At 41.9% G+C, this 144179-nt stretch overlaps 1 long non-coding RNA gene across 2 annotated transcripts; it reads right to left on the bottom strand.

Annotated features, from left to right (window-relative positions):
• Window positions 1–93071: 93071 nt before the first annotated feature.
• LOC126424954 (uncharacterized) lies at window positions 93072–136307 on the bottom strand. Of its 2 annotated transcripts, XR_007576236.1 has the most exons (4): window positions 136196–136307; window positions 130141–130319; window positions 105321–105545; window positions 93072–94163 (listed from the first exon to the last, which is right to left on the bottom strand). It is a non-coding gene; the product is annotated as an uncharacterized LOC126424954 (long non-coding RNA). The 2 variants fall into 2 exon arrangements; XR_007576235.1 differs by lacking the exons at window positions 130141–130319; window positions 136196–136307 and adding an exon at window positions 121551–121864.
• Window positions 136308–144179: the final 7872 nt, after the last annotated feature.

Below are 144179 nucleotides of genomic sequence, written 5' to 3'. Positions count from 1 at the left end.
TCTATGTTTGAACCTTTCCTGTGAGACCCGTTTTAGATTCCGATGCTTCACTTCAGGTTTACTGTATCCCTTGTACCTTCTTATTGACGATGAAACACAGAAATTGCATCGGAATTAAATACTAAAGGGACAATACCGTCTTAAATACAAGAAGACTGACTCTTCTTACTGTCTACGTTTAGAGCCTTTCCAGTGAGACCAGTTTTAGATTCCGATGCTAAACTTCAGGTATCCTGTATCCCTACGACCTTGTTATTGACGATGAAACACAGAAATTGCATCGGAATTAAATACAAAAGGCACAATGCCGACTTAAGTTTAAGAATACTGACTCTTCTTACTGTCTATGTTTAGAACCTTTCCTGTAAGACCAGCTTTTGAATCCGATGCTTCACTTCAGGTTTACTGTATCCCTTGGACATTCTTATTAACGATGAAACACAGAAATTGCATTCGGAATTAAATACAAAAGGCACAATGCCGACTTAAGTACAAGAAGACTGTCTCTTCTCACTGTGAATGTTTTGAAACTTTCCTGTGAGACCAGTTTTAGATTCTGATGCTTCACTTCAAGTTTACTATATCCCATGGACCGTCTTATTAACGATGAAACACAGAAACTGCATCGGAATTAAATACAAAAGGCACAATGGCGACTTAAGTACAAGAAGACTGACTCATCGCACTGTCTATGTTTTGAACGTTTCCTGTGAGACCAGTTTTAGATTCCGATGTTTCACTTCAGGTTTACTGTATCCCTTGGACCTTCTTATTGATAATGAAACACAGAAATTGCATCGGAAATAATTACAAAAGGCACAATGCCGACTTAAGTACAAGAAGACTGACTCTTCTTACTGTCTATGTTTTGAGCCTTTCCTGTGAGACCAGTTTTAGAATCCGATGCTTCACTTCAGGTTTACTGTATCCCTTGGACCTTCTTATTGACGATGAAACACAGAAACTGCATCGTAATTAAATACAAAGGTGACAATGCCGACATAAGTGCAGGAAGACTGACTCTTCTTACTGCCTGTGTTTTGAACCTTTCCTGTGAGACCAGTTTTAGATTCCGATGCTTCACTTCAGGTATACTGTATCCCTTGACCTTCTTATTGACAATGAAACACAGAATTTGCATCAGAGTTAAATACAAAAGGCAAAATGCCGACTTAAGTACAATAAGACTGACTCTTCTTACATTCTATGATTTGAGCCTTTCCTGTGACACCAGTTTTAGATATCAATGCTTCACTTCAGGTTTACTGTATCCCTTGGACCTTCTTATTGACGATGAAACACAGAATTTGCATCGGAAATAATTACAAAATGAATAATGCCGACTTAAGTACAAGAAGACTGACTCTTCTTAGTGTCTATGTTTTGAGCCTTTCCTGTGAGACCAGTTTCGGATTCCGATGCATCACGTCAGGTTTGCAGTATCCCTTGGACCTTCTTATTGACGATGAAACACAGAAATTGCAGCGGAATCATATACAAGAGGCACAATGCCGACATAAGTACAAGAAGACTGACTCTTCTTACTGTCTATGATTTGAACCTTTCCTGTGAGACCAGTTTTAGATTCCGATGCTTCACTTCAAGTTTACTGTATCCCTTGGACCTTCTTATAGAGGATGAAAAACAGATATTGCATCGAAATTAAATACAAAGGTCACAATGCCGACATAAGTACAAGAAGACTGACTCTTCTTACTGCCTATGTCTTGAACCTTTCCTGTGAGACCAGTTTTAGATTCCGATGCTTCACTTCAGGTTTACTGTATCGCTTGACCTTCTTATTGACAATGAAACACAGAATTTGCATCAGAGTTTAATACAAAAGTCACAATGCCGACTTAAGTACAAGAAGACTGACTCTTCTTACTGTCTATGTTTTACGCCATTCCTGTGAGACCAGTTTTAGTTTCCGATGCTTCACTTCAGGTTTACTGTATCCCTTGGACCTTCTTATTGTCGATGAAACACACAAATTGCATCGGGATTAAATAAAAAAGGCACAATGCCGACTTAAGTACAACAAGACTGACTCTTCTTACTGTCTATATTTTAAACATTTCCTGTGAGACCAGTTTTATATTCCGATGCTTCACTTCAGGTTTACTATATCCCTTGGACCTTCTTATTGACGATGTAACACAGAAATGCATCGGAATTAAATACAAAAGGCACAATGCCGACTTAAGTACAAGAGGAATGACTCTTATTACTCTCTATGTTTGAAACTTTCCTGTGAGACCAGTTTTAGATTCCGATGCTTCACTTCAGGTTTACTGTATACCTTGGACCTTCTTATTGACGATGAAACACAGAAATCGCATCGGAATTAAATACAAAAGGCACAATGACGACTTAAGTACAAGAAGATTGACTCTTCTTACTGTCTATGTTTTGAGCCTTTCCTGTGAGCCCAGTTTTAGATATGAATGCTTCACTTCAAGTTTACTGTATCCCTTGGACCTTCTTATTCTCGATGAAACACAGAAATTGCAGCGGAATTAAATACAAAAGTCTCAATGCCGACTTAAGTACAAGAAGACTGTCTCTTCTTACTGTCTATTTTTCAACCTTTCCTGTGAGACTACTTTTAGATTCCGATGCTTCACTTCAGGTTTACTGTATCCCTTGGACACTCTTACTGACGATGAAATACAGAAAGTGCATCGGAATTACATACAAAAGGCACAATGCTGACTTAAGTACAAGAAGACTGACTCTTCTTACTGTCTATGCTTTGAGCCTTTCCTGTGAGACCAGTTTTAGATTCCGATGCTTCACTTCAGCTTTACTGTATCCCTTGGACCTTCTAATTGACGATGAAACACAGAAATTGTATCGGAATTAATTACAAAAGGCACAATGCCGTCTTCAGTACAAGAAGACTGACTCTTCTTACTGTCTGTGTGTTGAGCCTTTCCTGTGAGACCAGTTTTAGATTCCGATGCTTCACTTCAGGTATACTGTATCCCTTGACCTTCTTATTGACAATGAAACACAGAATTTGCATCAGAGTTAAATACAAAAGGCAAAATGCTGACTTAAGTACAATAAGACTGACTCTTCTTACATTCTATGATTTGAGCCTTTCCTGTGACACCAGTTTTAGATATCAATGCTTCACTTCAGGTTTACTGTATCCCTTGGACCTTCTTATTGACGTTGAAACACAGTAATTGCATCGGAATTAAATACAAAAGGTACAGTGCCGACGTAAGTCTAGAAGACTGACTCTTCTTTCTGTCTATGCTTTGAACCTTTCCTGTGAAACCAGTTTTAGATTCCGATGCTTCACTTCAGGTTTACTGTATCGCTTTTACCTTCTTATTGCCGATGAGACACAGAAAGTGCATCGGAATTAAATACAACAGGCACAATGCCGACTTAAGTACAAGAGGACTGACTCTTGTTACATTCTATGATTTCAGCCTTTCCTTTGAGACCATTTTTAGATTCCGATGCTTCACATGAGAATTACTGTATCCCCTGGACCTTCTTATTGACGATGAAACACAGAATTTGCATCGGAATTAATTACAAAATGAATAATGCCGACTTAAGTACAAGAAGACTGACTCTTCTTAGTGTCTATGTTTTGAGCCTTTCCTGTGAGACAAGTTTCGGATTCCGATGCATCACGTCAGGTTTGCAGTATCCCTTGGACCTTCTTATTGACGATGAAACACAGAAATTGCAGCGGAATCATATACAAGAGGCACAATGCCGACATAAGTACAAGAAGACTGACTCTTCTTACTGTCTATGATTTGAACCGTTCCTGTGAGACCAGTTTTAGATTCCGATGCTTCACTTCAAGTTTACTGTATCCCTTGGACCTTCTTATAGAGGATGAAAAACAGATATTGCATCGAAATTAAATACAAAGGTCACAATGCCGACATAAGTACAAGAAGACTGACTCTTCTTACTGCCTATGTTTTGAACCTTTCCTGTGAGACCAGTTTTAGATTCCGATGCTTCACTTCAGGTTTACTGTATCGCTTGACCTTCTTATTGACAATGAAACACAGAATTTGCATCAGAGTTAAATACAAAAGTCACAATGCCGACTTAAGTACAAGAAGACTGACTCTTCTTACTGTATATGATTTGAACCTTTCCTGTGAGACCAGTTTTAGAATCCGATGCTTCACTTCAGGTTTACTGTATCCATTGGACCTTCATATTCATGATGAAACACAGAAATTGCATCGGAATTAAATACAAAAGGCACAATGCCGACTTAAGTACAACAAGACTGACTCTTCTTACTGTCTATATTTTAAACATTTCCTGTGAGACCAGTTTTATATTCCGATGCTTCACTTCAGGTTTACTATATCCCTTGGACCTTGTTATTGACGATGTAACACAGAAATGCATCGGAATTAAATACAAAAGGCACAATGCCGACTTAAGTACAAGAAGAATGACTCTTATTACTCTCTATGTTTGAAACTTTCCTGTGAGACCAGTTTTAGATTCCGATGCTTCACTTCAGGTTTACTGTATACCTTGGACCTTCTTATTGACGATGAAACACAGAAATCGCATCGGAATTAAATACAAAAGGCACAACGACGACTTAAGTACAAGAAGATTGACTCTTCTTACTGTCTATGTTTTGAACCTTTCCTGTGAGACCAGTTTTATATTCCGATGCTCACTTCAGGTTTACTGTATCCCTTGGACTTTTTTATTGACGATGAAACACAGAAATTGCATCAGAGTTAAATACAAAAGGCAAAATGCCGACTTAAGTACAATAAGACTAACTTTTCTTACATTCTATGATTTGAGCCTTTCCTGTGAGACCAGTTTTAGATATGAATGCTTCACTTCAAGTTTACTGTATCCCTTGGACCTTCTTATTCTCGATGAAACACAGAAATTGCAGCGGAATTAAATACAAAAGTCTCAATGCCGACTTAAGTACAAGAAGACTGTCTCTTCTTACTGTCTATTTTTCAACCTTTCCTGTGAGACTACTTTTAGATTCCGATGCTTCACTTCAGGTTTACTGTATCCCTTGGACACTCTTACTGACGATGAAATACAGAAAGTGCATCGGAATTACATACAAAAGGCACAATGCTGACTTAAGTACAAGAAGACTGACTCTTCTTACTGTCTATGCTTTGAGCCTTTCCTGTGAGACCAGTTTTAGATTCCGATGCTTCACTTCAGCTTTACTGTATCCCTTGGACCTTCTAATTGACGATGAAACACAGAAATTGTATCGGAATTAATTACAAAAGGCACAATGCCGTCTTCAGTACAAGAAGACTGACTCTTCTTACTGTCTGTGTGTTGAGCCTTTCCTGTGAGACCACTTTTAGATTCCGATGCTTCACTTCAAGTTTACTGTATCCCTTGGACGTTCTTATTGACGATGAAACACAGAAATTGCATCGGAATTAAGTACAAAAGGCACAATGCTCACTTAAGTACAAGAAGACTGACTCTTCCTACTGTCTATGCTTTGAGCCTTTCCTGTGAGACCAGTTTTAGATTCCGATGCTTCACTTCAGGTTTACTGTATCCCTTGGCCCTTCTTATTGACGATGAAACACAGAAATTGCATCGGAATTAAATACAAAAGGCACAATGCCGACTTAAGTACAAGAAGAATGACTCTTATTACTCTCTATGTTTGAAACTTTCCTGTGAGACCAGTTTTAGATTCCGATGCTTCACTTCAGGTTTACTGTATACCTTGGACCTTCTTATTGACGATGAAACACAGAAATCGCATCGGAATTAAATACAAAAGGCACAATGACGACTTAAGTACAAGAAGATTGACTCTTCTTACTGTCTATGTTTTGAACCTTTCCTGTGAGACCAGTTTTATATTCCGATGCTCACTTCAGGTTTACTGTATCCCTTGGACCTTTTTATTGACGATGAAACACAGAAATTGCATCAGAGTTAAATACAAAAGGCAAAATGCCGACTTAAGTACAATAAGACTAACTTTACTTACATTCTATGATTTGAGCCTTTCCTGTGAGACCAGTTTTAGATATGAATGCTTCACTTCAAGTTTACTGTATCCCTTGGACCTTCTTATTCTCGATGAAACACAGAAATTGCAGCGGAATTAAATACAAAAGTCTCAATGCCGACTTAAGTACAAGAAGACTGTCTCTTCTTACTGTCTATTTTTCAACCTTTCCTGTGAGACTACTTTTAGATTCCGATGCTTCACTTCAGGTTTACTGTATCCCTTGGACACTCTTACTGACGATGAAATACAGAAAGTGCATCGGAATTACATACAAAAGGCACAATGCTGACTTAAGTACAAGAAGACTGACTCTTCTTAGTGTCTATGTTTTGAGCCTTTCCTGTGAGACCAGTTTCGGATTCCGATGCATCACGTCAGGTTTGCAGTATCCCTTGGACCTTCTTATTGACGATGAAACACAGAAATTGCAGCGGAATCATATACAAGAGGCACAATGCCGACATAAGTACAAGAAGACTGACTCTTCTTACTGTCTATGATGTGAACCTTTCCTGTGAGACCAGTTTTAGATTCCGATGCTTCACTTCAAGTTTACTGTATCCCTTGGACCTTCTTATAGAGGATGAAAAACAGATATTGCATCGAAATTAAATACAAAGGTCACAATGCCGACATAAGTACAAGAAGACTGACTCTTCTTACTGCCTATTTTTCAACCTTTCCTGTGAGACTACTTTTAGATTCCGATGCTTCACTTAAGGTTTACTGTATCCCTTGGACCTTCTTATTGACGATGAAACACAGAAATTGCATCGGAATTTAATGCAAAAGCACAATGCCGACTTAGGTACAAGAAGACTGACTCTTCTTACTGTCTATGTTTTGAACCTTTCCTGTGAGAGCAGTTTTAGATTCGGAAGCTTCTCTTCAGGTTTACTGTATCCCTTGGACCTTTTTATTGATGCTGAAACACAGAAATTGCATCGGAAATAAATACAAAAGGCACAATGCCGACTTAAGTACAAGAAGACTGACTCTTCTTACTGTCTATGTTTTACGCCATTCCTGTGAGACCAGTTTTAGTTTCCGATGCTTCACTTCAGGTTTACTGTATCCCTTGGACCTTCTTATTGTCGATGAAACACACGAATTGCATCGGGATTAAATAAAAAAGGCACAATGCCGACTTAAGTACAACTAGACTGACTCTTCTTACTGTCTATATTTTAAACATTTCCTGTGAGACCAGTTTTATATTCCGATGCTTCACTTCAGGTTTACTATATCCCTTGGACCTTCTTATTGACGATGTAACACAGAAATGCATCGGAATTAAATACAAAAGGCACAATGCCGACTTAAGTACAAGAAGAATGACTCTTATTACTCTCTATGTTTGAAACTTTCCTGTGAGACCAGTTTTAGATTCCGATGCTTCACTTCAGGTTTACTGTATACCTTGGACCTTCTTATTGACGATGAAACACAGAAATCGCATCGGAATTAAATACAAAAGGCACAATGACGACTTAAGTACAAGAAGATTGACTCTTCTTACTGTCTATGTTTTGACCCTTTCCTGTGAGACCAGTTTTATATTCCGATGCTCACTTCAGGTTTACTGTATCCCTTGGACCTTTTTATTGACGATGAAACACAGAAATTGCATCAGAGTTAAATACAAAAGGCAAAATGACGACTTAAGTACAATAAGACTAACTTTTCTTACATTCTATGATTTGAGCCTTTCCTGTGAGACCAGTTTTAGATATGAATGCTTCACTTCAAGTTTACTGTATCCCTTGGACCTTCTTATTCTCGATGAAACACAGAAATTGCAGCGGAATTAAATACAAAAGTCTCAATGCCGACTTAAGTACAAGAAGACTGTCTCTTCTTACTGTCTATTTTTCAACCTTTCCTGTGAGACTACTTTTAGATTCCGATGCTTCACTTCAGGTTTACTGTATCCCTTGGACACTCTTACTGACGATGAAATACAGAAAGTGCATCGGAATTACATACAAAAGGCACAATGCTGACTTAAGTACAAGAAGACTGACTCTTCTTACTGTCTATGCTTTGAGCCTTTCCTGTGAGACCAGTTTTAGATTCCGATGCTTCACTTCAGCTTTACTGTATCCCTTGGACCTTCTAATTGACGATGAAACACAGAAATTGTATCGGAATTAATTACAAAAGGCACAATGCCGTCTTCAGTACAAGAAGACTGACTCTTCTTACTGTCTGTGTGTTGAGCCTTTCCTGTGAGACCACTTTTAGATTCCGATGCTTCACTTCAAGTTTACTGTATCCCTTGGACGTTCTTATTGACGATGAAACACAGAAATTGCATCGGAATTAAGTACAAAAGGCACAATGCTCACTTAAGTACAAGAAGACTGACTCTTCCTACTGTCTATGCTTTGAGCCTTTCCTGTGAGACCAGTTTTAGATTCCGATGCTTCACTTCAGGTTTACTGTATCCCTTGGACCTTCTTATTGACGATGAAACACAGAAATTGCATCGGAATTAAATACAAAAGGCACAATGCCGACTTAAGTACAAGAAGAATGACTCTTATTACTCTCTATGTTTGAAACTTTCCTGTGAGACCAGTTTTAGATTCCGATGCTTCACTTCAGGTTTACTGTATACCTTGGACCTTCTTATTGACGATGAAACACAGAAATCGCATCGGAATTAAATACAAAAGGCACAATGACGACTTAAGTACAAGAAGATTGACTCTTCTTACTGTCTATGTTTTGAACCTTTCCTGTGAGACCAGTTTTATATTCCGATGCTCACCTCAGGTTTACTGTATCCCTTGGACCTTTTTATTGACGATGAAACACAGAAATTGCATCAGAGTTAAATACAAAAGGCAAAATGCCGACTTAAGTACAATAAGACTAACTTTTCTTACATTCTATGATTTGAGCCTTTCCTGTGAGACCAGTTTTAGATATGAATGCTTCACTTCAAGTTTACTGTATCCCTTGGACCTTCTTATTCTCGATGAAACACAGAAATTGCAGCGGAATTAAATACAAAAGTCTCAATGCCGACTTAAGTACAAGAAGACTGTCTCTTCTTACTGTCTATTTTTCTACCTTTCCTGTGAGACTACTTTTAGATTCCGATGCTTCACTTCAGGTTTACTGTATCCCTTGGACACTCTTACTGACGATGAAATACAGAAAGTGCATCGGAATTACATACAAAAGGCACAATGCTGACTTAAGTACAAGAAGACTGACTCTTCTTACTGTCTATGCTTTGAGCCTTTCCTGTGAGACCAGTTTTAGATTCCGATGCTTCACTTCAGCTTTACTGTATCCCTTGGACCTTCTAATTGACGATGAAACACAGAAATTGTATCGGAATTAATTACAAAAGGCACAATGCCGTCTTCAGTACAAGAAGACTGACTCTTCTTACTGTCTGTGTGTTGAGCCTTTCCTGTGAGACCACTTTTAGATTCCGATGCTTCACTTCAAGTTTACTGTATCCCTTGGACGTTCTTATTGACGATGAAACACAGAAATTGCATCGGAATTAAGTACAAAAGGCACAATGCTCACTTAAGTACAAGAAGACTGACTCTTCCTACTGTCTATGCTTTGAGCCTTTCCTGTGAGACCAGTTTTAGATTCCGATGCTTCACTTCAGGTTTACTGTATCCCTTGGACCTTCTTATTGACGATGAAACACAGAAATTGCATTATAATTAAATACAAAAGGCACAATGCCGACTTAAGTACAAGCAGACTGACTCTTCTTACTGTCTGTGTGTTGAGCCTTTCCTTTGAGACCAGTTTTAGATTCCGATGCTTCACTTAAGGTTTACTGTATCCCTTGGACGTTCTTATTGACGATGAAACACTGAAATTGCATCGGAATTATATACAAAAGGCACAATGCCGACTTAAGTACAAGAGGATTGACTCTTCTTACTTTCTATGATTTGAGCCTTTCCTGTGAGACCAGTTTTAGATATCGATGCTTCACTTCGGGTTTAATGTATCCCTTGGACCTTCTTATTGACGATGAAACACAGAAATTGCATCGGAATTAAATGCAAACGGCACAATGCCGACTTAAGTACTTGAAGACTGACTCTTCTTACTGTTGTAAGGGGTCGGTAGGCCCTTACTATAAGTTTTGCGACAGCACAGGTCGACAGGGCAAACAATCGATCGGGACGGTGCTCGGTGTAGTGCATCTGTGCTTGAACTACTCTTTGCACAGGTAGTTGGGATGACATGTGAAATCACCTCGCAGATTGAAGCTCTTTGGCGCAGCTGCTACAAGGGTCTGTGTGACGTCAGTCAACAATTGCGTCGCCACACGAATTGTCGTCTACATAACAGTTTATGGGTCCACAAGAAGCTGTCCGATTTTCACTATTTAAAAAGCAATTCCAGTCAAAATATTATCACTATACACTTCTTTAAAACTTTCGTGACGAATTCTTGGCTCGTTTTGCTCGTAATAATGTTCACACGTGTCTTTCTTTGGTGTTCACTTTTCACAGTTTTTCGCGCGGATTTACGCATTTGCATATTATAACACAGTTTATCGACACTGTTACCCTCATCTAATATGGCAAGAAAAAACAGTTTATTCACAATCGTAAGATATTATTACTTCGTATTGGTAAAAAAAAATGCACTGTTTGTTGTCGTGATTTTAAAGTTTATGCTGTGTCTCGAACCAAAATTGGAAAAATATTTTCTCGCGTTAAGCAAGATAAAACTACCTATTGTTCTTTACGATTTGTCCAAAAATTGCACTTGTCCTTTCACGGTAAGCCAAGGGTGTAACACTGCGGTTTAATTTTACTGACTTATCCCGCTCGATCAGGATCTGATAGCAGCCCAAATAGATAATAACTAATGTGATCATGTACCTAATGGGGCTGGCAATCGGATTGGACTGCTACGGAGTTGTTACATTCCATTTTGTCCTTCTCGAATGCTGTAATAATTAAATGTCTGGTGGCAGGAAGAACAACAACACAGCTTCATTAATCAACGACCTATATTCTCACAAAAACACAAAGTAAGGAGACAGCCACTGCCTTCGTTGTACAGAATTAATAACGGATAATCTCAGCACAGGTCCTTTCGTTATTCATTATCGTCACACGCAATTTCAATCATTGTAATCCAACACTACACTCCAACACTGCAATCCAACACTGCAATCCAAATGATTCCGGCGCGGTAGACGCGTAATTACAAATATCGGCAAAAAAATATCACTGAATCACACTAGTAATTATACTTTTTCACTTTCCCGAATATTTCTAACACAAAGGGGTTAAACCACGGCGATGGCCACTCCCTTTGTCGGTACGGTCTTGCATTCCAGCAACAGACCTCCACCCGGCTCGGCCCGCAGCGCGTACCACACTACTATCTCAACACTCGCTCTCGCTCTCGAAACCCGACACACACTATCGATTGTTTGTCCTGTCGACCTGTGCTATCGCAAAAGTTATAGTAAGGGCCTACAGACCCCTTACAGACTGCACCGATTGCGAAATCACTTGCATCCGCTGTAATCGAGATGCAGGCATCTGGCAAAGGATGGGCGAGAGTGACACCACGTGCTAACGCTGATTTAAGATCTTCAAAAGCTCTCACCATGCTGTCAGACCACGGTACTCGGCGACTGCCTGAGGTTTGTTTTCCGGCCAGTGCATCAGTCAAAGGGGCTTGAATTGCTGCCGCCATCAGCAGGTTACGGCGGTAGAAATTGACAGTCCCTAAAAACCGGCGTAATTCGCGAAACGACACTGGGAGGGGTAACTTGCGAATGCAGTCAACCCGCTCCTGTGGGGGGCATATACCATCCGAGGAGACTGTGTACCCCAGGAAAGTGACAGCAGTGCAGCAGAGTTGTGACTTGTCATTATTGATCTCGACTCCATTACGTGTCAATAAGTCCTGTATCGTGGCCAAGTGGAGTTCATGTTCCCTGTCAGAGGGGGAGAAAATTAGTATGTTATCGAGGTATGCGTAGCAATATGTGCAGTTAAAAAGAAGTGAGTCTATAAAACGCTGCCAAGTTTGGGCCGCATTTTTGAGACCATAAGGCATGTAAAAAAATTCGTACAGGCCAAAAGGTGTGATTACTGCTGTCTTTGGTATGTCACTCTGTTCCATTTGGTATCTGTAAATATGCCTTGCGGCAGTCCAAGACACTGAAGATCCGTGCTCCGCTAAGTACTTGCGCAAAGTCTTGTATGTGAGGTATCGGGTAATTGTCTAATACCGTCCGCGCGTTGAGGCGACGATAGTCGCCACACAGGCGCACAGTGCCATCCTTTTTGGGAACTAAATGTATGAGGGAGGACCAGTTACTGTCCGATGGGCGAACAATGCCTGTCCTTAGACGTTCCTCCACTGCGGCTTTAGCAAGGCGTAGTTTATGTGGTGGCAGTCGGCACGCTTTATGGCGCACTGGACGCCCATCTGTCGTCACAATTTTGTGTGTTGTGCCATTCGTAATAGCGTTCAGCTTGGCTGGAGAACTCATTTGGGGGCCGTCGTGAACGGGGATCGGTAGCACACAAGAGTCACTAACCTTATGTGCCAGGGAAGCAGTCTGCTTCGGTGTTGACAAAGTTCCACGAGGTGCATCTCCGGTGTCAGGTGGTGGCGACGTTGGCAGTCGTTGTACGAGGCGTCGTGCCCCGGTGAGGGCTTGCGTAGCCGATGATCTGGCACGGTTCCGTTCGACGTTGTGAGGACGGAGATCGTCGACTGCAGGGCGTTCAGGCTGGAGGTGGGCGGTGGAAATCGTGAGGCTGTCTGCCGATGAAGAGCACTTGATGGGAGCTGTGCCCAGGTCGTCGGGCGGCCGAGGGGGAGGGGGGGCCAAAGAAGCGACTGAACATGCAATGTGCGTGGACGAGGTGTGGTGCAATAATGCGACTGACTGAAGATCTGGAGACAGTCTGAAGTGGAAAAGGAAGTCGATGCCTAATACTGGATCTTCGACATCAGCCACGTAGAAGGACCACGTCAACTGTTTACCAGGTATGAGTTCAATAGGTAACTTGGCCAAACCCTTGACACGAAGTGTCGCCTTATTTGCTGCTCGAAGGGACAGTTTTGTTGGTGCCGTGTCCTTTACAGAAAATGTGGGAGGTATGACACTAACATCTGCTCCGGTATCGACGAGAAAATACCGGCGCGAACCTACATCCAAGGCATACAGACGTCCTCGTGGGGTAGGGGCTCTGACAGAATGCAGTGTCTGTGGGCGCCCCTGCCTGTATCCGTGGGCCATGGCGCCTACTGCGGCCCGCGTGCAGCGTTTGGGAACGCGCAGGGCGGACGGCAGTTGCGAGCAGCGTCCCTGAAAGTGGTGTGAAACCAGCACATGCGTGAATCGGCTATACTCGTCCCGACCAGACGAAGCGTCAGGCGAGGGGAAGGCGGGGCAGGCTGGCACTAGCCCGGTTGGGGTGGGGAGCGGCTGTTGCCGACCCGCTGGCGGTTCCCGGTCTTGGGCGCTAGGTGGCTGCTGTTCCGTGTGCTGTCCGCGATACACACGCGCCCGGCCTCTACCGCCCGACGGTGGAAGTATACACACAGGGTTACCAACCTCGGCAGTGTTAGACACTGTGTTGTGTCGAATAATGGCATATGCCTGATCCGCCAGCCATAGTTTATCCTCGAGTGACGCTGCGGTATGTGGAAGCAAATGTAACTGTAGTTCTTGCGGCAGCTTCACCAACCACAATGCCCAGAGCGCTAAGTTCGGCAGGATCTCGGTACCGACCTGTGCACGCAAGCGTCGCCACAGCTGTGAGGGTGTTCTGTCGCCTAAAGTCTCGTCATAATTTATGTTGAGAATAGTATCGGCCGGCGGACGAGAGAGGCGTTCGCTAAGTAATGCATGAGCAGAGGCATATTTGTTGCTCTTAGGAGGGTTCAGCAATAAGTCACTGATGAGATCAGGGTGGTCGTGCAGGTGGTTCACTAAACACACGAAACGGGTGCTGTCGTCCGCAATACCGTGTATGTCCAACATGTTGTCCACCAAGCTAAACCACGTCACTGGGTTGTCCGGTTGTAACGGCGGCAGCTTCGGAAAACGGCCGGGGGCCAGTGTTTGCGGGGCTGTAGGAGGGGCACGAAATGCACGGGGATTCTGCACGGTGTTCACTGGTGCGAAATGTGCCTCAGTGGCAGGCGATGTGTTGCGTTGAACGTCCGTTAGCTGTGTAGGCGAGACGTGGTATCCAGTCCATCTAGGCACGGAATCTGTGCGGCCACACCACAAGCACGGCGCGGCAGGCGCGAGATCGCGACTGAGCGCCGAGTGACGGGGTGGAACCACAGCAGGTGCGTCGCCCGAGGTGGAGGTGTGCGCGGGGCGGAAGGACGGGTAGGCGTATAAGTGGTCCGGCACGGTTGGCGTGAGTGTCCCTTCGACCGGCGCGAAGGGGGGCACGTTAAACGGCAGCCGTGCATGTGGACCCAGAAACTGGCCAGCCGCGTGGTCCATGCTGTGCGGTAGGAACTCGGGGTTTCCAGGGTCCTGTGCTGAAGGGGCATTCTGTTGAGCGTAGAATGCCGTAGAAGGTGTCTGCGACGATGTGTACAGCGCCCGGTGTGGTATGCCGGCAGAGGTTAGAGTCGTCCGGCCAGGCGAGGCAAACACGGGAGATACGAACATTCCCGGTGTATTAGTGGCACACGGGGTGAAGCGTTGCGCTTCACAGTCGAATGTCCATTCTGCGGTCGCGGCGTCGTGCACTGCCGTAAAAACTGGAGACTGCGACATTGTCTATTGGCGCAAAACCGGTGATACACAGCGAGCGACTGCAACGTATTTTCGCGACTCGGGGTCACCAATGTGGGATTTTATGGCTATAGTGAGGGTCCACGCACCAAAAATTCCAACTTATTACGATAATGCACTTTTATTGCGGTTCGTATATTTACAGAAACACAAGAAAAACAATGCACAATTTCACGACACGTGTATCACTCGTCAACACGCAAACGGGACTGTCCAAAGAAGCTCGAGTCCACAAAGACCTTTTACTCTGTGCTTTGCCGGTGAAGTTACTGGCAGTCGACTGTCGCCACAGAAGGTTAGATTGTAAATGGTTTTGTTTCAGATTTTTTTCCCCCAAGGACATTTACTGCATTTGCATTTCTGATTTCCACACACATTTTCACTCAGAATTGGAACAGACTGCAGTAGTTACAAATTTAAATAACAGTTATAAATATACTGGCAATTTTCATTGTATTTAATTATAATAATTTTGTATAAATAAAACAATTTGTAGCATACAGTACTTGTATAATTGGTCATGCTCTAAATTTCACACTGCAATGAATTTGTCCTCTGTTTTTATTACAATATACAGTTTTATTCAGACCAGTATAAGTTCAAAATTACACATTTCTGGATAGTGCTTTCGTAAGAAAAATGTTTACTTTCATGCCCTCTGTTACATCAGGGAACTAGAAATACTTTTTGTGATACGCCTTGTATATAATTCTGTTGCAGTATTTAAAAAAAAAAGTGGAGGGAGGGGGTCATAAACCATGTCTTAATTTTCCACTGTGGCTTTGAGAGAAATAACACACCAATTGGATGAATTACAAATGAGTGTGCAAAGGGCTAAATACACTCCTGGAAATTGAAATAAGAACACCGTGAATTCATTGTCCCAGGAAGGGGAAACTTTATTGACACATTCCTGGGGTCAGATACATCACATGATCACACTGACAGAACCACAGGCACATAGACATAGGCAACAGAGCATGCACAATGTCGGCACTAGTACAGTGTATATCCACCAGCAATGCAGGCTGCGATTCTCCCATGGAGACGATCGTAGAGATGCTGGATGTAGTCCTGTGGAACGGCTTGCCATGCCATTTCCACCTGGCGCCTCAGTTGGACCAGCGTTCGTGCTGGACGTGCAGACCGCGTGAGACGACGCTTCATCCAGTCCCAAACATGCTCAATGGAGGACAGATCCGGAGATCTTGCTGGCCAGGGTAGTTGACTTACACCTTCTAGAGCACGTTGGGTGGCACGGGATACATGCGGACGTGCATTGTCCTGTTGGAACAGCAAGTTCCCTTGCCGGTCTAGGAATGGTAGAACGATGGGTTCGATGACGGTTTGGATGTACCGTGCACTATTCAGTGTCCCCTCGACGATCACCAGTGGTGTACGGCCAGTGTAGGAGATCGCTCCCCACACCATGATGCCGGGTGTTGGCCCTGTGTGCCTCGGTCGTATGCAGTCCTGATTGTGGCGCTCACCTGCACGGCGCCAAACACGCATACGATCATCATTGGCACCAAGGCAGAAGCGACTCTCATCGCTGAAGACGACACGTCTCCATTCGTCCCTCCATTCACGCCTGTCGCGACACCACTGGAGGCGGGCTGCACGATGTTGGGGTGTGAGCGGAAGACGGCCTAACTGTGTGTGGGACCGTAGCCCAGCTTCATGGAGATAGTTGTGAATGGTCCTCGCCGATACCCCAGGAGCAACAGTGTCCCTAATTTGCTGGGAAGTGGCGGTGCGGTCCCCTACGGCACTGCGTAGGATCCTACGGTCTTGGCGTGCATCCGTGCGTCACTGCGGTCCAGTCCCAGGTCGACGGGCACGTGCACCTTCCGCCGACCACTGGCGACAACATCGATGTACTGTGGAGACCTCACGCCCCACATGTTGAGCAATTCGGCGGTACGTCCAACAGGCCTCCCGCATGCCCACTATACGCCCTCGCTCAAAGTCCGTCAACTGCACTTACGGTTCACGTCCACGCTGTCGCGGGATGCTACCAGTGTTAAAGACTGCGATGGAGCTCCGTATGCCACAGCAAACTGGCTGACATTGACGGCGGCGGTGCACAAATGCTGCGCAGCTAGCGCCATTCGACGGCCAACACCGCGGTTCCTGGTGTGTCCGCTGTGCCGTGCGTGTGATCATTGCTTGTACAGCCCTCTCGCAGTGTCCGGAGCAAGTATGGTGGGTCTGACACACCGGTGTCAATGTGTTCTTTTTTCCATTTCCAGGAGTGTACATCGAAAAAGAATACCGGTGCCATTATGCTTTCATGGAGTAAGAGACTGAAATAGTAGCAATAAATATTAGTTTGGAAAGTAGTGATGAAGACAATCATCAGAAATACAAGGCCATCAGAGCTAAGGAATCAGGTAATAGCTCGGTTGGGCTTACGTGGCAAGAGAGAAATCTGAAAGACGTGACATATGAACTGAATCATTGTAATACATATGTGCTTAACTTCACTTCAAAAGAAAAGGTTATATACTGTACCAGTTTGTACACTGATGCATGTCTGATGGCAGTACTGCTGTGATACGGAGGGTTCTGTCCTGTCGCTCAGTAGTGTGCTTGTACTGATATCAGTGTACTCACATGTAAACTGCAATGAAAGATAGTGTATTATAACCTATTAGCCTACAACACTCTTCAGTTGCTCTTTGTGAGCCTTTCACTCAGTAAATATATGAATGACATTATCATTGCTAGTTGCCTTCCAAATCAGATTCAATCTGTGGGACGACATTGATGCATAGTTGATATGAAACCACTTGTAACCTGAGCCAGAGTTCTGCATTACCTTTCTGCTTCAGCTACAGTTATAGAGTGTAAAAGATGTGCAATGCTACACACAGAATTGGAAATAAGGTTGAAACTTTGAGATCATGCATCTTATTATTATTACTATTATTGTGGGATAGATAAATAGACACATAAATAACATCACACAACCTTTAAATGTACAGAAAATACCTTTATGTGCACAGGAAAAACGTACAAGACTGCTCCCACCGAGTATCAAAGTTAGCAAAGAACTGACTTACTAGGTCACAGCCGAGATAAAATTCGTGTCAGAGAGGTTGTGTATACTTGTGGGTAGTTTCACAACACACAAAATGCATCACTGCCATACAACCTACCCCCTACCCCTCCCCTCCTGCCCCCTGTACTGTGGGGCATCTGGGGTGTCTCGATATTTGAACTTTATTTATCGAGTGTCTCTCGTGTGAGCCGGGTGCCGTGGTGGCAGCAGAGCTGTCGGCTGTGGCACTGGGGTATCTGCAGGTTATGAGGTGGGAGTGGTCGGTGTTGGGGAAGTGAGGTCTGCTGGCTGTGATGTGATGTGTCTGGGACAGTTGATGTTAAAACCCACACTTGTTTGACCTATTCAGTTGACACCTCCAGGGCCGTGCCATTGTGTGACCCCTCTATGTAAAACCGAGGAAGAACTGGTTGTATGCTGGCTGGGGTAGATGTCTAAGTTTGTATGCAACATTATGTGGGAACAGCTGTGCAAATCCTTTTGCCAGGTTACTGTAATGAGGAGTGGATGTTGGTGCTTCTGCACTAAATGTAAGAGTTCTGTCAGGGTGGGTAGTGGTGCTGGCACTAAATAGTCCTCTAAATGCACAGAGGCTCTCCACATACCATTTTAGCTACAGAAGCACCAATATTGGATCTGAACACCTTTCAGATGCCCAAGAGGACTAAATGGCTTTAGTAGAAGCAAAGGTGGGGACCATTAGAGTACCAAGAAAGAAATTTCATTCAAGTCAGGATTGTCTTTTTAATTAGTGCAAACACCCTCTGATGTTTATTATCCCGTTTCCATAATGCACCCTTCCTTAAAAGTTTCTCAAGCACAGAAGAAGATAGTATCCTGAAATAAATAAAAGACAGAAACAGCAAAATCTGAGAAAAGATTTGAGTTGATCATGGCACTTTGGAGTGGGAAAGTTCCTTACTGCTTCCATTTTCATTGAATCGGGTTCAGTTCCGTGTGGAGAAATTATATGACTGAGGAATTTAATCTGTGATTTGGCAAAGACTGATTCATTTAGGTTGATCATTATGCCAGCTCTCCTAAAGTCTTCAAGTAATTCGTACAGTACTTCTGAATGTTCTCCCCATGAAGTGGTATGGTTAGAAAAAAAGAGGGTTACATGCTTCAATAATTCTTCAAGCAGAACTTTGTCCACTGCTCTCATACGGACTGCTGTTGAGATTGAAAGACCGAAAGTTATTCCCTTCAACTGGTAGCATCTTCCATTGTGTAAAGTGGCTGTCTACTTCTTGCAGCCTTCATCTAAAAATAGTTGCGAGTAACTTCTTGTTAGATTGAGGCCGATAAACTATTCTACTCCTTTAAACTTTTTGTAATGCCGCCACCACGTTTTGGGCTTTACCTCCAAAACTAGCAGTTCAGCCACAGCAGCGGAGCCCGCATCTCGTGGTCGTGCGGTAGCGTTCTCGCTTCCCACGCCCGGGTTCCCGGGTTCGATTCCCGGCGGGGTCAGGGATTTTCTCTGCCTCGTGATGGCTGGGTGTTGTGTGCTGTCCTTAGGTTAGTTAGGTTTAAGTAGTTCTACGTTCTAGGGGACTTATGACCACAGCAGTTGAGTCCCATAGTGCTCAGAGCCATTTGAACCATTTTTGAACCACAGCAGCGGAATGCACGTCGATCGCAGCATTGAGGGCCATTTAGATGGCACGGGGCAGACTAGGCTAGCTACTGCAATACTGCAACCGCAGTAGTAAACGAGCTTCTCGCAGGGTGAGCCAGCTCGCACTGCACTCTCGAGCCACAGATTTGTGACCACGGCCAGAAACAGTGCGTCAGTACCACGAATGAGCCTCGCACGAGGATAAAATCACAATTCGAGCACAGGGATAAGCAGTCCGTAGCGCCCCGGGAGACGAGAGGTCCCCGCAGGACGACCGAGTGACGGGACAAAATGCGTGACCGTAGGAGTCTGGGGTTCCAACACTATACCTTCTTAGTGCCGAACCCTCCTCCTCGTGCTCAGTGCTTTTGTACTGGTGGGCTGACCCACGCCAGACTGCTGCCCTGGGGGTAGTGGGACGAGACCCGGCCAGTACAACCGCATACCCTTCCGTGCCAGTGCCGAGTGTCATCACTAGCCGGATGGGTACCACCAGCAGAGATGGATATCCCCTACGAGAAATTCGGCAGTCTTTGGCACCACTGGCTCCAATTCTGTGTGGGCGAGTCCCACTTACGGGGCCGCACGCTGCCTCGTAAGTAAATGCAGTCGACATTTCTGGAAACTAATGTCACCACACAGTAGCCGTCAGCTCACTGCCACCTCTTGCCACCAACAGGAGCAAGTATACAAACTAAAAGGCATATTACTATAAACAAAACTAGGTCTAGATTGATTCTTCGGTTCGATCCCACAATGCCATGTCTTGTAAGCGATAACATTTCGATCGTCGAAGGATTCAAGTCCGGGTAGCGATGCATTCTCACAGCAAACAATAGAGAGTGTAAACCACCCACTGCCAACTGCTCCACTTGCAACATCAAGGGAGAAATTAACTCGACAACCACAAAAAAACATAGGTCCACTGAGAATAACAGATTGTGCGGTGCTATTAGTGCCAAGTTTGTTTTCCAGACTAATTATGTGTTTGTAAACTGGTATGCGGTGGCGGCGTTGACGATACACATGTCAACGAGGCATAGTGTTTCAATGCTGTTGCAGATCAAGCTCACAGCAGATTAAGCAGCTGGTAATTGACTACAAGCCGATAGTCATTCTTGCCTGCCTTAGGGAAAAGGAAAACAGGAGAAGCGTACGGCGAGGTGGAATAGTGAATTACCTCATCCTTCAACATATGCTCAATTTTGACCCGCAGCACTCGCATTTTAGGAGGTGACAACCTATACGGAGCCTTACGCACCGGCATCTGATCGGTAAGAAGAATTTCGTACTCGATCTGATTGGTTACTCCTAATCTGTCCGTAATAACTTGCGGGTACTCAGACAACAGCTCCTTTAACCTTGCTTCTTGGTCGGAAGGGACATGTGATACATCTGGATAATTCTGTGTTACCGCCAAAACAGTACTTCCTCCTCCCCTGCCACACTCACAAAAGGCAATTCTAGTAGTTGGTCGGAATTAAAAATAGAAGGTACCCCTTGAAGGATCGACAATTAGACCAACCCAAAATGAAAGGCGTGCTTAAATTCTCCGCAACCAACAACTGAACAGGCCATGAAAAGGTGCCAATAGACAAACTTGCTGTGCACTTCCCCAGAATAGGCAACATTTCACCATTAGCATTCTGACATCTACTTCCAGTAGAACGCACACTAGACAAACGAACTGTTTTACCAAATTCCAAATACCATGGCTTACTAACGAAAGACCGGGCATTGCCTGTGTCTAATAAGGCACAAATCGGTTCCTGCCCTAATTTCACACTAATAAAGGGGAGAGAAGGGATCGACCGAGCTCGAATTACACGACAATTTACCGGCCAGTTTCGCTTTCTTTTCCCCCACCTTCTTCCCCCCTTCTCCTGGCGTCATTTTTGATAACGGGGCATGTGAAGAACCTGACAGGACCGGACCAAATGATCTGGGGATCCGCAATGATAACATTCGCGTCGGTTAGTGACATTCCGCGGAACAACGGTTGGCAGTGCTTCCGAAGGCATAGTATTATGAGAACGCTGCTGGGTAACTTCCGGAAATTGGCGGACATCTAATTTGTCAACAACCGCCAACAACTCGGCATACGTTCGTGGTCTCTCAACAAAGATAAATTTTCCCTTCTCTGATGCAGAAAGATCAACAAGGATATGGGTGACACAATCGCTTTCTGAAATTTGTATGTCGAGAACCCCTACCGCAGGCCTAACACGTTCCACAAATTGCATTAGTGGTTCCCTATCTCCTTACACCCGCCAAAATTGTTCCTGATCCAACGCTCTACGCGCGCGGTCAGTGAGCTTAATATTCAGGTGCATGAGCGAACCGCCTTCTTGCAACGTTTCGGTTATTATCAAATTTAAACTGCCGTGGGCCATTGAATACAACGCCGTCAATACCGTAGCATGTGGGTGAGATAGAGCCTCCATATGTCGCCATAAATGAATAATTAATTCCAACAGCTTGATAACTTGATCTACCGACTCAATAATAATGTCAGTGACATCATGCAACACTCTCAATAAAGGGTGGGGCAATTTCGCAAATGAATTAGACTGTTCTAATTCGACTCGCTGGGACGCACACTTCCTTACATCATGACGATCCTCAAGATCGATATTACTCTCCTCTGTCCCCCAAGGCAAGCGTCAGGAGGTGCGAGTTCAGGCCCTCCATCCCTGCCAAGGCCTGATTAAAAGCAGCTCTATGCGCGTCTTGGACCCCAATTGATTTTAAATCTAACAGCCAATTGAGCTTGTGCCCGACAAAGCTGTTTTAACGTGGGAGGAGCACGCTCAAAGACTGACATGGTAGCACTCCAAGTAGCTATAAATGTGGAAACTGATGACATCCACTTACCCTGATCCGGGAAAAGATCTGGAGGCAACGTTACTGGAGCTAACGCCACCCGGAGCCGTGCAATCGACACATTCACCGTACTGTCAACACTTTGACTTCTGATTCTAAGCTCATATTGCAGCTGGGCTTTCATAAGTAAGTCTAAACCTGGTACTGATCGTGCCATGATCATTCGGTGTTCCTGTATAAACACAAAGGAAACTATAAGCAAAAAACGTTCTCAATAAGCAAGAGCATAAAAATACAAAAAAATATCACATTCATACTCCACCTACACAAATTTAGGCACCCAAGGTCCGGGAAGGAAGGTGTGCTGCTACCACTGATGTGGGTTACCAACACAAGTACAAGGATAACATACCAGGGACAAGAAAGGAGGCATGAAGGGCGCCAAAAACAGAAATAACAGTCATCCATTTATAGCACCCTTTACCCACGCACATCATGATATATGAGACATTATAATTGCCATACTCAAACTCCATTGTGTGTACCCTTCATGATACATACTGTTTGTCATAATAGATTTAAGAAATTACAATGGCACATCAACTCCGCTATGACAAACAGTGTGCATAATGAAGACCGCATAATGTTACCAATGTAAGAAATTAAAATAATACTAGCATAAAATTAACTAAAAAGCCTAGAAGGAAATGTTTATGAGAAGAACACAATGGGGCCGCAAGGGAGGAGGCAACACAATACTTAACTCAGGTGCACCAAAACAAACAACGGACACCAGGCCGCACCAACAACGTACATGTAAGACACGCAACTACTCACTCCCTTGCGGTTCCAGCCGTTCCACCCAAGTAATAGCTACCTGAAACATTTTAATACTTGGAACAGTATATGAGTGATCAGCAAATTAAAAAGAAAACAATGTTTTTGTTGTTGTCTTCAGTCCTGAGACTGGTTTGATGCAGCTCTCCATGCTACTCTATCCTGTGCAAGATTCTTCATCTCCCAGTACCTACTACAGCCTAAATCCTTCTGAATCTGCTTAGTGTATTCATCTCTTGGTCTCCCTCTGCGGTTTTTACTCTCCACGCTGCCCTCCAATGCCAAATTTGTCATCCCTTGATGCCTCAGAACATGTCCTACCAACCAATCCCTTCTTCTAGTCAAGTTGTGCCACAAACTCCTCTTCTCTCCAATTCTATTCAATACTTCCTCATTAGTTATGTGATCTACCCATCTAATATTCAGCATTCTTCTGTAGCACCATATTTCGAAAGCTCCTGTTCTCTTCTTGTCCAAACTATTTATCGCCCATGTTTCACTTCCATACATGGCTACACTCCATACAAATACTTTCAGAAATGACTTCCTGACACTTAAATCTATACTCGATGTTAACAAATTTCTCTCCTTCAGAAACACTTTCCTTGCCATTGGCAGTCTACATTTTATATCCTCTCTACTTCAACCATCATCAGTTATTTTGCTTCCCAAATAGCAAAACTCCTTTACTGCTTTAAGTGTCTCATTTCCTAATCTAATTCCCTCAGCATCACCCGACTTAATTCGACTACATTCCATTATCCTCGTTTTGCTTTTGTTGATGTTCATGTTATATCCTCCTTTCATGACACTGTTCATTTCGTTCAACTGTTCTTCCAAGTCCTTTGCTGTCTCTGACAGAATTACAATGTCATCGGCACACCTCAACGTTTATCTTCCTTCTGCATGGATTTTAATACCTACTCCAAATTTTTTCTTTTGATTCCTTTACTCCTTGCTCAATATACAGATTGAATAACATCGGGGAGAGGCTACAACCCTGTCTCATTCCCTTCCCGACCGCTGCTTCCCTTTCATGCCCTTCAACTCTTATAACTGCCATCTGGTTTCTGTACAAATTGTAAATAGCCTTTCGCTCCCTGTATTTTACCCCTGCCACCTTCAGAATTTGAAACAGAGTATTCCAGTCAACATTGTCAAAAGCTTTCTGTAAGTCTACAAATGCTAGAAACATAGGTTTGCCTTTCCTTAATCTATTTTCTAAGATAAGTCGTAGGGTCAGTATTGCCTCACGTGTTCCAACATTTCTGCAGAATCCAAACTGATCTTCCCCGCGGTCGGCTTCTACCAGTTTTTCCATTCGTCTGTAAAGAATTCGCGTCTGTATTTTGAAGTTGTGACTTATTAAACTGATAGATGTGAAAATTATCGAACTGTCAGCACCTGCTTTCTTTAGGATTGGAATTATTATATTCTTCTTGAAGTCTGAGGGTATTGTGCCTGTCTCATACATCTTGCTCACTAGATGGTAGAGTTTTGTCAGGACTGGCTCTCCCAAGGCCATCAGTAGTTTTAATGGAATGTTGTCTACTTGTTTCGACTCAGGTCTTTCAGTGCTCTGTCAAACTCTTCATGCAGTATCATATCTCCCATTGCATCTTCATCTACATCCTCTTCCAATTCCATAATATTGTCCTCACGTACATCGCCCTTGTATAGACCCTCTATATACTCCTTCCATCTTTCTGCTTTCCCTTCTTTGCCTAGAACTGGGTTTCCATCTGAGCTCTTGATATTCATACAAGTGGTTCTCTTTTCTCCAAAGGTCTCTTTAATTTTTCTGTAGGCAGTATCTATCTTACTCCTAGTGAGCTAAGCCTCTACATCCTTACATTTGTCCTCTAGCCATCCGTGCTTAGCCATATTGCACTTCCTGTCAATCTCATTTTTGAGACGTTTGTATTCCTTTTTGCCTGCTTCAGTAACTGCGTTTTTATATTTTCACCTTTCATCAATTAAATTCAATATTTCTTCTGTTACTCAAGGATTTCTACTAGCCCTTGTCTTTTTACCCACTTGATCCTCTGCTGCCTTCACTACTTCATCCCTCACAGCTACCCATTCTTCTTATACTGTACTTCTTTTCCTCTTTCCTGTCAAATGTTCCCTAATGCTCTCTCTGAAACTCTGTACAATCTCTGGTTTAGTCAGTTTATCGAGGTCCCATCTCCTTAAATTCCCACCTTTTTGCAGTTATTCAGTTTTAATCTACAGTTCATAACCAATAGATTGTGGTCAGAGTCCACATCTGCCCCTGGAAATTTCTTACAATTTAAAACTTGGTTCCTAAATCTCTATCTTACCATTATATAATCTATCTGACACCTTCTAGTATCTCTGGGATTCTTCCATGTATACAACCTTCTATTATGAATCCTGAACCAAGTGATAGCTATGATTAAATTATGCTCTGTGCAAAATTCTACCAGATGGCTTCCTCTTTCAATTCTCTCTCCCAATCCATATTCACCCACTATGTTTCCTTCTCTCCCTTTTCCTACTCTCAAATTCCAGTCACCCATGACTATTAAATTTTCGTCTCCCTTTACTACCCGAATAATTTCTTTTATCTCATCATACATTTCATCTATTATTCATCATCTGCAGAGCTAGTTGGCATATAAACTTGTACTACTGTAGTAGGCATGGGCTTCGCGTCCTTCTTGGCCACAATAATGCGTTCACTATGCAGTTTGTAGTAGCTTACCCGCACTCCTATTTTTTTATTCATTACTAAACCTACTCCTGCATTACCCCTATTTGATTTTGTATTTATAACCCTGTATTCACCTGACCAAAAGTCTTGTTCCTCCTGCCACTGAACTTCACTAATTCCCACTATATACAACTTTAACCTATCCATTTCCTGTTTTAAATTTTCTAACCTACCTGCCCGATTAAGGGATCTGACATTCCACGCTCCAATCAGTAGAACGCCAGTTTTCTTTCTCCTGATGTCTTCTTGAGAAGCCCCTGACCGGAGATCCAAATGAGGGACTATATTACCTCGGGAATATTTTACCCAAGAGGATGCCATCATCATTTAATCATACAGTAAAGCTGCATGCCCTCGGAAAAAATTACGGCTGTAGTTTCCCCTTGCTTTCAGCTGTTCACAGTACCAGCAGAGCAAGGCCGTTTTGGATAATATTACAAGGCCAGATCAGTCAATCACCCAGACTGTTGCCCCTGCAACTACTGAAAAGGATGCTGCCCCTCTTCAGGAACCACATGTTTGTCAGGCCTCACAACAGATACCTTTCTGTTGTGGTTGCACCTATGGTACGGCCATCTGTATCACTGAGGCATGCAAGCCTCCCCACCAACGGCAAGGTCTTTGGTTCATGGGGGTTGGGAAAAAAAAACAATAACACAACATAAAAATACAATAATTTAAGAAAAAGAGCGTAAGGTCTTTCGGTAATTAACAGATTACGAAGCAGGTAAAGGGCCATGTGCCACTATTAAATCTTCCATAATTACACTACTAAATTTCTCAGTACCCAAGTTGCAATTAACAGAATGGGAATTAAAGCATTTAAATGATAATGTTACTTCAAAATAATAATAAAATCATTTCATACAGCAGAAGACCAAGAATGGCCCGATCAGTACTCCCCAGTGAAGCAGTTCACACAAATGGTACTCCACGGCTCCAAGCTCACAGCCCCATACAAACTGCAACACAATCATAGCGACCAAGGGTTCTACCAGAACCACCAGGCAGTGAGCCAAAATAGTACTAAGCCCAAACAAGGACTGACTTTTAAAATAACGAGACCTAGCCTGGGCCAGACAACAGACCAAATGCCGGGAAATCCATAAGAAACCTCAGCCAACTTAATATCAAAACAACAATTTATGAACAATATGCAAAACACAAGACCTCTCAGTCCAAAGGCTTCCGTTTCGTCGCGAAGATGGCTCCGACCTGCCTGCTGAGGTACCAAGTGTCGTACGGAGTGCCGAATCGAGCTTAACCTTCGTTAACAGAAAGTGGAAGCACCACAAGACAAATAAACTCCAATCAAACTGCGCAAGGCAAACTCTAAAGATTTATCTTCAAGTGCATAGTTTCGAGTGGCAAACATAAAGCACCCAGACTAACGTGCCGCCAAATGACGCACTTCCATCACCAGCAGCTAGTAGAGTATGGACAGCAGCGCACCCCATCAATATACATCCGTGGGATGGTAAATGAGGATAGTAATCCCAGCTATGGAGAGACAGGAGGACAAAATGACATCCCGCCACACACGGAATGTATTTCAAAGTCAGGCTCGACAGACTACAACAGGCGAGATTTTGCTCCCCTAGCGAATCAGATTAAAATGCACACCACGCCGCTGTCCACACTATTAACCGTAAAATCACGGTCCGGTCTTCCCATCAGGCCCCACTCGGCGTCCTGGCACAAACAACCACTGCCGAGCAGAACTGTCTCCACGCCAAGGCAGCCACCTCTCTCCTCCTCACACACCTCCAGCTAAGCTCCGGCCAGCGATCACACACGGAAACAACCGCCTAATGCCGAAGCGCCGTCTGAGTGAAAACTCAGCACTAAGATTGATACGGACTTGGAAATAAGCGAGCACCAATCAAGTATGGTATTGGTAGGCCATCAAAGGTGCAGACCCACTGCAGTCCTTGTAGAGATGGCCAGCAGCCGTCTGTTGTAGCTGTGCAGGTGCACAATTACCATTGAAGAGTCTTGCGGACAATATAGCAATTCCATAAACCACTACTTATGTACTAACAAAGTTTTTGGAATTGTCCTTAGAACCAGCAATGCTGTTAACCAGTCCCTTGCTGAATTATTAACACACGTGCAAGCACTAACAGTACCAACTTCTCACATATTGTGCATATACTATGAACAACAGAAATGTGTGCACTGAAATGAATGCTTACAAGTTACTTAATTTGGTGAACTGGTGTCAATTACAATTTTATAACATCAGAATACAATTACAAAGGTACAGAAAATATCATTAAAAATATCATAATACATATAACATCTGTAGTAATACAGGCATTATAAAAGAATAGAAATAAACATACTTATCAGTGTTACAGGAATTATGACATAAGTAAATACATAAAAGATCAGAATAGCTTTCGAAAACAACATTCAACCATCTTTACAAAGTAAATAACATATTATTATGCAAATTATATTTGAGGATAACAGTTTTCTACATCATAGTGAATGTAGCTTAGCATTAGAAAAATTCTACAACATAAACCGTGTTAGCTAAATACATAAAGACAGGAAAAACACAAATACCCAAGGGTACACAAACACATAGCGGAATAACACAAAAGGAAAGGACAGGGTTTGATTTCAGTGTAACATCTGGTACTGCAGTCCAAACCAAAACTTCATTCCATAGATTTTTCCTTATATTTCAACATTTGTTCACACACAAAAAATATCCTATTAAAGCATTCATTCTGTATTTATATGTTCACATATTTCTTACCTCATAATTTATTTTCCATTATCTTACCTCATGATTTATTTCCAAGAAAATACTACCTAAGCCTGGCAATAGACACTCACATCTGCCATTGCTCCACTTCCTTGCGCCTTCTGCTTCCCTGGTCCAGGTGCGGCAATAGACACTAACATTGGCCACCACACTAATCTTCACTGCTGCCACCCTGGCCCAGGTCCTCGGAATAGGCGCTCACATCGGCTACTGTGCCACCTCCCCACACCGGCTGCCACCCTGGTTTAGGACCCGGCTAGAGCGACTCACATCAGCAAACCACTACACCTCATCATGCCTGCAGCTAACCTGGGCCAGGTCCTAGCAATAGACGCTCACATCACCCACCACACCACCTAATCTTCACTGCTGCCAGCCTGGCCCAGGTAATGGCAAGAGACGTTCACATCGGACACAGCACCACCTCCTCTCACATACTGTCACCCTTGCCAGGTCTTGGCAGTAGACACTTCAACCAGCCACCACTCCACCTCCTATCACCTGCTGCCACCCTGGCCCATATCCTAGTAATAGATGCTCAAATTTGCCTCCACTCCAACTCTTCATGCCTGTTTCCATCCTTTTCCTGACAATAGACGATCATATCAACCACTGTGCCACCTCCTCATGTATGCTGCCACCTTGGCCCAGGTTCTGGCAATAGAGGCTTACATCGGCCTCTACATCACCTCCTCGTACCTGCTGCCACACTGCCCCAAATACTATTAATAGACGCTAACATTGGTCACCGCACCACCTCCTCCCGTCAGCTGCCACCCTGGCCAAGGACATGGCGATAGACTCACACATCGCCAACCACGGAACCTCCTAGCACCTCCTGCCACCCTGGCACAGGTCCTGCCGATAGACACTCACATCGGCCACCACTCCACTGCATCGCTCCTGCTGCCACACTGGCCCGGGTCCCGGCACTAGATGCTCATATCAGCCACTGCTACATCTCATTGTGCCTGCTTCCTTCTTGGCACCGAGTCCTTGAAAAAGATGCTCACAACAGCCACCGTGCCGCCTCCTCGTGCCTTCTGCTGCCCTGGCCAAGATCCTGGCAATAGGCGCTGACATTGGCCACTGCTCCACCTTCTAGTATGATAAAAAAAATTAGGTGAAATATATTTCAATTCTTTCAATTTAAGTCTGTGTTTCATACTAGAGTGTCGTGTTCCCAGTTTGCCACAGCTTCGCCACAGGAGACACGAAAGTAGTCGAAGACGTCCGCCTTCTGGTCGGCTCCTGATCGTTGTCAGAAGGAGGCTAGTTTTTGATTACGCAAAGACTTCTATTATTTGGAAAAGAAAAACCCGGATTTCTTTACATAATCAGTATGAATTTTATAATTAGTTAAGGGACTTTTAGCAATGAACAGTAAAAAAATTGCATTTGCAAATGAAATCATTAATAAATGGGGCAGCCATGAGTTGTATAGAAGACAAGGAGCGGCCATGTGTCAACAACCAGGATGCCGCAGTATTCTCTGCTGTAGTAAAGGCTGTTTGACATTTATAAAAATAATATGGCATGGAGGTTAAAAAAGTATAAAGGAAAAGAACAGAATAAGAAATCTGGTAAATACTAAATATATTCAAACAATTCTCACTAGCAAATTAGGGCTTATTTATAAACATTATAACTTACGTAAGTACTTTTCTAAGTGTATGGTGCGATCAGATTTCAGCCTGCCCTGTGCTGTCTCCTCGGTTTACATTTTTGTCACAAATTACAGTCATTACTTTTCTCCTTCGTTAAAGACAATTCTTGCACTGTTCAACACCTTCATAACAATAACTTGCCGATTTACAGTTTCGAACATAAAGTACTTGAATTTTATTAATTAATAATGTTGTCTGCACACAGGCAAGACTGCTCACTTTTCTAGCTTAAAGTCGACCTTCTTTAAGTTTTCACTTTACAAGCAGAAGTACATTAAAATCTGAAGAGCTATAAAAGTTTTAACTGTCATCTTTTATTTAGATCGAAGCGGAACGTCAGTTCAGTTTCTGTTAAAATGTTTCTTTGACTGCGCAATCGATGTATTTGCGTCCGCGCTAGATGCGCATCTTTACAGTTACGTAAATTATATAAAACAAATGTCTTTCAAAGAATAGGTCTCATCTCATAAGTTGATCATTTAATATACAGATAGGTGAATGCCTTTCCAAGGGTACTCACAGCTTTCATACTACGGAAATCCCAATAATATTACAACCTCACCACACCTGCTGCCACCCTGGACCAGGCCCTGGCAATTGACGCTCACATCGGCAGATCTGCCACCTCCACAAACCTGCTGCCACCCTGCCCATGTCCCCGGACACAGACGTTCACATCTGCCACCTTGCCTCCTCCCCAAACCTGCTGCTTCCATATCCCAGGTCTGGGAAACGGATACTCACATCAGACAACGCTCACAGAAGCCACCACTCCAGCTAATAATGACTGCTGCGACCCTGGCCAAGGTAATGGCAAAAGATCATCACATCGGACACAGCGCCAGCTCCTCACAAATGCTGTTGCCCTATCCCAGGTCTTGGCAGTATACACTTAAATCAGCCACAGCTCCACCTTCTCTCACCTGCTGCCACCCTGGCCTATGTCCTGGCATAGACGCTCAAATTGGCTTCCACTCCAACTCTTCGTGCCTGTTACCACCCTGGCCCAGGTCCTGGCTATAGACGATCATATCAACCACTGAGATACCTCCTCACGCATGCTGCCACCTTGGCCCAGTTTCTGGCAATAGACTACCACATCAGCCACTGCGCCAACTCCCCACAACAGCTGTCTCCAGGGCCCAGGCCTTGGCAATTGTCGCTCACATCTTCAATCACCCAACCTCCCCACACCTGCTGTTGCCCTGCCCCAGGTTCTAGCAAGAAGCACTCACATCGGCTACTCCTTCACCGTGTCGCTCCTGCTGCCACACTGGCCCAGGTTCTGGCAATAGACGCTCACATCGGCCTCCACTCTAACTCCTCGTGCCTGATGCTACCCTGGCCCTGATCCTGGCAGTAGACACTCACAACAGTCACCCCTCGACCTCCCGACACCTGCTGCCTCCGTGGCCCAGGTCCTGACAAAAGATGCTCACATCAGCCACTGCTTCAACTCTTCGAGCCTGCTGCCACCCGGGCCCAGGTTCTGGCAATAGATGATCAAACCAAACACTGTGCCACCTCATTGCGCATGCTGCCACCCTGCCCAGGTCCTCGCAATAGACACTCACATCAGAAACCGCTACACATCATTTCGCTTACTGCTACCCTGGCAATAGACCCTCACATTGGCCACTGTCCCACCTCCACACAACTTGAAACATACCCTTTGAAAAATTAATGAATTACTGTGCTGATAAACTTCTATGTTATTTGAGTATCAAACAGCTGAGCAAAACTGAACATACTCAGTCATTGCTATCTTTACTTAAGATGATCAACACTAAACTACACACAATATTTTTAGCGCAACGCAATCTGACTTTCAAAAATCCCTACAAAAGAATGGCCCTGACTATCAATAACCTATACCTTTCAGGATTCACTTACATTACAAAAATCTTCGTTACTCAAACTACTGCAGTACAGCGAGCGCCACTACTGCCAGCTAAATAAAAGGTTCTAGCTACTGAAGGCACTAACTACTGATAGGCATAGTCAGCAAATGAAAGATTTTGATAGAGAACAATCAATGTATTTACCTTAATAATGTTCAAAAGTCATAATCTATAGATCAATTCATGTTATAAAGTATTACAAATTTACTCTTTCTGCCGGACACACGTCCAGATCGTCCGTTCTTAAAATTATGTCATCTCTATCCCCACATCCACCACAGCTGGCGGCTCACCTCCAACTGCGCAACACTACATACTGTTCACATTCTGCTGCCCAACACTACAACTGCAAATATTCCAACAATAGTAACCAGCCACAGGCTGCACACAGCACAGTCAGTCAGAGCGCTATGTGGTGTTACCAACATAAAAACCTAAACAGCCTACTTACATAGCCCCCATGCTCCCACCAAAAATTTTACAATTTGTTTTGTGCAGTGGCCAATAATGGTTGGAAAACATTTTTCATAATTACAATAACAAGGATATGGAATGCACACACTTATTGATGCACTGTTGGTGAAAAGCAAAAATTGTGCTCATAAAGACAGTCCTGATCATTCATCACATTAGTAATTACAGTTTTCTTTTTTTTTCTCAAAGTCTGAGCAGTAAAGGGTAATGCATACGGAAGTAATGGATTTCCATGCAGTCAGGAAGAAATGGTGTTGTCCTTCCAACAGAAAGACAGTGCTGACTCTTGACATGCAGACAGGTAATGGGCCACAGCAGAGCAAACCCACAACAGACTCATTCGAATTTTTGAAAAATATTGGCAGGTATGTCATCACAGAGCAGACCCACTGTAGTCGTGGTAGAGAGTATGGTATTGGTGGGCCATCAAAGGTGCAGATCCACTGCAGTCCTTGTAGAGACCAATTTTGATGGTGATTGTGAAACTGCACACCAGCAACAGAGTCTTGCGGACAATATAGCACTTCCATAAACCACTACTTATGCACTAACAAAATTTTTGGAATTGTCCTTAGAACCAGCAATGCTGTTAACCAGTCCCTTGCTGAATTATTAACATATGTGCAAACCCGAACAGTACCAACTTCTCACATATTGAGCATATACTATGACCAACAGAAATGTGTGCACTGAAATGAATGCATACAGTTTACTTAATTTGATGAACTCGTGTCAATTACAAGTTTATAACATGAGAATACAATTACAAAGGTACAGAAAACATCATTAAAAACATAATAATACATATTACATTTGTAGTAATACAGGCTTTACAAAAGAATAGAAATAAACATTCTTATCAGTGTTACAGGAATTATCACATAAGTAAGTACATAAAAGATCAGATTAGCTTTCGAAAATAATGTCTAACCATCTTTACAAAGTAAATAACATATTATTAATGCAAATTATATTTGAGGATAACAGTATTCCTCACCATTATGAATGTAGCTTAGCATTAGAAAAATTCTACAACATAAACCTTGTTAGCTAAATACATAAAGACAGGAAAAACACAAATACCCAAGGGTACACAAACACATAGTGGAATAACACAAAAGGAAAGGACAGAGTTAGTTTTCAGTGTAACATCTGGTACTCCAATCCAAACCAAAACTCCATTCCATAGATTTTTCCTCATATTTCAACATTTGTTCACACACAAAAAAATCCTATTAAAAGCGTGCTTTCTGTATTTATATTTCACATATTTCTTACCTCATAATTTATTTTCCATTATCTTACCTCATCATTTGTTTCCAAGAGAATCCTACCTAAGCCTGGCAATAGACACTCACATCTGCCACTCCTCCACCTCCTCGTGCATTCGGATACCCTGGCCCAGGTCCTGGCAATAGAGACTCACATCAGCCACTGCTCCACCTCATTGCCCTTGCTGCCACACTGGTCCAGGTCCTGGCAATACACGCTCACATTGGCCACTGCTCCACCTGCTTTTGCAAGCTGCCAACCTAACCCAGGTCCTGGCAGTGGATGATCTCATCGGCCACCACAACACCTCTTCACATCTGCTGCCACCTCGGACCAGGACCTCGGCGATTGACGCTCACATCCGCCACCACGACACCTCCTCACACCTGCTGCCACCCTGGCCTAGATCCTGGCACTAGATGCTCACGTCAGCCACTGCTCCATCTCGTTGTGCCTGCTGCCGTCCTGGCCCCGAGTCCTGGCAATAGATGCTCACAACGGCCACTGTGCCACCTCCACACTACTTGAAACATATCCTTTGAAAATCAAATAACATAGTATTTTAGCAGCACACTAATTCATTTATTTTTCAAACAGCTGAGCAAAACTGAACGTACTCTGTCATTACTCTCTTTACTTATTCTGATCATCATTAAACTGACACACAATATTTTTAGCGCAACGCAATCTGACTTTCAAAAACCCCTACAAAAGAATGGCCCTGACTAACAATAACCTATAGCTCTCATGAAAGATGATGTGACTTACCAAACGAAAGCGCTGGCAGGTCGATAGACACAAACAAACACAAACATACACACAAAATTCAAGCTTTCGCAACAAACTGTTGCCTCATCAGGAAAGAGGGAAGGAGAGGGAAAGACGAAAGGATGTGGGTTTTAAGGGAGAGGGTAAGGAGTCATTCCAATCCCGGGAGCGGAAAGACTTACCTTTTTCCCCCTAAGGTAAGTCTTTCCGCTCCCGGGATTGGAATGACTCCTTACCCTCTCCCTTAAAACCCACATCCTTTCGTCTTTCCCTCTCCTTCCCTCTTTCCTGATGAGGCAACAGTTTGTTGCGAAAGCTTGAATTTTGTGTGTATGTATATGTCTGTTTGTGTTTCTATCGACCTGTCAGCGCTTTCGTATGGTAAGTCACATCATCTTTGTTTTTAAATATATTTTTCCCGCGTGGAATGTTTCTGCTGTGGTTCCATCTGCTGTGGTTGTTCTGAAAATCAACATAAAATTCTACACACAACCTTGTACAGATAACCTTGTAGGTGGGGCAACCACATACATTCACCTGAAAATGTGGCTCTCAGTGCCACGAAACCGGCAGTGATCTAATAATAAAGGACTAAATACAGTTGAAGTAGTTATTAATACCCAATGTATCCGAGACAAAAAATTTTCTGTTATCTTTTTATAGCAAAATTATTTGGGTAAGATTAGTACTGTTTCATTGTTTTGGAAAGCACACTTACAAGTATTCTACTGTGCCCTACGGCCAGTGCGATTACTGCTCGCTTTTGTCTACACGTGTCTTTTCTATATTTTGGATATGAGTAAGTATGTGTTCTGTTGAATATTACCTCTCCTGAATCCAGCTGTTTCTTTGTTTCAGAATCCATGTTAAGCAAGCATGTCATTGTGCAGTTTGTTGTTGTTGGTTGTTTTTTGGGGAAGGAGACCAGACAGCGAGGTCATCGGTCTCATCGGATTAGGGAAGGAAGTCGGCCGTGCCCTTTGAAAGGAACCATCCCGGCACTTGCCTGGAGCGATTTAGGGAAATCACGGAAAACCTAAATCAGGATGGCCGGACGCGGGATTGAACCGTCGTCCTCCCGAATGCGAGTCCAGTGTCTAACCACTGCGCCACCTCGCTCGGTCATTGTGCAGTTTCTTAGGATACACTAGTGCACTGATTATGAATGCTTTCATAAACAGTTTATAGTTGTGAGGTGGTTTTATCTTTGTTACATTTGCATCACTATCTTCAGAAAACAACACTCAGTTTCATTTCTCGAGTTGAATCTTCTTTCGGGTGGGACTGTTCACGATCATATTGGGGCAAAATAATCAGAGCACACTGTGCTCGAGGTAAGGGGTCACCGACTAGTTGACAGTTGGATGGCAGATGTTTTCAGAGGCACAAGCTAAGACCAGTAGATAGAATTGCATTTCTGCCTTGTGCTGGAAAAACAAGGTGGAAGTTTACCTCCACAGATTAATACAACTTTACTTCCTCCAACCACCCTTTCATACTCTGATCATACGAGTTAACGCCCATATTATGTTGGCATTAGTTATGAGTAGGTCTAAAAGATTTGGGACTGGTGAGCTGTAAAGCAATATTAGGTGGTTTATGCAGGGAGGAGACTATTTCCATCACTATTGTTAGGAGCTAGACACTGAGGTGACAAAAGCTGTGGGATAGCAATATGCACATTGACAGCTGGCAGTTGTATCGTGTACATGAGGTACAAAAGAGCAGTTCGTGGTGGTTCTGGCATTTATACTCAAGTGATTCGTGTAAAAAGGTTTCCTAAGTGATTATGGCTGCAGAGCAGGAATTAACAGGCACATTCAAATTTGGAAATCATTGGGACATCTACAGTGTCAAGACTGCGCAGAAAACACCAAATTTTCAGCACTACCTCTCACCACAGACAGTGCAGTGGCCGGCCATCACTTAATGACCGAGAACAGGGGCGTCAGCATCGAGTTATCAGTGCTAATAGACACGCAACACTGCACGAAATAACTGCATATATAAATGTGGGACGTACGCCAAATGTATCTGTTAGGACAATGCGACAAAATTTGGTGTTAACGGGCTACGGCAGCAGATGACCGACACGAGTCCCTTTTTGCTAACTGTGACTGTATCGGTCGGACCCTAGATGACCAGAAAACTGTGGCCCGGTCAGACGAGTCCCAATTTCAGTCGGTAAGACCTGACGGTAGGGTTCGAGTGCGACACAGAGCCCGTGAAGCCGCGGACCCAGACTGTCGACGACGCACCGTACGAGTAGTTGGTGCCTCCGTACCGGTGTTGGCTGTGTCTACACGGAATGGACTGGGTCGTCTGGTTCAAATGAACCAATCGTCGGTCATTTGCAGCGATTCACAGATTTCCACGTTCCCAAACAAAGATGGAATTTTTACGGATGACACTGTCCACGTCACCTGGCCACAACTGTTCGTGCCCAGTTCGAAGAACGTTCCGGACAATTCGAGCGAATGATGTAACTGCCCAGATCACCTGGAACGAATCGTGCAGAAAATTTGTGGTACATAATTGAGAGGTCAGTTTGTGCACAAAATCCTGTATCGCCAACTCTTTCACTATTATGGGCAGCTGTAGAGGCAGCACAGCTCAATATTTCTGCAGGGAACTTCCGAGAACTTGTCGAGTCCGTGCCCTGTCCAGTTGCTGCACTGTGCCGGGAAAAAGGAGGCCCGATGCGATACTGGCAGCTGTCCCGTGACTTTTGTCACCTCTGTGCGTAACTATATTCGTAAAATCAGCACTTACGTCACTGGTCTGGGAAATAAATCCCTGTACTCGTGTTGGTCTTCAAACGTGAACTTTATTCCTGCACTTGTGGGTAACGTCTCAGATAGTTCTCTAGACATCCCCTGTACATATATGAAGTGTGTGTCTGTACTTGGTAGGGTGACGGAAGGCCCAGTGGATATGTTGCTGACCAAAGGAAATTGTTTTATTCAACTTTAACTATACACCACACCATTAACTCAGTGAGGCAAGACACTCCCCCTCTGTTGACCCCGGCCGGTATTCACTCGAGGCCGGCCGCTCCTGTCTGACGAGGAGACGGTCACGTAGGCAACCCACAGTGTTGACGACAGACTGGACGGTGGACTGCAGCGTCAGTAGACCACAGCTGTGATGTCAGTGCCTCTGCATGTCGAGCTATGACGGCATTCCTGTGGGAAATGGCCTCTCCTCACGACTCGGCCCCTCACACATTTACTGCTGTGGTACGTGGTGACTGCCGTGAGTGGGCTGTGACCCACTGCCTTCTGGCAGGGGTCGAACGGCAGCCGGTTCGGGCTGCAGGTCGGCAGTGCCGAGGCATGAGTCCCGCGAGGAACTCGGTGCTAGTGACAGGTGACCTGACCCGGACTCAAACCCACGGCTGCTGCTGGTAGTGCACAGCCATCTTATCATCTGTCGTGGTCCTGGGTTTGTGGCGATGCTGTCAGAAACCCAAAGTGTCTCTGCCTCGAAATTCAGACTGTGGGACGCATTTGTTGCACCAAAAACTGGCAACCTATCGAGTAGCCCATAACGAGAGTCTCCGCACGATCGGTGGCGTCGACGCGTCCACTGTTGCTATAACCAGTGCTTTTTTTCTGGAAATAAGTTTGAGGGTACTGTGACATTGGATGTAATGCAGGGAAAATTACTTACTACTGAAGCACTGCTTTTAGCCATAACGTATCGGACTCTTCAGTTGCTTCCAGCTCAAATGAAGCAGGAGATGCCAAGAAACCCCCAAACATACAAGAGAATGTGGTATCGAACACTTCAGTTTATATCACCTCAAATGAAGCACGCAATTCCCATCAACTCCTGAACAATAAAAGAAAATGGTATCATACACTTCAATTGACCTTTAATACACCTCAGATGAAACATGTGAGTCCAATCGACCCTCCACTCAATGACACCGTATTTCCCACCAAAAACTACACTGGTACCGTTCGTATTGCAATTACCGATGCGAAAAAATGAAATAAAAAATTTATGCCCGTGAAATAAATCTTTGGCACTCTTCCAAGTTGTCAACATCGTAAAAAAATTACTTTGTTGACGAAAAAGTTTTAGGGTACGCATCCCCCAGCGTTCCCCCAGAGAAACAGCACTGGCTATAACGAGTGTGCGGCACACTGCAGCTAGGCAGCCTTCTTCTGCGTGTGTGCTATTCTGACCCACACATCATCAAGCCGCAATTACCAGCCTGTAGCTGCAACTGCAATACTCCACACTGGCTCTGATACCACGTCTCATTAATTTCACTAGAAACTGGGTAGCGGTTGACACCCTCCACGGAGAAGACCCGGCCCATAGTGCCAAGTTCAGACACGATTCTCCACTGTAACTAGTTCTACCCTTAACGTATATAATAAGTACACGTTACTCAACTGGCTACTCCTAAACCCTACAAAATTACTACATTTACCTTAAAAACTAAACAAACTTACATATTCTCTCTTGCTCGGGATCTAACCTGTGGGAACTAGAACTACCCCGGATCGTGCTTCTGAATGGCTCGTCATGTCAAATAAATAAAAACTATGTGGAGCAAAATGAGAGTCACTATGGCACCAGGAATTGCGACAGTCCAGGTAATTGTTACCCGACGTCTGCCATCCTGATATTGTTCCACATGCCCCATTAACTGCTCCACTACGATATGCCCCTGCTGCATGGCTATCGTCTGACTTATTGCCTAATCGAATCCTTACTTTCCTGAACAATACCTCCGAGCCCACTCTATTCCTTTCACTATTTCCGGGGGCTTGTCTGGTCAGTATAGCTGCAGATGGGTTACACTTAACAGAGATAGTCCTATCATTGTAGCTGGTAAATTCAATATTGGACCGATAATATCGTACATGCTTCTGTTTATCGATAACCAAATGCCTCTTAACTCCGAGTGGCTTGCATCCCGTGAGCTGTGCCCACATCTCGTGGTCGTGCGGTAGCGTTCTCGCTTCCCACGCCCGGGTTCCCGGGTTCGATTCCCGGCGGGGTCAGGGATTTTCTCTGCCTCGTGATGGCTGGGTGTTGTGTGATGTCCTTAGGTTAGTTAGGTTTAAGTAGTTCTAAGTTCTAGGGGACTGATGACCTAAGATGTTAAGTCCCATAGTGCTCAGAGCCATTCATCCCGTGAGCTTTCTTTGCCCATAGTATATGACAACATAGTAATGGTTGCTAGCTGCTAAGTACAAACCCACTTTTGTTCCATCACCTCATTCTGGGACAGACAACCCCTGCCTCGCACCTGAACGACTGTAAGATGCACAGGCTTCCACCCATCTGAATATCACGAGTCGGGCGTACGGTTACCACACCACTCTGCCATTGCTGAATCTCGCCTCCAGTCGTCATCACGTGCCAGCCTCCGTCTTCTGCCACTGTAATACCCCTTCCTCTCTCACCTGCACCAACTTCCCAGCTGCCTCTAGCTTCACTGGACAGACGTGCATCGTGCAACGCCTAAACAGCACGTGCTCGTCTGCCACCAGTGCGCTCGCCGACACGCACAACTGCGCACTATCTGTTACCTCCGCAGTTTCTCAAAAAATGGCTCTGAGCACTATAGCACTATGGGACTTGACATCTGAGGTCATCAGTCCTCTAGAACTTAGAACTACTTAAACCTAACTAACCTAAGGACATTACACACATCCATGCCCGAGGCAGGATTCGAACCTGCGACTGTAGCGGTCGCGCGGTTCCAGACTGAAGCGCCTAGAACAGCTCGGCCACGACGGCCGGCTCCGCAGTTGCTCCACAGTAGTAGAAAGGCAAGTTCTGGCCGCTCAGCTCTGTCGTTAACTGCACCTTTCCCAATCCCTTCACGTATCGCTGAGGTGACAATGAGACTAGACTTAATTGCCAGTGCCCGATGAATGGCTTCCTGCAATTTCGTCAGCTACAGTCTTTTGTACCAGATATTACCACTGGCGACTGTAACGGTCTTTCCAGTATTATTCTTGCATCCAGTTCTTAAGTCTGTGATTGAACTGCCTCTAAATCCCAGTTCAAAGTGTTAGCTGACGCTGTGGAATAATCTATCACTTCTTTAGTAAGCTGCCGAAGCACGCGTGTACTGTTCGACGTACCACTCTCCTAACTCACAATCCGTGTGGAATGCTACTCCACAGCCACCGTCTTCCCTTGTGGCAACTGCTGTTTCGTTCAGATCGCTTATGTTGCTCGTGTCTGCTGTGCCAAATATGTTCTTCAGTTTTATATCTCCAGCGTCTGTCCATCCCCTTTTTACCCTCCTTAACTCGTTTGGCAGTATTCCTGTCACTTTATGCATCTGCTCCTGCAATCGATCATATGCATTGAAAATTTTTCTGTGTTCTTTTGACCACTCCCTAAACACTCTGTTACTACTTACTAACTGCCGAAGACCCAAAAACACCTCCTCCAACCTCCTTATCTCATTCTGCAGCTCCCACACGTTGAATACTAAGCTCAATGGGCAAATGGGTGTCGCTCAACTCCACTGGCGGCTCTCTCGTGACTGAGAGCAGGCTGCCCCGTCCCGTGATCAAACAGCGGACCCCATACTGCATTCCATTGCTCTGGGTGTCACAGGTTCGTGGTGGAGGCTGTGATATGGAGACGAGAATGTTTTACTACACGAATGGCTGGGTACTTATGTGCTCTAGACTACATTCATTCAGGGCTTAAGGCACATTCTCTAAACACTTCTGTGTTGGCAGGTGAGGAAAGACTCCTGTCCTTCTGTTAGCGTATTGCAGCGTCGCCTGTTCAAAAATGGTTCAAATGGCTCTGAGCACTATGGGACTCAACTGCTGAGGTCATTAGTCCCCTAGAACTTAGAACTAGTTAAACCTAACTAACCTAAGGACATCACAAACATCCATGCCCGAGGCAGGATTCGAACCTGTGACCGTAGCGCGCGTCGCCTGTTGCTATACTGTGCACAGCTGGCTCTGCTATACAACGCCTGTCAGATGTGTTTTGCTTCACAATGCATAACACTCTTGCCTGTTTGCGGCTGACTCTGTTGTAACTCTGTCCCACTCTGGCGTAGTTTTTGACCGAATACCGTCGATACGCTACACTAGCCCGTTCTTGAAACTTAGACATAAACTATCCTGAGTAGGTCTACTGGCAATCTTCAACAGTTTGCCAGTTCATTTCTTTCAGCGTCTCAGACTCTCCCAAGGGTCAAATAAGCTTGCAATCATTCGTGCTGCTCTTGTCTGCGTACATTCAATATCCCCTGTCAAAATGGTTCAAATGGCTCTGAGCACTATGGGACTCAACTGCTGTGGTCATAAGTCACCTAGAACGTAGAACTACTTAAACCTAACTAACCTAAGGACATCACACACATCCATGCCCGAAGCAGGATTCGAACCTGCGACCGTAGCGGTCGTGCGGTTCCAGACTGTAGCGCCTTTAACCGCTCGGCCACTCCGGCCGGCTATCCCCTGTCAGTCCTACTCTGTACAGATCCCACATACTTGAGCAATATGCTAGGATGGGTCGCACTAGTTATTTACAATCACCTTTGACAACCAATTGCATTTTCCTAGTATTCTACAATTAAGTGGAAGTTAAGCATCTATGTGATCAAATGGTTTAAATGGCTCTGAGCACTATGGGACTTAAGTTCTAAGGTCATCAGTCCCCTAGAACTTGTTGTTGTTGTGGTCTTCAGCCCTGAGACTGCTTTGATGCAGCTCTCCATGCTACTCTATCATGTGCAAGCTTTTTCATCTCCCAGTACCTACTGCAGCCTACATCCTTCTGAATCTGCTTAGTGTATTCATCTCTTGGTCTCCCTCTACGATTTTTACCCTCCACGCTGCCCTCCAGTACTAAATTGATGATCCCTTGATGCCTCAGAACATGTCTACCAACCGATCCCTTCTTCTAGTCAGGTTGTGCCACAAAGTCCTCTTCTCCCCAATTCTATTCAATGTCTCCTCATTAGTTATGTGATCTACCCATCTAATCTACCCTATAACTTAGGTTAGTTAGGTTTAAGCAGTTCTAAGGACATCACACGCATCCATGCCTGAGGCAGGATTCGAACCTGCGACCGCTATGTGATCAATCCACTTCATATACCTATGCAGTGTTACACGCAGGTATTTCTTTGAGTTCACAAATCCCAACTGTGACTCGCTGATATGTTCATAGAATATTATGTTTTTCGTTTTGTGACGTTGACAGTTTTACACTTCTGAACGCTTAAAGCAAATTTTATCAAGGTATGACTGAATATGAGTATAGCTTCTACATCTACATCTACATCTACATCTACATCGATACTCCAGAAGCCACCATGCGGCGCCTGGTGGAGGGTGTCCTGTACCAGTGCTTGTCATTTCGTTTCCTGTTCCAGTCGCAAATAGAGCGACGGAAGAACGACTGTCTGTACCCCTCCGTATGAGCCCTAATTTCTCGATTCTTATCTTCGTGGCCCTTACGTGCAATTTTACAGGCGGCAGTAGACTCGTTCGGCTGTCAGCTTCCAATGCCGGTTTTCTAAATTTTGTCAGTAGCATTTGTCGAAAAGTACGTTGCCTTCCCTCCAGGGAGCCCCATTTGAGTTCCCGAAGAATCTTCGTAGCACTTTTGTGCTGTTCGAACCTACTGGTACCAAATCTAGTATCCCGCCTCTGAATTTCTCCGACGTCTTCCTTCAATCCGACCTTGTACGGATCCCAAACACTGGAGCACTACTCAAGAACAGGTCGCACCAGCGTCCTATATGCGGCCTCTACAGGTGAACCTTTCCTAAAATTCTCACACTAAACCAGAATCGACCATTCGCCTCCCCTACGACAGCTCTCAGATGCTCGTTCCACCTCATAGCACTTTGCAACCCTACGCTCAGACATTTAAACGACTTGACGGTTTTATTTTTATTTTTTATTTATCCAAGCAGGTCACTAGTAGTACTATATCCTAACATTACAGGTTTGATCTTCCTATTCATCTGCATTAACTTACACTTTTCCACATTGAGGGCTAGCTGGCATTCATCACACCAACTGGAAATTCTAAGTCGCCTCGTATCTTTCTACAGTCAGTCAACTTCGACACCTTACCGTACACCGTGACATCATCAGCAAACAACAGTAGATTGCTGCCCACACTGTCCACCAAATTACTTATGTATATAGAAAACTTTCCCCTGGGGCACTCCTGATGATACCCTTGTCTCTGGTGAACACTCGCCGTTGAGGACAACATTCTGGTTTCTATTATTTAAGAATTCTTCGAGCCACTCACGTATCTGTGAACTTATTCCACATGCTTGTACCTCCATTAACATCATGCAATGGGGCGCCAAGCCAAACGCCTTCTAGAAATCTAGAAATATGGAATCTGCCTATTGTCCTTCAGCCATAGTTTCTAGTATATCATGTGAGAAAAGGGCAAGCTGAGTTTTTCAGCAGTGATGCTTTATAAAACCGTGCTGATTCGTGCACATAAGCTTCTCAGTATCAAGAAAGTTTATTATATTCGAGCTGAGAATGTGTTCAAGGATTCTGCAGCAAAAAGAAGTTGGGGATACTGGACTGTAATTTTGTGGGTCCATCCTTTTACCTTTCTTATATACTGGAGTCGCCTGCGCTTTTTTCCAGCAGCTTGGGACTTTGTGCTGCGCAAGAGATTCACGATAAATTCAAGGTAGATAAGGAGTCAATGCCGTAAAATCGAACTGGGATTCCATGTTGACCTGAGGATTTATTTACTTTCAAATCTGTCAGTTGTTTTTCTCCGCCAGGTATGCTTAGTGGGCTGGGCTAGCACCTGGATGGGTGACCATCCAGTCCACTGAGTGCTATTGGCAAATGGGGTGCACTCAGCCCTTGTGAGTCAAACTAAGGAGCTACATGATTGAGAAGTAGCGGCTCTGGCCCATAATTGACATACAGCTGGGAGAGCGGTGAGCTCACCACATGCCCCCCCCCCCCCCCACTCATATCTGCATCCAATGACGTCTGTGGGCTGAGGATGACACAGTGGTCGGTCGGTAGCATTAGGCCTTCATGGCTTGTTCGAGCAAACTTTAGTTTTAGTTTTTTAGGTATGCTTACTACTATGTCGTCCATACAGGAGTCTGTCCCATGGCCAAATGACACTATGTTTGTATGATTCTCCTGTGTGAACGATTACTTGAAAGAGAAATTTAAAACTTCAGCTTCTGTTTTGCTATTTTTAACTGCCGCACCAGACTGGTCAACAAGAGACTGAATGGAAACCTTACACCCGCTTAGCGATTTTACATAGGACCATAATTTTCTTGTGTTCTCTGCCAGATCTTTTGCTACATAAGAGTACGAGGTGGTGGACATCTCTTCCGAACAGCACGTTGTAAGCATCCCAGTTGCTCAATAATGTTCATGTCTGGGGAGTTTGGTGGCCATCAGAAGTGTTTAAACTCAGAAGAGTGTTCATGGAGCCACTCTGTAGCAATTCTGGATCTGTGATCGCATTGTCCTGTTGGAATTGCCCCGAGTCCATTGGCACGCACAATGGACGTGAATTGATGCACGTGATCAGACAAGATGCTTATGTACGAGCCATCTGTCACAGTCACATCTAGACGTACCAGGGGTCTTATATCACTCCAACTGCACATGCCCCACACTCTTACAGAGCCTCCACCAGCGTGAACAGTCCCCTGCTGACATGCACGGTCCACTGATTCATGAGGCAGTCTCCGTACCCATATATGTCAATCCGTTCGATACAATTTGAAAAGAGACTCATTGGACCAGGTGACATGTTTCCTGTCAGCAACAATCCAATGTCGATATTGACGGGCGCAGGCGAGGCATAAAGCTTTATGTCGTGCAGTCCATCAAGAGTACACAAATGGGCTTTTGACTGCGGATGCCCATATCGATGATATTTCTTTCAATGGTTGTCACGCTGACACTTGTTGATAGCCCAGTATTGAAATCTGCAGCAATTTGCGGAAGGGTTGCAATTCTGTAACGTTGAATGATTCTCTTCAGTCGTCGTTGGTCCCATTCTTGCAGGATCTTTTTCCAACGGCAGCAATGTCGAAGATTTGATATTTTACGCGATTCCCGATATTCACGGTACACTCGTGAAATGGTGATACGGGTAAATCTCCACTTCATCGCTACCTCGGACGTGCTGTGTCCCATCACTCGTGCGCCGACTATAACACCACGTTCAAACTCACTTAGATCTTGATAACCTGCCATTATAGCAGCCATAACCGACCGATCTAACAACTGCGCCAGACACTTGTCTTATTTAGACGTTGCTGACCGCAGCGCCTTATTCTGCCTGCTTATGTATAATTGTGTTTGAATACACTTGGCTATTATACTTTCTCTGGCGCTTCAGTATAGATCTTTTCACAGACTGTATTTCGTTGTAGATAACTGAATCATCTTTGGAAAATTTAAGTTTACTATTAATATTGTCTGCAAGATCAGTGGCATAAAACTTGAATGGCAAGGGACCCCGCACACTTCCCTGGGTTACACCAGATGTTACTTCTACATTTCCGTCATCTCAGGTAACACGTTGTGTCCTTCCTACCGAGAAATCCTCAATCCAGTGGCAAATTTCGTCTGATAACTCGTATGACCGTACCTTTGACAATAAACAGAGAAGTGATTTCGAGTCAAATTCTCTCTGGAAATCAAGAAATACTACATGTACCTGAGTGCCTAGTTGGTTTCACATGATTGATGTTCTCGGAATCCATGCTGGTTGGTATGGAGGAGGTCATTCTGTTCGAGGTATCTCATTATGTTTCAGCTCAGAATATGTTCTACAACAAACAGATGTCAAGAATACTGGACGGTAGTTTCGTGGATCACTTCTACTATCCTTCTCGTAAACAAGTGTGACCTGTGCTTTCTTCCAACTACTGGGCACAGTTTTTTATTCGAGCGATCTGCGAGGCATTGTACCTCGAAGAGTGGCTCCTGCGATGTTGAAACTTGCGTGCCTCAGTGGCAAATGTAAGCGAACTTTTATCTACATTTACGTCTACGTTTACATGATTACTCTGTAATTCACTATTCCTCTACTGTTCCACTCTCCAACATGCATGATTTATCGTGGAACTGAAATTTATCGTATACCTTTTGGTACTGGTGTGGATGACTTTACACTTTTCATTATATGGAGTCAATTGCCACTTTTCGCAACACACAGATACCTTGTCTAAATCGTTTTGCATTTCGTTTTGATGACCTGCTGACTTTATAAGACGGTATATGACAGCTTCATCCGCAGACAATTTGAGTGCTATTCAGATTTTCTCCTAAATCCTTATGTAGGTCAGGAACGGCAGAGGGCCTATAATACTTCCTTAGCGAACGTCAGGTGTTATTTCTGTTTTACTCGATGGCCTTCTGTCAGTCACTACGGACTGTGAGCTTCCTGACATGAAGTAACGAGTCCAGTCACACAACTAGTCCGACAGTCCATAGGAACGCAGTTTGGTTAGAAGGTTCTTATCAAATACGGTGTCAGAAGCCTACTGGAAATAGAAAAAAAGAAAGGAATCAGTCTGACATCTCCTATTAATACATTGTGTTGCTTTTTCGTTCGCAGCACTTTAATTTTTTTCGGAAATAGTCGCGTGGGCGAGACTGCAAACCGTGGGATTGGTATCGCTGTATCAGACAGAGGAGTACCTCTGAAGTGTTAGCAGTAAGAAGTACAAGAACACTAACAACAAACAAAACTCACTGGCTAGTTTCAAAAGTAGCGTCGATTTTTTGCACAGTCTCACCCAAAAAAAAAAAACGCGTTCGCTTATTGTCCAGTGTTGAAGGGAGAAGCGAAAAGTGGAAACTAACGAAAGATAGACGGAGCATTTGAGCGGACACTATCCAAATCTACTTAGTTTGGTTCGCCACTCCTGCAGTTTCTCAATGACATTCATGAGCCAAAAGAAACTGCAGACTCCGTGGACAAAGAGACAGCTTGTTTATTTTTATTTTATGCTGTGAAAGTAACATTCGTTTACAGATATTTTCCGACGGTCCACCTTCTTAGAAGAAAAGTTAAGGAAAAACAAATCTACGTTTACAGCATTTGTAGACTTAGAGAAAACTTTTGACAGTGCTGACTCTTTGAAATTCTGAAGACAGCAGGGGTAAAACACAGGCTGCAAAAGGCTGTTTAAAACTTGTATAGAAACCAGACAGCAGTTATAAGGGAAGCAGTGTTTGATAACAGAGTGAGACAGGGCTCTAGCCTATCCAGTCGGATTTCCTATATTGCTTGCACAGTGTACAAAGAAAAATTTGGAGAAGAAATTCAAGTTCAAGAAAAAAAGTAAAAACTTTGCTGTCTCTGAGGTTTGCCAATGACACAACTGAAATGTGGCTTGTATTGTACCTGACCGAAGGAAATGAGAGGGTATCACTGAATCACTGAAATGGCTAAATAGCTTAAAGTCGTTTGGAACAGTAAGTACAGGACTGCCACAAGGGTCTGTGCTGAGCCCTTAGCTCTTTCTTATTTTTATTCCACTTTGTACAAAAGCTACTAGCAAATTTACTCTCTTTGCTGACAATACATCCCTTTTAGTTGAAAGCACACCTGACAGTGACATTACAACGTCTGCCAACTTTGTGTTCCATGATCTCCATAGGTGGTTCAGTTAAAATGGCATGGTTTTAAATTTAAAAAAAAAGCTGGGTTCATTTCCATGGGTCTCAGAAAGTTCAGGAGGATATGTGTCTAAACCATAGTGATCATTATATACTGCAAGTTCGTTCTTCAAAATTTTTAGGCCTTCACATCGACAAGAAACTAAATTGGTCTTGCCATATTCTGGACTTTTAGTTCAGCAAGTTATGCTTTACATATTGTAGCAGCAACTGCTAATACTGACACTGTTAAGGCTACTTATTTGGCTATTTTCATTCATTTTTGCCATATAGCGTAATATCTTGGGGTAACCAACCAATGGCAAATAAAGTATTTGCTTAGAATTCTGACTGCTCTTTTCTGAGTCACAGAGTTATCAGAAATCGTTCCTGCAGAAAACACTTTAAAATACATAAAATATTATCAATGACCTTACATTACATCCCATCTCTTATATGCTTTTTAATTAAAAACCTACCATGTACAAAATCAATAGTGCTTTCATGACTACAAGACAAGGTCAAAACATGACTTGCATGTCGACAGAAAAAACTTGAGTCAACTACAAAAGATGTAAACTGCTCAAACATAAAAAAATCTTAGCAATGTAATGACACAGTTTAAAAGTAAATTAAAGATTATCTTGTGGAAAACTTTTTTACTCTTTTAACGAAATCTTTAATGTAAACATATCTTCATCATAATTTAGATATGACACATTGTACTTGCAACATTTGCTGTTACCAATTGGTAATCACAACCTATGTTAGCATTGAAATTTTTTCTCAGGTTGATGATGTACTTAAATTCTCTCCACCTTTTAACTTGTAATGTATAATAATTGAAATTTATTATGTGATTGTTTTATACCTCTGTTCACTTTTGGAAATGCCTAAGCTTGTAATTATTAGCGTATTTTCTTCCTGTACAAATCACAATTTGTATCTTTTGAGATCTGAAAGTATTGTCTTCATGTTCCTTGTCCATGTAATTCTCTTGTACATTGGATCAACAGAACACGAACAAATAAATAAAATGATATAAAATTTAAACTCCTATTTTGCATATAAGAGTGGCACAGAGTGTATTTGTTCCTTATTTATGTAGAAAGCCATGTCACGAGAAGGAATTTTTGGCGTGATATCCATGGGTCTCTTAGTTTCGATAACCATATCTTAATACAACTGGCCTGCCATATCCTTGATACAGTCGGAAAATAATACGTGTTGTTGTTGTTGTTGTGGTCTTCAGTCCTGAGACTGGTTTGATGCAGCTCTCCATGCTACTCTATCCTGTGCAAGCTTTTTCATCTCCCAGTACCTACTGCAACCTACATCCTTCTGAATCTGCTTAGTGTATTCATCTCTTGGTCTCCCTCTACGATTTTTACCCTCCACGCTGTCCTCCAATACTAAATTGGTGATCCCTTGATGCCTCAGAACATGTCCTACCAACCGATCCCTTCCTCTGGTCAAGTTGTGCCACAAACTTCTCTTCTCCCCAATCCTATTCAATACTTCCTCATTAGTTATGTGATCTACCCATCTAATCTTCAGCATTCTTCTGTAGCACCACATTTCGAAAGCTTCTATTCTCTTCTTGTCCAAACTATTTATCGTCCATGTTTCACTTCCATACATGGCTACACTCCATACGAATACTTTCAGAAATGACTTCCTGACACTTAAATCAATACTGGATGTTAACAAATTTCTCTTCTTCAGAAACGCTTTCCTTGCCATTGCCAGCCTACATTTTATATCCTCTCTACTTCGACCATCATCAGTTATTTTGCTCCCCAAATAGCAAAACTCCTTTACTACTTTAAGTGCCTCATTTCCTAATCTAATTCCCTCAGCATCACCCGACTTAATTAGACTACATTCCATTATCCTTGTTTTGCTTTTGTTGATGTTCATCTTATATCCTCCTTTCAAGACACTGCCCATTCCATTCAACTGCTCTTCCAAGTCCTTTGCTGTCTCTGACAGAATTACAATGTCATCGGCGAACCTCAAAGTTTTTATTTCTTCTCCATGAATTTTAATACCTACTCCGAATTTTTCTTTTGTTTCCTTTACTGCTTGCTTAATATACAGATTGAACAACATCGGGGAGAGGCTACAACCCTGTCTTACTCCCTTCCCAACCACTGCTTCCCTTTCATGTCCCTCGACTCTTATAACTGCCATCTGGTTTCTGTACAAATTGTAAATAGCCTTTCGCACCCTGTATTTTACCCCTGCCACCTTTAGAATTTTAAAGAGAGTATTCCAGTCAACATTGTCAAAAGCTTTCTCTAAGTCTACAAATGCTAGAAACGTAGGTTTGCCTTTCCTTAATCTTTCTTCTAAGATAAGTCGTAAGGTCAGTATTGCCTCACGTGTTCCAGTGTTTCTACGGAATCCAAACTGATCTTCCCCGAGGTTGGCTTCTACTAGTTTTTCCATTCGTCTGTAAAGAATTCGTGTTAGTATTTTGCAGCTGTGACTTATTAAACTGATAGTTCGGTAATTTTCACATCTGTCAACACCTGCTTTCTTTGGGATTGGAATTATTATATTCTTCTTGAAGCCTGAGGGTATTTTGCCTGTTTCATACATCTTGCTCACCAGATGGTAGAGTTTTGTCAGGACTGGCTCTCCCACGGCCGTCAGTAGTTCCAATGGAATATTGTCTACTCCGGGGGCCTTGTTTCGACTCAGGTCTTTCAGTGCTCTGTCAAACTCTTCACGCAGTATCATATCTCCCATTTCATCTTCATCTACATCATCTTCCATTTCCATAATATTGTCCTCAAGTACATCGCCCTTGTATAAACCCTCTATATACTCCTTCCACCTTTCTGCTTTCCCTTCTTTGCTTAGAACTGGGTTTCCATCTGAGCTCTTGATATTCATACAAGTCGTTCTCTTATCTCCAAAGGTCTCTTTAATTTTCCTATAGGCGGTATCTATCTTACCCCTAGTGAAATAGGCCTCTACATCCTTACATTTACCCTCTAGCCATCCCTGCTTAGCCATTTTGCACTTCCTGTCGATCTCATTTTTGAGACGTTTGTATTCCTTTTTACCTGTTTCACTTACTGCATTTTTATATTTTCTCCTTTCATCAAGTAAATTCAATATTTCTTCTGTTACCCAAGGATTTCTACTAGCCCTCGTCTTTTTACCTACTTGATCCTCTGCTGCCTTCACTACTTCATCCCTCAAAGCTACCCATTCTTCTTCTACTGTATTTATTTCCCCCAGCCCTGTCAATTGCTCCCTTATGCTCTCCCTGAATCTCTGTACAACCTCTGGTTCTTTTAGTTTATCCAGGTCCCATCTCCTTAAATTCCCACCTTTTTGCAGTTTCTTCAGTTTTAATCTACAGGTCATAACCAATAGATTGTGGTCAGAGTCCACATCTGCCCCTGGAAATGTCTTACAATTTAAAACCTGGTTCCTAAATCTCTGTCTTACCATTATATAATCTATCTGATACCTTTTAGTATCTCCAGGGTTCTTCCATGTATACAACCTTCTTTCATGATTCTTAAACCAAGTGTTAGTTATGATTATGTTGTGCTCTGTGCAAAATTCGACCAGGCGGCTTCCTCTTTCATTTCTGTCCCCCAATCCATATTCACCTACTATGTTTCCTTCTCTCCCATTTCCTACACTCGAATTCCAGTCACCCATGACTATTAAATTTTCGTCTCCCTTCACAATCTGAATAATTTCTTTTATTTCATCATACATTTCTTCAATTTCTTCGTCATCTGCAGAGCTAGTTGGCATATAAACTTGTACTACTGTAGTAGGCGTGGGCTTCGTATCTATCTTGGCCACAATAATGCGTTCACTATGCTGTTTGTAGTAGCTTACCCACATGCCTATTTTCCTATTCATTATTAAACCTACTCCTGCATTACCCCTATTTGATTTTGTGTTTATAACCCTGTAGTCACCTGACCAGAAGTCTTGTTCCTCCTGTCACCGAACTTCACTAATTCCCACTATATCTAACTTCAACCTATCCATTTCCCTTTTTAAATTTTCTAACCTACCTGCCCGATTAAGGGATCTGACATTCCACGCTCCGATCCGTAGAACGCCAGTTTTCGTTTTCCTGATAACGACATCCTCTTGAGTAGTCCCCGCCCGGAGATCCGAATGGGGGACTATTTTACCTCCGGAATATTTTACCCAAGAGGACGCCATCATCATGTAATCATACAGTAAAGCTGCATGCCCTTGGGAAAAATTACGGCTGTAGTTTCCCCTTGCTTTCAGCCGTTCGCAGTACCAGCACAGCAAGGCCGTTTTGGTTATTGTTACAAGGCCAGATCAGTCAATCATCCAGACTGTTGCCCTTGCAACTACTGAAAAGGCTGCTGCCCCTCTTCAGGAACCACACGTTTGTCTGGCCTCTCAACAGATACCCCTCCGTTGTGGTTGCACCTATGGTACGGCTATCTGTATCGCTGAGGCACGCAAGCCTCCCCACCAACGGCAAGGTCCATGGTTCATGGGGGGGGATAATACGTGTAACACACTGTTAAATTACTGAAGCAGACCTTGTGAAGTTTTCTGTGGATGGTTTCTGCTGCAGGAGGAAGTCAAATGAAGTGGCGTACGTTGTCACATGAGGCATATTGTTAAGGGATCCTAGATGGGCGCAAATTTTGCCGGCCGACCGATTGACCAATTTCGTGACGTTGTACACACGTCCGGAGCGATCGACGCAGTCTACACAGGTCCCAATCGATTGCACTCAAACAAATCACAACAGCGCTGCGCTGTTCACTGAGTTTTATATCCTACGAGATCCCGCTTGGTTTTGGGGTTTGCCTTTGTAATTTTAGAGGTAACAAGGTCAAAAAAAAAAAAAAAAGCCGAGAGAAAGCTGTGGGCAAAGAACTGCCTAATGCAAGGAAAGAAATTCACGCATATTCTGTTACTTAAGCAGCTGGGAACCGATGGTTTTAGTAAATATCTAAGAATGAATGAATCATGCATTTCGGAGCTGCTGAACTCCGTCAAACCATTCTTAACGAAAAAGAATACAGGCATGCGAGAGGCTTTCAGTGGCCAAAAATCGTAATGTAGGTAACAGCAACATACAGGGGTTAAGATGACCTCAAATTCAATAGTGTTGTATTCCCACAGTTATTACCTACAATGATGCCTGAAACTTCCACCGTGGTTTATAGTTCACTGAGGAAATGTGGTAAAGCAAATAAATAAAATAAAAGAAATTCATGTAAACGTTATCAATTTATTTATGCATGTAATTTTGAAGACAACTTGTAAAATTAAGAAATTGAATTCGAATTTCTGAAAGAAATACTACACATGATGGTGATCTAATAAATACAACAACAGATACATAATAAATGAAGCATTTAACAACTTCTATAACGAAAAAAAATTCCACACTTTGCTCCTCGTAGCAGAGGGCTTCAATATTTGCTGGGCCTTTTCAGCACTTGCAACGTCGAAACTAAGAGTATTTTCTGAATTAACTTCCATTGAACATTTCGGTTTTTAGATTTCATTTCAGATAAGTATTGGAAATAAAACCATGAAAGAGAAATACAAACATGTAAATTAGTTAAAAAAATGAAAAAAGTCCTTCATTTCTTGCATTTGTATTGCTATAAGCCTCGCACAATATGTTCCACAACCATCTGCAGTCTTTATATTTCTACATAAACTCCATCCTTGAAGTAACGCCCTCCTCGCGCCATACCATGTATGTTAGAAGTTCGACTTTTGACACTGTGCACGAGACTAAATGCTGTTCTGTCAGGCAGTTGGCAAGCCTCTTAAGCAAATTCAGGAGGTTGTAAGTGGCAGTAGTTTCTTGGAGTTTAAGTATTCATTTCTTGGTCTCCCTCTACGATTTTTAACCTTACATCTTCCTGAATCTGCTTGAGTATTCAACTGTTAGTCTCCCTATACGATTTTTAACCACACACTCGCCTCCATTACTAAATTGGTGATCCCTTGACGTCTCAGAATGTATCCTGTCAACCAATCCCATCTTTTTGTCAGGTTGTGCCACAAATTTCTTTTCTCCTCAATTCTATTCAGTACTACTCGTTAGTTACCTGATCTGCACATCTAATCTACATCATTCTTCTGTAGCACCATGTTTCAAAAGCTTCTATTCTCTTCTTGTCTAAACTTAAATCTATATTCGATCTTAACAAATTTCTCTTCTTAATGAACGCTTTTCTTGCCATTGCCAGTTTACATTTTATATCCTCTCTGCTTCGGCCATCATCAGTTATTCTGTTGCCCAAATAACAAAACTCGCCTTTACTCTAAGTGTCTCATTTCCCAATCCAATTCACTCTGCATCATCTGATTTAATTCCATTACATTCCATTATGCTTGTTTTGCTTTCGTTGATGTTCATCTTATATCCTCCTTTCAAGGTACTGTCCATTTCATTCAACTGTGCTTCTAAGTCCTTTGTAATTCTGTCAGAGACAGCAGTGTCATTGGCAAACCTCAAAGTTCTTATTTCTTCTCCCTGAACTTTAATTTCTCCTCCAATTTTTTCTTTCCTTTCCTTTCCTGTTTGCTCAACGCACAAACTGAATAACATTGTCTCACTCCCTTCTCAATGTTGTAGCCTGTCCTCTTGTAGCAGTAAGATACAGGGAGTGAAAAGCTAGTTACAACTTCCACTTCTTCAGAATTTGAAGGAGAGTATTCCAGTTAACATTGTCAAAAGCTTTCTCTAAATCTACACACGCTATAAACGCAGATTTGCTTTTCCGTAACTCATCTTCTAAGGTAAGTTGTAGAGTACTCAAGTGTTCCCACATTTTGCCGGAATCAAGTGTTCCCACATTTTGCCGGAATCCAAATTGTTCTTCCCCGAGGTTGGCTTCTATTAGTTTTTCCATTTTTCTGTAAGGAATTCGTGTTATTATTTTGCAGTTGTGATGTATTAAAGTAATATTTCAGTAGTATTCGCACCTATCAGCAACTGCTTTCTTTGGAATTGGAATTATTATATTCTTCTGGAAGTCTGAGGGTATTTCGCCTGTCTCATACATCTTGCACACCAGATGGAAGACTTTTGTCATGGCTGGCTCTCCCAAGGCTATCAGCAGTCCTGGTAGAATGTTGTAAATGAAAACAAGGCTCCAGGGGTAGACGTCTTTCTATCAAATTCTTCTCGCAGTATCATGTCTCCTCTCTCATCTTTCTCTGTGTCGTCTTCCATTTCTATTACATTGGTTGTAAGTTCACCTCTCTTGTATAGACCCTTTATATACTCCTTCCACATTTCAACTTTCCCTTCTTTGCTTGTGACCGGTTGCCATCTGAGCTCTTGATATCATACAGGTGCTTCTCTTTCTCCATTGGCCTCTTTAGTTTTCCTGTAGGCATTAGCTATCTTTCCTCTGGTTCCTTACGTTTGTCCTCTAGCTGTTCTTGCTTAGTCATTTTGCTCTTCCTGTCAGTCTCATTTTTTAGACGATTGTATTCCCTCTCGCCTGCTTCATTTACTGCATTTTTATATTTTCTCCTTTCATCGATTAATTTCAGTATCTCCTGTGTCACCCAAGGATTTCTACTAGGCCTTGTCGTTTTATCTGTCTTATCCTCAGCTGCCTCCACTGTTTCATCTCTCAAAGCTACTCATTCATTTTCCACTGTATTCCTTTCCCCTGTCCACGTCAATCATTCCCTAATGTTTCCAACTGCCTACTCTTTTGCAATTTCTTTAGTTCAATCTACAATTCAAAGCCAATAAATTATGGCCAGATTCCACATCTTCCACTCGAAAATGTTTTACAAATTAAAATCTGATTCCAAAATCTCTATCTTATGTAAAGGTTTCAGATTGATTGTGTACATGGAAGAGACCTGGAGACACAACTATACAGTCTTCTTTCACATTTTTAAACCATCTATTAGTGATCATTAAATTATGCTCTACCAGGTGGTTTCCTTTTTCATTCCTTCCTGCCAGTCCACATTCACTTACTATTTTTCCTTATCTTCCTTTTCCTACTACTGAATTCTAGTCCTGCATCAAAATTAAATTTTCGTCTCCCTTAACTACCTGAATAATTTCTTTCATCTGATTATACATTTCTTCAAATTCTGCATCATCTGTGGAGCTTGTTGGCATATAAACTTGTAAGACACAAAACCGATACCCACCACAGTCAATCTTGGCTACAATGATGTGTTCACTAAGCTGTTCACAGTAGCCTAACCCTATTCCTATTTTCTTATTCACTATTGAACCTATTCCTGCATTACCCCTATTCAGTCTTACATATATAACCCTGAGTTCGCCAGAGCAGAAATCCTGTTCCTCCTGTTACCGATCTTCACTAATTCCCCCTATATCTAACTTCAACCTATCCATTTTCCTTTTCAATTTTCGAACCTCCCTGCCTGATTAAGGGAACTAACATTCCTCACTCTGTTACATAGAACGCCAGTTTTGGTTTTCCTGATGACAGCATCGTCGTGAGTAGACCAGCCTAGAGATTTGAATAGAGGAATATTTTACCTCCGGAATATTTTACCCGAGAAGATGCCATCATCATTTAACCATACAATAGAGCTGCATGTCCTCGGGAAAAATTATGGCTGTAGTTTCCCCTCACTTTCAGTCGTTTGCGGTACCAGCAGAGCGAGGCTGTTTTGATTCATGTTACAAGGCCAGATCAGTCAATCATCCAGACTGTTGTTCCTGCAACTGCTGAAAAGGCTGCTGCCCCTCTTCAGGAACCACACGCTTGTCTGGCCTCTCAACAGATACCACTCCGATATGGTTGCACCTATGGTACGGCTATCTGCATCGCTGAGGCACGCAAGTCACCCCACCAATGGCAAGGTCAATGGTTCATGGAGCGGTATGTGGAACGAAAAGCATTTAAGAAGCTCCCTCTTAGATAAATAACTGTGCCAGTCATGTGAAGTACCTTCTAACTTGTGCGAAAAATTACAATTCACTGCCTGAAATGTAAACTTCTTCCTTTGCTGCTGAAAGTAACTGAAACAACGGAAAAAAACACCGGCAAGAGTATGTCTATACCAGTACCAGAATATATTTTGTCTGCATGTATATTGTTTCTTTGAAGGTGTTCTTGTTTGGAAGGGATGTCTCTTAAAATAACTAGCTTGTAAATTTTCTTTTATACGTTATAGGCGGCTGACAATGAGACTAAGTAACCTTTTGATTCTTTCTTACGTGTGCGTGTCTTTTATATATATTTTCTTCTGACGACGAGTGGTAGTTTGTTTTTACCAGATAATCAATGTGTTTTCAATATCCACTCGCATTTTCTGTGTTTCATGTTTATTTTGTAAATTTATTGATTATAACAATACCCAGAAGGTCTCAGAGACGTGAAGGTGAATTTAAAAAGTCTTACTATCACCAGGACTCGAACCAGAATTGTCACGTATGTTATCTTCGCCCTCTACTGGGACGAATAATATGGGATACCTTTATCTTTGTTCTGTGTCATAAGCCTCCTAAAATATTTAAACGCGCCGCTCACGCATTATGTGACATTTACCATCAATAACGTGTACGTTTTCGAGAGAATCTCATTGTACTAGTGTTTTGGAGTGACTGACGACGAGCTTTTGTCGGACGGTTGGCACGACAGTGCTGCACAAGGCATAATTTGTACGGCGAAACGAACGCCCAGGTGACGTTGGCGAAACGGAGTGGACAATCGAATCGATCGCTCAGCTAACTGATGCGTATGAGGGCCCTCTAAAAGCACAAAAGCTGCCAGGCAGAAACAACATCTAACATGCGAGTTTTTCAGTTCATATCAGGATTAGTGTCAACCACTTCCTTCTTTTCAAGTACATATATTGGCGATGTGACAGTTTCTTGTAGCCAATGGGAAGTAGGTTAAGATAAGGCCGGTATTACACTATCAAATTTCTTCGTCAAAGATTTGATCAAAGATGTGATCCAATATTCCGTCAAATATATTTGACAAAGATCTTTGATGACAATGTAATACCCCGTCTAGCGCTACGTCAAAGTTCAAGACGTCTGACAAAAACAAATTGTTATTTACCGCAACAGCTGCTTGTACCACAATTGCCGTGTGTGCACATGTGATACAGAAGCGGGGGAAAAAAAGGAAACGTACCTGGGTGAAGCCATGGGTTTCACGATGAGACCAAAAAAGCATTCAACAAAACTTGTTATGTGAGCTAATAGTGGAAGACGTCAAGTCGTACATCAATTACTTGCGAATGGATGAGCATACTTTTCAGTATGTGCTCAGTGAAGTGATTCCTCATGTCTCAAAACACAATACTCACCTAAGAACTGCTATACCTGCAGAAGACAGGCTCACTGTAACACTTCGATTCCTTGCTAGTTACTCTAGCTTACAGTACAGCACTCGGATTCCACAGTGCACATTAAGTAAAATAATACCTGAAACATGTGAAGCCATTTATAAAGCACCAAAGGACGATTGTCTAAAGGTAAATAAATGTTCAATACAGTTTCTGTCCATTAAGATAAATTGTTATTTTATTTTATTCACATAGCAAATTTCAATTGATGTGTGAAACCACAAAATTAATAGAGATGTATGAGGCGGATGAGGCGCTTTACAATGTGAGGCACCCTGATTATAAATATAGATTATGAAGATTAGAGAGATACAAAAATTATATACATATAAAATCGAGTCTTCTTCCTCTATTCCAGCCTGCTGCAAGGCAACCTGGATATACCCAGAGGCAGACGGTTGTGCTTGGGTTGTCACATGCAGCAAATCCCACCTGTCCATTAAATTCCGCTCCAGACAGTGCATTGTGGCAGTGGTGAATTCCTTGTCACCCACTTTTTCCATTCCATGCAGATCTGCTGTGATGTGGGCGCCAAGGGTACTGTAGCGGTCTTCTTGGACAGGCATGGTTCTGGCAGCATCAGCCATAGACTTAAGTGTCCTGCTGGCCTCCACCATCACATCTGTTGCCACGTCTGGTGTGACTTCCCTCCTTTAAGTGGGAGGCCGCTCTTGACGCAGGGGCTGGGGCTGTGCCTCGCTACATGCGACAGGCTCTTGCATCTCATGCTAAAAAATAAGAGATAAAAGCTATTAGTTACGTACTTCCTTGCACATACATAAATCTTATGTATTTACAGGTACCCACAAGCAGAGGAGAGTGGGAGCAAATAGGATTTCAAGAAGAAGTGGAACTGTTATAACACTATAGGAGCAATGGACGGAAAGCACATTCATATTAAATGTCCACAAGCTAGTGGATCTCACTTTTGCAGTTACAAATCCTTCAACAGTATCATTTTATTTGGCACGGTAGATGCTTCCTACAAATTTTTGTATGTTGATGTAGGAACTAATGGGCGTGTCGGTGATGCTGGAGTGTTTTCAAAAAGCAAACTGACCGATCTATTCTCAACATTCCTGAAGGCAGGAAGCTTGGGAACACAAACATTACAACTCCAATGGTAGTACTGGCAGATGACACATTTCCTCTTGAGTTATAACATTATGGAGCCATACCCCTTAAAAGGAATCACAAAAGAAGAAAAGGTTTTCAATTACAGACTGTCACGAGGAAGAAGATTAGTGGAGAGCAGCTTTGGTATGCTTGCAAATCGTTTCAGGATTTTTCTTACTACCATTAATCTGCCTCCGGAAAAAGTTACCACAATTACACTGGCTGCCTGCACATTGCACAACTTGTTAACTGAGAGAAGAAAACACTTGTACACTCGTCAGGAAACAGTGTCTGCCGTAGTAGGAGACTGTGTCTCAAGATAAGTGCAAAGCACTGAGGACCTATAGCGAATGGAACCAATACCTTGCCAAGCTGCTTCTGGATGTCCAGTACACAGGAGACCAGTTAGAGAATACTTTAAGACATTTTACAATGGCGCTGGAAAAGTGCCCTGGCAAGATAATCACATTTAGTTATGTAAAATCTAAACAAATGTACATATCTCAAACATTTCTTCGAACGTTGGTGTGGCACGTTCACTTTCTGTGCTTTCTATGTTGCAAACACTCTCGTCCACCTCTGTTGCCTGGTCCAGAAATTTCCGCATGTGGAACCAGTACCCTTGTGGAGTATACGCCGCCTGTGCATTGGCTCCACTTTTGCTTTTATGCATCTGCAATATTAGTAATAAAAATAATGTAAACTACTTATAGGTTACGTAAACATTATTGTATGCTTCAAGTCGCTGCAGTGAACAAATGAATGCTAATCATTTGTATGGCATGTAAACTTTACTTGCATAAATAAAAATAAATGAATATGTCAATACGTACTTTTGCTTTCTCGTACGACTAACTTGTGCGGAGACCATTAATCTTCATGTCCTCAGCCGTACATCCAGGCTGTATGTCACGGCTAATAATCTCCACAATACTTTTGTAACTCTCCAATCTTATTAATCTATTTTTATAATCAGGGTGCCTCACATTGTAAAGCGCCTCATCCGCTTCATAAATTTCTATTAATTTTGTGGTAGACGCCACACACCAACTGTACTTTGCTGCCATGTTCACAAACACTAAAGATGACAGAACGCTGCAGTGATGCTAGCGCTCCACGTGTTAACATATCGCATAGCAGTGAACAGAAGACAAGCGATTTCTTTGATCAAATCTACGGCGAGGCCCTAGATTTGATCAAATATTGGACAACATTTGTCAAAGTTCCCTATTACACCATCAAATATCTTTGACAAAGATATTGGACAAAGAAATTTGATAGTGTAATACCGGCCTAACCAATGAGAGACGAGGATCGAGGAAACTGTTCGGAGCGCTGGAACTGAAACTGATCGACAGAAGTTCGTCGTGGTTTCCTCGAATGTTCAGCAACACGCATTCGACATTAATTACTACTTTGTAGTGGAGGCTGCGATGAAATATAGGGTTGTAATGTAGGCGAAGGTTCTTTTATTGAACTGCTTTTCAGCTTAGCAAAATTTGTAGCTTAGACGCAGCTGTTTAAAGTTTCGTAGTTACAGCAGTTGGATAGAGAGGAGTCCTCCATACGAGTAATTGGCTTTGGCGAGTGACGTAAAAAACATGGAACAAACATCGTAAATATTATGTTCATTGTGACGTCACATAAATGTGGATTTCTTCAACGCGATAAAAACAGCGAGTTAAAAAAAAAAGTTACAACGTCGCAAATAAACACTTAGGACTGCGAATATTCTAGTGAAAGAAATAATTTTTAGAGCGAAAAAGGAATCGAGTAGGTCCCATCGTAAAAACACACTGTATCGCTATAACGGACGTCAGATCATAAAATTTGAAGTGGAAAGAAGTGAGATCATTTCATTATGAATTTACAAATACTGTAGGTGAACTGTTAGTCACTAAATCGAATCATAACCAAGAACTGTAACTGCCGCTATCTGTTAAAAACGCCAGAAACTATCAAAATGAAAAATACACATTAATTTCCTGAAAATACAGCCCATGTAACAGAAAACAACATGCTACTAAACGAAAGAGCTATAACTATCATTCAAAAAAAGTAAACTAGAAATACACTTACATGCTGCTTTTCCAAAGCCTGCTACTGTTGATAATCACTCCCATGACTCTCGGAAATAATATTTGCTTCCCGAATAACCGTCGCTCATATTATACTCAGAAACCGCGAAATATTTATAATAAATAATTACTCGTGAATCGAATCATATTCAGAAATAAGCCAAACAAGCATCACAACGAACGAAGTGATAAAGTTAAATCGTTACTCTGTTATCAGCCAGTGACAATAGTAGTCATTCGTAAATAATATTAGCTGCAGTTTTCTATTAAATAATTCTTAATGAACCTCATAGTTAAAATATTTGACAAAGTCTTAAATACAAGTCGGATATTGCGAAGAGCATAATATATCACGACATACGATGCAGATAACCAAACGGCATTCGTTTCCTTCGACACCTCAACGAAATTTTCGCATTACACCTAACACACTACTCCTACCACATATAGTTGTCTTGGCTTTAACGAGAAAACTGTTGAACTAAACTGACAGCAGAAAAGCTTTCTGTGATGACGTCTCATTCGTTGGCTTCGCCAATTCACAATTAAACTGCTGCATTCCAACCTAAACTACACCTCAGGCTCCAATGCAGATCAGTGCGTCACCACAAACTCTTTGTCCATTGAACGATTCGTTGGGTTCGCCACCTCACAACGAAACTGTTGCATTCCAACCTGATCTAGACCTCGAGTTACGCTACAGATCAGTGTGTCACCACAGAATTTTTTTTCTCTCAGATTCGGTGGCTTCCTAAACTCAGAACCAAACTGTTGCATTCCAACCTAACCTAGACCTCGGTCTACGTTACAGATCAGTGGGTCCCCACCGAAATTATTTCCACTGTCAGATTCATTGGCTTCGCGAATTCCAACCTGACCTAGACCTCTGGCTAAGGTATAGATCAGATGTATCACCAAAGAAATCTTTTCCGCTGTCTGGTTTTTAGTTGGCAAAACCAACAAATCTAATTGTTGCGTTCCAACCTAACTTAGACCTCAGGTTACGCTACAGATCAGTGTGTCACCACAGGTACCTTTTCGACTATATTATGCTTTGCCAACTCACATGCAAATCGTCACTTTCTTTGCTAACCTAGACCTCCAGCTAAACCAGTCCATATTGTGACATTACGCTGGACTATTGACTCAGGAGGTAACTTCTCTCTCGGAAATTGCAGTTCGTCAATTTCTATAAAACCACCGGCCGACCAATTCTGTTCCTTCTCATAACAAAATGCAAATAAACTTCCAGGCAAAACGAACGCCAGTCTGTAACAGTTTTATAGTCTGCTTCTGCCCCATGAGCAGCAAACCAAATAGGAGATCTGAAACAAAAATATAAGAAAGTAATAAAATACTTTTCGTAGGAAGCCTTCATACCTCAAATCTTGGTAGCGGTCTTGCAGTAGCGTTCTCGCTTCCCGCGCATGGGGGTCCCGGGTTCGATTGCCGGTGGGCCCGGGATTTTCTCTGCCTCGTGATGACTGGGTGTTGTGTGTCTTTCATCATCATTTCATCCCCATCGACACGCAAGTCGCCGAAGTGGCGTCAACTCGAAAGACTTGCACCAGGCGAACGGTCTACCCGGAGGGAGGCCCTAGCCACACGGCATTTCCATTTACCTCAAATCATACCTTTCTAACAAACAGACCACCACACACCATCTTTTGGACAGTCCCATATAAACGAATAGCTCATGTGTTTCTCCGAAACCTTCGAAAATGTCACAAACACTACATTTACAATAACTAAACTAAACTCCTCCCTGACACGCCATGAAGGCCCAAAGGTACTGACCAGCCACCATGTCATCCTCAGCTCATAGGCATCATCACTGGATGCGGATATGGAGGGGCATATAGTCAGCACACGGCTCTCCCGGCCGTATGTCAGTTTCCGAGACCGGAGCCGCTACTTCTCAATAGAGTAGCTCCTTAGTTTGCCTCACAAGGGGTGAGTCCATCCCATTTGCCAACAGCACTCGGTAGACCGGATGGTCACCCATTCAAGTGCTAACCCAGCCCACACTTACAATAGCAAGCAATTAAATTGTACTGTCTGGCGAAGCTGTTTGGTGAAATGAGGCACCAATGACTGTCATCAATCTCACTATAGCGGAACGAAGTAGATGAATACGTTGCACCCCATTCCTGCTACTTTCCACATCTTCAAAATCAGCAGCAGAACTTGGCCCCACACTTGCCCCATATCTCGCAATGCTACCAATACTTGAAAAGCAATTTCAAATCCCACGCAAAGATTAACAAATTATTTTCTGAATAAACCAACGAGATTACACAGGAATTCAATTTTAAATACGCCCCAAAATGTGACGCCACAGCAGCCAGTACGTCACAGGCTAAAGTCGATCAGCTAGTATCGAACATTCCTCTAGAACTACTTTTGTTTTTCTCAAATTGTAATAACCTGATATGCCCAATAGCCTTGTAAAAGTAGTCCACAAATGAATAAAACAACATCAATTCGGCTACTACTACTAAAGTATCGTCAGGAATTGTAATTAAGTGTGATGAGAGTAAGCGTCATTTTCATGTGGGATATTGCAATGCAACCAACACGAGAAACAACAAAATTTAATAATTTCTGAAAATGCAATGATCGTCACTTTTGCTACACAGTATTTGAAAAAGACCAGCTTATCATGAAACTAGGTGCTGATTTGACAGTTGTACAAGTGGAGTTGGGAGTTTTAGGAGCTGCAGTTTGCAGTAGCAATGCGCTGAAGAGCTAAAGAAACTGGTACACCTACCTAATATTGTGTGGGGCCTCCGCAATCAAGCAGAAGTTCGGCAACACGACGTGGCATGGACTGGCTAATGTCTGAAGTAGTGCTGGAGGGAATTGACACCATGAATCCTGCAGGGCTGTCCACAAATCCGTAAGATCTCTTCTGAACAGCACTTCACAAGCCATCCCAGATACGCTCAGTAACGTTCATGGCTGGGGAGTTTGGTGGCCAGTGGAAGTGTTTAAACTCAGAAGAGTGTTCCTGGAGCCACTCTGTAGCAATTCTGGACGTGTAGGGTGTTGCAGTGTCCTGCTGGAACCGCCCGAGTCTGTCGGAATGCACAATAGACATGAATGGATACAGGTGATCAGACAGGATGCTTACATACATGTCACCTGTCAGAGTCGTATCTAGACGTATCAGGGTATCACTACAACTGCAGTCCTCTGCTGACATGCAGGGTCCAAGGAATCGTGATGTTGTATCGAGCGGATGGACGTGTATGGGAATGGAGACAATTTGAAAAGAGACTTGTCCGACCAGACATCATGTTTCCAGTCATCAACAGTCCAGTGTTGGTGTTGACGGGCCCAGGCGAGGCATAAAGTTTTGTGTCGTGCAGTTATCGAGGGTACACGACTGGGTCTTCAGCGTGGAAAGCCCAGACTGATGATGTTCCATTGAATAGCTTGCATGCTGGTACTTCTTGATGGCCCAGCACTGAAATCTGCAGCAATTTGCAGAAGGACACTGAACGATTCTCTTCAGTTGTTGTTGGTCCCATTCTTGCACGATCTTTTTCTGGCCACAGCAATGTCGGAGATTTGATGTTTTACCAGATTCCTGATATTTATAGGACACTCGTGAAATGGTCATATGGGAAAATCCTCGAACCATCGCTACCTCGGAGATGCAGTGTCCCATCGCTCATGCACCGAATGTAACACAACGTTCAAACTTACTTAGATCTTGACAACCTGCCATTGTAGCAGCACTAACCACTCTAACAACTGCGCCAGACACACGTTGTCTTACGAGGGGAGTCCCAAAAATACCCTGAATTTCTTTCTAGAAAGCATATACTTTATTGTTTTCAAATACAACCTTAATCTCCTTCGAAGTACTCTCCATTAGCATTAATACACTTGTCCAAACGTTCATTCCAGTAGTCAAAGCACCTTTTAAATTCGTCCTCTTTGTACATGCTAGCACTTTGATGACATTGCGTTTTACGTCTTCCACATCCGCAAAACGCTTCCCTCTCAAGTCTCTTTTCATCCTCGGGAATAGGAAGAAGTCCGAGGGTGCTAAATCCGGCGAATAGGGCGCGTGGGTCAAGGTAGTCGTCTTCGTTGAGGCCAAAAACTGGCGAACGCTGAGAGCCTATAAAATAAATAAAATAAATTAATAAATAAAAATATATTGTTATTTAGATATTGATTGTTCTATCTGTATGATGGTGATTGTGATTGCAATTGTATTGGCTTATCTGGAACGTGGACGTTTAATTATTCAGTATCAGACGCTTGACAATGGCTTTTACGTAAAGGCAATGTTACTCGTAGTTGACCGTGAAATAAAACTGAATAATCGGACTTCGTAATTAAATCGTTTCCAAAGACTGCTGCGGTAGGTGCGGACTCATAATCTAAATCTCAATATTACAATAATTTGCCAGCCATGCCAATACGTCGTACAGAGGTGATTGTCTACTAAACATAAAAAAGTTACACAGTTAGATAAATCAGATATATTCAATGAATAAGCCTACAGTTCATAATCCTACTTACTTTTATAAATATAAATTCTTTACAGAATCGAGTGCCTAGTGTGGTTGCAACTCGCAGTATTCTTCTGTAACATGAAATATGGCGGTGTGCCAGACAATAAAAAAAAAATACGTGCTTCTCGCACCACTTCAACCAGAGCTCTCTCTTTCTTAATCAAACATAAGAGTAACGTAATTGTGCTTTTGTTTTATCAGCGACACAGCGCTGCAGTTGTGTGCCATAGGCTTTATTTATTTGTCACTGATTATTTATTTAATTAATATTGTATATTGTATATTGTATATGTGTTAGTGCTAGACTAGTAGACAGGATTACAACCAAGCCTCCTATACAAGTGCAAAGGTCCAGGTGACACTGCAAGTCTGTTAGCTTCAGTCTAGATGTCTCAGGCAACTTCAGCACAGTGGAGACTGATATAGTTGGTTCCGTGTTCCACGGGTCATTTGTACAACTGATGTCTATGATGTGGAACAAGTCATTTTACATTGTCATTACCCAATCATATTATGTAAAGAAACTTTCCCACTTTTTGCAAAATTAACTTATCTGTGCCTTGAGAATTTTATATCACAGTATAAATGACCAAACATTTTGTTGAGACCATTCTGCACCTCTTTCCGTGCTAAGGCCAAAACTTTAATGTGCAGCAATGAATGTCATTTTGGCTTCTGGTATCGTATTTGTGTGTCTCGTTGTTTCTTTTGAACTGCCATAGATTACTAACAACAAACTTCATGAGGGAATAAATAGACTGAGAGGCAGTAGTTAAAATGCCTAACTCCTTAAACAGATGTCTATAAGATGATCATGGGTGAGCACCACACATTCTTACAGCACATTCTTTAAGCAATGAACAGTTTCTTTCTCAAAGATGAGTTATCTCAGAACATTATTGAATGGATAGATGTATAATATGTCAGATTACTGATTTCTCTCTCCCCAAGATTTGCAAAGATTCAAAGTGCAAATGTGGGTGGTCTAAGTTCTTGTAGGAGTTGCAGTTTTTTTTCAGTTTAAATCCTCATCAATATGGACACCTAAAAATTTTGAAGTTTCCACTGAAACTATTGTTTCCTCACCATGTGAGGACAAACGTATTCAAGAAACTCAAGAAATTTCCAAAAAATCTGTGACAGTACAATCAAGCTCGTAAGGTGCAAGCTTAGTGTGGGAAGTGTGTGTGTGTTGTGTGTGTGTCCTGACCTGCCACAAATTTCTCTCCTGTGCCAACCTCTTCATTCTTCATCTCAGAGCTGCACTTGTAACTACACCCTAAATTATTTGCTTGATGTATTCCAGTCTCTGTCTTCCTCTTCAGACTTCACCCCCTACAACTCCCTCTGGTAGCACAGAAGTTATTCCCCAATGGTCTTGAACAGATAGGGTGGACAGTAGGATATCTGTTTTCTTGTCACAGTTTTCCATATATTCCTTTCACTGCCGATTCTCCGGGGAATGTTCTCACTCCTACTCCTCCTAAATTTCAACATTCTTCTGTAGCATTTGTAGACTATAAAACATTGTATCAAGTGCAGCAGTATATAAATTCCTGTATACCCCCTGAACCAAAAATGTATCTGTAGAACCTGTTAAGACTGTCGCAGGAGAGTTAAGATGAAATTCCTATTATTTTCCAAGTTTTGTGCTGCCACTGTGTGATGCAGAAGTAGCTAATGTGAATAAAGCTTAGTGTGTGTGTGTGTGTGTGTGTGTGTGTGTGTGTGTGTGTGTGTGTGTGTGTGTGTGTGTGTGAGAGAGAGAGAGAGAGAGAGAGAGAGAGAGAGAGAGAGAGAGAGAGAGAGAGAGAGAGAGAGAGAGAGAGAGAGACAGAGAGAGAGAGAGAGAGAGAGAGAGAGAGAGAGAAATGTCAGAATAGTTTAAAACTCTTTGTTAAGTGACTACCAGGTTACTATATTTTCTATGTGAAGTTCAAGGTCCAGCGATATCATCTGTGATTTAAGCTCTTTAGGAACGTTCTTGGAAAAGAAGGTATAATAATAAGGGGTCACTAATTTCTCATATCCTTACAGGACAATTGACAAATGTAAATCCAGCAGGGTATAATTATTTCTTCATCAGGCTGTATAGATCCCATCACGAAAGTAGTCTTCAGGGATGTGGAATGAGCCAAGCTATACAGTTCATTAACAAAAGAGAAGGAAATTGTGACAACCTAATCCGTATGCTGCTTGAACTGACCTTTGGTTTATGAGTTTCAAGGGTTTAAAAATAAAATAAAAACTTTTGTTTTTGATCAATCGATGATTGTTTTAAAATCCTGTAGCTCAAAAACTATACAACCTATAGAAGTCAAACTTGCACCATTGTTTTCCTCTAAAAATTACCTTCAACTTTATATGTAACATGACTATGCTACCTAAATCTGAAAATTTTAAACTATTCCAAAAAAACATTTCTTAAAATTTCCAAAATATGTACCCTCGGATTTTTTTTATAAAAATTACATGTGTTGTCCAGTCTAACTGACTACTTGCATGCAAAATTTCAAGATTGGATCTCAATGGGTTCTTGTATAAAATAATATTTTACTACCGCAATACACACTAGTGAGTTGAAAAGCAGACTATTTCTAGGCTATGAATACTAAGGTAGGCCTATGTAATTCTAACAAACTTAAATTATTATGTTAGCCTTTTTATGCAACATTTCCCTCTTTTTGTTTGTTAATTCATTAAATGATATGGTGTTGTTTTAATTTAATGTTCATGATTCTTTTAACTATGCATCAGAAGAAAGTGAACACATTTTAATTGGTAATATACATGCTACAAGTTAAAATTTTGAATAAAGCCACTCACCTTCATCCGTAGTTGTACATGGCAGAGATTATCTTTTTCTTGGTTTTCCAGTGTTATTTGTAATCATTTACAACAAGTTCCTTATATTAGAAATTGGCATATAAGTAATTTCAGTTGGGGAAAAAGATTAGCTTCTTTATATTTGCATGGATAGAACTGTATTTGTAATACTAATTGGTATTTACAAAGTTAATACACATGGTATTTATACAACTTAGTGTTTAGTGAGGGTAGGTGTAACACAATTTAAACGTGCTTCTTTTATGATCTTTTAAGATATTTTTCCTAAGCAAGAGAAGACAACTTCATTTCTTTAGCACTTAAAGTGTAGGTTGTTCCCGTAGCTGTTGTTGGATTTGCTGTTTGTAAAAGAGTATTTCCTAGGACATCTACACTCCTGGAAATTGAAATAAGAACACCGTGAATTCATTGTTCCAGGAAGGGGAAACTTTATTGACACATTCCTGGGGTCAGATACATCACATGATCACACTGACAGAACCACAGGCACATAGACACAGGCAACAGAGCATGCACAATGTCGGCACTAGTACAGTGTATATCCACCTTTCGCAGCAATGCAGGCTGCTATTCTCCCATGGAGACGATCGTAGAGATGCTGGATGTAGTCCTGTGGAATGGCTTGCCATGCCATTTCCACCTGGCGCCTCAGTTGGACCAGCGTTCGTGCTGGACGTGCAGACCGCGTGAGACGACGCTTCATCCAGTCCCAAACATGCTCAATGGGGGACAGATCCGGAGATCTTGCTGGCCAGGGTAGTTGACTTACACCTTCTAGAGCACGTTGGGTGGCACGGGATACATGCGGACGTGCATTGTCCTGTTGGAACAGCAAGTTCCCTTGCCGGTCTAGGAATGGTAGAACGATGGGTTCGATGACGGTTTGGATGTACCGTGCACTATTCAGTGTCCCCTCGACGATCACCAGTGGTGTACGGCCATTGTAGGAGATCGCTCTCCACACCATGATGCCGGGTGTTGGCCCAGTGTGCCTCGGTCGTATGCAGTCCTGATTGTGGCGCTCACCTGCACGGCGCCAAACACGCATACGACCATCATTGGCACCAAGGCAGAAGCGACTCTCATCGCTGAAGACGACACGTCTCCATTCATCCCTCCATTCACGCCTGTCGCGACACCACTGGAGGCGGGCTGCACGATGTTGGGGCGTGAGCGGAAGACGGCCTAACGGTGTGCGGGACCGTAGCCCAGCTTCATGGAGACGGTTGCGAATGGTCCTCGCCGATACCCCAGGAGCAACATTGTCCCTAATTTGCTGGGAAGTGGCGGTGCGGTCCCCTACGGCACTGCGTAGGATCCTACGGTCTTGGCGTGCATCCGTGCGTCGCTGCGGTCCGGTCCCAGGTCGACGGGCACGTGCACCTTCCGCCGACCACTGGCGACAACATCGATGTACTGTGGAGACCTCACGCCCCACGTGTTGAGCAATTCGGCGGTACATCCACCCGGCCTCCCGCATGCCCACTATACGCCCTCGCTCAAAGTCCGTCAACTGCACATACGGTTCACGTCCATGCTGTCGCGGCATGCTAGCAGTGTTAAAGACTGTGATGGAGCTCCGTATGCCACGGCAAACTGGCTGACACTGACGGCGGCGGTGCACAAATGCTGCGCAGCTAGCGCCATTCGACGGCCAATACCACGGTTCCTGGTGTGTCCGCTGTGCCGTGCGTGTGATCATTGCTTGTACAGCCCTCTCGCAGTGTCCGGAGCAAGTATGGTGGGTCTGACATACCGGTGTCAATGTGTTCTTTTTTCCATTTCCAGGAGTGTATTATATCTCTTGGTTGTGGATAGTAAAAAGACAGGGCTGGATCCTTTGGGTGAAAAAAATTTATTCAGTACATGCCCTGTATTTTTCTTCAATGGATCCTAGCCACCAAGAGTCATCGTAAGCTACTGTCACAAAACCAGCAGCAATATTTTCCATATATGACGGTGTTATTTGGTTCAGTGTTGTCACATATTAAAGAGACTCGTCCAGGCTAAAATGATAGGGCTTGACCGTAATTTGACACTCTGTGCAGGGTTTATACGAGTCAAAAGTGATTGAAACTTTTGTGTTTCCACAGTCACTAAACCGAGGAAGTAAGTATTCTTTGGTCAATTCATATTCCTCTGTTAAGCAATATTCAAAGTCAATTTTTTTTATGTTTTCCATGGCAAAGACATAAAGTGATTTGGGTGTTAATATTTGTTGGTCATACGGTCTTTGTAAGCTGGCTTTAGCAGCTAGCCGCTTAACAGTTCCACCGAGGCCATCGCATGCACTCTTGCCGTGGGATGTTGCAAAGAACTCCCACTCTGCCTCAACTTCAAAGTCAGTTTTGTGCAAACACAAATTAAAGAAGTTTTTCTTATTTTTATATTGTGCAGCACTGCCGTCAGAAAATTAAGTAATCTTTTTAAGTGCAAAAGACAAGGTTTGCTTCATGATTTCTAGCAGTCTTTTCTGGAATACGTAGAAAGCGACTGGATTATGATTCAGGCAATCTGATATGAAGACATGCTGCAGATGTTTTAGTTTTCCCTCCCATTTATAATATATGATGAAAGAATGCAGTGAAGCTTGGGTGGTAGTCCAGTGGAATGATTGTATTTAATCTTGTACTACAAAAGAGTAGTTTTCTGCAAAATCACAGTTGACTACTATATGGCCTTCAGTTAAATTGTCCTTGATATCGCTGTAGTATTCTTTCTGCTGACTAGCTATAAATGAATGAGTTTTTACCTTCATTAGAGTGTCCAGAAACTCATCCATAAAGTCATCAGTACTTTTTACTACAGTTTCCATCAAACACCTATCTACAGTTACCCACTTTTTGTAGTTAACTTCAATCATATTGTCAGTGAACTTTGCATTCAATAGATCTTTAAGTCTAGAGACACCAGGACATTCTTTACAAATATCCATAAAACATTGTTACGATGGTGGATTGCACATCATCTTGGCTAGGCAGGAATGATAAAATTTCAAAGCAGTTACATCTCCATCCAAAACAAAATTTTGCATCTTAGCACCATTCATCATTAGTTTAATGTTTTGGTGTAAGGTACACACACAAACAGTATGTGTGCCACTTCTTCCAGCCACGATACAGTTCCTTGGTCTTAATTTGCAAAACTTGGAAAACCCAATTTTGTTTGCAGGGATCTTTTCCTTAAGTAATTGGTATATTTCTAGCAAATTTGCCAACACTAGCCTCTTTTGAACCTGGATCTTTCCATCTTTATTTCTTATAGTCACACAATCTTTTTTCCCTGGCACCATTCTACTAACATAGTCAGAATTGTAGAAGTCTTTTACACAATCAACAATATACTAATTTAGAGTTCTTCCAGGTTTAGGATTAGTAAAAGAAAAAGGAATTTTGTCAAATCCTAACAGTTTTACTGCACCAGCCATGTAGTTTGTCACTCCAAATTCTTCTTCTATTTTCTGACAGCTCCAACCCATAGGTAAGATAGACAAAATCATCATGTTTTCACTTCTTTTTGTTGTTTGAGCAAACTTTTCTTTTAACTGTTGAGTAATCTCTGATTCATCTTCGGAATGTTCGGTAATAACTTCTTCAGGGCTCGATTCTGGTGGTAAGTTCTTTTCTAAGCTAGACTTTATTTTATCAAGTGTTTTCTTTGTATAGGTAGGCACAGAAAAATTTTTCTTCTTTAGTGGTGACTCACCAATGAGTTCCAAAGACTTGTTGAAATAGTCTACGGAAGATTGAGGATCAATAAAAGAATCGTTTACATTTTCGCTACTCCAAGGTAAAACTACTTCTTCTGTTTTGTGTTTGTCACTAATCTTTTTCCTACATACATCACATATTTTCATGCCACTAATGATTCCTAAGTCTAGAGAGCACATCCAGTCTCTTACAGTTCTTAGTGATTGTACACAGACTTTCTTATGTTGTTCTACTTTAAAAGGATTACAACATTTAGCAACAATAATCGCCCAATTCTTCTGAGATGCCGTTTCTGAAACGTAACAAATTTTACTATCAAAAAGTACGTGTGTGTGTGTCTAATATATATATATATATATATATATATATATATATATATATATATATATATATATATATATATATATATATAAAAACAAAGATGATGTGACTTACCAAATGAAAGTGCTGGCAGGTCGACAGACACACAAACAAACACAAACATACACACAAAATTCAAGCTTTCGCAACAAATTGTTGCCTCATCAGGAAAGAGGGAAGGAGAGGGAAAGACGAAAGGATGTGGGTTTTAAGGGAGAGGGTAAGGAGTCATTCCAATCCCGGGAGTGGAAAGACTTACCTTAGGGGGAAAAAAGGACGGGTATACACTCGCACACACACACATATCCACCCACATATACACAGACACAAGCAGACATATTTAAAGACAAAGAGTTTGTGCAGAGATGTCAGTCGAGGCAGAAGTGCAGACGCAAAGATGTTGTTGAATAACAGGTGAGCTATGAGTGGCGGCAACTTGAAATTAGCGGAGATTGAGGCCTGGTGGATAACGGGAAGAGAGGATATATTGAAGAGCAAGTTCCCATCTCCGGAGTTCGGATAGGTTGGTGTTAGTGGGAAGTATCCAAATAACCCGGACGGTGTAACACTGTGCCAAGATGTGCTGGCCGTGCACCAAGGCATGTTTAGCTACAGGGTGATCCTCATTACCAACAAACACTGTCTGCCTGTGTCCATTCATGCGAATGGACAGTTTGTTGCTGGTCATTCCCACATAGAAAGCGTCACAATGTAGGCAGGTCAGTTGGTAGATCACGTGGGTGCTTTCACACGTGGCTCTGCCTTTGATCGTGTACACCTTCCAGGTTACAGGACTGGAGTAGGTGGTGGTTGGAGGGTGCATGGGACAGGTTTTACACCGGGGGCGGTTACAAGGGTAGGAGCCAGAGGGTAGGGAAGCTGGTTTGGGGATTTCATAGGGATGAACTAAGAGGTTACGAAGGTTAGGTGGACGGCAGAAAGACACTCTTGGTGGAGTGGGGAGGATTTCATGAAGGATGGATCTCATTTCTGGGCAGGATTTGAGGAAGTCATATCCCTGCTGGAGAGCCACATTCAGAATCTGATCCAGTCCCGGAAAGTATCCTGTCACAAGTGGGGCACTTTTGTGGTTCTTCTGTGGGAGGTTCTGGGTTTGAGAGGATGAGGAAGTGGCTCTGGTTATTTGCTTCTGTACCAGGTCGGGAGGGTAGTTGCGGGATGCGAAAGCTGTTGTCAGGTTGTTGGTGTAATGCTTCAGTGATTCCGGACTGGAGCAGATTCGTTTGCCACGAAGACCTAGGCTGTAGGGAAGGGACCGTTTGATGTGGAATGGGTGGCAGCTGTCGTAATGGAGGTACTGTTGCTTGTTGGTGGGTTTGATGTGGACGGACGTGTGAAGCTGGCCATTGGACAGGTGGAGGTCAACATCAAGGAAAGTGGCATGGGATTTGGAGTATGACCAGGTGAATCTGATGGAACCAAAGGAGTTGAGGTTGGAGAGGAAATTCTGGAGTTCTTCTTCACTGTGAGTCCAGATCATGAAGATGTCATCAATAAATCTGTACCAAACTTTGGGTTGGCAGGCCTGGGTAACCAAGAAGGCTTCCTCTAAGCGACCCATGAATAGGTTGGCGTATGAAGGGGCCATCCTGGTACCCATGGCTGTTCCCATTAATTGTTGGTATGTCTGGCCTTCAAAAGTGAAGAAGTTGTGAGTCAGGATGAAGCTGGCTAAGGTAATGAGGAAAGAGGTTTTAGGTAGGGTGGCGGGTGGTCGGCGTGAAAGGAAGTGCTCCATCGCAGCGAGGCCCTGGACGTGCGGGATATTTGTGTACAAGGAAGTGGCATCAATGGTTACAAGGATGGTTTCTGGAGGTAACGGATTGGGTAAGGATTCCAGGCGTTCGAGAAAGTGGTTGGTGTCTTTGATGAAGGATGGGAGACTGCACGTAATGGGTTGAAGGTGTTGATCTACGTAGGCAGAGATACGTTCTGTGGGGGCTTGGTAACTAGCTACAATGGGACGGCCAGGATGATTGGGTTTGTGAATTTTAGGAAGAAGGTAGAAGGTAGGGGTGCGGGGTGTCGGTGGGGTCAGGAGGTTGATGGAGTCAGGTGAAAGGTTTCGTAGGGGGCCTAAGGTTCTGAGGATTCCCTGAAGCTCCGCCTGGACATCAGGAATGGGATTACCTTGGCAAACTTTGTATGTGGTATTGTCTGAAAGCCCGACGATAAAGTACCACGGTCGTGGAATCCTTGTCCACCGGAAGAATGATGATGGACCGGTCAGCCTTCAGATCACGGATAGCCTGGGCTTCAGCAGTGGTGATGTTGGGAGTAGGATTAAGGTTTTTTAAGAAGGATTGAGAGGCAAGGCTGGAAGTCAGAAATTCCTGGAAGGTTTGGAGAGGGTGATTTTGAGGAAGAGGAGGTGGGTCCCACTGTGACGGAGGACGGAACTGTTCCAGACAGGATTCAATTTTGATAGAGTCTTGGGGAGTTGGATCATTAGGGTTAGGATTAGGATCATTTTTCTTCGTGGCAAAGTGATACTTCCAGCAGAGAGTACGGGTGTAGGACAGTAAATCTTTGACGAGGGCTGTTTGGTTGAATCTGGGAGTGGGGCTGAAGGTGAGGCCTTTGGATAGGACAGAGGTTTCAGATTGGGAGAGAGGTTTGGAGGAAAGGTTAACTACTGAATTAGGGTGTTATGGTGCCAGATTGTGTTGCTTGGAATTTTGAGGTTTTGGAGGGAGTGGAGCTGCAAGTGGGAGACTGAGTAGATGGGAGAGACTGGGTTTGTGTGCAATGAGAGGTGGTTGAGGTTTGCTTCTTGGTTACCCAGGCCTGCCAACCCAAAGTTTCGTACAGATTTATTGATGACATCTTCATGATCTGGACTCACAGTGAAGAAGAACTCCAGAATTTCCTCTCCAACCTCAACTCCTTTAGTTCCATCAGATTCACCTGGTCCTACTCCAAGTCCCATGCCACTTTCCTTGATGTTGACCTCCACCTGTCCAATGGCCAGCTTCACACGTCCGTCCACATCAAACCCACCAACAAGCAACAGTACCTCCATTACGACAGCTGCCACCCATTCCACATCAAATGGTCCCTTCCCTACAGCCTAGGTCTTCGTGGCAAACGAATCTGCTCCAGTCCGGAATCACTGAAGCATTACACCAACAACCTGACAACAGCTTTCGCATCCCGCAACTACCCTCCCGACCTGGTACAGAAGCAAATAACCAGAGCCACTTCCTCATCCTCTCAAACCCAGAACCTCCCACAGAAGAACCACAAAAGTGCCCCACTTGTGACAGGATACTTTCCGGTACTGGATCAGATTCTGAATGTGGCTCTCCAGCAGGGATATGACTTCCTCAAATCCTGCCCAGAAATGAGATCCATCCTTCATGAAATCCTCCCCACTCCACCAAGAGTGTCTTTCCGCCATCCACCTAACCTTCGTAACCTCTTAGTTCATCCCTATGAAATCCCCAAACCACCTTCCCTACCCTCTGGCTCCTACCCTTGTAACCGCCCCCGGTGTAAAACCTGTCCCATGCACCCTCCCACCACCACCTACTCCAGTCCTGTAACCCGGAAGGTGTACACGATCAAAGGCAGAGCCACGTGTGAAAACACCCACGTGATCTACCAACTGACCTGCCTACACTTCGACGCATTCTATGTGGGAATGACCAGCAACAAACTGTCCATTCGCATGAATGGACACAGGCAGACAGTGTTTGTTGGTAATGAGGATCACCCTGTAGCTAAACATGCCTTGGTGCACGGCCAGCACATCTTGGCACAGTGTTACACCGTCCGGGTTATCTGGATACTTCCCACTAACACCAACCTATCCGAACTCCGGAGATGGGAACTTGCTCTTCAATATATCCTCTCTTCCCGTTATCCACCAGGCCTCAATCTCCGCTAATTTCAAGTTGCCGCCACTCATACCTCACCTGTCTTTCAACAACATCTTTGCCTCTGCACTTCTGCCTCGTCTGACATCTCTGCCCAAACTCTTTGTCTTTAAATATGTCTGCTTGTGTCTGTATGTGTGGATGGATATGTGTGTGTGTGCGAGTGTATACCCGTCCTTTTTTCCCCCTAAGGTAAGTCTTTCCGCTCCCGGGATTGGAATGACTCCTTACCCTCTTCCTTAAAACCCACATCCTTTCGTCTTTCCCTCTCCTTCCCTCTTTCCTGATGAGGCAACAATTTGTTGCGAAAGCTTGAATTTTGTGTGTATGTTTGTGTTTGTTTGTGTGTCTGTCGACCGTCCAGCATTTTCATTTGGTAAGTCACATCATCTTTGCTTTTAGATATATATTTCCTACGTGGAATGTTTCCCTCAATTATAACCATATCATTAATTTGAACCCAACAATTACGTTTGTTATTGTCGCTGTTGCTTCTCAAAATCTTTCCTGTCGTCTTATTTTCTCTTTATTTTCTCTTTCTGCTTTTACCAGTTGTCTCACTTTCTCTTCACCTTCCCTTTTTACCGTAATACAATTTTATCCCGCCTATATACACTCTATAATACGTAACCCACTTCCAAACCATAACCAAAAAATTTTTATTTTGCGCTTTCAACAATACCGCTGCTATAAAACCCAACGTATTAAACAACCATTTCGGCTAGTTCTAATAACTTTTACTTTATTTCCACTTCCGTTTTTCGTACATCACTGATCATTTTTAACCGCTCTCCACAGGTTTTAACGTCATTATTTACAATTGTTAGCCCCATTTTCGTAATCTTTCACCACAACACTACGCCTTTTAATACATTTACACGTTTCTTCGAAATTTTCCCGAATTTCTCCGTCCTTTAACGTGTTTTAGCGGCAACACAACCACCTAACCTTCATGCACATCGCTGTCTACCAACCCAAGTTCACCACAGGATCAACTTAACCAACACTTTTTCGCATTTTTTCATACCAGATCTCCAGTTATTTTCTAGTTCACCCGTATCTCTCCCCATATATTTTTATCTTTCATTTTCATTTCAACCTCATGTTACACATTCCACCTTCTAATACCATGTCACCCTCACAACACCCCCACAACGACCCCATTAAGTTTTATTTACATTCCCTCCGCAAACATGCCTTCACCCTAGCCAGATTACGCTCGCATATTTTATTTTCTCAGGCTTGTCTGACATTTGGCATAACCCCCAAAGGCCTCACACTTAAAGTTCCCATCTCTGGCTGCAACCCTTCTTTCCATCAGGCCCTATACCAGTTCCAAACTGAACAATCCATTGCCCTCACCCACCTAATCCTTCACCTACACATCAACTCAGCCAATGAACACACCTGTCAACTCCTATCCTTAATAAAAGTCCTCAATCTTTCCTCTCCCACATCCACACCGGCTATTCAGAGCATTCTCCTACAGGCCAACCGCAAATTAGAGCAGCATGCCACTCTTCACCTCAAAAAACTATCCAATCTCCTGGTTTCTCACCTCCGGAAAGGCAACTCACTCACCCTTCACAACCTTTCCAGCAAACCTCCACCACCTCTCATTGCACACAAACCCAGTCTCTCCCATCTACTCAGTCTCCCACTTCCAGCTCCACTCCCTCCAAAACCTCAAAATTCCAAGCAACACAATCTGGCACCACAACACCCTAATTCAGTAGTTAACCTTTCCTCCAAACCTCTCTCCCAATCTGAAACCTCTGTCCTATCCAAAGGCCTCACCTTCAGCCCCACTCCGAGATTCAACCAAACAGCCCTCGTCAAAGATTTACTGTCCTACACTCGTACTCTCTGCTGGAAGTATCACTTTGCCACGAAGAAAAATGATCCTAATCCTACCCCTAATGATCCAACTCCCCAAGACACTATCCAAATTGAACCCCGCCTGGAACAGTTCCATCCTCCGTCACAGCCGTACCCACCTCCTCTTCCTCAAAATCATCCTCTCCAAACCTTCCAGGAATTTCTGACTTCCAACCTTGCCTCTCAATCCTTCTTAAAATACCTTAATCCTACTCCCAACATCACCACTGCTGAAGCCCAGGCTATCCGTGATCTGAAGGCTGACCGGTCCATCATCATTCTTCCGGCGGACAAGGGTTCCACGATCGTGGTACTTGATCTTCGGGAGTATGTGGCTGAGGGACTGCGTCAGCTTTCAGACAATACCACATACAAAGTTTGCCAAGGTAATCCCATTCCTGATGTCCAGGCGGAGCTTCAGGGAATCCTCAGAACCTTAGGCCCCCTACAAAACCTTTCACCTGACTCCATCAACCTCCTGACCCCACCGACCCCGCACCCCTACCTTCTTCCTAAAATTTCACAAACCCAATCATCCTGGCCGTCCCATTGTAGCTGGTTACCAAGCCCCCACAGAACGTATCTCTGCCTACGTAGATCAACACCTTCAACCCATTACGTGCAGTCTCCCATCCTTCATCAAAGACACCAACCACTTTCTCGAACGCCTGGAATCCTTACCCAATCCGTTAACCCCAGAAACCATCCTTGTAACCATTGATGCCACTTCCTTGTACACAAATATCCCGCATGTCCAGGGCCTCGCTGCGATGGAGCACTTCCTTTCACGCCGACCACCCGCCACCCTACATAAAACCTATTTCCTCATTACCTTAGCCAGCTTCATCCTGACCCACAACTTCTTCACTTTTGAAGGCCAGACATACCAACAATTAAAGGGAACAGCCATGGGTACCAGGATGGCCCCTTTGTACGCCAACCTATTCATGGGTCGCTTAGAGGAAGCCTTCTTGGTTACCCAGGCCTGCCAACCCAAAGTTTGGTACAGATTTATTGATGACATCTTCATGATCTGGACTCACAGTGAAGAAGAACTCCAGAATTTCCTCTCCAACCTCAACTCCTTTGGTTCCATCAGATTCACCTGGTCATACTCCAAATCCCATGCCACTTTCCTTGATGTTGACCTCCACCTGTCCAATGGCCAGCTTCACACGTCCGTCCACATCAAACCCACCAACAAGCAACAGTACCTCCATTACGACAGCTGCCACCCATTCCACATCAAACGGTCCCTTCCCTACAGCCTAGGTCTTCGTGGCAAACGAATCTGCTCCAGTCCGGAATCACTGAAGCATTACACCAACAACCTGACAACAGCTTTCGCATCCCGCAACTACCCTCCCGACCTGGTACAGAAGCAAATAACCAGAGCCACTTCCTCAGCCTCTCAAACCCAGAACCTCCCACAGAAGAACCACAAAAGTGCTCCACTTGTGACAGGATACTTTCCGGGACTGGATCAGATTCTGAATGTGGCTCTCCAGCAGGGATACGACTTCCTCAAATCCTGCCCAGAAATGAGATCCATCCTTCATGAAATCCTCCCCACTCCACCAAGAGTGTCTTTCTGCCATCCACCTAACCTTCGTAACCTCTTAGTTTATCCCTATGAAATCCCCAAACTACCTTCCCTACCCTCTGGCTCCTACCCTTGTAACCGCCCCCGGTGTAAAACCTGTCCCATGCACCCTCCCACCACCACCTACTCCAGTCCTGTAACCCGGACGGTGTACATGATCAAAGGCAGAGCCACGTGTGAAAGCACCCACGTGATCTACCAACTGACCTGCCTACACTGTGACGCATGTGGGAATGACCAGCAACAAACTGTCCATTCGCATGAATGGCCACAGGCGGACAGTGTTTGTTGGTAATGAGGATCACCCTGTGGCTAAACATGCCTTGGTGCACGGCCAGCACATCTTGGCACAGTGTTACACCGTCCGGGTTATATATATATATATGGTTATAATAGAGGGAAACATTCCACGTAGGAAAAATATATCTAAAAACAAAGATGATGTGACTTACCAAATGAAAGTGCTGGCAGGTCGACAGACACACAAACAAACACAAACATACACACAAAATTCAAGCTTTCGCAACAAACTGTTGCCTCATCAGGAAAGAGGGAAGGAGAGGGAAAGACGAAAGGATGTGGGTTTTAAGGGAGAGGGTATGGAGTCATTCCAATCCCGGGAGCGGAAAGACTTACCTTAGGGGGAAAAAAGGACGGGTATACACTCACGCACACACACACATATCCATCCACACATATACAGACACAAGCAGACATATTTAAACCAGAGGTTGTAGAGAGTTTCAGGGAGAGCATAAGGGAACAATTGACAGGAATGGGGGAAAGAAATACAGTAGAAGAAGAATGGGTAGCTCTGAGGGATGTAGTAGTGAAGGCAGCAGAGGATCAAGTAGGTAAAAAGACGAGGGCTAATAGAAATCCTTGGGTAACAGAAGAAATATTGAATTTAATTGATGAAAGGAGAAAATATAACACGCAGTAAATGAAGCAGGAAAAAAGGAATACCAACGTCTCAAAAATGAGATCAACAGGAAGTGCAAAATGGCTAAGCAGGGATGGCTAGAGGATAAATGTAAGGATGTAGAGGCTTATCTCACTAGGGTAAGATAGATACTGCCTACAGGAAAATTAAAGAGATCTTTAGAGAAAAGAGAAACACTTGTATGAATATCAAGAGCTCAGATGGCAACCCACTTCTAAGCAAAGAAAGGAAGGCAGAAAGGTTGAAGGAGTATATACAGGGTTTATACAAGGGTGATGTACTTGAGGACAATATTATGGAAATGGAAGAGGATGTAGATGAAGATGAAATGGGAGATAAGATACTGCGTGAAGAGTTTGACAGAGCACTGAAAGACCTGAGTCGAAACAAGGGCCCGGGAGTAGACAACATTCCATTAGAACTACTGATGGTCTAGGGAGAGCCAGTCATGACAAAACTCTACCATCTGGTGAGCAAGATGTATGAGACAGGCGAAATACCCACAGACTTCAAGAAGAATATAATAATTCCAATCCCAAAGAAAGCAGGTATTGACAGATGTGAAAATTACAGAACTATCAGTTTAATAAGTCACAGCTGCAAAATACTAACGCGAATTCTTTACAGACGAATGGAAAAACTGGTAGAAGCGGACCTCGGGGAGGATCAGTTTGGATTCCGTAGAAATGTTGGAACACGTGAGGCAATACTAACCTTACGACTTATCTTAGAAGAAAGATTAAGAAAAGGCAAACCTACGTTTCTAGCATTTGTAGACTTAGAGAAAGCTTTTGACAACGTTAACTGGAATACTCTCTTTCAAATTCTGAAGGTGGCAGGGGTAAAATACAGGGAGCGAAAGGCTATTTACAATTTGTACAGAAACCAGATGGCAGTTATAAGAGTCGAGGGGCATGAAAGGGAAGCAGTGGTTGGGAAAGGAGTGAGACAGGGTTGTAGCCTCTCTCCGATGTTATTCAATCTGTATATTGACCAAGCAGTAAAGGAAACAAAAGAAAAATTCGGAGTAGGTATTAAAATTCATGGAGAAGAAGTAAAAACTTTGAGGTTTGCCGATGACATTGTAATTCTGTCAGAGACAGCAAAGGACTTGGAAGAGCAGTTGAATGGAATGGACAGTGTCTTGAAAGGAGGATATAAGATGAACATCAACAAAAGCAAAACGAGGATAATGGAATGTAGTCAAATTAAATCGGGTGATGCTGAGGGGATTAGATTAGGAAATGAGACACTTAAAGTAGTAAAGAAGTTTTGTTATTTGGGGAGCAAAATAACTGATGATGGTCGAAATAGAGAGGATATAAAATGTAGACTGGCAATGGCAAGGAAAGAGTTTCTGAAGAAGAGAAATTTGTTAACATCGAGTATAGATTTAAGTGTCAGGAGGTCGTTTCTGAAAGTATTTGTATGGAGTGTAGCCATGTATTGAAGTGGAACATGGACGATAACCAGTTTGGACAAGAAGAGAATAGAAGCTTTCGAAATGTGGTGCTACAGAAGAATGCTGAAGATAAGGTGGGTAGATCACGTAACTAATGAGGAGGTATTGAATAGGATTGGGGAGAAGAGAAGTTTGTGGCACAACTTGACAAGAAGAAGGGACCGGTTGGTAGGACATGTTTTGAGGCATCAAGGGATCACAAATTTAGCATTGGAGGGCAGCGTGGAGGGTAAAAATCGTAGAGGGAGACCAAGAGATGAATACACTAAGCAGGTTCAGAAGGATGTAGGCTGCAGTAGGTACTGGGAGATGAAGAATCTTGAACAGGATAGAGTAGGATGGAGAGCTGCATCAAACCAGTCTCAGGACTGAAGACCACGACAACAACAACAACGTGTCTCTCAAAGACACTATCGCTTCAGATAGAAACGTAACAGTAATGTTATTGCAATTCGCAGCAAAATATATCCAGGGAACATTTTATCCATGTATATCTATAGCAACTAGCCAGCCTAACTCCGTCATGTGATATAAATACAATAACCGGGCGGCACTTAGACAAGGGCCAGACAAACTGTTTTCAATGGCGGTTAACACTGACAGTAGCAATCTACAAACAGAATGTATCAGCACTCCAGGCCCTAGTAAACGTTAATCGTGACATCACATACAGCTCTCACTAGAACCTTGCGTACTAAGCAAGTTGAAATTAACACATTCAAGGACAGACTCAGTAGGAGTAGGAATGGCCGGCCAAGAAAATGAAGTCAACAGCACAGAACCAAGTAGTCTATTCCGGCCACAATTTACAGCACAAGCCCCTCCCTCCTCGATCGGCCCAGGAGGTGGCGCCACCGTGTGCTCTGCACACACCACTGGAAAGGTGACCCGTACCGGCGGTGGGAATATCGCCGATCGAGCCACACGGCTCACCGTCGTCACAGATGCTGTCACGTCACTGATACCTTCCTCTATGTTAACTGATTCTGTATTTCCATGTCTGTCTGTTGCCAGGAGGTCTAAGATGTTACCCTCATGAGTTGGTTCTCTAACTATCTGCTCGAGGTAATTTTTGGACAAGACATCCAGAACAGTGCCATACAATTCCCTGTCTCTGGCACCAGTTTTGATGGCATAACACTCCCAAGTTGTAACATTACCCTATTTACCCGTGCTAATATATCACCGGTAGAAGCACCTCCGTCGGATTTGGCTGAAAAGTGATTGTCAAAAATAGGCTGTGTCAAATGATACTGTCTGCACCAGATTTAGAATCCAAAACACTTTATTTGCACTTTGATATTAAATAACTTTTTGTTTATGGTCAGATCTGAGTCCCAGTCACTGTAATTTATGCACAGATAAAGGATAAGCCACATAGTACACTCTACTGATGTTACAATGATGACGGTTGTTCAAGTGTAGTAACCTAAACACTAAAGTGACAGAAGTTTATGTGTGGCTGACGTTCAATTAACACAGTCACCAATTAACATCCTTAAATTGTTATCCTTTCAAGTAACTAATCACATCAAAATGAAAATGATATGCACAGTAAATATCATTTGGAGATAACACAGGTCACAGTCCAATACTGTCGTTACAGTTTCCAGAAACCGTTGTCGAAGTTTGACAGAGTTCTCGAGATTAGTTGTTGCTTTTGAATGATTCACTGTGAATTTGGAATTAAACTACAGAATGATCTCCCAGATGTGAAATTCATATAAAACTCAGTACACAGTGCTAACTCTTCTGCCGGCAGTGTGCAGCAATTTTTGGAACAGATCTCGCTCACATTATACACTTCTGGAGACTGACTCGTGTGGCTCTTAGCAACCTCTCTTTTATAAAGTACAAAAATCTGCAGTACATTCAGTTACTGTTATTTGCTGTCCTTTTACAAATTATAGCTAAAGATTTCTATTTGTGAATAATGGAAACGAGGAAGGAAGGTCGGATTTAACATCCTGTCAACATCGGGGTCATTAGATATGGAGCACGAGGTCAGATCGAGTCAAAGACAGGGAAGGAAATTGGCCGCACTCTCCGATAGGAACTGTCCCGGCATTTCCGTAGAGTGATGTAGGGAAATCGCAGAAAACCTATGTGGTGTCACCGCCAGACACCACACTTGCTAGGTGGTAGCTTAAATCGGCCGCGGTCCAATTAGTACATGTCGGACCCGCGTGTCGCCACTGTGTAATCGCAGACCTAGCGCCACCACCAAGGCAGGTCTCGTGATACGAGAGAGCACTCGCCCCAGTTGTACGAGAACCTAGCTACCGACCAGATGTACGAAGCCTTTCTCTCTCATTAGCCGAGAGACAGAATAGCCATCAGCTAAGTTAATGGCTACGAACTAGCAAGGCGCCATTAGCCATACAGTGATTGTACTTAAAGTCTCCTGTGTATCGTCAAGATCGATGTACCACAATGATTGAGTAAAGTTAAGTATTAAACCTGCTCCGTACTTTTCTTCCTAACATTAATTACGTATCCTGTTCCAGTACTTCACGCCCGTCTGCGTTAGTCTAGCTTGCCTTTTCAGCCATCTCAACTTCACGGTGTCGGCCCAGCTACCGACACAACATTGGCGACGAGGGAAAAGAGTTCTTTCTGATTGCTTACATTTAATTGTGTCATGGCTTCGCAACATTCTCCAGATGTACTGTCCGAATTTTATCGCTTGCAGAATCAGCAGACGCAGGCGTTACTGGATGCCCTTGGACAGCTCGTCCAGGGTCAACGTGCGCTGCACACCGATGCGGCCGCCGCCGCTTCACCGCTACCGCAGCCACAACCTGCCGTTGCACCGCCTTTTAGGCACTACGACCCGGACCACGAAACCTGGCACGAGTGGTCCCGCCAGTTTGCGTTCCACCTCGCTGCCTACAGAATTCAAGGTAATGAGCGGCAGCCGTTTTTGCTTTCTTGTGTCGGTGTGTCCACATACCGTGTGACAGTGAAATTGTTTCCCCGACGTGACGTAGCAACTCTGTCCTACGAGGAAATTTTGTCTGCATTAGATGCCTATTTCAAAGAAACAGTTAATGTGGTTGCAAAACGGTATACGTTCTTTCGTACAAAACGTACGGCCGGTCAAACTAATAGGGAGTGGGTAGCAACATTGCAAGGACTTAGTAGGGACTGTGCCTTTGAATGTGACTGTGGTCTTTCTTATTCAGATACAATGGTGCGTGATGCAATTGCACAGAACGTTTCTGATGTTCGCATACGGGAGCAAATTTTGAAACTAGTTAATCCCTCCCTTCAACAAGTGATAGACATATTGGATAGACAGGACACACTTGACTGTGCTCAGGAATCTTTTGAAACTTCGCCAGCCGTGTGTAACATTAACCGGCCCGCTGGACGCGCTGCGCGGCCCGGTAACCGGGCCTCGCGCACGTCCGCACAGCTGCCGCCGCGCGCTAAGCCACGTGTGCCGCGCCAGCCCACAAATGTAGTGAAATCGTGCCCGCGGTGTGCTACTAGACATTCGCGTGAACATTGCCCGTCACGCCAAGCTATTTGCTTTTTCTGCAATATGAAAGGACATGTTCAAAGTGTTTGCCAGAAAAAGCTCAGATCAGACAATCACAATCATTCCAGGCCCTTTGCTTCGCGCCGGAATCGAACCAAGGACACTCAGGCTCGTGGACCTTCGCCTATGGACATTCATGTCGTTAATTCCACTTCGTCCAGTGACACTTTCTCTAACAGTAACTGTGTTCGTCCCACAAAAACTGTGCGTCGACGTCGCCGGAAATCACGTCAATTAGCAAGTGATTCTGTACCAGTGTCTGTTCCAATTGCACAAAACAGTCGCTCTTGTCGTCAGCAGAACAATAAACTTTTTGTGGACTTAGACTTTGAAGGCAAAGTGATACCATTCCAGCTCGATACCGGAGCTGCAGTTTCATTGCTCAATCATGACACGTACAAACAACTGGGCAAACCTCCGTTGCGTTCCGCAAATGTTAAGCTAACTACATATTCTGGACAGACAATTCCTGTGTTAGGACAGTGCAGCCTTCTTGCAACATACAAGGGACAAACAAAACTTGTGTCATTTTACGTTCTTCGTTCTTCTTCTGCAGTGAACTTGTTTGGTCTAGATATATTTCAGTTGTTTAACATGTCTATTGTAAATCAGGTACTATCAGTGAATCAGACTGTGCCTACAGACAGTGTTTCTCGGCTGTGTGACGAATTTGCAGACATTTTTGCACCGGGCTTGGGTTGCGCTAAAAACTATGAAGCACATTTAGAACTGAAGGTAAACGCGCAACCGAAATTTTTCAGGGCGCGCAATGTTCCCCACGCATTGCGTGATGAGGTCGCAAGAACGTTACACGATCTCGAATCACAGGGTGTAATTGAACGTGTGCAAGCTTCTCTCTGGGCCTCACCCTTAGTAATTTTGCCAAAACCTTCAGGAAAATTGAGACTTTGCGTGGACTTCAAGGCCACAGTGAATCCACAGCTAGTGACTGCTACTTTTCCTTTGCCCCACCTGGAAGATCTTTTTGCTAAACTGTGCCCGGGAAAATATTTTTCAAAGTTGGACCTAGCCGATGCGTACTTGCAAATACCGGTGGACAACGAATCCCAGCGCGTATTGGTGGTTAACACGCATCTTGGATTGTACCGCTTCAAAAGACTGCCATTCGGGTGTGCATCCGCCCCTGCCTTGTTTCAGCAATATTTACAAACTATTTGTGCGTCGGTCCCTACTGCAGCAAACTATCTGGACGATATAGTGATCTCCGGACAGACAGAAGAAGATCATCTTGCGAACTTACGAACATTATTTCAGGTCTTGCGGCAAAATGGTCTTCGCTTGAGGAAGGACAAATGTGTGTTTTTTGCTCGTGACTTACCATACCTGGGACATATCGTTAATGCCCAAGGCATACATCCGAGTCCAGAGCACCTCCGTGCCATCCACGAATTGCCTTCCCCTCAAAATGTGAAACAGCTACAGAGTGTGTTGGGTAAAATTAATTATTACAATAAATATGTGCGCAATGCCTCTTCCATTTCAGCTCCGCTTCATCGCTTACGCCGTGAAGGTGTTCCGTTCGTCTGGACGACGGAATGTGAACGCGCCTTTCGCCAGTTGAAATCGGCGTTGCTTTCTAATACTTGCCTTACGCCATTCGATCCCCAGAAACCCCTTTTGTTGATGATAGATGCATCGGATTTCGGGATCGGTGCTGTGCTTGCGCACAAAGTTGGCTCCCATGATCGCCCTATTGCCTTTGCGTCCAAATTGCTCTCGTCTGCGCAAAGAAATTATTCACAGATAGAGAAAGAAGCTTTGGCTCTCGTGTTTGGTGTTACTAAGTTCCATGATTTCTTGTATGGTCGTCACTTTACCATCATCACAGACCACAAACCTTTGACATCGCTTTTTCATCCGACCAAGCCTGTACCTCCACGTACAGCGCAGAAATTCATTCGCTGGTCTATTTTCCTCTCGCAGTACCGCTACGATATCTTGTATCGGTCCACTGCTAAGCACGGAAACGCCGATGCGTTGTCCCGTTTGCCTGTTGCTGAGGATAAAGCATTCGATTCTTCCGAACTTGCTTGCATGTTCATTGATTCGGAAACCGATGAAGTGGTCGAATCGTTTCCGATTGATTTTCGTCGTGTCGCTACAGCCACAGCTGCTGACCCTGTCCTTGCTACTGTTTTACGTTTTGTTGCTACGCATTGGCCTTTGTCAAAGTCTCGGATCGAGGATCCGTTGGTTCGCCGATTTTTTGCTCACAAGGAGAGACTTTTTGTTCGACGTGGTGTTTTGTTGTTGCGTTCTGATAATGATCAGTCCAGAGTCGTGGTCCCACGTTCGTTACAGTCCTCTGTTTTACGGCTTCTTCACCAAGGACATTGGGGTATAGTGCGAACGAAGCAACTTGCTCGTCAACACTGTACTTGGTTCGGAATCGATGCTGCGATTATGAATATGTGTTCTTCGTGCCCGGCGTGTGCCGAACAACAGTCCGCACCGCCGCGGAAAGTCTTTGCGTGGCCAAAAGCCACTTCCCCTTGGCAACGCTTGCACATTGATTTTGCTGGTCCATTCTGGAATGCTCGATGGTTGGTTCTGGTCGACGCCTTCAGTAATTTTCCTTTTGTTGTCCGGATGCCTTCCACGACGTCCTCCGCCACCATCCAAGCGTTGTCTGCTATCTTTTGCATTGAAGGTCTTCCGCAGACTATTGTTTCCGACAATGGCCACAATTCATGTCCGCCGAATTTCAGTCATTCTGCCAGGCCAATGGTATTCAACATCTGACATCCGCGCCGTTTTCGCCTCAGTCCAACGGTGCCGATGAACGATTGGTCCGGACTTTCAAGTCACAGATGTTGAAATTGAAAGAGTCGCATTCTCGGGAGGACGCATTGTTGCTCTTTTTGTCTTCGTATCGCTCTCAGCCCCGAGATGGTCGCTCGCCGGCTGAGTTGCTCCACGGTCGTCCTCATCGCACCTTGATGTCTTTGCTGCATCCGCCGCATCAGGTTCCTGTGCAGCGGCAGACTCCTGCTTTTGCTCCAGGCGACGTTGTATTTTATCGCAACTATCGAGGTTCACGGCGTTGGCTCGCAGGGCGCATTCTTCGCTGCCTCGGCCGCGCGATGTATTTGGTTTTGGGGGCCTCTGGTGAGGTGCGTCGGCATCTCAATCAGCTGCGCCTCTGTCGTCGCTCGGGTTCTGCCGCTCCCCGTCTGCTTTCAGCGACGGTGCCGTCCGGTCAGCGCCCTGGGGACCCATCTCCTGGCTCGCCTCATCCCCAGGTGTTACCGACGATGCCTTCCATTTTGCCCCATGGCGACGCGCCGCCGCCGCCGCAGCAGCAGCAGCCGCCGCCGCCGCCGCTTGTTCTCCCGCCGGCGCCACCCGCATTCGACGCTTCGTTGCAGCCGCCAAGCGCCTCCCAGGGTCACGCGCCGCCGATCGCTTCCCGTGACCAGCTGTCCTCCGCCATGGAACTCCCGCCCGCTCCGGACCACATGACGTCATCGCGCGTCAGCTACCCCGACGCAATGGAGGTTGATCCTTCGGTCCCTCCTGTCTCTTTACGGGCGCATACACCGCATGTTGACGTGCACCCTGGACTAGTTTTTCAGGCGTTTCCTAGCTCCCCTCGGACCGAATGGCCGGGTGCGGGTGGCACAGCCTCGCCTGTTGTTAGGCTCCCCACCTCATCGCATACGTCAACGTGTGGTCCTCCCCACGGCGGGCGGAAGCCTTATCACACGACCGTTCGCCGATTTGCGGGGGAGGAATGTGGTGTCACCGCCAGACACCACACTTGCTAGGTGGTAGCTTAAATCGGCCGCGGTCCAATTAGTACATGTCGGACCCGCGTGTCGCCACTGTGTAATCGCAGACCTAGCGCCACCACCAAGGCAGGTCTCGTGATACGAGAGAGCACTCGCCCCAGTTGTACGAGAACCTTGCTACCGACCAGATGTACGAAGCCTTTCTCTCTCATTAGCCGAGAGACAGAATAGCCATCAGCTAAGTTAATGGCTACGAACTAGCAAGGCGCCATTAGCCATACAGTGATTGTACTTAAAGTCTCCTGTGTATCGTCAACATCGATGTACCACAATGATTGAGTAAAGTTAAGTATTAAACCTGCTCCGTACTTTTCTTCCTAACATTAATTACGTATCCTGTTCCAGTACTTCACGCCTGTCTGCGTTAGTCTAGCTTGCCTTTTCAGCCATCTCAACTTCACGGTGTCGGCCCAGCTACCGACACAACAACCTAAATGTGTATGACACAGGATTGAACCGTCAACTTCCCAAATTCGAGTCCAGTGTGCTCACCATGCACCACCTCGCTCGGTCAAATAGTGGAATAAGATTTGTGTGTGTTGTGTACATAGTTCCGCGTAGTTAGCGCGTACACAACTTTCCCACTAGAGCGCGCCCCGCTAAGCACAACAGCGCAGGCGCAGCGTTCGTCCGTCTCCGCACTACGAGATGGCGCTGTCTTAAGAGATGGACCAAATTCTGCTTCCGCCGATCCGCGTATTAATATGTAACGCAGCCAATGAGATTGCTGCTAACGTAGAACCTTTTGTCCTTGCGGATCACACTCGCGCAGTGATACCTGAACGCTCGAGGTATTATAACGAGTGTACAGACCTCCGATTAGTCAGTCTGCATTAGTCTGTACCAGTCTGCATTTGTCTGTACCAGTCAATAGTCAAGTTTCAGTTTGCGCCTAATAAGATTATTCATTTATCTTCACGGCTGTGTACAGGAATATGGCAGACACTTTGGTCTTGGTACGTTAATCTTATTGTCACATGTCTCTGATACTTGACAAAGGAACTTCAGAGTGTCAATTGTAAATAGCATCCAGAACCAAGTTAAGTAGTTTTTAGGCTTGTTATTATTTTAATAAATGTGTGTGAAAATTAATCAAGTTCTGTTTAAAGTTGTTCACCATCAATCTGCTACTCTAAGCGTGCAAGTGGCATTTCTATCGTCTGACCAAACGGCAGAAGATAAACACGCCACGATAGGACCATGAGACATATTGTTGACACTCGCCTACTTCGTTAGAGTGACAAGTCATATAATCTGATGGTGTGTGTACCGAAGATCTTACAGTACACCCACCACCACAGTGTGACTGAGGAATTTTAAATAAAACAATAATTGCTATTGAATTATGCTGCTTAGTTTGCCAAAAAAGGTATTCTGTTTTTGGTAACAACGCTTCAACTATAAATGCTAATTACTCTGAAACTAGTTGTGAGCAAAACTCACCACCAGTTTCCCGACATTAGCTGCATCTATAAATACTTTATCTGAAAGCCAGTAATGAGATAGATGTTTACACATGAACAATGATAACAATGTTTTATGTTACTGGTATTTGTAGTCAGCACAGCTTTTAGTAAACTAATTACACTAATGGCTTCTAGGTAACCAGACGAATGTAATGGATAATAAAATTAGCCTGAGCTAATATTTGAGACTTTTGATATTGTGCACACCTGCCATACAAATGATAAGCCAATGATGTTTATACACACACACACACACACACACACACACACACACACACACACACACACACACAAAGGAAAGGAAAGGGGGCGGGGCGGGGGATGAGGGAGCTAGTGGCGGGGGAGAAAAATGTAACAGCGTGAAAGAATCCACCTGGTTTGTTTAAAAATGTTACAACGGCACGATATTGAGGGAGTTCTGCAAACAAAACAATCGCCAGTTTCGCCACTGATAGAAGATGCGCGAGACCAGTTCGGGCATCGAGCCTATCCGAGTGCCAGTACGCAGGGTACTCAGTGCCAGCTGGGGGCCGGCTCCCCTCAGGAGAGGATGCAGCCAGTGTACGACATCCTTCCCAGCCAAGTCAGTGCACGCATCCAGGCCAGAGTGGGGGCGACATCGTACTGGTTAAGTGGGCTCGTACTGCCAAGATTTTGTAAATTTGACTCCATTCTGTAATCATTCCTACATCACATACCCTCTCAACTTGTGAAGTTTCATTTCTTTTCCTCCTCCCCTTCTGGGTATTTCTTTCTTTCCTTCCCCCCCCCCCTCCCCCCGCCCCCACCCCTCTCCCGGACATGAACTATGAACTCATTACTTTAAAGAAGATTTTCTGATGACACAGATGTACAGAGACATAAATTAAGCACAGTCGATCACATCTTATAACTCAAGGGGTACGTTGCTCTGAATGGAACGTGGTATCGCCAAGTTTAAAAATGTTAATTAGTAGTAACCTGATAAATACCTGTATAATTGACACTTAAAATAATAGGGTATCTGGTGCTAATTTATTATTGTTTCACTAGTTCATAAAAACTGACAAAAGTTTCTAACTTCAGATTACCACAAAGAGAACATTTATTTTGATGAAACTTGCACATAATACAAATAAAAAGTGAATAAATAAGCAAGAAAAATTTTTTTGGATAAACAGATAACAAATATTTCATAACTATTTTAAATTAATTACTGTACACAATAATACATGCTAGTCCAGCCAGTGATATTTAAGAATGGCTACCTCATCAGTCTTGCCACTTTATCTCGTAAAGAAAAAGTTGTTTCAAATCCACTGTCATTACGACGAGAAACCGAGCGTCATTGCGGATCGTTAAAGCCAGAATTCAAACACTATTGCAGATGGTTAAACAATGGAAACTTCAGGCTGGAATATCAACAATTTTAAGAAAAGGATTGGCAGTCAGGCACAACTAAAAGACTGTTACACATTACCGCTTTCTGTCAGAGCCTCCTTCGGCAAAGAAAATACGCGTACGTTCGCACGAGCGAACACGGCCAGAAGCTAGAATGTATAACAGTCTATTCGTTGTACTTGTCTGCTAATCAGTGTAAAGATGACCCACTGAGTTGCACACTATCCTTTTCCTAATATTACTGTAAATAATTTACGTTCTTTCTACACACTTCCACAATTACTTGTAATTACCCTGTTTCAAAACAGTTTCCACCAATGTTAATGTGACGTTACACCCAAAATAAATATTTTCGACCTGACAGCCTGCAGCAGTCCACTACGACACACAGTCTAGTAACAAAAGTTGAGAAGTATTAAATTTTGGCCCAGTTACAATATTCCAGCTGAGATGCAATCAGTATTTAAAATTAGTTCCCTATAAATATCATATCAGTTTTATATATTCTCTAGAAAGAGAACAGATATACTGCTTTAATCCTAGACATCGTTATCACTCTTTAACTATCACTGCAACTCTCCAGTCATCCACTGCTTCCTCTGCACTGCGAAGCAACACATTCTCCTCCTCTTCAAGTTCTGCACCACTCTCGTTATCAGACACGTAGAAAGCGGGTTACAAAGGTCGAATGACGCAGTGGATTTTAAGACCGGGCATCTGCTTGGCCAGCCCTTCTACGGCCTTCGGGTCACCTTGACACTCTTTGACTCCCAGCTCCCTGTGATAAGAATGAAAACACTGCTTTTACTGTGACAACGTGGCCATCCAATGGAGTTACCTCTATATTGTGCATGTTTGAACAACAGAAAATTTAATTATATACATGGAGGCTCATATTTATCTCAGAGAAAACAATGAGAAAAGAATCTAAAAGGAAGTGACATACTGGGATACGAGGTAGGAAAGGGTGCAGGGGGGGGGGGGGGGGGGGGGGGGTAGGTAACAAGAGGAGAGTGGCAGTACGCACAGGGAAGGAGCAGTTCCAGAGCGAGAGGGGCTGAACGAGGCAAGGGGGTAAATGGCTGCAGGAAATACAAGTGTAACATTAGTTTGGCGAACAACTTCATAGCGTTTTTGTTTTGCTTATCGGTAATCCAGTCGCTACGGGTTTATTTAGCGATTATCAGTTTTTCTTTGTAGTTTGCTGTTGCTACTTGCATTCACATATTGCCATTTTGTCATTTTGAGATAGTGAGTAGAGTAGAAAACTGAGGGCCGAGTGGAGAAATCTGAACTTTTCGGACAGCAGTGGAGGTGGCCAGAAACATCGGGATAATGCCAATGGACAGAGCGTAACAAGAAAATTGTTTTTCATTTTAAGAAGTATTGTTTCGACATTAGTGACTGCCTGAAATCGGGAAGACCTTCGGGGCTTGACGAAGATAGTTTAAATGCATTAATCCACACTCGTCCGTGTCAGTGTGCTTGAGAACTGGCAAATGTGATGAACTGTGATCGTTCCACCATTGTGCAACATTTGCACGCAATGGGGAAGGTTCAAAAATTGGGCAAATGGGTACCGCACACTCTAAACCGAAATCATAAAAATGAACAGGTGGCCGTACTTGCACCTATTCTCACTCGTCGTGAACTGACTCGTGAACACCTCCGACCGATCCTTACGGGTGACGAGAAATGGTGTCTTTATGCTAACATTAGGAAAAGAAACGAATGGTTAAGGCCCAAACAAATTAGCAACTGTCCGTACAAAGACTTGCACGTATTCACAAAAGATAACGTAATGCGTCTGATGGAACAGTGATGGTGGGGCGTGCCTCGAATTGCTTCCCTTGGGTGTAACCGTCACTGCTGATATTTATTGTTACGAGCTGAGACATCTCACAGAGACAGTCTGAGAACAACGACCAGGAAGACCGCGTGAAGCGATGCTACTCCACGCTAATGCTAGACTGCATTTTGCATCACTGACAAAAAACACTACATAGGAGTTGGGTAGGGAAGTCATTCCACACCCACCTTATTCACCTGATCTTGTACCCTAAAATTTTCATCCTTCTGCTTTTCATCAAACAACCTTCAAGGAAATTCAATTCGACATGAAAATGTGCTCCGAAAGTGGCTCGACGAGTTCTTCGTCTCGAAAGAACGATTTCTAGTCGTAGAATCAAAAATTTACACCGGCATTGGCAGACTGTTGTAAACAGTGAAGGAGAATATATTACTGATGACTAAAGTCTCTGTTATGAGTATCTATTGTGTTTATTAAACTCATGGAAAAACACTATGAACTTATATACCAATCATTATGCACTAAAAAATAAGATTCAAGTGCTGGAAATGAGATTCCCATGAATGGTGAAAGGATACGCAAAAATAGACAAAATAAAAATGCATATTACAAAAACAGTTCAAAGTTGAATAAAAAAATGATAAGATATATGAATTTAGAATTAAATGGAAGGACCATCTGGAAAGAGTACCTGAGTGATGACGACCGTTATAAGCTGTGCAGTACGAACCACACACAAAAGTGGAAAAAGACATAAGAAAGTGGAGAGCATTGAGATTCTGCATCCAACTTGTTTTAAGCTGACAGGTATGGTGTAACAGTGTCTATTATAATAGGAGCCCAGAAGAAGGTCAATGTATCTCACGGCACTGGATTTCTAAGTAGAGCTTTCGATTTGCACAGACCGTGTTGTGGCAACAAAAATGTATGATATGTGCTTTATTGGAGGAAAACTGGGAGCCGTGCTACAGGTCCCAAGAATGGGCTCTCTGTACGACACCTTGAAGTTGACGTTCAGCTAAGGCCACGGACTCATAGCCGTACCACAAGCAAAAGTCATCATATAAGGAGTCTATAATTTTCAGTGCAATTTTTTGAAAGATTTCTTGTAGCCTTTGGCTGTCATTCTTTTTATTTCCTGTACGATTGTACAATTTTGGCTTTAGGCCATTTTCAGGTATTATTAAAAAAGTAACAGATCAGATTGGTAAGATTTTACAGAAACATGACATCAGACCGGTCTTTACACCAACAAAGAAAATAAGTCAAGTGCTGCAATCTGCGAAGGATAAACACCCTCCTGTGTTGACATGTGGTGTATACAAAATTCTGTGTACGTGTGGTAAAGTTTATATTGGAACTACCAAGAGGAGTGTAAATACATGGCTAAAAGAGCACAAAAGTCTCTGCTATAGCTGATTTCTCTATTTTTCCTATCGGCAGAGCATGCTCTTCAGTCAGGAAACCACGAAGTGAAGTTTTCTGAAACAGAAATTTTATTTACAACGTCAAATTATTATCCACAGTTAAGTAGAGAAGCCATTGAAATTTATAAGCATCAGGATGATTTTAACAGAAAAGAGGAGGCAATGAAACTTAGTGACATATGGACAGTAGCTCTGCAGAATCGCTAGACAACTTTATCTTTGACAAGATGACAATCGATAGTTAAGTTTTATCTTTGACAAGGATTATCTGTGCTAATCACGTGTTACTTCGACCACGCCCCCTTTCCTACAGTATATATGTCGCTCTCGGACGTCCGACCAGTCAGTCGGCAAGACTCGGCAGAGGACTGCCTCTGAAGACGTCCAGCACAGTCCTGGACAAAACGTCAGGAACAGAAGAGTTTCTCAGACCATGACCTCACATCCCAAAAGGTTTACCAGCAGCCGTTTTCAAGTATTTAATGGATGATTTTTTAGTAGCAGATTATGTCATATGAGTCATTGCTTCTATGACATTACGTTATGTTCATAAAATAAATCCGAAGTGTTCACACTATTTTAGGAGTGTGTTACTTTCAAGTAGTTGCAAAAGCAAACAAGACTATACAATAAGCTACCTACAAACATTAAAACAATAAAAGACATTTCAAGATTTAAAACTGCTGTCCATAATATCTATTGCAAAAATGTTATTATAGTATAAATGAATATCTTGAAACATAAAAATTTATTGCCAAATACCTAAAAAGAAAAAAGATAATTATTTGCGTTAAATATAATGTATGGAAGCTGAACCTTCAGTTGTAATAATATGAAGGCTAAAACAATTTAAATACTGTTATATGATTTAAAAACATGTATTGTAAATCACAATGATCTGTCCAATATTGTACAGTATACCTTGTACAACAAATGATCAAAAGGACCAATAAAAATGTTATGTAATGTAACTGCTCAAAAGTAACATGCTCCTAAAATAGCATGAACACATTGGATTTATTTTATGAGCATAACATGATGTCACAGGAACAATGATGTGAATGACATAATCTGCTACTAAAAAATCATGCATAAAAATACTTGAAAATGGCCTAAGGCCGAAATTGTACAATCGTACAGGAAATAAAGAGAATGGCAGCTGAAGGCCTCAAGACATCTTAAAAGAAAAAAAAAAATAAGGAGTATGTGTAGCCACTGGACTCGCAGATTCCCGAAGCTTGAAATCAGAGCCATGGGATCGAGTTACAGTGACACCAGGTGGTATCATATGCTTCATGTGAGTGGAAAAAGATGCAGATAAAATGAAGGTGGTAGCAGCTGAGAAGGGAGTGAAACACGGTTGCAGCTATCATAATATTATTCAGTGGAAATGTTGGGAAGCTGTGACAGATATGGACAAAAAATTTGGAAAGGGTTTTGAAGTTCAGCGATAAGAAATATTTTTTCTTCGAGGTACGTTTTGTCTTTGCAACTAAATGAAAGGCAGTTTGTTTTTTGCCATATGCGTTTCACTTCTTTCATTTATGAAGCATCTTTAGTGGCCTGAAATACATATTTGTTTTTATATCTATGATAAAAATGCATTAGGTAGTAGTCCAAATATGTTACTATGTTATGTTTTCTTATGTTTTTCTCTTGTTTTTCCGATTAGAAACAACATTTACAGCACTAGTTTCATGAGGTTAAATTATCATTTGGTGTTACTTATGATTTCCATTGATGCTAGTTCATATGTGTGGTCCTGGAGATGTGTTCGCTTGTTCCCCATAATCCAGATGGCGGATTTCTGTTATTTTTTCACCCACCTTTATTGCAACAACTCACTTGCACTTTCACTATGTGTTCACCATGTGGTGTTTACCACGGGTAATGCCAATTGTCGCTGTGTGCTTATCTTTCGTCTTTTGTTTATGTTGTGTGTATGGCTTGATATTTTTCATTTGTTTTGTGTGTGTGTGTATGTGTGTGTGTGTGTGTGTGTGTGTGTGTGTGTGTGTGAGAGAGAGAGAGAGAGAGAGAGAGAGAAGAGAGATGTTCCACATCTCTGTTATTGTTTTAATGACTGATCTGTGAGTAACTGCTTTTATTGATTTTCTCATTAAGTACTTCCTTATTCATTGCAAGGACTCTTTGTATATGAAAGTTTCCCTGTAATGTCTGGAGTTTTTTTGTTGTAGTTGTTCACCTTAATAATTTTCATGTCCTGTTCCATGTTGGATAGTTCATGCCCTTGTTTTATCAGGTATCCAGCAGAGGTAGAATTGCTATTCTTATATTTCCAACTTCTTACAAGTTCTTTATACCTTGTTTTGAGGGGGACTGATGACCTTAGCTGTTTAGTCCCCCTTAAACATCCCAACAACCACCACCGCCACCTTGTTTTGAAATTCCCACCTGTCATCACCAGATATACTGGTTCATGTTCTTGGCATTCTAACTAGTATATTCCTGTGTTCAAAAAGATTTCGGGCATGCAGCCAGTCGTCATAAACTTCACTGCACGATATTTCGACTGTACAACTGCCAACCATCTTCAGGTGAGCCGAACGAGGACTGACAAAGACGTTCTCAACTCCATCTTATATAGTGCACTGATAGTAATGCTGCGCATGCGTTGCAGTCGCAGAGACAGATAGGGCCACACCTCCCAGTGGCAGCGCCCTTGCTGGTGGAATTGCAATACTCAGCTGCCGTGGGTATTGTCACTGGCCGCAGCTATCGAACTCTTCTGGGGTCTTCGTCTCTAGCAAATTTCGGAGACAATGGGATTCCATGCATTATTCAATTGGTAACCACTGTCACGGTTCATTAGATTTCCCGCAATGCGTATTTCCACTGATTCTTTGATAATGGAGTCCAAAAAGTTTTTGCAGTGGCCAAAATCGAAGTTTTGTAGTACTCCATTGAATGTCCATTAGAAATACAATGTTCCGCAACTGCAGACTTACTGGCTTGCAGTAGGTGAGTGCATCGTTGTTGTTCTGTACAACACTCTTCCACTGTACGCATTGTCTGTCCTATTTAGGCCATACCACATTAACATGGTATTATGTAAATTCCCGCCTTCCGCAGTGACAAATCATCCTTCATCCATCCCAGCAAATCCGAAATCGTAGAAGGCGGACAAAAAACCACTTTCACATGAAAATGACTAAGAATCCTTGCTATCTTGAAGGAGATATTTCCGACAAAGGGAAGAAAAGCTAGGGACTTGGCTGGGACGTTCTCCTCTTTATCCACTTCCCGGTTCCTGGCTCTAGTTGAGAAGGCCCTGTTAATTTGCCGGGTCAAGCACCCATTGTCTCTGAACACCATCCTCAAATGTGCCAGTTCCATAGGCAAATTCTCTGCATCCGACACCGTGTGTGCCCTGTGTACAAGGGTTTTAAGTACACTCACAGTCTGGGATGGGTGATGGCAACTTGATAAATGCAAATACAAATCAGTGTGAGTGGGCTTCCGATAGACAGAATGTCCCACAGTGCCGTCGCTCTTCTGTTTAACCAAAACATCCAGGAATGGAAGGCAGCCATCTTTCTCTAGTTCCATAGTAAATCGAATATTCTCATGGATGGAGTTAAGATGATGAAAAAACTCCATTAACTTTTCTTCTCTGTGGGGCCACACTATGAAAGTGTCATCGACATAGCTCCAAAAAACAGTTCGTTTACAGACCGCTGATTCAAGTGCTCTCTCCTCAAAATCCTCCATAAGGAGGTTAGCCACCAGAGGAGACAGAGGGCTGCCCATGGTGACACCGTCAGACTGTTCATAATATTCCTGGTTAAACATAAAATAAGTTGAGGAAAGAGTACTGCTTTGTTTCAACATAATGTCTGATTCAAACTGTTGACCAATTAGAATCAAGGAATCTGCAAGAGGTACTTTTGTGAAAAGGGAAATTACATCAAAACTCACTAGAAGATCCGAACTACTTAAGGGGGGTAGGACGTCAAACGAGCCGACTTTGAGCAGGAGAGGCACCACAGGACATTTTAATTTCCACTGTCTATACTTTTACAAGTAAATTCATAAAACTTTGTCAGCACGACCAGGAAGGATTCAGGATTCACACTCGTAGCAGCGGAAGTTAAAAAACATGACAAAATAACTTTTTTTACATGTGAAATTTCATCATTTTTCCACTTACTATTGGCTGCATTTGTTGCTATAGGTACACTTTTCTTCATAAGTAAGAGAGACTGTTTGATGAATTTTGCACAGCATACAAACCGTACTTACAGCTGTCTGAAACTCTAGAATCTATTTAATTTTTGAAAAAATGAATGAGCTGTTATGTTTTATACTTTATGTTTAGAAAAAAAATTAGATTTTGTAGTTAATTATCTCAATTTTTACCACAGCTTTAAATAGATTTGGAAAATTCTAGAGTTTCATACACCTTTAAGTACGGTTTGTATGCTGTGCAAAATTCATCAAAGAATCTCTCTTACTTGTGAAGAAAAATGTACCTACAGCAACAAATGCAGCCAACAGTAAGCGAAAAAATGATGAAATTTCATACCTAAAAAAAAAATCATTTTGTTATATTTTTGCACTTCCACTGCTATGATTGTGAATACTGAATCCTTCCTGGTCATGCTGACAAAGTTTTATGACTTTATTTGTAAAAGTATAGACAGCAGAAAATAAAATGTCCTGTGGTGCCTCTCCTGCTCCAAGTCTGACGTCCTACCCCGCCTTAAGTGGAGAGCCCCCAGTCTATTAATAAAATCAGCAGAGTTCCATATATGGTGTGAACATTTGCCAACAAATGGTCTCAACAAAGAAGCTAGATGTTTGGCTAAATCATATGTGGGTGCGTCAATATTACTGACTATAGGCCGTAAAGGCAGACCTTCTTTATGCACTTTAGGAAGAGCATACAGTCTCGGTGGTACACTCCTTGGTATATATCTGGTTTGTCTGTTGTTGTTTGTAAATGTGACAGGAATGGGTATCTCATTCCATAAGCAATGTGTAATCCCTGTTTCTCTAGTGTATTTGTTATTCTGTGTGTATATTAAATTGCGCCATTTCTTTCTGTTAGTTATGTCTGTTAGTTTGTGTTTCTTTGTGTGTTGTAGTGTCTATGGCATTTTTAAGTGTTTGTGTTCTCTGCTTGTTTTCATTTTTCTTTAGTTATATTTTGATTTTGGGGTTGAGTCTTTTGCACTATATGGATTTTATAAACATTGTTTGGCAATTAGTTGTATGGTTGTAATTCATTTTCATGGTTTTCTTGGCTGAGTGGTATATGTCATAGGGCTGATAATTTTTTATTTTACTGATAGTTGGTTGAAGCATGTGTAATTGTATCTGTGGCTCTTCGCTTTCTGAATATGTCAAATGTCTGCCTACTGCTGTCTCTCTTTATTGTTATATCCACGAAATGTATTTGATTTTGTGTTTCTTTTTCCATGGTGAATTGAATTTATTTATTTATTTATTTTCATGCTGTTTATGTCTGTATGAAGTTTATCTATTTACTCTGTTGGTTCATTCACCCTACAGGTTATGACATCCACAGATTTGTTGCTGTTGTTGTGGTCTTCAGTCCAGACACTGGTTTGATGCAGCTCTCCATGCTACTCTATCCTGTGCAAGCTTCTTCATCTCCCAGTACCTACTGCAACCTACATCCTTCTGAATCTGCTAAGTGTGTTCATCTCTTGGTCTCCCTCTACAATTTTTACCCTCCACGCTGCCCTCCAATGCTAAATTTGTGATCCCTTGATGCCTCAGAACATGTCCTACTAACCGATCCCTTCTTCTGGTCAAGTTGTGCCACAAACTCCTCTTCTCCTTAATTCTGTTCAATACTTCATCATTAGTTATGTGATCTACCGATCTAATCTTCAGCATTCTTCTGTAGCACCACATTTCGAAAGCTTCTATTCTCTTCTTGTACAAACTATTTATAAACGACTTCCTGACACTTAAACCAATACTTGATGTTAACGAATTTCTCTTCTTCAGAAATGCTTTCCTTGCCATTGCCAGTCTGCTGATGGTCGAAGTAGAGAAGATATAAAATGTAGTTATTTTGCCCCTCAAATAGCAAAACTCATTTACTACTTTAAGTGTCTCACTTCCTAATCTAATTCCTTCAACATAACCCGACTTAATTCAACTACATTCCATTATCCTCGTTTTGCTTTTGTTGATGTTCATCTTATATCCTCCTTTCAAGGCACTGTCCATTCCGTTCAACTGCTCTTCCAAGTCCTTTGAGGTTTGCCGATGTCATTGTAATTCTATCAGAGACAGCAAAGTTTTTATTTCTTCTCCGTGAATTTTAATACCTACTCCGAATTTTTCTTTTGTTTCCTTCACTGCTTGCTCAATATACAGATTGAACAACATCGGGGAGAGGCTACAACCCTGTCTCACTCCCTTCCCAACTACTGCTTCCCTTTCATGTCCCTCAACTCTTATAACTGCCATCTGGTTTCTGTACAAATTGTAAATAGCCTTTCGTTCCCTGTATTTTACCCCTGCCACCTGTACCAGTAAACAATTATGTGTCATTTCCTTATGATGTTTTTATCAAAGAATGTGTTTTCTATGTGGCTGATAAATATGTTTGCCAATGTTTCTGATACTGACGATCACACTGGAAGGCCATCTTTTTGTAAGTAAAATTCCTTTTCAAACTGGAAGTAATTTTTGGATGTGATTGCTTGAAGGGTTTTGGTCTTTTCATTTCTGCCGGTAGTTTGTTAAATGTCAGTAGATTTTCTTCAATTAGTTTTATTGTGTCTGCACTGGGTATCAAGTTGTACATATTCTCTTTGTTGAAAATTATGAGAGGTGCTGTTTGTGATATGTGTAAGTCTTTTATTTGTGTTATGCACTCATTTGTGTGTTTCACTGTTCTGCTGCTCTTCATTTCATATTGCTGTGTTACAATTTTTTCATGTGTTTTGCCACATGGTAGGTAGTGCATTCATCAAGTTGATAATGGCCCTCACTGGAATAAGGGGTTTGTGAACCTCAGGTCAGCCTCAGTGTTGGAGATTTTGGGTTCTATTGTGTGATGTGTAGTTTTTGTTTACCTGTGAGTATGTGTTTGATGTCTTTGAAATTGTTTGTTATGTGTGTCAGGAAATGTGCTGCTGGATTGGATTTCAGTTTTCTGATATTGTTCAAGGAGATGATGATGTGGCGTAACAAGCTTGCTACGCCACACTGGGAAGGGAGCTGAAAGAAAGGCACGCGTACACACACGCCGACCGGCGTCAAGTCTGGAACAGGATAACTATTGAATGGTAGCAAGAAAAGTACGTAGCTGCTTTATACTTAACTTTTATTCTTTGATGAATACAGCGTTCTTCTTGAGACATTTATACGATAACTCTCAAACTAGGTAAGGCTAATGGCGCCTTGCTAGGTCGTAGCCATGGACTCAGCAGAAGGCTATTCTAACTGTCTCTCGGCAAATGAGAGGAAGGCTTCGTCCGTATTGTCGCTAGCAATGTCGTCCGTACAACTGGGGCGAGTGCTATATCGTATCTCGAGACCTGCCTTGTGGTGGCGCTAGGTCTGTGATCACACAGTGGCGACACGCGGGTCCGACTTGTACTAAATGGACCGCGGCCGATTTAAGCTACCACCTAGCAAGTGTGGTGTCTGGCGGTGACACCACAGATGAAATCTTTGATTTTTTTTTCTATATATTGCTCTTCATTGATCAGTACTGTGCTGCTCCCTTTATGAGCTCTTCTGACGATGCTTTAATTTAATTTCATTTTATTATCTACCTGTCAATCATTTATACGAATATGATGTTATTAAGGTGTAGCTTTCCTGTTAATTTCTTAGTTGTGTTGTTTTCTGTTTGAAGTTTGTTGGCGACATTTTAATTCTGACAGAGAAAAGGTTTGCTGCTGACATTATAATCCTGTCAGAGGGACCATATGACTCGGAAAAGCAGTTTAACAGGATGGCTACTGTCTTGGAAAGAGATTATAAGATGAACATCAACAAAAGTAAAATGAGGGTAATGGCATGTAGTCAAATTAAATCGGGCAGTACTGAGAGAATCAGATTCAGAAATGAGATACTAAACGAGTGAATGAGTTTTGCTATTTGAGCAGCAAAATAAATGATGCTGGTTAAAGTAGAGAAGACGTGAAGCAGCAAGTGAAAATATGAAGAAAATCACTTCTGAAAAAGAGCATAGGAAGTCTTTTCTGGCTGGAGTAAAGCCTCATATAAATGTGAAACATGTAAAATAAACAGTTCAGATAAGAAAAGAATAGAAGTTTTTGGAATAAGATGGTGCAAAAGAATGCTGTAGATTAGATGGGTAAATCGAATACCCAAGGAGAAAGTAGACAGAAACTGGGGAAGAAAAATATTTATGGCACAACTTGATTAAAAGAAAGGATTTGTCAGTAGGTCCCAACCTGGGACACAAACAAATTGTCAGTTTGTTATTGGAGGGAAGTACGATGGGTAAAAACTGTACAGGGATACGATGGCTCAAATATGTGGCTGGAAGACAGCAGTTTCCAACTGGAATGTGTCTTCAGGATGTCATACTGATAAGCAGTGGCATTAAAGCACTGTCTCATTCTGTAGCACTTCTTGGTATGCTCTATATTTAGGAACCCATTGCCAAACACACAGTGTGAATTGCAGGGTAATCTAACAGGTGTAGATCTTTTGTTACCCGAGATTGACGAGCTTTTCTGGAAACTTTTCAAACGGCACTCCAGCGACAACGGAATAATCGAATGTCAGGCAGCGCACACCTGACAATTCGAGGATGCTGCTCACACCCGGTTGCAGCCTCGCAAAAGCCATATTTTCCATTCGAAGCGTGTGAAGTCGCGGCAGCCCGACGAGGTAGGAGAACAGGGCCCCGCCGAGTGTTCTGCAATCTGTCACGTCCAATCTGAAACAAACCACGATTGTGCTGTCGTTTATTTGGGGACAAGCTGGTAGAGAAAATTGTAATGGATTTTACTTCCAGTTGTTGCCAGCAAAACAGAGAATCTTTGATGGAAATCAAAAAATTATGAATATCTTAAAGTAAAAGCAATTAAACTCCAATACAATGTATCGGTTTGGTGCATAAGTTCGTAGCATTTTTCCATAAGTTTAATAAACACAAAAGACACACATAACAGTCTTTAGTCGTCAATAATATGTTCTCCATCACTATTTACAACGTCTGGGGTAACATTTCAGTTCTGCAGCAGTAGAAATCATTTGGTTTTGAGGCAAAGAACTTGTTGAGCCATGTTTGCAGCACATTTTCATCCAGAAATGAATTTCCTTTAAGGTTGTTTGATAGAGAGTAGAAAAGGTGAAAACTGAGGGTGCAAGATCAGATGGGTGTGGTGTGACTTCCCAATCCAATTCCTGTCAGTCTAGCAGAATGCAGGCATGCATTATTGTGGAGCAGCATCACTTGACCCCATCTTCCTGGTCACTGTTCTCAGATTACATCTGCAAGATGTGTCAGTTTTTGACAGTTATCGTCAGCAGTGACTGTTACACCTCGGGGAAGTACACCCCTCCGTTGCCGTTCCACCAGATGCATAAAATTATTTTTTGTGGATGTGCACAGGTCTTTACGCAGGGAGTTGCTGCTTAATTTGGGCTCAGCCTCATTTCTTTTCCTTACGTTATCATAAAGGAACCTTTTCTCACCACTAGTCACGATACAGGATAGGAATGGTCAGTGTTGTTCACGAGCCAGTGGACGATAAATAAGCAGAGACGCACATATGGCTACCCACTGATTTTTGTGATTTTGGCTTGGACCAAGTGGTATCCATGCAGCCAATTTTTGAACCTTCCCCCCTGCATGCAAATATCATATGATGGTGAAATGATCATAGTTCATCACATTTGGCAGTCCTCAAGAACACCAACCTGGATCATTGTGGATTCAAGCATCTGAATGATCATCATCAAACCCTGAAGGTCTTCCTGAATGTGGAGAGTACTAATAAGAAAATGATACTCTCTAAGGACAGGCATAGGGCAAAATGTCTTCTTGTACTTTCACATATGTATCTCCAACAATATGACAGCTAAAATACTAAAACTTGAGGCTATTATGTACAACATAATGCTTGATATTCTGTGCAGTTTTTGGTTGACAATGCATGATGACAAACATCTTATAAGGATTTTATTTTTCAATTACCATTGTTTAGCCGGCCGCAGTGGCCATACGGTTCTAGGCGCTTCAGTCCGGAACCGCGTGACTGCTATGGTCGCAGGTTCGAATCCTGCCTCGGGCATGGATGTGTGTGATGTGCTTAGGTTAGTTAGGTTTAAGTAGTTCTAAGTTCTAGGGGACTGATGACCTCAGATGTTAAGTCCCATAGTGCTCAGAGCTATTTGAACCATTTTGAACCATTATTTCTATAACCTTTTCTCGTAAACTACTCGAGTAATAAAAGTGGAATTTCACAGTTTACATCTACATAAGTGTGTGGAACCGATTTTTGTTTAAGGTCGTAGTTGCTTTGAAATTAATTTTTCAGTTTTGTGTTACCAGGGACTGCTCTATATTTCTCAAATTTTAAAGGAGAACTTTTCTCAGAGAAAATATAATGGAAAACTGCTGAGCAGGATTATTCAGTAATCTTAAGAACTACAGCAAATATCAGAATGTTAGCTTTTCAGTTCCTGAGAAAAAGGTACATTATAGCTAAGAAAAGTCAGTTTATGGCAATTGACATTTAAACTTTTTATTTAAATTTTTGACAATATTGGTGTACATCTAGTGACTAATGATGCCCATGTCCTGAATCTTTTTTTTCTTCCTCGTCTTCCTGGAGTAGCAGGCACGTCTCATGCACACATGACTGCCGACTGCAGCATCTCGCTGTGTGTATGCATGTGTGTGTGTGTGTGTGTGTGTGTGTGTGTGTGTGTGTGTGTGTGTGTGGGAGGGGGGGGGAGGGGGGGGGGGGGCGGTTGGGTGGGCCTGTCTGCAACTTACGTGTCGTGTCTTCTTTAAGGCGAATCGCAATCTGTCTTTTTCTACATTGTTGATACTTCAAATTTTGCATTTTTCTTTCTGCTGCCTGAGCTTTCTCCAGTAATGCTTCATCAATGCTTGTGTGCGTCTCGAGTGTGAATGCACCTGGATGGAAGGCCGGTCTCTGCATGCGCTTAACCTTACCTGCATTTCTACTATCGAATGCTAGACAGACGTCACATGAAGGGATGTTCACAACAATTGAGGATACAAATAGTGTTTTTGGACAACGCATCCAAACAAGGTGATTCTAGTTCTCATTAACATTCTGTGTTTTCCCGTGTACACATTTTTTCAGCAGTTCAGGATTGGCTAGATACCTGAAAGTTAGTTTTATAGCATCTAAAACAGCAAGTGGCAAACGATGTTTGTTAGTGTATGGCTTTCCACTGGCTTCTGCCTGAAGATATTTGCATCACTATATGTCACAAAGGGAATGTTGAGGATCACCATCTGTGGAAAGTCTATGAAAGAATTTGCCCACACGACTTGCACATTGTTTCCACACTACGAAGTTACCCCCGATGGGTTTTTTGTAAGTGTGAACTTCCTTCTAATTTCTTGCCTTTCATTTCTTTCTTCAATTAGAGTAGTCTACCCCCCATTCACTTTTGAATATGCCACACACAGTCCAGGTTTCCAAATTTAGTTTTTGAGAGCCATAACAATTGCTCTCTCAAACAGTCTTAAAAGCACTGGAAGGTCCATTACCTAGAAACTTCACATAACTAACACCATATTTTTCAACTGACCTCTGGAATATTAGTTTTGTCCCCGCTGCTTCCATTCCACCACTTAGCCCCAAGTTTCTTGCTGCATACTTTCTTGTGCTCCTGCTGCCACCTTTCTTCTTCACTGCCATCATTGTTCTTTCTTGTGTCACACTGAGAGCAATACTTGCTCATTACTTGGAAGACTAAGATTTTCCCTGTATCTACACTAATGACATGTTACACCACGATGTAGTGTATTGCCCCTTTTCATCCAGGTTTCGTCACAAGAGACTCACAATGTCTTTTTCCCCTTCATTGTTAATGTCTACAGCTTCCTCAATAGCTGCTTTCATATCCTTGCACTCAACTCCAAGAGTACTGAAAAGTGTTCTGTTGTAATCACTGATCCTAGATACTAGTGCAGGCAAGTTCAAAAATGGTTCAAATGGCTCTGAGCACTATGGGACTTAACAGCTGAGGTCATCAGTCGCCTAGAACTTAGAACTACTTAAGCCTAACTAACCTAAGGACATCACACACATCCATGCCCGAGGCAGGATTCGAACCTGCGACCGTAGCAGTTGCGCGGTTCCCGACTGAAGCGCCTAGAACTGCTCGGCCACACCGGCCGGCAGGCAAGTTCATCAAGCCACAAAACAGATTTGTGCCTTCTCTGCCTACACCTAAGCATCTCATGCCACAACTCAATCTTGTATTCACCTCATACATCTTCCCGTGGAGAGCAGAAGTCTTGAACTGAACAGCGTACTTACAAACTTTACACTTTATTATTATCAATTACTTAAAATGCTAATACGGTCACTGTCACCGTACAGTGCCCACAGTTACCATATGCACGTGAAACAATCATATAGGCAGGTATTTATAAATCCACTGGGAAACTCATCTTTGGCACAGCATCATCATCCTCGATGAACTCGGTGACTCTGTCGAAAATTGTACTACACCCTTTGGAATAGCGTCTGCAGCACTGTTATTTAAATTTCCTGTACCTTTTACAGGTGAAATTTGACGTTTCCTCACTTTATTGAATATGCATCCACTAATAGAATGTTGTCTACTCCCGGGGCCTTGTTTCGACTCAGGTCTTTCAGTGCTCTGTCAAACACTTTGTGCAGTATCGTATCTCCCATTTCATCTTCATCTACATCCTCTTCCATTTCCATAATATTGTCCTCACGAACATCGCCCCTGTATAGACCCTCTATATACTCCTTCCACCTTCCTGCTTTCCCTTCTTTGCTTAGAACTGGGTTTCCATCTGAGCTCTTGATATTCATACAAGTCGTTCTCTTTTCTCCAAAGGTATCTTTAATTTTCCTGTAGGCAGTATCTATCTTACCCTTCGTGAGACAAGCCTCTACATCCTTACATTTGTCCTCTAGCCATCCCTGCTTAGCCATTTTGCACTTCCTGTCGATCTCATTTTTGAGACGTTTGTATTCCTTTTTGCCTGCTTCACTTACTGCATTTTTATATTTTCTCCTGTCATCAATTAAATTCAATATTTCTTCTGTTATCCAAGGATTTCTACTAGCCCTCGGCTTTTTACCTACTTGATCCCCTGCTGCCTTCTCTATGTCATCTCTCAAAGCTACCCATTCTTCTTCTACTGTATTTCTTTCCCCCATTCCTGTCAATTGTTCCCTTATGCTCTCCCTGAAACTCTGTACAACCTCCGGTTCTTTCAGTTTATCCAGGTCCCATCTCCTTAAGTTCCCATCTTTTTTGCAGTTTCTTCAGTTTTAATCTACAGTTCATAACCAATAGATTGTGCTCAGAGTCCACATCTGCCCCTGGAAATGTCTTTGAGATTTAGGAACCAGGTTTTAAATTGTGTCTTACCTTTATATAATCTATCTGAAACCTTTTAGTATCTCCAGGGTTCTTCCATGTATACAACCTTCTTTCATGATTCTTGAACCAAGTGTTAGCTATGATTAAGTTATGCTCTGTGAAAAATTCTACCAGGTGGCTTCCTCTTTCATTTCTTAGCCCCAATCCATATTCACCTACTACGTGGAGGAGTACAAGGACAAATTATCGATTTTTCCTTTTTTGTAAGTGAAGTACTCACAGTGAAATGTATTCCTTGGTACTATTTGTGTATAGACATGCTGACAAACATTAATTATAAAGGGCAATCAAAAAGTTCCCATTCGAAGGCTGTACAGTCTGGGATTGCAATCGCGCAAAATGGCTGTGAGCACTGAGGCAATCCTCCCACCTACACACCAAGTCGAAGGCACCTGCTCGGAAGAACACCGTGTCCTGCTACGCAGAGAAGTCCGTAACTGCCTGCCGCACACCTTCGTCCGGCAGGAATTGTCGACCTTTCGGGGACTTTTTTAAGGTACCGCCGGCAGGATAATCGAACAGGGAGAAATTGGGACTGAAGGGCAGGTGCTCGAGTGTCTCCCATTTATCTCTAATGGGTGAAGCCAACCTCCTAGATCAGCTGGCGTCTCGTGTCAAACTGTCACAGGCACGGAAGTTGGTGTACGATTCCTGAACTGTGGTTTTCAACAGATGTGCTGCCCGAAACACATTCTCTGTTCTCTGACTGGTGTTTGTCCTTCAGCAGCTGAGAAAAGAACAGCAGCACATTGGTCCAGTCTGGACACATTTGGTACTAATATTGCCACGGCATACTTTTTCCGCACACGTGTCAGGAAGACACGAATGCCTCACTAAGCTGTCCCTACACATCAGAGCTCATATATCACCGTCGGACATGTGCTGTGTCGCATATACACTACAACTGTGCCCTCGAACAGAAACTTTTTGATAACTTCTTCTGCAGTGACAGTGGTAGCGGAGGTACCTTCCACTGCAAACTATAAGGTGTCTTGCAGATTGCAGATGTAGAAATGACTTTACAGAGATCTGATTTGCTCGAATAGTTTGATTATTGTAAGAAATGTGAAAGTAAGACGAGCTTCTCACTTTGTATCTTCACTCGTCTGGGAAATTACACAGCTTTCCATTAAAACTGCAACATCAGGAATCTGGCCATTAAAACTGCAACATCAGGAATGAAAACAAATACCACTTTTCTTATTGTGGGTCTGCAGTATAGTAAGAACATACACTATTATATTTTAGGTGATTTGAGGGAATACATTTAGTAGGGAGGCGTCACCTCAGGTAGCATCAGCGGCTCGACTCTGACCTGGCCGTACATCGAGCTGGCTCAATGAGGAGAAAATGCCGAGTGCTGTAACTTAAACTTTGCACAGTGCAAGAGGAGTCAAAATAAGCTAACACATGTCTAAGCTTATTCGGGAAAACAACAGTCAAAGTTTTTTAGCTACTTTACGTGTGTGTCTTTTAGAGCACAGTAATCTCAGGTGAAATGGTGTCACAATGGCTAGTGATGCAGCCTCTCAGTTTTGTGCCGCACGTTCAAAACCCAATTACTGCTTTTATTTATTTATTTATTTCTTTTATTTATTTTACATTTATCTACCCATGTCCATAGAAGATTACTACATGATGTTTCTTATCAAGTTAAGTATACAAGGGCATTATACTAATTGTAAAATTATGACTGTGTTTCACAATAAGTGTCATGCATTTATTATATAGTATATGTGTGTACAATATTTTCAGGCGTTACAATCCTTTTAAATGCCCACATTCTTATATTTCGTTCTTATATCAGTCCTTATATTAATTCTTATATTTTATTCTTACATATGCTCTGTGCCAGAGGTCATCAGTCACAGTGGTGGCACGATATTCTCTCAGCGGCCTGTGGCCAAATTTATGAAACAGACTAGAGGTGCGGAGAACTCACTGGCCACGGCAACAGCTGACCGCCCTCTGGATTGAGGTGATTCGGTTTGCGCATTATGTTGTCAGAAGATGTTCCAGAGACCTCAAAAGTCATGTCACAGGTCAGAAAAGTAAGAAATTAACAGACGTGATCTTGTGCCCCCTACATTGTCCCACTATCCACGTCGTGTACTCGTCCTGCTGCAAATGACCCGTAAACCGACTCGGCAGACGTGATGTGGCTCTACGACCCTGCGAGGCTGAGGAAGCGATAAATCTGTCCTCTCGGACATTATCATTGCAGACATAGTGTAATGGTACTTTGACTTCCGCGCCTCCGCCAATACAAAGATATAATTTACGATCGCGCACGCAGAAGAGAGCTGCGCCAGCGACCGATTTTTATAAATAATTTTGTCCGTCTTTTTAGTTTTGCGTAGGTTTTTGTTTTTAAGAACTAATTGAGGACTCTCTCTCTTGTCTTGATACGAAAGACGTGTATTTTTCAGCGATGTGTTGAATGTGCTTTTGGGTGGAAATTAAAATTAAAATTACATTACAAAGCGAGGTTGTTTCAATAGTGATTCGAGGGAGTTATCATCAAATTTGTAAACTGATCATGACAGTGGCAACTTGAAGAAGTTTTCAACAGACGGAGAAAAGTGAAAGACGGGTCGTCCTACAAGAGAAATTAGGAGGACAGCCATGAAGACTACATTGTAATTAATACTGCGTGTCTAACAAGATTATAAGGTAAATTTCAATTAGTTTCTGATGCTATTTCCGTACAGTCGCTTTTTGTAGTGTTGCCGACCCGGTCTGCCATGCACGGTCAAATTACAGCACGATCTCAATCAATAATACGAAGTCCGCCCTATCCGTAACTGAAACCACCAAAATTCCAAACCCAATCAGATTTTCTATTTTCTATTTTTCACGGCAGAACCCCGAGGAGAAGGGTACACTACAATTGGCGTCTTGGTGACAGGACTTGCTATCTTCACATTTGATACAAGTGCAGTTATTATAAATTTTGGACATTTTATCTAATTTTAACCACTTAATAGCATCAGAAAATGAATTTGGACTAAGTCCCGTTCATTTCAATTGTAATGTTACATGCATGAAATTTACAACAATATTGGTTTCCCTGTTATTAATTTGTGTTAATTTTCATTTTGATGCTGAGGAAATTAATTTGGTAAAAAAAAAAAAAAAAAAAAAAAAAAGGAAAAGGGTAACGTTCCATAAAATAATTTGCACGGACGCAAAAGAAAAATTTCGGATTGAAAACTGTATATTTGACGCTACATTTGCATCATAAGAGTGAAGAAAAAAAAAAAAAAAATTGGTGAGTACAGAAATTTACATTTTTTCCAGTTTCAAGCAGCCATCTGTACTCCCTTTATTCCGATCCATTTATTTCGAAATTATTTTTTCAAATTGTAGTTAAAATTGATTTACTACTATTATTGCAAAGGATAAGTGAAGAGCATATTCAGTCATTTATTTGTGAGATGGAAATTTCAGTACCAGTTTAATAATTTAATTTCTAATTAGAAATCATATAGAAATATCCATTTCCATAAGAGAAATTTCAGATTTCAACATATCATATTTAAATTTTTTTTTTTTTTTTTTTTTTTTTTTTTTTTTTTTTTTTTTTTTTTTTTTTTTTTTTTTGCCACTGGAAAATTTTATTTGCAATTAATTACGAAAATCGCAAGATGGACGCTAGACGCGTAGAAATTGTTCCCGCGGACGAGCTTAGTGAAAGTGACACATTGCAAAACATGTCCGACAGTCAAATGAAAATTGAACATAATCGTGAGGATGTTCAAGACATAATTTTACCGGTTCGATTAAGACAACAACCCCTATATTTAAAGATATACAGGCGAATGGAGAGTGAGTACTACGCGACAAAACATGACATTCACAATGTCAACTTCAGAACCAGACATCAATCAGTCACGAAAAAATGATGAAACTAAGACACAGGACTCTGACATGCTCAACCAGATTCTGAAGTTACTTGGTGACCAAAACAGAAAATTGACACTTTAGACAAAAGATTTGATGCTTTAGACGACAATTTAAAACGTGACATTGGGAAATTTGACACTAAATTCGATGAACTGACACGGGACATAAAACAAAATTCTGAAAAACAATCGAGACAAATTGCCGACTTGACAGAAACCAGCAGTAGTCTTGAAAGGAAATTTACTGACTTATCAGACAAGGTTACGAGACAATAAAAGGTATTTGTGGAATTCAGTGACGAGACAAAAACAGACTTACAATGATGTAATGAGAAATTGTTAACAGTAGTTTTTGAACAACAGAAAACCAGTACCCAAGTTGACGAATTACGACAGTCACACAATTCCGTAAAAACAAACCAAGAACACTTAGACCTGACGATTACAGACCTTTCAGACAGATTAAATGATGTAACATTGGAGCAGAAATCCTTACAGGAAAATTTAGAAGAACTTGAAGACAGAGCAGATGTAGCATCTTTAAAGAATGACACAACTCTAGCAGAGAAACTTGTACATGAATGCAAATTATGTGATGATTATTTAGATGAGAAGTGTGAGACAATGACACAGATCATTTTAGATAAGACAAAGGAACAAGTAAAAGGAGAAACAGATAATATTCAGAAAGAGGTACGTAAACTTAAAGAAAATGTAATACCAAGTTCGTCAGTGATACCAAAACCCATAACAGGCAACCAAAACATAAATGAGAATCATAATAATGCTAGACCCAGCACACAGCCGAAAATAGAATTACCAATGAGTGATACAAATCCCAATGAACCATTTTCAATGCTACCACAAGATCAAAATTACTATCAGACATCACCACATACTATGCACAGGTTGACACAAAATGCAGGACCCATAATACCATCAGGAGTAGCTGATGAAACATTAGTACGACATGGATACTTTCAGACATTTTCATGTGATGAGAAAGACAAAGTGCATCCGATTGTTTTCATCTGCTCTTTTGATGGTATTTTCCTGAGACATTGGTTAGAAGCCAATAAAATTCGATATGTTACAAATTTGTTACGTGGAAGAGCAGCTAAGTGGGGAGCAGCAATGAAAAGACGATGTTAAACATTTGAACAGTTTGAACAAGCATTTCTTGAGGAATTCTGGTCGATCACAGAACAGCAAAGTTTAAAACGAGAAGTATACAATCCAGAAATTTACAACCCGAAGAAAGAGACTTTACGTCAATACTTCGAACGCTACCTAGACAAAACATTATATTGGACAAAACCAGCAGATTTACCAGATGTAATTAGAACACTTAAAAGCCACTTACCATTTCCTTACCGTGATAAATTAATAGGAGTGTCCGAGGACAACATAAAGAATTTTTTTAGTTATGTTGATGAGATAGATGTTGTTTGCAGAGATGAGATCAGGAATTTCAATCAATTGTATCCGATCCATCCAAGCAATTCGCGTACGCACAACAGAAATGACAGAGGCTATTGGAATCCGCCTCTGACACCACAACAAAACACTCAAAGAAACAATTCGCACTACACTAGGACAAATCCATTCAATATTAGGAGAAGCAACTCGCAGCATTGGCAAGGAAACAGTAATTATTACTATAATGGTTATCCGAACAGTAATTACAATCAGAACAATAACAGTTATATTCAAAACAACAACAACAGAAGAAAGAACCAAAATCATAGAGATCAAAGAAGAGAGGATAACAGGTACCATCCAGGATATTTTCAGAGAAACAACATCCAAACATGTATTGCAGGAATAACAGTAATGACAATACCAGTTACAGTCATGGGCGAAATAATGTATGGGGAAATCACAATGGACCACCGCCACGACACATGCAATACAGCAACCCTCAATTCCTACCTAACGAAACTCCCAATGCGACGCGAGGTAATGTCAACAACCAAACAGCTGATACTTGGGTGACGCGTGACAGAAATGTAAATATTATTGAGTTGGGCAATGAACCCAACCCGCAACAACAACCGAATTTCCCGGAAAACGAACGACGACCGAGCTAAGCGCTCGAGTTACGGTCGATAGGGAGCAGAGCGCAACGGAACCGACGATTTGTTTTCTCCGATATGAGGACAGTAAGAAAATAGAAAAAGAATTATATCAGGATGTAGATTTTAATAGTACCAGTAAGACGAAGAAGATTATTCAGGCTATAACACGAGTTATGATTGGTAGTTATGAAGTGGAAGTAATGTTAGATACAGGAGCAGCAGCAAGTGTTATTTCAATGTCCTTATATAATGAACTCAAACAAATAATAAACATACAAACATTGCCAGTACAGAATTGTCACATTATAAGTGCCACCGGTAACAAATCAAAGAATGTGAAATTTCAAGTGCTAATTAACTTCACATTTTCAAATATACCACTCAATTACAGTTTTCTGGAAGTAGACAAATTAGTTATGCATTGCATATTAGGAATTGACTTTTTGAATGAATATCAAGCAATCATAGATTTAGGAAAAGGGAAATGTCATTTAACCGTAAACCAACAACAACTGACAATAGAGTTAACACAGGGTAAAAACTTAAACAGTAAACAAGGTAAATTTGAACAGTTACATTTTATGTATCCAACAGCAACAAACATATGTGATTTAACTTTTAATGAAGCTGTATCTCAGGGAATTAAACCTAATGATTTATATGAGAAATGCACAGAATCTGAATATCTTACGAAGGAACAACAACTTGAATTACTTGAAGTTTTGCAGCAATTTGCTGAGGTATTTGTGGAGAAACCTGGAATTATTAGAGGCTATACTTATGAGATGGATGTTAAACCACACAAAACATACTGTAGAACATATTATAATATTCCTTGGTCAAAGAAACCCGCAGTTTTGAAAAAGATTGAAAAAATGCAAGTTTGGGGTATCATTGAAAGGTCACATTCACCATATTGCAATCCGATACTAGCAGTTAATAAAGAGGATGGTAGTGTAAGGTTAGTGCTGGACACACGAGAAATTAACAAAGTTATAATCCCAATCAACACACGAACTATAAATTTGGAAGAACAACTTTTAAAATTTCATAATGTACAGTATTTAACCAATATCGACCTCCGCTCATCATTTTGGCAGGTGAACCTCCATAAAAGCAGTCGTAAATGAGGGACGTAGTTATCAATTTTGTGTTCTACCCTTTGGTCTACGAGTGAGTGCTGGAGTATTTATTGAAGCCTTAGATGCTGTTCTTGGACCACAATAGTTATCGCAAATCACAGTTTATGTTGACGACATTGTCATTGCCACCACTACTTGGGAAGAACATGTAAATCTTTTGAAGCAACTTCTGACTAAATTTTCTGACGCAGGTGTCACTATCAATTTATCAAAGACGAAATTAGGGAGGAGAGAAATCAAATTCCTCGGTCACATCATATCAACTGAAGGCATTTATCCAGAATCAAGAAAAATTGATGCAATAAAGAATTTTCCATCCCCACAGAATCGTAAACAACTCAAAGCCTTTCTTGGTCCATCTTCATTCTTCAGGAAATTTGTACCCTACCACCTTCTTAACAGTCCACATCTTTTATCTTTACTCAAAAGAAATAATATTTGGAAATGGACAGAGTTCTGTCAGACAGATTTTGAAGCGATTAAGAATGCTTTAGTTAATGCACCATTGTTATGTCATCCTGACATGATGTCAGACTTTTGCCCAGTAACAGATGCAAGTTCCTATGGGCTCGGAGCATTTTTATTCCAAATTCATGTAGAAGATGAACAAACAGTCGCTACTTTCTATGGGGAAAACGTACTAAGCTTTATACTGATCATCAAGCTCTTTCTTTCCTGCTATCATGCAAGTTATTACATTCACGTCTTGCACGCTGGTGTGCATCACTACAAGAATATGATTTTGATATTATATATATAAAAGGAGAATCCAACAATATAGCCGATGCTCTATCTTGTTTGCCACAAGGCCTAAAAGAATTTTCAGATGTGACAGAACAAACATCAGATTTCAAAATTTTACTCATGTATGATGGCACATTTGCACCTTACTACAAAAACATGTGCAGGAAGTTAGCCATATTGCAGGACAATGATACCAGGTGGATCCAGATAAAGAATAAATTACGTGCAGGAACAGACCCACATCTTGAAAAATATTACACATTACACAAAGAAGTATTATTTCACCGACGAAACCCTGAATCACAGCATTGGTGTGTTTGCTTACCTGAAGCTCATGTTGATGATTTTATTTTATTTACACACAGAACTTGGGGACACTATGGTGTAACGAAATGTACAGATAAGATTATACAATATTGCTATTTTCCAAATTTAAGGCGAAGAGTATTGAGTAATATTAGGAAATGCATCATATGTCAGAAAGCCAAATATTCTAATCACACAAGCATGAATGAATTGCACCCAAATCATACCTAAGAGGCCATTACAGCTAATTCCTTTAGATATTGCAGGACCCTATCCACATGCACGTGGAGGAATAAAATACATCCTTGCTGTGTTAGATGTTTTCACAAAGTATTTAAAATTATATGCTTTATGTTCAGTTTCTACCACTGCTATTACCAGACGTCTATTAACAGATTATTTTGTAAGAATAGGAAAACCTGAAGTTATGATCACGGATAAAGCAGCATATTTTACCAGTTTAAAATGGAAGACTTTTATTGAAGAACAGAATGTTAAACATATTTTAATTTCAAGATTTCACGCAGCAGGAAACCCAGTAGAAAGAACATTTTGAGAATTTGGACAGTTTATGAGAACACGGACACCAGAGAAGCACACAAAATGGGTAGAATACCTAGCACCATTTGAACAAATAGTGAACAATTTAACTCACATTTCTACTGGATACACACCAACTGAATTAATTATGGATAAAACAGAAAGAAATTAATGGGCAGACCCTCTACCTAAATTTACAGCAACAACAAATCATGTTAGTTTAGAAGAAAAGGTAAGACAAGCTTACACAACATTATGTGACAAAGCTAAGGAAAGAAAGCAGAAATATGACAGAGGTGTCAGGAAAGCACAAACATTTCAAGTTGATCAGTTAGTTTTACTAAGAACACATCCTAAACCCACAAAACTGAAACATTTAAACAGGAAATGGCAGATCTTATACTCTGGACCATACCGAATTGCAAATATTCCACACCCTGGCTGTTATTCATTAGAATATCCATTAACACATAAACCCAGAGGTCTACATCCACACAGACATTTGAAAAAATACATACAGTAAAATGTTAGCTAATGAGAAGAAGATAATTAATATGATATACAGTTATGATGAGCCTACATTTAAGTTATACAGATACTTACAATCTAATGAATGCAGGTAAGTCTAGAAAGCAATGTGAACCATCCAATAGCTAATAAGATATTTGGTTATAAGAGGAGTTGCTATTGAGGCATATACACATTAGAGGAGGCATATACACATTAGAGGAGGCAGAGAACTGAACAGAATTATTTTCTTTAGGAGGCATGTGATAATAGTAATGTTGATATGAGTGATGTGACTGAATGAGATGAGTGAATGTAATTTTAGTTTAGTAAGAGGATAAATAGTAATATGGAGAGAGGTAAATGGAATATAAGATGAGAAAAGGGTATTATTATTATTGTTGAAGTAAAAAAAGGAAATGATGATGAATAAGAGGAATATATATATATATAATGCTGAGGAATAAATATATGTTATTTTGTGAAGAATGAATAATGGATAGGTGAGAATGTTATGAGTAATTGAGAATATGTTGAGCGGGGAGAAACTAGATTTGAACGCTATATCACATGTACTCATGGAATACAGAATGAAAGTAGTGGAAAGAATACTATTTATTGAAAGATTGGTATGCCTGAGATAATAACTTATGTGATGTCTTATATATTCTTATAACTAAAGGTGAAAGTATAGATTTATGTGGAAAGAATTATTTACAGCAGCCACTGTTGGAAATATACCAGTAGATTTAAATCTATAACACTTTAACACTAATCTAATGGGAACTTGTAATGAAATTTTTGGAGTTATGTAGGCTTGACACTTCAGATTGGAAGAATTATTTAAGAGAACATATTTAGCAGTCATCTAATGACATAATTAAAGCTCATCTACTGAACTGAACTAATGCACCATTAAATAGAAAGGAGAATAAGGAGAAAACAAAACGTCAGTCCTGTGTTGCGGCTCATACTCTCATCCCTCCCTTAGAAAAATTTATACATGTTGATGAAATATTTGACATTATATAATTCGTGATTATCTGACAGTATGGAGAGACATACACACATATTTATTTATGAATAGAATTTTACAGGTACCACAAGGTAAATACAGAATGGATATACAGCATGGAACGCAGCAGCAATTATCTAAGAAGATTTATTTATTTATTAAGTAAAACATTTATTTATATTGGTTGATACTCATGAAAGGAAGGAGATGAACTACACAAACTTTATAGGAACATGAGTGAGTGACTTGAACTATATATATATATATATATATATATATATATATATATATATATGTACTTACCACACTGATGTACATACTTTTAGGATCCTAAGATATTTAGAGGGGCACCTCTCTTAGAAATGGTAATAGAGGAATACCACTCTTAGAAACAGCAATAGTGGGGATACCACACTTAGAAACGGTATTAGGTATAGGAACTTTTACATTATATTAAGTTAACATGTATTTTATTTATCATATTTTATTTTGTGTAGTCCACTGTAGGAGATGACTTTACTAGTATTTATGAAGTAGTTAGCAATCATCCCATGAACCTATCCTCCTACAGAGGGCTGTCTTGAAGCTTGAAATATGTGTAAATTTTATTCCGGGAGGCAAGATGAATTTTAAGTTGAATATTCTAGCGAGTTGCCACAATTATCTTCAAATGTTGCAAGTGTAACGAAAGGGAAAAAAAAGGAAAGAAAAGAAAAAAAGAATGAGCTAACAAATAAAATAAATAAAATGTATATTTCAATCTGAATGTAATGTAATTCACATGTCAGCACAATGATATTGAATGTAACGTAAAAATTTACTATATTTTTCATTTAATTCTGTATATGTGCTATATGACAACAATGTAACTATCTCATGTAATGATTAATTGTAAATATTTGTATATTTATGTACTTACTATATCAAGAAATGTATTTTAAGTAGATGTTAATGAGCTGCAAAGGACTTGTGCATGTAGCACATGATTCATATAAATGGAACTGAAAATGCAAAGAAGAAACCAACGTGATGGAACACTGGTCAAGCAATATTTACGTAGTGTCAATATACCTTGAAGTGTATGGTGTAGTGGAAGCCGGCAGGTCTTCAGGTTGGTGTAAAAGACAAGCTCATCACCTGTCTTAGGCAGTGAGGTGTTTCCTATGCCATCATTGACCATTTATACCCCGGTAGACGCCACCAAAATTTGACTGCTGGAGATCACAATTTCGTGTTGACACATTCAACAAACTTTGGATTTTCTTCAAGTCACACGCAAGAGATCCAGGCAGTACACACACACTCAGAATCTGATACTACGTTTAAAGACATTGGAGCAATATAATAGAAACATCTATTGTTCGAATTAATTCCATTGTAAACACGAATCATGTGAACTGAATTCAAACGCTGTGCTAAGCAACGATAATACGCTGCAATTCAAAGACATTAATGTTACCACTCCTAAAGAAGATACACACCAAAAAGACTGTATACAAAGACTGATATGCAAAGACCATTGTGCTCAGAAATATTTTTTGTAATATGTAAATTTCTTATTTTCTCATATATATGTATCTATGTAAATTTTCTATACTGCCACGCTCGCTTGCGGAGCGTGTCAGTAGAGGAGGCATTGTAATGGTACTTTGACTTCCGCGCCTCCGCCAATACAAAGATATAATTTACGATCGCACACGCAGAAGAGCGCTGCGCCAGCGACCGATTTTTATAAATAATTTTGTTCGTCCTTTTAGTTTTGCGTAGGTTTTTGTTTTTAAGAACTAATTGAGGACTCTCTCTCTTGTCTTGATACGAAAGACGTGTATTTTTCGGCGATGTGTTAAATGTGCTTTTGGGTGGAAATTAAAATTACATTACAAAGTGTGGTTGTTTCAAAAGTGATTTGAGGGGGTTATCATAAAATTTGTAAACTGATCATGACAGTGGCAACTTGAAGAAGTTTTCAACAGACGGAGAAAAGTGAAAGACAGGTCGTCCTACAAGTGAAATTAGGATGACAGCCATGATGACTACATTGTAATTAATACTGGGTGTCTAACAAGATTATAAGGTAAATTTCAATTAGTTTCTGATGCTATTTCCGTACAGTCGCTTTTTGTAGTGTTACCGACCCGGTCTGCCATGCACGGTCAAATTACAGCACGATCTCAATCAATAATACGAAGTCCGCCTTATCCGTAACTGAAACCACCAAGATTCCAAACCCAATCAGATTTTTTATTTTATATTTTTCACGGCAGAACCCCGAGGAGAAGGGCACACTACAATAGCTTCAGCAAGTAGATTTGTCGCTTAAACGTGTGCCTGAAACATCAGTGCTAGAATTCCAAGAAATACTCTATCCTGGCAAGCGTGCCCGTATCCGTTCGCTCACTGAAAACGCAGCACAAATCCCTGCACAGTTCATAGGCAGGCTCCCCATGTTACGTCTCGGGTGCAGGCGATCAGCTGGTAGCAGTGTGTGAAGATAGACTGGACAAAAAATAATATTGATTAAACTAATTGAAGAATTTCGTGAAAGACATTGGTTGTAGGATTCTACATTCTCTGATTACAAAAACCACATTGCCAAACGTGATGCAGTTCGCCAACTCGCACCTCCATTTGGTATTTTGGATAAAGAATTGGACAGCAGAATTCACAATCTGAGGTCACAATTGCTCCGTGAATTTAGCAGATGTCCCTTCTTGAAGATCAGGCAGAAAAGAGCTGAACGTATTGAAGTGGCATGCCTATGACTCACTGCTATTCCTGCAGGATGTAAACAAACCAACACTTTCGGGTCTATTTCACTAATTTTAGATATTGAAATGCTATGCATGTACATTAAAGAGCTGTACGAATATTCAGTAGCTAAAAGTGTAATCTAACATAAAGATATTAAGCAGGGGTTACAACTTCTCAAAAATTTGTAACCCTCAGTATGTCGTACTGAGCTTTCATATTTAGTAACATCTGGAAGTCCGTCTCAGACATACGAAAAAAATTTTTAGGTCACTCATCACTTAACTGTAACCTCCATAACTAAACCGTTTACAGAGAAGTTATGTACCAACCACCTATATTCCTTTCTCCGATTATTCTCCCTTTTTACAATTATACTCACAGTGTGGGTGCAAAGAAATAGAAGTTTTGCGTTGGATACCACGTTCTGTAAACCTGATTGGCTACATGTTGCCAGTGGAAATGGTCACACCGGTTACTGCTGCTGGGTGAATGTCCCGAGAACAATCCCAAGTGTCAATAAACAACCTTGATGAAACTACGTGGGTGTGTAGAGGGGAAAAATAGTGTGATTCATATTTTTTTGTCTGTGCCCAGTTTCACTTTTAAGGGGTGATACATGCCCCGAAAGGTAATTTGGCTTATTATGTTTAGAACGAAGGAAAACTGGGAAAGCATCACCACTCAAAAAATGTTAATAGCATGTACATGAGTTTTCAGAGCATCTTTCTATTTTAATGTAGCGTTTCCAAAAGTAGCAAAAACAGTAAAACCTTAGAATAATAAGCAACAGGTACCTAAAGGCATAAAAATTTCCAGTGAGAGAAACAGATTTCTGCACTACTGTTGTAAGAAATATAGAGTAAGCCAAGAATTCGCAGATTATTCAAAAGCCTACAAAAGAATCTATGGTATAGTAGTCAAAGAGGCAAAAATTATGTGGAATGACAATTTGATAAGAAACTCATCTAACAAAATGAGATCCCCGTGGAGAGTTACAAAGAAAGAAAGTTGTAGTTCAGCGCCAAAGAAAAAGAATGTATCACTAACACTAGAAGGCTCAAAAGTCACAGACACATATTCAGTTGTGGAAAAATTCAATGAATACTTCACTTCACTAGCTGAAGACCTGATTCAAGTAAACTGTCAAGGACCGGTCCCAAGTTTCTCCGGCAAGTCAGTGATCTCGGCTGCTTCTACGTATGTTTATGAAATGAACCCCAATGAAATTATAAGCAAAATTAAATCATTAAGCAATAAAACGCCAAGTGGTCATGATAAAGTACCTGATTTCATATTAAAAGCATGTGCTCACAACATAGCAAACCCCTTGGCAAAAATTTTCAACCTCTCTTTAAAAACTAGTGTATTTCCAGGTATTTTTAAAATAGCAAAAGTTTCACCACTGCTAAAAAAGGTTCTTCTGATAAAATATCGAACTACCGACTCGTGTCACAGTTAAGTTCCTTCTCAAAAATTCTAGAAAAACTCTTCTATGACAGACTTTTAAGTTTTATAAATAAATATGCACCTCTTAAAATACAACAACATGGTTTTAGAAAGTCTAAATCTACACAGACAGCAATTTTCGAATTCTTAGATTGCATTTTAAAATCCCTTGATCAACATAAATTAGCTGCAGGTATTTTTCTAGATCTATCAAAAGCCTTTGAATCCTGGACCATAACATTCTGCTTGAAAAATTAGAAAGACGAGGAGTAAGAGGTATAGCACATAGCTGGTTGTGTCCATACCTAAAAAACTACAGGTAGAAAGTATCACTTCAGTATGAATTCAACAAAATGAATAAAACAAGAAAGAACTCCTTTCTATCTAGCGAATTACCAATAAAATATGGTGTACCACAGGGCTCAATCTTAGGGCACTACTCTTCTCGATTTATGTGGATGACTTAGTCGAATATATGAGTTCCACAAAAACTATCCTGTTTGCCGATGACACCAGCATATTGCTCACTGGATCCAGTCCACAAACTTTGCGGTCCACAGCAGAAAGTTATATGAAAAGACTTTCTGAGTTGTTCACAAAAAAACAAACTCATTATAAATACTGAAAAAACTGTGTGTGTCGATTTTCATTTAATTCCTCGAAGTAATCAAATGTCTATTCAAGCCCAATTAAAAAATGATCCCCTAGAAAATGTAAGTGTCAAAAAATTCTTGGGTCTTAGGGTTCAGCAAGACTTAAAATGGGACACACATATAAATAACTTGTGTAGAAATCTATCATCTGTATGCTATGGCCTAAGAATTTTAAAGGCTACAACAAGCAAAACAACAGTACTGCAGGGATACTATGCACAGTTCCGCTCACTAATCAGATATGGGATCATTTTCTGGGGATACTCAACTCACAGTGTAAAGGTTTTTAGAATGCAAAAAAGAGCTTTAAGAATAATTTGTGGCCTTAAAATGATGGAGTCCTGTAAACCCCATTTTACAGAGCTTGGTGTTCTAAATGTTCCAAGTTTATTCATTTATGAAACTGCCTGTTTTCAGGTGGTAGTCCATAGTGAAAAAGATAAACTGCTGCAGAACAAAAATGTACACAACCATAGAACCAGAGGGAAATCATATATACATCAAAAATATCACAGAACAACCACCTATCAGAGGAGCATAATTAACATTGGTGTAATACTACACAATAAGATACCAGAGGAAATAAAAAATGCTACTCATCCAATATTTAAAGCTAAACTATAGGCATTTCTAATAAAGCACTGTTTCTATTCTGCCAGAGAATTTCTAAATATGTAACAAAATTAATTGTAATAAGTACTTATTTTTAATTTGCCTACTATTTTGCTAATACTATGTATTATTGTAACTTATCTTTGACCTGTCCAATATTAATTGCACAATTTGTGATGTAAGATAAAACTGGACCAATAATAAATCAAATCAAATCAAATTAATTTCGAGAAATGAAAATGTTTGTATAACGTAAATTAAAGAAGCTTTCAAGCTTCCCTATGCAATAAAGCTGGTTTCTGAAATACAATTTTTTGAAAAGAAGCTGTACACAATGTGTGCTGTAAGAGTATTTTCAACGTAGATTAAGATATGTAAAAGTGTAGTTTCAGCTCTCTGAGACTGCAGACGTGTGTGCAAGTTGTGTTTGTGTGAGTGTTTGTGTGCGTGTGTGTATGTGTATGTGTGTCTACTGCTGACAAAGGCCTTCATGGCCAAAAGCTATGATGGTGTGAATCTTTTTACTGTGCCTATCGCGACTCTTCATCTCCGCAACTTTCCTTCTCTGGTATTGTTACATTCCATCCTGGATTTTACTTTGTAAGATATATAAACTTTCATTACAATTCAAATTATTCATTTCACTTATATTTTTTTTATTTCTTCAGTTGTTATTTTACATTCTTGTTCCTTTTCTTTCTTCGTTTAGCATTTCACATGTGTGTATTTTGTTAATTGAAAATAATAAGTAACTACTTATTATTGTAGAAAATAATGACGATGATAATTTGTAAAGAAATTCTTGAAACATGTTTTCTTACAGCATGCACATAAAATGAATGAAATTTCTTCATGTAATATACGCAACAGAGAAGACAATATAAAACAAAATTCAGCAGGATTCCAAATTGTCACAGATGGTACTCAAATTATTCTGTTGTGGATCAGGCATATTTCAATATATCTATAAGTTTTGGCGAAGAGAATTGGTTGTTTAGTGCTAGTGACTGCAGCTCGATTTCATTATTTCACAAGTGAAGATTGACACCACTTCCAAAATCAAAAGCTGTATACGTCCCACGGCTGTACCTGTGCCATCGAGCCTATTGGGATCGCCTTACGAACAAGTTCCTTCTCCTCATGTACAATGCTCTAAATGGTTTTATCACATTGACCAGCTGCCTTTTCATAGTTGTAAGAGAAAACAATGGTGAGTTTGGTCCGAGAACTTGAGAATTTCTTTTTGAAGCCACAAATGTCCTTGTCATACCATCAAAATGTCACCAAACAAACACCCGACCAAGTCGAAAGATATTTGAAAGCTGTTTTCTTTCCCAGTGAGGGAGAATATCTGTATTGTTGTTAGATTATTGCAGTGGTCAGTGTGAAAGAACCATATAGAGCATCGTACCTGAAGACAAAGAACTCGTTCACCCTCACCTAGTGATACCAAAGGGATCGACAGCACAGGTACAGCTGTGGGAAGTATACAGTTGGCGATGTTGGAAGTTTTTGTGAGAAGACTTTCTGATTTACATCTGCTGAATGATTATGATGTCAGTCTCCACCTGAGAAACAACACAATAGAACTGCAGTAGGCAGCATTTTGCAAAATTTCAAATTATTACAGAAGCTGATTACACAGTTTTCAAGAATATTAATTACACATGACCTTTCATACGAAAAACATTTTTTATATATTGTCTTGAAGATATTCCTTCTAAACCTAAACTGCCAAATTGTCTTTCAGGGTGTGTTTTATCCCTTAATAGTGAAATTAGGTACCAACAAAAAATATATATACTGTACTATTTGGCTCCTCAACACACCCGCCAAGTTTCATCGAGATCGTTTATTGACATTTGGGAATGTTGAAACTTCCTGGCAGATTAAAACTATGTGCCAGACCGAGACTCGAAATCAGGACCTTAGCCTTTCGCGGGCAAGTGCTCTACCGACTGAGCTACCCAAGCACGACTCACACCCCGTCCTCACAGCTTTACTTCTGGCAGTACCTCGTCTTCCACCTTCCAAACTTTACAGAAGTTCTCCTGCAAACCTTACAGAGCTAGCACTCCTGAAAGAAAGGATATTGTGGAGACATGGCTTTGCCACAGCCTGGGGAATGTTTCCAGTGTGAGATTTTCACTCTTCAGTGGAGTGTGCGCTGATATGAAACTTCCTGGCAGATTAAAACTGTGTGCCAGACTGAGACTCGAACTCGGGACCTTTGCCTTTCGTGGGCAAGTGCTCTACCACCTGAGCTACCCAAGCACGACTCACGCCCCGTCCTCAAAGCTTTACTTCTGCCAGTACCTCGTCTCCTATCTTGATTTTGGAATGTTCTTTTGTAAGTCTGCCTGTTACAGCAGAGAACACTATCAGCACAACACTATTTCGCTACGCCTAGTCACGCTGCCTTGCAGCGTCATGCAAATACTCGTCTGCTCCGACTATTTAAGCCATTACAAAACCATACAAAGTCATTTACATGCTATGGAGCGGACAGTACCAGCAGATCAGATGCAATGCCACCATTCGGCAGTACTGGCAGTTCCATCTCAGCACTCCACGCTGGCAACTCAGCCCAGTTTGTCCCGATCTTCACCGGCAGCACATCAGCTGTTGCATGCCAGCAGCAACAACAACGTCCCCACACTTCACGCCGCCTCCTACTGCAACTCTAGGATTCATCGTGTAGGAACATAACACACGATGTCCACAGCAGAGACATTTCTGTTATACACACATCAAAAAAGAGTTTTGCATCACTTCGGTTCCAAGACAGAAAATTGGAATAGAGATCAACATAAAAAGGGCGGAAATGATGTTTATTGCTCGTGAAAACCACACATTGCACGTTGTACCACCATACAGCGAGACCTTCAGACGTAGTGGTCCGGACTGCTGTACATTCGGCATGTTGTTGGGCCCATCTGTACCACTCTGCATGGTGTCACGGTTGCAAAGATGGACCTCACCACGGGCATCAGGAGTGAAGTTGCACATCATGCAGACTACTGCGTGCAGTTGAGTCACAAAATGACGTCCTGTGGCTGCACGAAAAGCATTATTCAACACGGTGGCAGTGCTATCAGGGTTCCTGTGAGGCTTAATCCGTAGATAGCGGTCATCCACTGGACGGCCTGAGCAAGGCATGTCATCGACAGATCCTGTCTCTCTGTATCTTGTCCACATCTGAACAACATCTCTTTGGTTCAATCCGTGATGCTTGGACACTTCCCTTGTTGAAAGCCCTTCCTGGCACAAAGTAACACTGGGGATGTGATCAAACTGCGACCATGACTGTCTAGGCACGATTGAAATACAGACAACACAAGCCGTGTACCTTTTACTTCCTGGTAGATGACTGGAACTGATTGGCTATCGGACCCCCTCGCATCTAATATGTGCTGCTCATGCAGGATTGTTTACACCTTTGGGCAGGTTTAGTGACACCTCTCAACAGTCAAAGGGACTGTGTCTGTGATACAATATCCACAGTCAATGTCTATCTTCAAGAGTTCTGGGAACCAGGGTGATGCAAAACTTTCTTTGACATGTGCATATAGTCGTGTGGATATTTGTCCGAGGACATTATAATTGAGTTTTGGTTTTGTTAACAAACAGTATTTTTGATCATTCTTGGTGCAAGTATACATCGGTTCCATATTTGCAGTAGAGTTGTCGGATCTCGACTGATGTAAGCAGTAACATCATTCATTGATAAACAACAGTCTCTACAGGCCACAACCGTGCTGCTCTCATATCCTGACATGTGCCGACAGACATTTCTCCATCTTACACGAGGTATAATGCAACCTTTTCACAAACAACATCTAATGCGATTTCTGAATGTGAAATCCACTGTGTAATCTTTCCTCACATACAGAAGGTAGTGGATTTACTTCTACTTACTCTGTGGGGTTACACTGAAATGCCAGTTGTTTGCGTATCCAAACATTCAGTACCCTTCAAGCAAATTTGATGTTCCTCATGTTCCAGTTGTGTACTGTTGCAATTTTAATGTCCCCCAATGTGTTTTCATTTAATGGCTGCACTTATGATTTTTAACACATTTTCAATCATCACATTTATGAATTACTCATACAGTTCTCAACTCCTTCACCAGTTACAGTTTCATCACCTAGCCAGTTATTTTGTTTGAACTACACTACAAAGTCAGTAGCAGTGCTTACATTTCAAGCTGTTCCAGGCGGTAGATCTCAGAGAAGGCAGCAGCCGAGAGCACCTTTGCATCACAGACAGAGAGTTCCGCAAAGCAGGGAGCCCACGGCTGATGGCAATTATTGTCTCATTGTCCAAGCCAGGTCCACACCATATGTCCAGCTTTCTCAATCTTTTCAGCCCTCGACCCCTTTAAAACACAATTAATTACATAGTTAAAGTTGTGTCAGATTATCTTGTCTTTATTAGAGAAAAAAATCAGAGAGACAAAATTTAAATGACCTGCTTGCAAACTGCTCACCAGTTTTGACGACTTTGATATTCTAACTGAGTGCCATGCGAAGATAAAATAGTTTTTAGGAAATATCCAAGTCACAGGTCACAATACACTAGCCAATTTGGGGCAGGTAGAATTTCAGAATACTTAAAAATAAGGGAATTATAAGTATAATAGCTTCAAAGATATCAAAGACTGAATTTCAATTTGTTTCACATATACCTGACTCATCACCAACTGTGAACACTCAGATATTAATAGGATCAATAAACAGGGAGGCAAAAAAACTGAAGATAATGCCAGAGCAGCATAAGCAACATCAAACTGAGCAAAATTTTCGAAATAATCAGAGGTCAGAAGGGCAATTATGATAAGCTATGGCCACAAAATTAAGGAGAGTCAGCAATGAGCATACAAAACCTCCTCCAGGAAGGGAATCAGTCTGTGTGTGTCTACCAGTGTGCTTTTGTCAGAATAAGGTGCTACTCCACTTGTTACAATAACAGTTAATTCAGTGTCTTTCCACATTAGCTAGCCCTTAGATTTCACTGTTAACAACATCAAATCTTGTGGTACTACATGTCTACTATCTTAGTGTAGTTCCATTTCTCCAACATAAATTACCATCTTAATAAATTAATGACAGTATGCTATAATTAGCACAGTCGTGCATCGCCCAGTAGACACCACAGAAAATTTGCAACAAACGTAACTACCCACAGGCAGTAATTTAAAGTTTGCCTACATTTGACTGGTCAGCAGGAATCATAATCTTCAGGAACTTTTTTTTTAATTTTTTTATTTTAAGCAACTAGTTTTGTAGGACCAAATTGAGGAACAAATCTTTAAGGTCATGGGACTGGTCAGTACATGAAATTACAGCATAAAAGTATTGACAGATAAAATAAAATGTTTATGAACCCAAAAAAGACAAGCCATAAGTTTATGTAAACAAAATCAACAATATAACACAGGAATCGGCTTATTTTTTCTAGGAACTGCTTGACAGAACATGACAAGTGGCTCATGAGGAAGCTCTTCAGTTTCTATTTGAAAGAGTGTGGATTACTGCTAAGACATTTGAATTCTTGTGGTAGCTTATTGAAAATGGATGCACCCCTTTCTGCACAAGAGCCAACGAAGTGCGACCCAAATGGAGATTGGACTTTTGTCTAGTATTAACTGAGTGAAAGCTGCTAATTCTTTGGAATAAGCTGATATTGTTAACAATAAATGACAGTAAAGAATACATATATTTATAGGCCAATTTCAGAATGTCCAGACTAATGAACAAGGGTCGACAATAGATTCAGTTATTGCCCGAACTGCCTGTTTCTCAGCCACAAATATCCTTAGAGAATGGGAAGAGTTCCCCCATAATATAATACAAAATGTCATAAGAAAATAAAAATAAGCAAAGTAAATGACTTTTTGTATCAAACTATCACCTATTTCAGATACCATTTAAATAGCACAAATGGCACCATTAAGTCTTTAGACAAGATCCTGAATAGTTTACTATCTACCTAAACACCTAGAAATTTGATCTGTTCAATTTAAATAATCACATGCCCATTCAGTGAAATTAAAATGTCAGGTTTTGTTGAATTGTCTGTTAGATACTGTAAAGACCGAGTCTTACTGTAATTTAGCATTAGTTTCTTTTCTACAAGCTGTGAACTTATGTCATGAACTGCATTATCTGAAACAGAGCCAATGTTGCACACATCTTTTACTACCAAGCTGGTGTCATCAGTGAACAGAAATATTTTAGAATCACCTGTAATACTTGGAGGCATATCATTTATATAAATAAGGAACAGGAGTGGCCCCAGCACTGATCGCTGGTGCACCCCCCCCCCTCCCCCCCCCCCCTCAGACCCCACATTGTACACATTCTCAACACTGTGGATCATGATGTTTTGCTGTATTGTTAAAATGAGAGGTGAACCAATTGTGAGCTACCCCCTGTATTCCATAATGGTCAACTTCTGCAGCAATATTCTTTGAACAACACAATCAAATGCCTTAGTTAAATAAAAAAGGATGCCTACCGTTTGAAACCTTTTGTTTAACAAAAGAAATTAAAACAAGGATAGCAATGGCAAAAGAGGCGTTTTATAAGAAAAGGAGAATCTTCTGCAGCGGTATGGACAGGGAACTCAGAAAGAGACTCATAAAATGTCTTGTATGGAGTGTTCTTCTATATGGCGCTGAAACATGGACTATGAGGAAAAAAGACAGAGAAAGGCTGGAGGCTTTTGAGATCTGGACATGGCGGAAGATGGAAGGAATAAGGGGATGGACAGAGTAAAAAATGAAGAGGTACTGAGAAGAGTGGGAGAGAAAAGGCAGTTACTAGATGTAATAAAGAGAAGAAAAAGAAATTGGATTGGGCATATATTAAGAAAGAATGACGGACTGATAAAAACAGTTTTAGAAGGTTATGTAGAAGGGAAAAGGAAGCGAGGAAGGAAGAGATTCCAGATACTGGATGACATGATGGACGGTACAACATACAGCAGCCTTAAGAAGGAAGCAATGGATCGCAGAAAATGGAGAGGCAAAGGACCTGCTAATATAGCAGATAACTGATGATGATGTTTAACCCATCCGTTCCGTAGAAATGTTGGAACACGTGAGGCAATAATGACGTTACGACTTATCTTAGAAGATAGATTAAGGAAAGGCAAACCTATGTTTCTACCATTTGTAGACTTAGAGAAAGCTTTTGACAATGTTGACTGGAATACTCCCTTTCAAATTCTGAAGGTGGCAGGGTTAAAATACAGAGAGCGAAAGGCTATTTACAATTTGTACAGGAACCAGATGGCAGTTATAAGAGTTGAGGGACATGAAAGGGAAGCAGTGGTTGGGAAGGGAGTGAGACAGGGTTGTAGCCTCTTCCCGACTTTATTCAATCTGTATATTGAACAAGCAGTGAAGGAAACAAAAGAAAAATTCGGAGTAGGTATTAAAATCCACGGAGAAGAAATAAAAACTTTGAGGTTCGCCGATGACATTGTAATTCTGTCAGAGACAGCAAAGGACTTGGAAGAGCAGTTGAACGGAATGGATGGTGTCTTGAAAGGTGGCTACAAGATGAACATCAACAAAAGCAAAACGAGGATAATGGAATGTAGTCGAATTATGTCGGGTGATGCTGAGGGTATTTGATTAGGAAATGAGACACTTAAAGTAGTAAAGGAATTTTGCTACTTGAGGAGCAAAATAACTGATGATGGTCGAAGTAGAGAGGATATAAAATGTAGACTGGCAATGGCAAGGAAAGTATTTCTGAAGAAGAGAAATTTGTTAACATCGAGTATAGATTTAAGTGTCAGGAAGTCGTTTCTGAAAGTATTTGTATGGAGTGTAGCCATGTATGGAAGTGAAACATGGACTATAAATAGTTTAGACAAGAAGAGAATAGAAGCTTTCGAAATATGGTGCTACAGAAGAATCCTGAAGATTAGATGGGTAGATCACATAACTAATGAGGAGGTATTGAACAGAATTCTGGAGAAGAGGAGCTTGTGGCACAACTTGACAAGAAGAAGGGATCGGTTGGAAGGGCATGTTCTGAGGCATCAAGGGATCACTAATTTAGTATTGGAGGGTAGCATGGAGGGTAAAAATCATAGAGGGAGACCAAGAGATGAATACACTAAGCAGATTCAGAAGGATGTAGGCTACAGTAAGTACTGGGAGATGAAGAAGCTTGCACAGGATAGTGTAGCATGGAGAGCTGCATCAAACCAGTCTCAGGACTGAAGACCACAACAACAACAACACCTATCAGCTGACTTCAATCTAAAAAAGATGCAGCTCTAACACCAATTACTACAGGAATTTTTCCACGAGTGATCCCACCACCACCCACTACACTGTTACCTATAAGCTTTGGCAGCCTCCCCTCTCCATACCTATTGAGGTGCAGACCATGCCTAGTGACATCCGATCTACTGATGGATCACATGGCAGTGCTGCCAGTCGAGTCTGTGTCCTCCTCCATCAGTGCCTTCTCCAGCCCCACGTTAACACACCCAACGGCAACACTACGACGAGGCCAGTCGTGACGCTGAAACGGTTGCACGAAGTGCATGTTAGTGCCACCAGTTTGAGTAGCTATCTCTACAAGGTCACCACCTGCATCACACTCCCTCACCCTATCGATACTATTCCCAGCGCCACTCACAATCACGATGTGATCCTCTTTTGTAAAATTCCTACGTAACTCCTCTACATTAACGGTCACCTGAGCCAATCCTGCACTAGGCTTCACAATGCCGGTGACCTGTTACTCTCCCCCCGACACTTCCTGCAACTGCGGGTTCATACCTCTGCCGTGTGAATTATCTAACAGGAAGAAGAAGGTTCTGCTGCTAGAATTTGCAACTGACTCAGGTTCTCTAACTGCTGAGGACTTCTGCATGTTTCCTACACCTACAGTTACAAGAGGCTGCAAGAGACACTCCACTAAACACAGACAGTTGGTAAAATCTATCTGTTATACGACAACTGTCCGAATATCTACTCCTCCTAGCTGCCTTCTTACCAACTGCCATTTCCCATTCCTAGTGCCCTTTGTCCTCAACCTATCTAGTCCTTCCTTTGTGTTTTGTAACTATGCTCTTTAGCATAACAGGTAGCTATCTGGGGGCAAGTCAGTTTAAAATCACACACATTTCCGTGCACTCATACCAATCTGCTGTAGGTCCGCAATAGTCGAGTTATGGCCTACAGTTACTCTGAAAATTTTGGTCAAATGGACCCGTATCCCGCTCAGGACAGTTTTTTTATTTTTCTTTCCTTTCTCTTATATTTGATCAAAGCTAGTCCTCAATCATTTATGTCATACACCTGAGACTGTGCAAATAACGATTTCTTAAAATGTATACAGCTGCGGTACCTGTCACAGTGAAATGTCATCCACTATCAGAGATACATTTCACGAGGAAAGCCTCACCGACTGTGGCCGAACGGTACGAAACCCGTGTCTAAACAGTCAACTCCCGTCCGCAGGGCTTATAATTTCTGTTCTCGCAGTACTTTTTCCTCTCCAACTCGAAAATGAAAGTTACTGCAAAATTCACGTGTCCAAGAGAACAGACACCTTTCTTGATCCTGAAACCAGTACGAATCGAGACACAAAGGAATTGCTGACATTTAGCTGCTAGTGGGCGTCGAGTTACATCAGTGGGGAAAATTAAAAGTTTGTGCTGGACCGGGATCCGAACCTGCACCTCCTGCTTGCTAGACAGATGCTGGCTCACCTCCCTTTAGACTCAAATTCTCCATTTATCCACACACTACTGAGATAGTGTCCCTGCTCATTACACCCGTAAATTGAGAACTAGGTCTGACAGGAGGTGTGATACGGTAGTCCGTGAAGCTGCAATGACTACCGTGTCCAGATGCCTCGGTGGTCAGAGCATTTGCCGAGTGAGCAGGAGACCCGGGTCAAATCCCGGTCTGGCACAAATGTTCAAATTTTCCCACTGATGTAAATAAAAGCCCTCTAGCAGCTAAATGTCATTAATTCATTTGTGTCCTCTTGCAGTCTTCAAGGGTTGCAGGAGGAAAAGCTTACGGGCACTTCTACAGTTGTAAAGGGGACTTAGAGTTTCGTCATCAAAACTTGAGTTACTGTCTGTGGAAATGTACCATTTTGATATAAGTTTAGTTTTAATATCAGATCACTTCCAAAACTTCCACTCCACCGCACACACACAAACCGAGGAGAGGGCAGTGCCGTCACTCTCTACTGGGATTATGATACTGCTTACCATTTCCCTCCAAACACAACAATGACTGTGAGAAACTGGTACGTTTTGCAACTGGAACGGTTGACTGCGTTTCTTCACAGATTTCTCCACACACTACTTTTCAGGAGGACATTTTTGTCACACAGAAGAGGACCCGACGGTGAGTGCCCGTATCTCCACTGTGTGCGTACCGTGAAGCAGGTTACTTCAAAGTGGTCTGAGCTTCACACTGAAACAGCAAATTTCTAGACTTAGTAGACAAAGTTTGGATGAAGAATCTAAGTCTCCTCCACAACCCTCAGAAGTCTGTAATAAGAATTAAGAAACCGTCATCTACACTTTTCCTTTTTCTTTCCTAATGAAATATGAATACAATAGTCAAGCAAATGTGTTAACACAATTATTGCTGGAATCTCTCTCTCTCTCTCTCTCTCTCTCTCTCTCTCTCTCTCTCTCTCTCTCTCTCTCTCACACACACACACACACACACACACACACACACACACACACACAACCACACACAAACTCACTATGTTCATTGAAGACTCACTAATTTCTTTCCTGCGATGTAAGCCTTCAAATTACGTTGGAAGAAATTCAGGATGGGAGTAGGGAAATCAGAGAAATCATCTGCGACAGGCACATTGGATGAAAGCTGCCAACTTATTTTTTCTTTACGAAAATGGTACTTGTGGTGATTACTTGTGGCATGTATCCTAAATACAACAATATGTTTGAAATATTGGGGCTGTCGACTGACTGTGTGCAGTGCTATAAGTGTAAAAAATATTGCAACAAGTTTGAGTCAGACAAACATAAGTGTAGAGACATTAACTGATTGGAATATTGTGTTAATTCCTGCAAATATTGTGCACTAATTTTTGGTCAAAAAATTGTTGTTTGTTTATAATTAGGAGTAAATTAGGCCACTCACCAAATACCAGGAGTGTTGAGTTTTCAACAGATCACACAAAAAGAGGAGGAAAATCTTGCTACTTCTGGGAAAACATCCTTCTGTGAGTTAGAGAACACTCACTCACACTGTGTGTCCAGCCTGCAGAGAGGAGAATGTGTGTGTGTGTGTGTGTGTACATTATAGCTCATGAAAGGATCTCTCCTCCAAACGGTTACAAAGTTTTACTACCTGTACTGACATAAAGGTTATTACTGTTTGCTGTTGTACTGACATAAAGGCTATTACTGTTTGTTCAGCCTCTCTAGCCTCCTGCAGGGCTTGATCTTTGTCATGCATAACACTAGATACGTGACTTTGTTGTGACTTCCATTGTCTTGCGCTAGCACCTAATCCGTGGATCTGACCCACTAATGTGTTAGGAAAGTCTAATGTTAAATGTCTAAAATCTGTCAGTTATTTACATTATATGAATATCTTTTCATTTACATTGACTGTAATGTTTGCATAAGTACATCCGAAAGCTTTATTATGTTTCTGTACTTTATGAGACAAGATGTTTAATACCAGCAAGATGACTTGAGCTGTGATTACTATTCATCCACAAACATCTATGTGGTGACCTACATTTTTAAATGCGTGCTATACTTTTCATATGATTTCGATATAATTACTTCACTTTAATGTAATGCTACTACTCATACCTGTATCTACTATCTACACCTATGTGCTATTCTACACTTTTGACTTTTTGCAATGGTTCTGATAGCTTACCAACTTTCGTCTTTCATTGACCTCTTGTACAACTGGCTTGTACTTTTACAGAAATTTTTTTTATTGTTTTTATGTTTAGAGTGAATGTTTTGTTTTAACACATTGTGGTAACTTTCAACACTCAAAGCATGAAGCAGCATTAGTGGTATCTTTGCCTCAATTTCACTTTGTAACAAACATCTATGGTCAGATTTTTTTTTACAATTAGCAGATGATCGGTTATAATAGGACACACCAACTGTTGTGCAAAAATACCTGACTTTATATATTTTTGCCAGTGTTTTTTCCATGACTGTATTACTATCACAAAATAAAGAACAAAGATAGTTTGTGCATGTTCAGATGGGGCAGTATTTTCATGGATAGACACAGTGATGTGATATGTTGTTGTTGTGGTCTTCAGTCCTGAGACTGGTTTGGTGCTGCTCTCCATCCTACTCTATCCTGTGCAAGCTTCTTCATCTCCCAGTACCTACTGCAACCTACATCCTTCTGAATCTCCTTAGTGTATTCATCTCTTGGTCTCCCTCTACGATTTTTACCCTCCACACTTCCCTCCAATACTAAATTTGTGATCCACTGATGCCTCAGAATGTGTCCTACCAATCGATCCCTTGTTCTAGTCAAGTTGTGCCACAAATTCCTCTTCTCCCCAATTCTATTCAGTACCTCCTCATTAGTTATGTGATCTACCCATCTAATCTTCAGCATTCTTCTGTAGCACCACATTTCGAAAGCTTGTATTCTCTTCTTGTCTAAACTATTTATTGTCCATGTTTCACTTCCATACATGCCTATACTTCACACAAATACTTTCAGAAACGACTTTCTGACATTCAAATTTGATGTTAAAAAATTTATCTTAGTCAGAAACATTTTCCTTGTCATAGTCAATTTACATTTCACAAGTATATCTTCTTTACTCAAACCCTCCTCAGTTATTTTGCTCCCCAAATAACAAAACTCATTTACTATTTTAAATATCTCATTTCCTAATCTAATACCCTCAGCATCACCTGATTTAATTTGACTACATTCCATTAACCTCATTTTGCTTTTAGTGTTGTTCATCTTATATTCTCCTTTCAAGACACTGTCCATTCCATTCAGTTGCTCTTCTAGGTCCTTTGCTGTCTCTGAGGGAATTACAATGCCATCAGCAAACCTCAAAGCTTTTATTTATTCTCCATGGATTATAATTCCTACTCCAAATTTTTCTTTTGTTTCCTTTACTGATTGCTCAAAATACAGATTGAATAACATGGGGGATGGGCCAGAACCCTGTCTCACTCCCTTCTCAACCACTCCCCTTGACTCTTATAACTGCAATCTGGTTTCTGTACAAATTGTAAATAGCCTTTTGCTCCCTGCCACCTTCAGAACATGAAAGACAGTATTACAGTCAACATTGTCAAAAGCTTTCTGTAAGTCTCCAAATGCCTTTCCTTAATCTATATTCTAAGATAAGCCGTAGGGTGAGTATTGTGTCACGTGTTCCAACATATCCACGGAATCCTAATTGATCTTCCCAAAGGTTGGCTTCTACCAGTTTTTACATTCGTCTGTAAAGAACTTGTGTTAGTATTTTGCAACCGTGACTTATTAAACTGATAGTTCAGTAATTTTCACATCTATCAACACCTCCTTTCATTAGGATTGGAATTATTATATTCTTCTTGAAGTCTGAGGGTATTTCACTTGTCTCATACATCTTGCTCACCAGGTGGTAGAGTTTTGTCAGGACTTGCTCTCCTAAGGCCGTCAGTAGTTCCAATGGAATGTTGTCTACTCCTGGGGCCTTGTTTTGACTCAGGTCTTTCAGTCCTCTGTCAAATTCTTCATGCAGTATCACATCTCCCATTTCATCTTCCTCTACATCCTGCTCCATTTCCATAATATTGCCCTGAAGTCCATTGTCCTTGTATAGACTCTCTATATATTCCTTCCACCTTTCTGCTTTCCCTTCTTTGCATAGGATGGGTTTTTCATCTGAGCTCTTGATGTGCATACAGGTGGTTCGCTTTTCTCCAAAGGTCTCTCTAATTTTCCTGTAGGCAGTATCTATCTTACCCCTACTCATATGTGCTTCTATGTCTTTACATCTGTCCTCTAGCCATCCTTGCTTCGCCATTTTGCACTTCCTGTCATTCTCATTTTTGAGATGTTTGTATTCCTTTTTGCCTGCTTCATTTACTGCATTTCTGTATTTTTTCCTTTCATCAATTAAATTCAATCTCTCTTCTGTTACCCAAGGATTTGTACAAGCCCTCTTCTTTTTACCTACTTGATCCTCTGCTGCCTTCACTATTTCATCTCTCAGAGCTACCCATTCTTCTTCTACATTCCTTTCCCCTGTTCTTGTCAATTCTTCCCTAATGCTCCCCCTGAAACTCTCTACAACCTCTGGTTCTTTCAGTTTATCCAGGTTCCATCTCCTTAAATTTCTACCTTTTTGCAGTTTCTTCAGTTTCAATCTATAGTTCATAACCAATATATTGTGGTCACAGTTCACATCTGTCCCTGGAAATGTCTTACAATTTAAAACCTGGGTCCTAATTCTCTGTCTTACTGTTATGTAATCTATATGAAACATTCAGTGTCTCCAGGCCTCTTCCATGAATACAACCTTCTTTCATGATTCTTAAACCAAGTTTTAGCTATGATTAAGTTATGCCCTGTGCGAAATTCTACCAGGCGTCTTCCCCTTTCATTCCACACCCCCAGTCCGTATTCACCTATTACAGTTCCTTCTCTTCCTTTTCCTACAATCGTATTCCAGTCCCCCATGACTACTAAATTTTTGTCTCCCTTAACTATCTGAATAATTTCTTTTATCACATTTCTTCAATCTCTTCATCATCTGTGGAGCTACTTGACATATAAACTTGTACTAGTGTGATAGATGTGGGCTTCGTGTCTATCTTGGCTACAAATAGGCATTCAATATGCTGTTCATAGTACCTTACCTGTGTTCCCATTTTTTTATTCATCATGAAACCGACTCCTGCATTCGTCCTATATGATTCTGTATATATAACGCTGTATTCCCCTGACCAGAAGTCTTGTTCTTCCTGTCACCGAACTTAACTAATTCCCACTACATCTAACTTTAACCTATCCATTTCCCTTTTTAAGTTTTCTAGCCTACCTGCCCTATTAAGGGATCTGACATTCCACACTCCAATCAGCAGAACACCAGTTCTGTTTCTCCTTGTGACGACATCCTCCTTAGTAGCCCCCAGCCCAAGATCTGAACGGGGAACTATTTTACCTCCAGAATATTTTACCCAAGAGGATACCACCATCATTTAACCATACAGTAAAGCTGCATGCCCTCACGAAAAATTACGGCTGTAGTTTCCCCTTGCTTTCAGCCATTCGCAGCACCAGCACAGCAAGGCCATTTTGGTTAGTGTTACAAGGCCAGATCAGTCAATCAGCTCGACTGTTGCAACTGCAACCACTGAAAAGACTGCTGCCCCTCTTCAGGAACCACACATTTGTCTGGCCTCTCAACAGATACCCCTCCGCTGTGGTTGCAACTACTGTACGACACTCTATTTTGCTGAGGCACGCGAGCTTCCCCACCAATGACAAGGTCCATGGTTCTTGGGGGAGATGATATGTTATGTTATGTGAATAATATTTGGTCTTTTGTCAGTATTAGCTTATATCATCTCACATATAAGTGATTGTACTTTAAGCATTTCTGCCCGTTTCACACTTTCTTACATGTATACAAATACGGTGATGACGGTTTAAAGGACACCAATACTAATAATAGAAGATGCCTAAACACCTGTGTGTTGTATGCTTCATAAAAAGAAAAAAAGCCAGGAGTTTCTCCCCATGTGAATCTACAACAAATTCCACCTGCTCACAAACAGATCTCACATTAAAATTACCATGTAAGCAACAACCAGTCGCAAAATCATGTTTTCTTTATTTATTTTTGCAAATCGACCTACGTTTGTTCCTTTTTACTAATTTGTACAATCGCTTTTTGGTGTATATAACAGTACTATGTGGCTGACAAAATCTTTGTCAATATATCCCTTTTTTGTAAATATTTCAGTATTTTATCATTATATTTTACCTCACGTTGTATGTAATTTCTTCTTCTCATTTTTATTTTAACTGTATCTTTTCGCATAGAGGGTGGGTTTGCTTTGCAGCGCCCCCTTACAGTTCCTCGTTGTCACAGTCAGTTATCGACGTACCACTTAATGTTTGGCCTCTGCTTAATACAGTGTTACTACTCAGGGAACATATTCATTGAAAGGTAAATTTGTATGCGCATTTTAAATGGTTTAATGCATCTATATACATTTAATTGGTTTTACGTTGCTTTATGTACATTTATTCATTTGGTCACTGTTATTAATTATTTTTATTTTTATTCTCGTGTTTGTAGCTGTTAATCAGTTGAAATCGATTTGCAAAAGTAAATAAAGAAAACACGATTTTGTGACTGGTTGCTGCTTACTCCGTAAATTTTCAGTTTACAGCCGCTGCACAACTTGGGAACCACACGGAGCCTACCATTCACAAGATCTCGCACTGCAACACCACACCCAGATTATTTCTAAAAATGGAGCGACAGTCAACCACACCCTTTCACAGGAGCTACATCAGAGTGGCTGTAAACTCCCACTTTAAATTCGTCAGAATTACTGGGTCACAGTGTCTGTCCTTTGCTCGTGAGATTCTAAAAAGCAACGACGAATTTCGTCCATTGAAGTGCAACATTTAACTCGGATACATTATAGACAGTGACAGATACGCTCTAAAGTTCCATCCGAACGAGTTTCGTACCTTTTGAGAGCTGATTCGGTAACATCAAAAAACCATTTATCATTAAACTAATAAAACTATTAAAATAAACTGTCAGATAGCACACTCGGTACTCGGACCACCTGTGTGTCAGCCACAGTCGAGCGACGGCCGTTCGTGTGGAGAAACAGCTCACCGGCAGTTGTGCCCGTGTAGAATGCCACACAGTGGTCGCAGCTAAACTGGCGGACTGCACGGCTGCTTCCACAGGTGACCCTGCCTCTGATGTCTGTGACAGGACTGGAGTACGTTGCAGTGGGAGGAATTACGAGGCAGGTCTCGTGTCTAGGTCTATTAGAGGGATACCGGTGGACCTGTGTGAAACTTCCACACTTTTACAGTTCTAAATAATGACAGTATTTGGAATTAGTGTAATGGCTAGGATACGGAATGAAGAGAACACATCTTTAAAAAGGAAGCAAATGACACGAAATAATAATCAGGAATTTATGACACATTTTTGTAAGAGGAAAAATCAGAAAGTAGCACACAATAATTTTATCACCAAAAAGTTTAATAGGTAACAAAACAAAAAAAAAATCACAAATCCATTTGCATCTTTTACCTACTTTTTTACACAGTCACCGACATACTCGACACAATTCTTCCGTCGCGGTACCAGTTTCGATGTCCCCTGTTCATAGAAGTCTGTTTGGTTGGAGTATAGCCACCTATGGACTGCCGATTTCACTTTTGTATCTGTCCCAAAGCATTGCCTGGTCAGCAATTTCTTCACAGGACCAAACAGATGCAAGGTCCACATTATGTGGTAGTTTCTGGAGCACCTCCCACCCAAATTTGGCACAAACAGGAGCAGCAATGAGGGGGCGAGCATTGTCACGAAGAAGTCTGAACCGTCACCATTAATGTCGGGATGTCTGTCACGAAAGGGCACGGCACAATTTAACCGAAGTTTTAATGTAGACTGAAGCATTCACCGTGATTCCATGTTCAGTGTAGTCCACCGTACCACACTGAGCGTATCTCAGAACACTGTCACAAGCATTTTCCCAATAGACTGAGTCACTCTGAATTTTTTTCATACTAGGGAACCGGCACGTTTCCACACCGTCGAGGCGTGTTCGGTTTCAGGCACGTAGTGGTATGCCCGAGACTCGTCACCGGTGACGATTCCTTTCAGAAAGTTGTGCCGTTCTGCCGAATAATGCATGAAGTGGTTCGAGCCCATCACCATTCGCTGGCCCTCGCAGTCGTCTATCGTGTTCGTATGTGCCGAGTGAGAACTAACTTTACGAAATTTCGACGTGTCGCGAAAAATATTGTACACTGCACTATAGCAAATCTCGAATTGCTGCGATAAGGTTCGCAGTTGCGTGTGCCGGTCTTTCAAAATTGCTGCCTCAGTGGCTCGACATGTGGCGGGGTTGCAGCTGTTACCGGTCACCCAGAGTTTGGCGAATCACTGAGGTCAACACGGTTCTCTCCGAAGAATGCACACCACCTGGAGACACTGCTACAGTCTGT

Source organism: Schistocerca serialis, chromosome 10, assembly GCF_023864345.2.
Source record: "Schistocerca serialis cubense isolate TAMUIC-IGC-003099 chromosome 10, iqSchSeri2.2, whole genome shotgun sequence".
NCBI classification, from domain to species: Eukaryota; Metazoa; Arthropoda; class Insecta; order Orthoptera; family Acrididae; genus Schistocerca; species Schistocerca serialis.
Note: the sequence above shows the minus strand (reverse complement) of the source record. Positions and strands in the feature narration are given on the sequence as shown.